This window comes from Pogona vitticeps, chromosome 5 (genome assembly GCF_051106095.1).
Source record: "Pogona vitticeps strain Pit_001003342236 chromosome 5, PviZW2.1, whole genome shotgun sequence".
Lineage (NCBI taxonomy): Eukaryota > Metazoa > Chordata > Lepidosauria > Squamata > Agamidae > Pogona > Pogona vitticeps.
In genome coordinates, this window is record NC_135787.1 from 9,544,375 (window position 1) to 9,667,171 (window position 122,797).

Sequence of the window (122,797 nt, forward strand, 5' to 3'; positions counted from 1 at the left end):
TACATATTTGCTTCCAAACACTTGTGTGATTCAGCTTAAGAAACAAGGCCGTCCCTCTCCTATATCCTGGTTTCAAAATTCAGTGGCGCAGTGGCCAAGCTGGTGGTGAGTCTGCAAAACTGAGTGGGTGATATCAATGTACTCTGGTATATGCATCTCATCTACAGCCCATAGCATTAGAGGTCATGCACTGAATCGGATGCACTAACGAAGTATCCTTATATAATGCACGATGCAATGCATAATGAATGCATATAAACTTGTTTTTATCTTTCCTTCCTCCTCCCTTTTTTGCCCTATATTTGGTTTAAATCAGGAGGCAGTAACATCCTGCCAAATTCCAGATGTTGCTGGACCGCCGTGCCCATTCCCCCTCACTAGCTATACTGGCTAGCACTCATGGGAATTGTAGTCCAACAATATCAGGGAAGCCCTTGTGTTCTACCCATTGTTTAACACAATAAGCCTTTCCCAATCTGATGCCTTCCAGATGTTTTGGGCCCTCATCAGCTACAGCTAACATAGACAGTGATGGAGATGAAAGGCTGTTGTAATTCAACAGTTTGAACCCCATTCTTGATGAATGAATCCCTTTGGCACATATTAAACAAAGCTAGGAAAGTGATATTTTTAATTGGCCAAAATAGCTGGAGGATTAAGCAGCCCCTCCACTTAAATTTGGAGCCATGGGTGGGTGGGGGGAGTACACACCGGTATGTGTTGTGTCTGTGTAGAGTAGGGTTGCTTTTGCAAACCTATGGTCATACTGTATTTACCATTTCACAGATAAGAACACTGAGGCAGAGAGATTTCCCTGTTGCCACCAGTGAGACATCTGCTGGGCCACAGGCTGCAGACCAGCCTGCTCTTGAGTGTACACTGTGGAGTCATGGCAAAATCCAGATAGAGCACACTTAATTTCAGTACATCTGGGAGCATACATCAAGATGCATTAACCGTCTGTCAGTCTGAACATTCATTGTGGTTGGCCATAATCACAGGGGTAGTGAGAGCGCACAAAGAACGAAGTAGCCTGCCAGGCCAATGAGATTACTAGGGGTGCCAACAGGGACCGTGGGGGGCTAAAAGAGAGCCAGAGTGAATGGGAACAGGGCATAAGAGCAATGCACTCTTGTCTTCTGCATCATGCCATGCCGTTCCAGTAAGGACTGTGCAAGGCTTGGCCTGAAGGACTGTGTCCCCGTGTAAGAGGCATGTATAAGCAACCTCAGCTAGCAGCTGTTGTGTCTCCCCTGCAAGCAGGGCTGACCCGAGATTCTGCTGCCTGAAGCAAAGGCCAAGAAACCACTCAACAAAGGAGGGGATGACAACCTCCAGCACAAATGAAGGCGGGGGGGGGGGGTTCATGGGTGAAGGATAAATTGGGGGGGGGGCTCTGTCTTCTCAGCCGTTCACTGTAATAGCCCTCACTCTGCCTAAACACCACTCTTGACTGCATGTCCAAACGCCTTAAGGCTAACCGAATTAGGACTCCACCTGGTACGATTGTTGGGAACATAACAATTTTCTGGCGGACTGGCCAATCCAAAACTGGTGGCAGCGGAGCCTCCTTGTTCCGTAGCAGTATAGCTTTGAATACTGGAGGATTCGGGGGCTCCAGGGCTTTTATGAGCCTTGCATGCTTAGGGGCTTCCTGAGGTCCTCCGCAGGCTTCGGGGGTTGATCCGGGAAGGGATCTGTTTGCATGGAAAAGGGGGAGCGTGGAGGGGGGGGGGAGAAGCGTTTTGCCCCCATCCCGAGAAAAGGACCGTCTTTCCCGCGCCGATCCGGGAGGTCCCTGCGGTGCCCTCCCCGCCAGCCTCCCGCAAGCAGGCGCTAACGCACACACACACACCCAAAGCAGGCAAACCCAACCCGCTCGCCCCCCCCCCAACGCCGCCTCGCCAACCCTGAGCGGACGCGCAAGGGCCGCGTGGCTCTCCAAGGCGCTCCGGTTACGAGGGCCCTCCGCTCGCTCCGCACGGCCCCGGGGGCGTAAGCAGGGACGCGGGCTCGCCTGGGCTTTGCCCCCCCCGAACAGCTGGGCCGGCAACCCCCACCCCACCCCGAAGGGCGCGCTACCGCGGGGACCTCTCCCCCGGCCCCGCGAGAGACCCCTCTCCCCAAATCCGCCTCACAGCCTTTTCTGCAGCTGCTGCCAGCTCCTCTCCCCCCCACCCCCTTCTCTCTCTTTCCTCCTCCCCCCCCCGCCCGTGAATGGTCGCTTCCAGCCGGGTGGCCATGTTGCCGCTGATGAGCGCGAGCGCGGGCGAAACCAGAGGCTGCTCGGCCCTGTGAGGGGGGGGGGAGGACGGCCAGAAGGGGTGGCGACACCCAGGCGAGGAGGGGACGGCGGCGGCGGCGGCGGCGGGAGAAGCAGCAGCAGCGGCAGCAGCCACAGCAGTCGCGAGCGGCTCAGCCCCAGCCCAGCCTCAGCCCCAGCCCAGCCGGCCAGGCGCGTCCGACGACCGGAGGGGAAAGACGGAAGGGGACGGCGAGCCCGCGCGCGGCGAGACGCCGGAGCCCCTCGGCCCTCGCAGCCCGCCTCAGCAGAGGAGCATGGCCGTGGCGGTGGGGAGACCCTCGGTGAGTCTCTCTCAGGGGGCTTCCCGCGCTGCAGAGAGAGAGAGGGAGGGAGGGAGGGAGAGCACGGCCGTCGTCGGAACGGGCTGCGCCGCCCCGCGCTTGGAGGGAAAGGGGTTGCGTGGTTTGCTTGGGAGCCTTCCCGGCTCCCGGGTCTCGCTGGCGGCGGAGTGCCTGGCTCGGGATAACGGTGCGGGGGAAGCCGAGGCGTTCGAGGGGGTGGGAGGAGGAGGAGGAGGGAAGCCGCCTCAGCTTGGGGCGCCCCTCCGGGGTAGGTCGGGCCCGGCCGGCCGGCCAGCCGCGTTGCCCTCCCGGCCCTCCCGCTCGCCTAGGCGCGCGAAGCCGAGGCGTTTCTCTGGCGCTCCCCATCATCCTCCGTTCGTCGGCAAAGCGGCCGCCCCTGAAGCGGGCGCGGGCGGAGCGGAGAGGCCGGGGTTGGAGCTCCCGCCGAAAAGCCTCCCGTTCACACGTTACGCCGGGCCCCGTCCGCACCTTCCTTCCCGCCTTTGCGGCGAGCACAACAGCCGAGCCCCCAAACGGCCAGGGGTTTGAAAATAGGGACTACCCTCCAGCTCCTCTTTTCTGGTGAAAGAAAGAAAGAAAGAAAGAAAGAAAGAAAGAAAGAAAGAAAGAAAGAAAGAAAGAAAGAAAGAAAGAAAGAAAGAAAGAAAGAAAGAAAGAAAGAAAGAAAAAGGCGGGCGCGCGTCGGGAGAGCGAGGAGGGAGGTGTCTTCGGAAGGCCGAAAACTTTTCCTTTGGGGTTTTTGGGGCACATGCTCGTGCGGTGGGGAAAATGTGGATCAGCATCATCAGCATCCGCGTTGCCGGAGAGAAAGTCCCCCATCCTGCTTTGGTGGGTCCGTTAATCGACACGGTACAGCTCCTCCCCAACCCCGCTCCCTACACGTGTGCACGTCCCTGCCCGTTGGGATTAACACCACATGCTTCTGAAGAAGTGGATTCTTGCTGTTTTTTGTTGTTTAGTCGTGTCCGACTCTTCGTGACCCCATGGACCAGAGCACACCAGGCCCTCCTATCTTCCACTGCCTCCCGGAGTTGGGTCAAATTCATGTTGGTCGCTTCGATGACCCTGTCCGTCCATCTCATCCTCTGTCATCCCCTTCTCCTCTTGCCTTCACACTTTCCCAACATCAGGGGCTTTTCCAGGGTGTCTTCTCTAGGGCAAATGGAAGTGGATTCTAGCCTAGGACAGATGATGCTGTAATACAGTAATGAATCAGCTGGTGTAGAAGATGGCCCCAGGCTCTTGGGTGGGTGTGATGGGGTGCAGGATGGACCATGTGGGACAGTCCACTCAAACCCTCTGCTACCAGAGGCCCATTTTGCAAAACTGGGGCTGGAAGGAGGAGCCCTGGTTTTCTTCCTGCCTTTCCCTATCAGGTCTTGTTTCCTCCCCTTCTTTTTTTGCAAGAGGGACAGAAGCCACCAGAGCTTCAAAACAGAAAGTTTGACTCTTGCTACCTCGTGTCAGGTCGCATTCAAACTGAAGTGACCCTAATAGGGTTTCTAAGGTATGAGAGATATTTAAGGAATGCCAGTTTGATCATTGCCATCACCCCCCTCCCCAAATGAGTTTCCCTGCCTGAACCGGAGTTTGAACCAGTTCTCCTGAATCCTAGTCCGTCTTTCTGTCCACGATTCCAGGCTCCTCTTACCTCCATCCCTTTATGGTGTTCAGAGAAGCAACCCTTTCTGAGCCTCAGGATCCAGGCTCCCTTGGTAGAACAATACTCATTTATGATATGGCCTTGTTTTAGGTGAGCTACATTTTGGACGTTCAAATGATGCAGCATAAATGATCATGGGGGGGGGGGGAAGAGGTGTGAGTGGGTGTGGCTCCTTCTTGCAGTTTCTGACCCCTGTATGGGAATAATAATAAGAATCTCGCCTCTAGCTATATACTGGTGGACTGGTTTTTTCCCCTCCTTGGTATTTATAAAAGGAAGTAAAAATTACCGTATTTTTCGCACCATAAGACACACTTTTTCCCCACAAAACAGGGGGGGTGGAAAGTCTGTGCGTCTTATGGAGCAAAGAAAACAGATTTTATTTAGGTTTCTTCTCCTAAAAAATTGGTGCGTCTTATGGAAAGGTGCGTCTTATGGAGTAAAAAATACGGTAACTTGGGACTTCATGCATTAGAAATGGAAGGACAAAAACGGATGCTGAAAACAGACCAGGGAGAGAGAGGCTATGTGTATGTATGTGGTTTCCAGGATTTCACTTTACAAAGAAATTACCTTTTAACTAACATTCTCCAGGAACTTTGGGAGGGGAAAAAAGTGTCTTTAAGTGTAGTGTATTGGATGTATCCTGGGGGCCTCCTGCCATATTTCAAACAGGAGCAAACTGGTATGTATAGTAGGAAGTCTGTTTTTCAGGACTGCATTCTTGAGAGGTTTTTCAAACATCCTCTGTTCAAGCAGCAGTGATGGTAACTGAGTACCAGATGGAGACGCCTTAACCTAGAGCCCCTTATCTCATTCATGCAACCGTCCATCCGGGCAAATAGTTATTGTACTCCACCAGGAGATCACAGTCAAAACCGTGTGGAAAAGCAGTAGAGAGAGCCATTTGAGAGAAAGTCTATGGATGGGGGAAGGTTTGAGGAAGAGAAACCAGAACTCCTTGGGAATCTTTGCTCTCCCTCCTTCCCTTCCTCCCTCTCTTTCTTGGTGCTAGAGAATAAAGACAACACTACTGGTGACGCAGTTCATTTGTCTGATTCTTAATGGCTTCTCAGGAACATTTTCCCACACTCAGAAATCCAGCTGCTGTACTTCCATGGCACACTTCAGGTTTGCTTAAGATTAGGAAGCAAGAGAAGTTGAGAATTCCAAGATACATGGCCACAGGAGGTTGCTACAGCAAAACTATGGGGGGAAAAAAGTCTTGCAGTACTGTGAAGAAACTATTATGGCTTAAAGCCTGTTTCAACTGATGCACGGAGTAGACAAAAAAAGGTGGACGCTACCAATGTGAGCTAGTTTTGGGTGAGAAAGCGATAGCGCAGTTTGAGGATAAAAGGGCCTATGGATCCAAGGTATAGATATGGAGGATTGTAGGCAGCCCAGATAGGGGAGAGAATTGTCCTGGAGAAACACTGAAATGAAATTGGATCTTTGAAGGAGGGCTTCCCCACCCCCGCTTGTAGTCTTTTGAAACCTTTGAATAAATCAGTAACTTTCATGAAAGCCTAGCATTGATTCTGCAGACTTGCTGAGCAGTTTTGGATGATTTTGGAAAGAGAGAGATAGTGATTATTTTTATGCCTGTAACAGAGATGTCGCTGAAAGTAAATGCTGACCGTATGAAGGCACTCTTATACATCATCGCGAGGTGGAAGGTTGGAGGGGAGGGAAGGAAGGAAGAATGGGGCTTGATTGACTTTTCCTGTTCAGTTTTTTTTTAAACTGCATGCCAGTAAACAGATGTTGCACATGAGAAAATGACTTATATGTGGTTACTTTCAGAATGTGTCTGTGCTCAAGATGTGACTTGGCTTCTTGGTCTGGTTTCTCTTAACTGGTTTCTAATTCTAATGGGCTAATGCGTTGTATTGTTGTCTTTTGCAGTGGAAGCCCCCCACGTCACCCCCAAGTTATGTTGATGAAATAGAGGAAAGTTGCATTTATCACTTTAAATGCGCAAAAGCAAAACTCTTGGCTGTTACCCAGTGTGACTGTGAGACCTAGGATTTAGACCCTGTTGCTTTCTGAAACTGAACAGGGAAAGGATCCAGTGGAAGGAACCACCAGCCACCCTTGAGCCCTATAGATTCACAGATCAATCTGAAGTTGTAGAAAACCCACAACTGAGAGAATATCTGTAATAATCTATTCTCCTTTTGGACATTGACATAAGCCTTAAGGCAATCAGTCTGAGAAGTTGTTATGACTTAGAAAAGTACGTTTTGGTTTTTTCTCTCCCTTGTGCCAGTGGCAAATTGTTTGTATTCATTTGTGGGCAAAAAAAAAAAGAGAGACTAATAATACCTGAAAACTTTTTTGGGGAATCTGATGAACTTTGACAAGGAGGGTTTCTTAAACATGCGGTTCCGATATTGTGTCAAGCCTTGTTTAAGGAAGCTCAGGTGTGTCATTTCATGAGCTTATGAACAAACATGGTTTGTTAAGGACAACACTAGAATTTTTTTTTTTTTTTTTGCCAACTGTTGTTTGGCGTCATGCTGGACTGTATGAACGAGAGTTGGAGTTGTGTCTCTTAACATGCTAATCAGAAAGTAATCCTTGGAAATTAGGTCTTTGGAACAGCCATATATGGAGTTCACCAACTAATTATCCTACCTCTTTCCATTTTGGTATGATGATGGTTGTCCAGTGGCCTTGTTGACTGTATATGCATCGGCTCCTCTTATCTGATTCTTTCTTGCAATATCTTTACTGGAACCAGGCTATTGTGCTGCTGCTCTGACGAACAGGTTAATGAGGTTAATAGTTAATAAGGTACTAGTCAATTGGGCAGATTACTTTTTCTGTTTGCTTTGATTTGGGCTTTATTACGGGTTGTAAAGAAAGAGTATGAACCGAATGCATGAGGATTCAAACAACAATTAGTTCAGCTTGGTTAACTGAACTACGATAACATTCTTGAGTCATCACATCTGCAAGCTGCCATGGTCTGGTAAGATGACAGGATGATGATTAAAAAGCATGCATATAAAATAAGTGGAATAAATGTTATTAAGCCAAGTCATCCATTTTCTGGATAATAACATTTGTTCCAGTTACTTGTACAAGTAACATTATCTCAAATATAACATTCTCCTCACTTGTAACCAGAACAGTTACTGTTGTTGCCAGCTGCAAGAAGTATTCTATCAGTCTCAGACTTCATTTATTTTTATTTTAAGCTTTGGTCCTCAGTCTTCTCAAACTAAAAACCAAAAATGCATTTCAGACTCAGCGTTCTGTGGAAGACGCAGCTAATATGTTGGTCCTGGGGGGCAACCAGAACATAGGACAAGAGGATCCACATATTCCCGTTCTTTCCATTCTCCTAATTTTTCTCACCCTCCCCTCCTCCCTTTTTAGACAAGCAACAAAGTTAAAGTGGTCGTGGTGACATCTCAGTTGAGGAAATATATTGGCCTTAAGACAGTCTAATTGGGATTTATACACCACCAGTTGAAGGCCCACATTTTGAAACATTTTGATAAAAAGAAAAGGGGGAGAGTAGAATATTGTTGCACTTTTTAATTTCAGTGTGAGCTTTTGTGGATTTAAATACTTCCTCAGACATATCTGCAAGAGCACATCAAGACACAGAGAATAGCAAAGAGACAGTGGTCCATTAACACAGGAGCGTTAATTATTTCAGTTAGGTGATCTTGGGTAGCTGCAGGCCATGTGGACTTGCCTGTCAAAGAAGTTCTAAGAGATGCTTCTAGGTCAAAGTCTTATCAAGGGAGATAATTGTTTTATACCCACAATATATTACAAAAAGTTGGGTTATTAATATATGTAGTACGCTAAGAAGGCTTGATCTCTTTTGAGGCCATAAGAGATGCAGTAGAGGTTAAGTAGCCACTGCAGCCTCCTATAAAGAGTTTTCCTTGGAAATTCCTTGTTCCTGCAATAGCTGCTTCAAGATCAATAATAGAATGTCCTGGGAGGGTGAAGTGTTCTGAAACTGGTTCCTTCGAGTTGTTATTCCTGTGTCTTTTAACCTTTGTAGAAAGCAGAGGGGCATTGCTGGTAGAAGATGACATAAATCACATCAAAGAACAAGTAAATTGACATACAATGTTGTGGCTGACATTGTTGGGACTGTTGATGGTAGGTATGGGATAGGTTTCGGACACAGCTCTCATCTAGGTTTGGTAGAAGGATTTCTTCCTATCTCCTTCTCCATAAAGTGCTGCCTTTGGTACATCTGTAGTTATTTAAGGTTGGAGGGAGCTGTTTGTAGGCATGGCTCTCCAAAGCTTAGGAAAGGATGATGATGGCCTGGTCTCCGGTGGTCTGAATTGACAATTGTAGGTGATTACTAATGGAGTTACACAATTCCATCCGTTGGGTCTGTCTTGTAGCTCACTGGTTCTTAACCTTGGGTTACTCAGGAGTTTTGGACTGCAACTCCCAGAAGCCTTCACCACCAGCTGTCCTGACTGGGGTTTCTGGGAGTTGCAGTTCAAAAGCATCAGAGTAACAAAGGTTAAGAACCACTGTTGTAGCTGATTATTCCTAGGCACCAATATGGCTCTCAATTTACTTTTTCACCATGTTGGGTAAATATTTTACATTTTAAAAAATGCTTGCTCTAACTCCATGAGTTTCGTGTCTCTGGCATGTGGTTCTTAGCTGATCTGGCTATAACTAAAAATTTGGCTGCACACAAGTGGAATTGGTGTTCCGGTTTATTTTCCTTTGCTAAAACAGAATGACACAACTGCTACTTTGAAAAATTATGAACATTGTAACTGGATAATGTTAAAAATTAGTAAAGTTTTTTTTTTATTTTCCTGCTATGAATGCAAAGTGATGAGATAATTATTAAATTTCAGAGTTCTCTCTGTCCTGTTCCTAACTGGAATATAAATAGGTACCAGCATGTCATGTGGTTTATTCTCCCATAATCTGAGGGTTAGTCTTTTGAGATGTAATGTTGTGTTTTTTCTTTTGAGAGCTTGTGATTTCTATAATGTTACAAATGAGTTTATAGATCTTGTGATTCTATTAATGATCTTCAGAAATAAGTGCAGTAGATCTGGAGGACTTACAGGGCAGAAGGAAAGTAAGGCGTTCACTGCGTTCGTTGTATTTCACAATGAAAGATGTGCATTTAAAAATAATTTTAAAGGAACTTTTGATAAACTTTTAAAAAAAATCATATGATACTTGCTCACTTATGCTTGTCAGGAGGACTGAATCTAAACTGTTGATTTCGTCTGCTGCGATGGTTCCCTGTTTCCTTGTTTAAAAGTGCTTGTGTTCTATGCAAACACTAATCGTGTAAAAATAGGCTATGCAAATCAGCTACTTGAGTGTGCACCAATTGTTAGCACCCAAAAAAACATAAAAAGAGCTCCTTTGCATGAGACTGAAGGTCCATTGGTAGTTCCTGGGTCCTGTATGGTTCTGCCAACAGCCCACAAACAGGATGTGAAAGTAATAGCCCCTCATTTTCTCCAGCACCTGCCAGTCAGAGTTACACATCCCATTGAGCGATTATATCATGGCTAGCTTCCTCTCTCCATCTACTCTTCATGAACTTCTCTAAGATGACTTTAAAAAAAAAAAAAAAAGCATTTAGTCTGGAGGCTGACGCTGTTTCCTGCAGCAGTGAATTTCATAGACTTAAGATTTGCATATGACCAGTCAGTTCTCATTAGATGACTCTGAGGCCCAGTATTATAAGATGAGAGAGAAAATCCTCATTCTTGAGCATCCTCTTATAATTTTGTCAAGTTTTGTCAACTTTGGTACTTAGGCTGCTACATCGTGGTGGCTCTCCTTGTCTCTGCCTGTGTTCTCATAAATGTAGTGAAGGTTTTGCATATTTTTCCAGGGCAGACTTAGGACTGTTGTTTTTGAAACTTTTTTTTCCAGTGCTAGGCTGTTTTGTTTTGCTTTAAGACGACGTAGAGAGTGAAATCCTGTTCTGTACTTACAGTGGATAAGGCTAAAAAAATGACTGATTTTAAATCCACCCACCCCCGCCCCACAAAGGTCCTGAGGCTCATGTAAGTTTCCTTTAGTCATGTGGAAGACATCAGGGTTTACAGGATGAGGGGTGGAGGAGTCCTTTAATTTCTAAAATTTGCTGCCACTGGTAAAAAAAATAATATTGGCAGAGGTGATTTTGATAAATTAAAGACTCCCCTTTCCTCATTGAAAGCCCCCCCCATGGCTGGGAGCTTCATAGGGAAATTGGATTTTTTTTAAAAAAAGTGGATGCTGCTGAGTATATTGTCAGCGTTACGTGGTGTAAGTGATGGAAATACTTCCCATACTTCACATGAGATTTTTATAATATATGTTTTTATAAACACACTATGATGATAGGAATTATATTTCAATCTATTTCATGATAAAACCCAAAACAGATCTTGGTTTGGCTTTTTTTTCATGTACAACAACTTGTGACCTTCCTCATTGAGCTATCACTCGTAGTGACTGGAAGATCTGTTTTCTGATAATTAGCAAATTCAGGTTCATTTTTCTCTCTCTCTCTCTGTGTGTGTGTGTGTGTGTGTGTGTTTGTGCTTGTACCTTAGTGACATGAGGGAGCTGGATGAAGCGTGCATCACTTTTCCCTTGCTTGCACTGAATTTGATGGTCTGGTTGCCATTTACTCAATTTAGAGAGCTTCTGGTAGCTCTGCTCGTGCCTCCATACAGAGCACGTTACCTCTCGAGACGGAAGGATGCCAAATCAATTGGTAGCTCTGCTGTCGATTTCTGTGCCTGGAATACTTTGGTGGAGGAGATGATGATGATGATGATGGAAATAAATTCAGTAAGAATGTCACTTATTCCATTTCTGCATTAATATTTTATTTTTTTTAAAAAAAATTCCAAGAATCTTCCCTCACCTCATTAAATCTTCAGGCTGACAGAGATGATCCTGGAAGTGTGGCTTTGAATCTGGGTTTATCAAGCTGTCTAGATAGCTCAGTAAGTTGGGTATCTGGCTTTAAAGTTTGGTTTCCCACTGTGCCTCCTGAGTGGAGCCAGCCTGGGTGGCCTTGGGCAATCTGCACAGGCCCAGAAGAAGGGAAGAGTGAATCCCTTCTGAGTACTTTATACCAAGAAAACCCTGGTAAGGATTGCCATAAATTGGAATTTGGCAACACACAATTTTTATGTTTGTCTGGGGGTATATCTTCCATTAACACCACCCATAGTTTTTTGTTAAGAGCACAGAAGAAGAAGTGTAAGTCTTAAGTATAGCAGTCTAGCAGTGATGATTGTATTAATTTCACACCTGTGGTCATCTTAGCGGTGTCTTCATTTTAATTTTTCCTTATGATTCTGAGGTCTGGCTTATGTAGGTATGGGATCACCTCATACTTCATAGCCGGTAGCTGAATATATTACTATAATACTTTATAGTTGAAGTGCCTTGAAAGCTCAGTCTTCTGTGGATCATCTTCACATACTGATTGTTACTGGAAGAACTGGATTGTGTGAACCTCAGACCTAAAGTTGCATCGAGAGAGCAAACTTCCAACGTTCTTGAGTTCAGTGTTTGAGAGGCAGAAACAGAGTACAGTACTGTCAAGTAGCTACTCCAAAAGTGAAGCTATGGCTCTTAATTGTTCCTCCTTAAAATAATTCTTTTCCAAGTTTTAAAATCCTTGCTCCCCCCCAAAAAAAGCCCTGCTTGAATAGGATGCCCGCTGTGTCATCAACTGTTTTCTGCTCATCTCCAAACCAGTGGATTTACCATAAGAAATAATTGAGACCGTTGGAAGGCTGTTGCTCTTTTTTATGAGATTGTCATGTCCATTCCATTGTAGAATAAATGTCTAATTTTTAATTTTCATCCTTTTGTTTTCTTTATTGTATCTTCATGACAGCTTTTTAAGTAGGGTTGCAAGTTGGTTAAATGCATTATAAATAGCTGTTCGGATACATAATTTTAAGAGGTGAGTTATATATGTTTTTGTGAATTGTGTTTTGTTTTTGTATTTGCACATTGGTGAAAACGAAGTTGAGAGATAATACGGTCTTTTGCCTAAATAAAACTGTTAGACCAAACGGGAGTAGATACAATGAATTAGTTGAAACTTTGTAAACCAATAACTAAGTAAGTTCTTCCAAGTTAAATGGGTCTGCACCAACTGGGACGACTAATTCGTTTTCAGCTTTATTTTAAAAAAAGAGAAGATGGTTAGCCAGGCAACAGACATCTTAATAAAAAGTTGTTGCTTTAATTGATTAGTTGAACTGATTAATTAATAGATGAACTGGTAAATGGACGAAGCATTACAGCCTGAGTTTTATGTACTGTATGGAGTCTTCAATACATTGGTGGGGGTTGTTGTCAAGCCACCTCTGTTTGGGTAGATAGAAACTATTGAAGCATGGCTTGGCAGTGTTATATGTGTTGTTGTTGCTAGCAGCCTTTGTGACTATGCAGTTGGCATTTAATAACATATAGTTAACTACTCTATAAAAAAGACCCATGTATCTGGTTTCCAGCAACGCTGGGATTTTGCAGAGTTCTTTCAGTTGTTAAAGCCAGAGAAACTATGTGAGTGTCAAGGAGCGTGGGAAGTTTTCTGAGCATCTTCCTTAGCATAAGCTGGGGGAGATGCTAAATCCAGAGCTTGAATTAGACCCTTTAAATGCTGACAGTTACTCAGCAGCATTTCTCTTTGTGAACAAACACATTTTTATTTTAATAAGAATTCTCTCTCTCTCTCTCTCTCTCTCTCTCTCTCTCTCTCACACACACACACACACACACACACACACACACACACACACACTCACTCACTCACTCACTCACTCACTCATTCACTCACTCACTCACTCACTCACTCACTCACTCACTCACTCACTCACTCACTCACTCACTCACTCACACTTACCCCTTTCCTAACAGAGAGTTCTCTTAACAGCAAAGCCCCCTGGCTCACTGCCTATACGTGGAGGAATCTGACGAGGAATCTGACGTTGTGTGTTTCGTGTGTGTTTCAGTCTTTTTCATTGGAATTTGTTCCTTCTTCTCTCTGCAAATTCAGGATGGCTACAAAGGATCCTTTTCTGAAAGGGCCAGAAATCACATAGCATGTACGGGGTTGCTGGGAACATGGAAGCCCACACCTTCTCTTGTGAATCTGTAGATAATTTGGCCTTGTTTAGACTTTTGTAAACATCTCCAAAACAAGGCACCAGTTGTATTGTAGAAGTTCTGTGAAAGGGCAGGAAAAAAAAAAGAGAACTCCCCATGTATTTGCTGTTGGTATTATTCTCTGTCCAAGAAGTACATGAGCTGCATACTTTGTGTTTCTAGGATTCTGAACTGGAGAAGGTTGGCACTGGATTTTATATCTTAACATGGTTCTGAGCTGAGGAGCAACAGGACTTTGTTTTAACAGAGGAAATGAATGAAATGGGAGGGCCATACCAGCGGTCACTAGGTGTGATTATCACTCATACTTCACCCTACTCTGCGTCCCGGGCAAGTGTAGACACCTTGGAAGAAGAAAAATTCTGCCCTTTACAAGATAACTCCTTAAGTGGTTGCAACGGCAGACTTTGCTTTAATCTCTTGCAAAAAACTGGACAAACAAAACAAGTAGGAAATGGAATAAGTTACTATTTAACTCCCTCAAATTTTCTGTGTGAGCATCAAATCTGGAGGAGAGAATCAGTGCTCTTTTTTTCTTGTCACCTTCAGCTTTGCCTTTCTATGAATGAGAAGTTAGAAAAAGCATTTTTGTGTAGAGCATTGAAAGTGAGGCATCTCACCATAGATGCTCAGGGTCTTGCCCCTAGGATATTTGGCTCCTTGCTTGTGCTCAGCCACCTAGTCAAACAAATCCAATGAGGTGCAGATACCAAGCTTGATGTCATAGATAAAAGTGATGGACTAGGTCTTAGGAGTCTTGGGTTTGAATCCCCTGTTCAGCCATGGAAAATCACAGGGCGTTTGGAACTGGTAAAGCTACTCTTTAAATATCTCACATTGAAAGCCCTTTTAGGGTTGCTGTAAGTTGCTCCAGCTTGACAACATGCAATATATCTGTTTTATATTTTGTCTTGCAAGCTGCCTAGAGTGGTCGTAGTGACGAGATAGGTGGGGTATAAATGGAATAAATAAGTAAATACATACACACAGACACACATACACACACACACACACACACAGACAGACAGACAGACAGACAGACAGACAGACAGACAGACAGACAGACAGTGGTGCCCCGCATAGCGAGGTTAATCCGTTCCGGATTAACCCTCGCCATGCGGAATCGTCGCTAAACGGGTAGGGAAAACGTCCAATACCTTGCTTACTTACCCGTTCAGCGAGGATTCCAATTGCCGGCAGCCATTTTCGCGCCCTCGCTAAGCGAGGGCACGGCGTGAAAACGGCTGCCGGCAGCCATTTCCGGGCTTCCGGCGGCCAGCTGTTCGGCGGCTCCAAAATGGCCGCCGCAATACCCAATCTTCGCAATGCGGGTTTTCCCCATTGCGAAGATCGGGTATGTTTCCGTATAGCGATCCCGAAAAAGGGATCGCTATACAGAAACATCGCTATACAGTGCACTCGTTAAGCGAGGCACCACTGTACGTACGTACGTACGTACATACATACATACATACATACGTACATACATACATACATACATACATACATACATACATACATACATACATACATACATACATACATACATACATACAATGACAGCAACAACAGTCAAACAAAAGAATGCAGATGGGAACGGTGAGAGGTACAGTCTAGCACATCTGAAGGATACCAGATAGGAGAAAATTCACTTTATGTTATCCATTAGCTGATGGATGGCTCAGTGGTTTAGGTCACTGACTACGGAACCAGAAGTTGGGAGTTTGATTCCTCCACTGTGCCTCTTTGTCAGGGGCTGGACTTGATGATCCATAGGGTCCCTTCCAGCTCTGAAGTTCTATGATGATGATGATCGTATAATGGGAGAGGGTGAAAAGTTTCATTCTGTCCAGCGTGCCTGGAAGATAGAAAGAATTGCTCAATAATACTAGAATTTGAAGTTAGGGGAATTGGCTGACAGTAGAATCAGGTGGAATCAGTGGTTCCCAACATTGAGTAACCCAGGTGGACTGCAATTCTCAGAAGCCTTCACCACCAGCTGTGCTGGCCAGGGTTTCTGGGAACTGTAATCAAAGAACACCTAGGTTACCTAGGGTTGAGAACCACTGGATTGGATCAAAGAAACATAGCACATAATTAGTTTGTGAAATTCACCACTGTGAAATTCACAGACAAAAGAAAGATTTGGAACAAAAGTTAGGAACTTCCATTGACCCAACTGGAATCTGGGAAGGATCTTGTGGAAGCCACATTCCACTTGTGGATGCATGGATGAGACCAAAGCAGAGTTGGTGGAGGGTTATGCAAATCTTCCCCATTTAGGCATTTTCCTACTTGCATGTGACGTTCATTTCTAAGCATGTCTGCTCAGAAGTAAGCTCAAATGCAACACATTCCTGGGATGCAAAGCAGAAATTAATTCATGAGATGTGAAGAATATTCACTTAAGTCTTCGTTCTTGATGAATTAGGCTTGTTGCAGCAGGGCCAGACACAGTGACAAGAGGTTTTCAAGCTCTGTGTGATTGTCCCCAGCGTAAGAGTGAGACAGGGGCTCCTTTTTGTTGAAGGAGACAGGGTTTCTGGTGTGTGCACAAAAAGCCTTTGTATAAAACCTTTGCATTTGAAAAGCAAAGCATGTACATACAGAAAGCATAGAGGAACTTGGCTGGTAATTTCAAAACCATGAAACAAGCTGTCCGAGACAACTGATTATTAAATTTGTTTCCATGAAACAGAATAGCAGCTATCACCATTTTGCATTATTTGAGCAAAAACTGTTTTCACAAATGTGAAAACTCAATGGCCAGGATCTTGTTGGTGCTGGTGTTTACCTAAATTTTGTGTAATTTGCTGGAGCTAATTGTGTCTAATTGAGAAGGTGCTGCTTGCTCTGTTGGGCATGTAGCCAGGCGTGTGATTGAGACATGGCCCAACACCTTATTGTTGTTGCTGTAGGTGTTAGTCTTTCTGTAAATCTTGGGGTTGTCCCAAGCCTATTGATACTTGTCCTTTTTAAAAAATAGATAGCGCTGTTCTTAAGTACTTAAGGACCCCCAATGGGAGGATGAGTTCACTGTTACAATACTTGATGATGCCAGGATCACCCACTACAACTGCTCATATGAGTGAACCACAACTGTGTTCCCTCTTCTAGTTGGCAGCTGCTTTCTCTACACATATTTGTTGCCTGCCACTTGAGCTTTACACATTTCTGCTAGAACTGGTGAGAAGCAAAATGTGCCAGCAAGCTTAATTGGGAAGAATTCCAAATGAATGACCTTTCAACTTGTAGACTAATTTGCTAACATCTTTCAGTTCAAATTAGGTTGGTTGCTCCTGCGTTTTGTTGCTCTTGACGAATTTGCCCTTTTTTTAAAACAAACAAACAAAAATATTGGGTAGGTTTTGAAATGTATAGTTCCCCTGGGTCATCACCTCTTGAATCTACATGTGACACATCCCCTTGCCCCATTCAGGGACCAGCAGGCATGCCTCCCTACCCCAACACACACCAGGATTTCTATTAAATCCATCTCTTGCTTTTACCATTCTGTAGGGACTGTAACTTTCAGACTTTAGGGCTATACTTTGTAATGTATAGCCCCAAAGTCTATTGCTTCACATTTCAGGATCACAGTGTAGAAGACTTGGATGTCCACAGAGATATGGCCGGCAAGGTCTAGGAACAAAGAATTTTTCCTAAAAGATACAGGACTGACTATGGCATCAAAAGGCTCATGAATTATGAAACGGATGCTCTACTTGTGTAGAGTAGACCCAGAAGGCCCAATTTTGATGCAACCAAAAGCCTAAAATGAGGGGAATGGGCTGGGGAGAATCCTGATGCTGCTTGGACCTGAGGCCACATGATCATTTAGAGTGATGGTTCCCCAGTCTTGGATCCCCAGACAGACTTGGACTAACGCTCCTGGAAGTCTTCACTACTAGCTGTGCTCACCAGGGTTCCTGGGAGTTGTAGTCCAAGAATGTCTAGGGACCCAAGGTTGAGAACTACTGGTTCAGAGCAACAAACATTTTAATGCTAAGCCAGCGAACCTTGATACCAACTGGGAATGGATAGAGATGGATGCTCAGATTTGAAACCCATGTGGCAAACAACCCAGAATCTCTCTTCCTCCAGTATTGCTCACCCTGAAATTTGCCTCACCACCTGGAGATCTGAAGTTGCATGGCAGTTTTCTGAGACTTACTCTGGCACCCTGAAGATATGGCAACCCTGTTACTTAACTGGGAGAGAGCCCTCTTTGTCACTGCTCCCAGAAACTCCGGAACTCCCTCCCACTGGAAACCAGGCTGGCCCCATCTTTGCTGTCCTTCCACAAGCAGACAAATATTTTTCTCTTCAGGAAATCTTTGCCATCATGACTGGCTGCCTGAGAGGGTTTAAAAAAAAAACAGATTACAGTATTGTGCTCCATTGCTTTTAAATTTGATTAGGCATCCTTCAGTCTTGAGAGACTATGGTAACGTGCTCTGTATGGAGGACTCTGAACAGTGTCCAGTGTGGCTGAGAAGGCCAATTCGAGAGTGACTGTCCCTTCCACGCTGAAAATGCAACCAAAATACAATCTGTCCCCTGTCCAGCTCCCTGATTTGGCTGCTTTCGGGACTGCCTCTTTGCCCTGGCCTGCTGGACAAGGGTCTCTTCAAATTGGGAGAGGCCGTGATGCACCGCCTGCCTCCAGGCTGAACGCTCAGATGTCAAGGTTTCCCAACTGTTGAGGTCCATTCCTAAGGCCTTCAGATCCCGCTTGCTGATGTCCTTGTATCGCAGCTGTAGTCTCCCTCTGGGGCGATTTCCCTGCACCCCACTGTAATAGGATACTTGTTTGATTCTTTTTAAAAATATTTTTAGACATACTTATTTTAGCTTTTAAATATAGTCTTTTTAATGATGTGAGCCACCTTGGGCCCTTTTTAAGGAGAACAATGGGGTAAACATACTGTATTTTAAATAAATAATAAATAAACAGTATTTCTGTTGACAGGGACGGATGATCAGACCAAGTTGTTTTTCTCATTAACTGCAAATGTAAAATGTTGTATATGTTATGTTAACATATATATAGGCTGTATATGTTATATTAAATTCCTTTACCTGTTAACATTTCACTATTGTGACAGTCCATTGGCAATATTGGAGGATGATTTTAAAAGACATAAACAGCCCTCTTTCTTTGCATACAGGCACAGTTTCTCTTTTCTCCCTGATTCCTTCCAGTCTTCACAGATTCAGGTCCGTATCTGAGTCTCTCAAGTTAATTCCAGTCACACCATTGCAAGCAACATTTCCCCATTTTCATTATGCAGCTGAACTATTCTCCACTCATCTGCAAATACACAGCCTCCAACCAGACATTCTTCACCCCCACCAATCACTCTTCATAATACCCTTGGTGGCGCTTTCTAGATTACGTTGCTGAATAGAGAGACAGCCTTACATAATATCACATGCACTGATGATAAGTTCCATCCATTTTCCTAGCCAGTACCATCCGTGCAATATTAGGAGGAGGAAGCAGTGAGATTCATTCAGCAGGCGACTGCTGTCAACTGGCTGCCTGATTTCTGTGTTGTAAACTCCCCATGTCCTGGGGCCAGTGCAGAGCAAGTAAACCTATTTAGATTTAGTCAGCAATTAAATTGTGGGAATTATTCATCACAGAAATTTATTATGGTTAGCAGCACAGAATAAATTAGGAAATATTCAAAGGAGAATTCTGTCAGTAGCTGTTAGTATAGCTATGGATGAAATGTCTTTGTTTAAAGAAAAGTAACGCATCAGATTCTGGGAGCTAATTCAGAGCTGACTATTGCCATGGTGTATCCTCCCGGGGCACTGCCATATCTGAGAGTCCCAAATGCCAATTCTTTTGCTTTTGCAAATGTATTAGAATACATTTTCTTGTTGTTTTTGCGGCCGGGGAAGGCACATCCTCCTGTGCACATTTTGCTGCATGATTTAATGGAAGTAGGTCTGTACAGTAGTGTTAATGACCTTATTTCCTGCACAGTCTTAAACTGTGGCTCCCAGATAGCATGCTTTGTTTATCCGAGGTGAAATAGAAAAGGTCGGAGTGAAAAAAACAACGTCTCAAAGGGATTCCCAAACTGAAAGTTATCCAAGAGGATCCTTTTTCTGACACACATGTGTTTTTCTTTTGGATCTTTTTAGTTTTTCAAGATATATTTAATGTTGGTTTCAGGTAGTGGCATGCCAGCACAGTGGGTTGGAGCACCAGCTGTGTTTCAATACACATTGTGGCTCCTTAGAGAGGTTCCAGCCAAGATAATTTGGAACAGGATGGGTTTATATGCTGTGTCCCCTTTGCAACCTTGGGCAAGCTGCACAGTCTTATACCTAGAAAATCCTGGGAATTGCTACGTTGGAATTGATTTGACAGCACAAAATTAGGTATGATTAATAATATGTCAGGAAAAACCATGTGTGTGGAATAAATCAAATACAATCTTGGAGGAGGTCAAAACTGTTTTCTCGAGAGCTAAATAATTACTGTTAAGAACAATAGGAATAAGGTGGCTTGCTGACAAGAACTTTTGTTAATGCTGATCCTGGGGAAAAACCTTGCCTAAGATACCTCACAGTTTTTAAGCATTTAGATGCAACAGCACATGTTTTGCTGTTCCTGGTGAAGTTGTAATCTCCTTGTGTGTGTGTGTGTGTGTGTGTGTGTGTGTGTGTGTGTGTGTGTGTGTGTGTGTGTGTGTGTGTGTGAGAGAGAGAGAGAGAGAGAGAGAGAGAGAGAGAGAGAGAGAGAGAGAGAGAGAGATGCTTTGGTATTCCAATCAAAATATTATCTGATGGTGAAAATATAGATCCTCAGTAATACCTGTTGTCCACCACCTTCCCTCCCTTATGATACATTTCCCACCAACCAAAACTGGAAAAGTCTTGTATTTAGTGCATATGAGACGAAGAACTACTTGTCACAAAAGCCTAGCCTATTTTGTTTCTTTGCAAGCCAGAGTTCTATGTATGCCTTTGAGCGCTAATAATTCTCATGCATCTCTCTGCCTTGGAAACAATTGAGAAGACAAGGAAAATCTGCCCTCTCTGCTATTAGACAATATTGGAAGAAAGCAAGACGAGAGCAGCAGTTCATTCAGAGAAGCTGCAAGAGGCCTCCTTTATCTGTGTTTCAGAGGAAGTGCGTGGGGTCAAGAACCCATTTTAAGTATTTTCTATTTCATATCACAATGGTCTTTCTCTTACTGGCTCAAAGTTGGGATATTGCTGCCTTGCAAATTCCCAGCACTCTCTTGCTTTATGGTAAGCATGGAACATTAACAATCATGCATTATTCCTAGCCCTACTGCAATGGGTCTCAGACATCTTCGTTTTCCTGTGTATCTCATGCTGGGACTCCTGGCAGATGAGCAACTAAACATTTTTGCTCTGTAGTGTGTAGCTTCCGTTGCCGTTCTTTGCTTCGGTACCAGTATCATTGCGAAAACCAGCACCGTACATAGGTTGTAAGGCAGGTGGCTTGGAAGCGTCCCTTTTAAAGTACTGTAATGCATTTTTAGAGAGGAAACAGAAAACGGCACCACCTATGTACTGTGAAAAATCACATGATTGCAGGCTAAGGTCTGCCAAATAGCCCAGCTTCAGGCCATAATGGCCAGGATTGTCCTGCCCATTGTTAGAAAACATATATGCAGAGGAGAATTTATTGCCTTTGTAGTTACCAGCGGAAGCGTTTTGTGTGTGTGTACTTTTGCAAGAGGCAATGTATTTTTGGAAGGGGAATGGAGATCTATAAAAGGAAGGAATAGTTTATCTCCATTGGTCATGGTGAGGGAGGGAACAGTATGTGTATATGTAGATTTTCTTTAGTTTTAAACAAGAAAAGAAAACATATCTGCAGGGGCCAGTACTGTGCATATTTTGAACTAGAATATTTTCAGCTGCCCTGAAATTTTTCTGGGAGCCCCCTGAATGGAAACTGGAGACCACAGCTCAAAAAGCTTTGCTTTGCTACCCTGTGACAATTGAACAAATCTGAAGCAAAGGCGAGATTATTTATTCTTGAAGAAAGAGCAGACCACATCCTGTGCTGTTCTGCAGTGGCCAGTTGTTTCAACAGAAACCCTGCTCCGGTTTTACCGCAGTGAATCTACGCACCTCAAGAAAAGTTTCTGAGCATTTTTCAAAGCATATGAGACCATAAGAGCAGCGGACTACTGTATTCATGCCATTCAACGGTTTTACTCAGTGCAAGGGTTGTGCAGTTGCTCAAACTTTAGAATCGGGTCAGAGAGTCTTTAGTTCAAATTCCAGACTTCACTATGTGATATTGGGACAAATTCACACTAACCAAGGTGGATGAAAATCAATGATTTATTTTTTTAAAATTTTTTTAATTCATTTAAAGAAATCATGGTGTACATTTTAAAAAATCAATTTTAAAAGGTAAATAATCAAAAAATAATCTGTTTTTGTTTAAACTGTGATTTAAATCGATTTGATTTTTTAAAGCATCATTGATTTTTATCCACCTTGGTTAGTGTGAATGTGTTAAATCAAAACTACCCTGACACTAACCTTACCTCCTAAGGCTTAACAAAGAGAAGACTGAGGAGAGACAAGATAGCAGTCTTCCAATATCTGAAGGGTTGCCACAGGGAAGAGGGCATTGATTTATTCTCCATTGCGCCTGAGGGTAGGACAAGAACTAATGGGTGAAAACCCGTTAGAGGGAGATCCAACCTGGAAATAAGCAGGAATTTCCTGATGGCGAGAACCATCAAGAAGTGGAACAGCTTGCCTCCTGATGTTGTGGGTAGTGCCCCATCATCGCTGAAGGTTTTCAAGAAAAGATTGGACAGCCATCTGTCCGGGATGGTATGAGTTCTCCTGCCTTGGGCAGGGGGTTAGACTAGAAAACCTCCAAGGTCCCTTCCAACCCTACGATGAATCTATGATTCTATGATTGCTTTGAGGATACAGTTAAAAAAAACCCCACACCCATGTGTATTATGCCCTGGGATCCTTTGATTCTTATGTAGGGTATATATGCACATAGTTTATATGTAAGTTCAGCATGGCCAAGTTTAGGGTGTGCCATTTTCATGTGTGAAGTTACCTGCTGTATGTTTTTAATGGACACCTCCAGCACCAGATAGCAGAACTAGAACTTAGCAAGAAATGCAGTCAGCTTCCTTTCCTGCTGCAGATGTTAATGAATATATCAATGCTAGAATTGTCATGTTCTCACCAAGGACTGCTGTTTCAAGTGTGGGCAGTGTTCCTATCTTTTCCTAGACCATATCATCTGCATTTCTTCATTATTTGACTCCACTGTTCATAATCTTACATATCACTCCTTATGTCTGTTTTTCTCAACTGAATTGAAGACAGCAGTTCTTAGATCTAATGAGAAAGACTAATTTGTGGAAGCAGGAAATGTTCAGTCGTTAAGAAGGTTACAAGATTCCTTGTTATGTTTATTGAAACAGTATATCAGGCAAAATAATACAATTAACATATGTATTTGATGCTTCTGATGAGTTTCTCTGCTCATGTTTTTAAAGCTTATTGATGTGACATTTCTGGAGCCTTCTCCTCATGGATTCGTTTCTGTCCGTTACAAATACACATGAGAAAATAGTCTTGAGATGTGTTATATCAATGTTTGCTGATAAAACTAAGAACCTTACATGAGCAATGACCTTCTTCCCCCACAGCAAATAATTAGCAGTTTGGCAAAGTGACATTATTAAAACATTTCTCTGCTTATATATTCTTTCACCAGTGTTTCCAAAATATTATAGCCAGTACAGAGTTAGGAGAATTGCAGATATTTTTCATGTTAGAGAAGGTCTTATTTTGCCACAATGTGCCTTCTGTGTTAGGAAACAAACTTTACCTTGCTGTATTTAGTCAGCCTCATTCCTTTTGAATATATGGTCCTTCCCTATAGTAGTTGATGCAAAGCAAGGGTTTTTAGCAAAAATCTTGACAACTGTGAATGTAGAATTACCGATCATTTTGGAGCAAAGCAGCTGCTCTATAAAAATTGGCACCTCTCTCTCTTTTGGTAATATGATGTACTTTTTTCACATTATTCTACCCCTTTTAAGAACCTAGGCTGAGCCACATAGATTCTGTCAGGTGACATATAAGGCTATATAGTACTCAGGTGTTCACTTGGTTACATAAAGGGGTAAATGTGCAGAGCTGTAGGGCTGTGTGCGTTCAAATCCCAGGGTTTAGAGAAATCTGAGGTCCGTTTGGACTTCTTTAAAAGCAAAAGCAGTTCCTACTGACACCCACTGAGGCCAAAGGAAAAATATTTTTCTGATTCAAGGGGATTTTCCAGTAGCAGTTTGTGGCTTGACATGGTCAGCTGTCCTTCAGAGGAGAAAAGAAAATTAAAAATCCCCTTTTGCAAAGTTCAAATTTTTGCTTCAGATGTTGGCCTTTGTATGCAGGGCCCTCTGTTCTTTTCATTTTGTGTCATTCCAGAGCAAGCCCCCCCCCCCCACAGAGAGAGAGAGAGAGAGAGAGAGAGAGAGAGAGAGAGAGAGAGAGAGAGAGTTCCTAAACTGGGTAGCACTTGAAAGAACTCAGAGCTGTTTTCAGCTATTGTTTTAAATGTTGTTCTTATAGCTTATGTTTTATGTCTAGACTCACAAAGAGAGTATGGCTTAATAAGAAGCTGGTGGCATATACCAAGATCCACGTCTATAGAGCCTGTGTCCTGAGCACACTCCTGTATTGCAGTGAGTCCAGGACCCTTTGTGCATGGCAGGAGAGGAAGCTGAACATGTGCCATATGTGTTGTCTCCTATGCATTTTTTGGTATCACCTGGCAGGACAAAGTTCCAAATAGAGTAGTCCTAGAAAGAGCTGAAATTTTTAGCATTACATTACTGAAACTGCGACATCTTCGCTGGCTTGGGCATGTCGTGAGAATGGCTGACGGTCGGATTCCAAAAGATCTCCTGTATGGAGAATTAGTGCAGGGAAATCGCCCCAGAGGGAGACCACAGCTGCGATACAAGGACGTCTGCAAGCGAGATCTGAAGGCCTTAGGAATAGACCTCAACAGATGGGAAACCCTGACATCTGAGCGTTCAGCCTGGAGGCAGGCACTGCATCGCGGGCTCTCCCAATTTGAAGCGACCCTTGCCCAGCAGGCCGAGGCAAAGAGGAAGTCACTAAAGCAGCAAAACCAGGGAGCTGGACAGGGGACAGATTGTATTTGTCTTCAGTGTGGAAGGGAGTGTCACTCTCAAATTGGCTTTCTCAGCCACACTAGATGCTGTTCCAAGCCCTCCATGCAGAGCACGTTACCATAGTCTCCAGATTGAAGGATGCCTAATCGAAAGCTTACGTTTAGCCCAGTCCCCCTCCCCCCCCCGGCTCCACTCCCTTCCATCTGTTTCCATTGAGAAAGTGAGTTTCAGGTCATTTGGCTGGGGGTGAGATTGGAAGTGTCTTGGAAGGTGAAAGCAAAAAGCCTTTCAGCATCTACGAGCTGCTGCTTTCTAGCAGATAGCACTTTTCTTTTGATCCTTGGTTCACTAACTTCCATCAATATTGCTAATAGTCCCGGAAGCACAAGGGTTATGAGATGGTCATGTGCACTTTTAGAAACAGAACTCCCTAAAGTGCTAATAGTCTTCCAGATGTTCTACTGTGGGCTTTGTTCACCTTTTCCTTGCATGTTCTGTGATTGGTCATTAGGTGGTAAACAGTGCCTTCATTTGCAAACAGAAGTGCTTATCACTCAATGTAAAACTTGACTAACAGCTTCTAATTATGCCCTGATAAACAGGATTCCCCCAGCAACAGTTAATAATAGCCGCCCCGAGTAGACATTGTCTAGAGGGACGGGGTAAAAATCAAATAAATAAATAAAGAAAGAAAGAAAGAAAGAAAGACATTTGAGTCTTTTCAAACTTGCAACAATTCAGTTTTGTCTCCATATTCTTTATTTAGACAGGTATTTAGCCCCGAATGTGTGCGCGCACATGCATGTGTGTGCATGCGCGCACATGCATGTGTGTGTGCGCGCGCACATGCATGTGTGTGTGCGCGCGCACACACATGCACACCAGCTTTCACGTAAATGTGTAGGAAGCAATTCTCTGGGCGCATTCCTTCTTTCAGTGTTTGAAAATTATGTGCCAAGATAGCCCAGGTTCTGTGTTCTGTAAAAATGATGCATGCATTGCATTATATAGTGTCTATTGGTTCTGCTCATCTTGGGGAAGAACTCTGAATGGTAACTTTTCACACACACACACACACACACACACACACACACACACACACACACACACACACACACACACACACACACACACACACACACACACACACACACACACACACACACACACACACACACACACATATTAAGGAAGAAAGAAGCAGAGATTGAAGGAAAGACTGGGCAAGATTGTCCAGTGATTGGTTGATTGTCCAGTGATTGGTTGATTGTCCAGTGATTCGTTGATATATAATTTAAAAAGCAAGCAAGCAAGCAAGCTGAATTTCTTAGGATATTCTGCAGTGGATTTGTGACGTGGATGGAGCTGTACATTAGATGGATTATGCAGCTAATGGTGATATTGCAGCCCTTTTGATGTTTTAGCTCAATGGGGCTTCCTGTTTCCTGTTCTGGAAGTCAGTTTTGAATATCTACCTACATGAATAAAAACCTTTTTCAGTGAACACAGTGTGAGTTGAATCCCATTCCATAGAATGAAGACTACTATGATTCCTGGGCTCCCTTCCCCACTCAAAATTGGAAGAATGCCAGTGGAGGTTTCAGTCTTTGGCTGTAAGCCTCCTTTTTTTTTCAAGAACAGCAATTCAATACAGAGGCTGTTCTAAATCTAAAAGCAAGCTTGAGCCGAAGGATGAAATCAAACCCGCTACCCTTTCAAATAGCCACATACCTTCCAGGACTCATGCTGATGGAACATAGAGATTTCCGATGAACGAGTGAAGTTGTTTATTGTCCTATGTCTTAGCCAGTGCGAGGGGATCATATAGTATCCCATCTTCCAGAATCCAGATCTGTTGTTTGAATTATTTATCTTCCCCTCTTGGATCCTCCTGCTCACCTTGGTAGAATAGCCTAATGTTTATTTAGAGAACATTTCGGCTCCAAGACTCAGTGGGAACTTTGCCATGCGCATGCACACACATACACAAACACACACACAGCTGGAAAACACTATAATCTTTTTGTTGTACTATACTGTAACTACTGGCTTAAGAATTAAGCTAGCACGAGTCATATTGAGCCAATTTGAATTAATTCTTTTTTCATTTAGCCTTACTGTTTGTCTGCAACGTCCGCTAAAGCTAGGGGGAATAATGGGTTTTAAAGTACTGAAAGCCAGATTTAGAAAAAATATATAGGCTAGTGTAAGAGAAGAGGAAAACTTCCCAAGTTTTAAGAAGTTGTTGAGTGAATAAACCAAAATGTTTTCAAGGAAGATGTCAAAAAAGAATTATGCAATTCAAATGAAAGACTGGAATCTTGGGAAATGTTCTAATTATGTGTTGATAACTCCCAGAATCTCCTACTGTGGTCCCACTGGCTGAGATAGTCTGATCGTTCTTGTCCAAGACATTGGTTTAGACCATATGCTTTTGCCAGTGCTGCACTATTGAATCCGGTCCATTACTGCTAAATTTCAGTGGTGCAGAACCAAAAAGAGGGGACTCCCAAATGTTCTTTTTTTGAGATGAAACATTTAGAGAGCATGAATCTTCTCGGAGGAAAGAACCAGGCTTCTGAAAGTCTTCTGGGAGTCTTAATTCTGCTTTAAAACAAAGTGCAGACTACCCGACAGTGTGGAAAATAGTCCTTTTGTTACCAAAGAAAATAGTGCTTTTGTAGCTACTCTCCTTTTAGGGCATGCTCCATTTCCCGTAACAAAATTCTGAGGATACAGGTCAAAAAAGGTTTTTGTGTGTTTATATAATAAGACCTCTAAAGCTTGCAGCTAAACCTTGTGTTTGTACTTGTTACCTGACTCTGCCTGATTGCTTTAAACAGTAACTTTTGAAAGAATGAATTCAAGAATGGGGTTTTTTGCCTTAGGAAATGAAGACACTTGCTGTAACAATAACAGTGAAATATATTTTTTAAAAGAAATTAAGGTACTTCGATGGCCAGGCAGTGTAAGAATACAGCATTTTTGAGAGTACACGACTGATGTCCCACTTCAAGTATCATCCTTTAGGAGTATCCTGTTATTTGCTAGAAGCAGGGCCTTTTCAGCTGTGGTTCCAACTTATGATGTCAAACTTTGGAAATTTTGTTTTTTTTTCCCCCTTTCACTTTTGCTGATTCTGCAGTACTGGAATTATCCTATGGATCATCCACTCCAGCCTCTATCAAGGAGGCACAGTGGGGAATTGAACTCCCAACCTTCAGCTCTGCAGCCAGATGCCTTAAACCACTAAGCTATCCAACAGTTAACTATTCAGTTATAGGCGGCATTAGCATGTCATTGTTTCCTTCTTTAAAGGAATCAAGACAGGAGCTTTCTAAAACTTGGAAGAAGCAAACTGGCTAAAAAACAGAACAGTTTGTTATGGAACTCACTGTAAAGGTTCAGTACAATATACACATGTCTATATCGATCTTGTATTTGTTGTTGTTTAGTTGTGACTCCATGGACCAGAGCACGCCAGGCCCTCCTGTCTTCCACTGTCTCCCGGACTTGGGTCAAATCCATGTTGGTAGCTTCAGTGACACTGTCCAACCATCTCGTCCTCTGTCATCCCCCTTCTCCTCTTGCCTTCACTCTTTCCCACCATCAGGGGCTTTTCCAAGGAGTCTTCTCTTCTCATGAGATGGCCAAAGGACTGGAGCCTCAGCTTCAGAATGGCTGCTCCACACCTCACTGACACCCCTTGGCTATGTACATGGTGCAGATGGCTACACTTTCATCTTCTTAGATGAACATTTCAGTCTGCTGTCTCCCCATGAGGACAGCAGGCCTTCCCTCCCTCTGATATTTCTGTTTAGCTGCAACGACAAAGTTGAGAGGGATTTCCCCAGCAAGCTGAGATGCGAACTAGAGGAGGCACTTATAATTTTGACAGATCATCTCTTTTAGAATACAACTTCCCTAAAATGTCCTAAGGGTGGAATTATTTACAGAGTTGCATTCGAATAATTTAAAAATATTATTTGTTTATTACAGCTATATCCTGCCTTTCCCCCACTGTTCTCTAGGCAGCGTAAATGCTTTTCCTTCCCACTTTTATTCTCACAACAACCCAGTGAGATAGGTCAGGCTGAGAGTGTATGACAGGCCCAAGATCATCCAGTGAGTTTTACACTCCAATGGGGGATTTGAACCCCGTTCCCCCCAAGTCCTAGTCCAGCATTCTTAATGACAAGGCTTCATCTAATAAAGCTTCATGTAATATGACAGAATTAGAGTGTGAGTTATGTTGATTGGATTTTTGTACCCTTTGACCTTAATGAACTAGAATTATTATTCTATTCTAAACTTGTGCTCTTGTTTTGTCAAGGATGATAATGCTGTATAACTGCCACCAGTGCAAGCAGTGAGTCTGGAAGTTTGTTTTGAAGGATGTTATGATCGGACAGATTATAAGCATCCTAATGAGTCATTATAATTACCTGTTTTTAAATTGGGGGAAAAAATCTTTCTTGCTTTTTATATATTGTGTATTGTAAAGGCTTTTGGTCAGAAACAATAAAGTATTTGATAGGAAATAGAATAATTCTGTTTTACTATACAGTATTGACTTGCGAATAGATTGCATAAAATCCATCCACAGTGTCTGTAGGGAACACGCCTGGCCCTCCTTACAGTTTTAAGTATAGAGAGGAATCCACAGTGCTGTGAATAAATCTCTTCTCTATATTTTTCCAGGCGGGGAAAGGATTCCAGTTCCACAGCCCACTGGGTGACTGGATTCCCTGACAGCACTTTGGCAGACGGTTTCTGCCTACATTTCCTTTTTCTTCTCTAACTCATGTTTCAAGCCTGTTTTGCCGATGCTGCTATCTATGAGACCTTCTCAATAGTGCCCTTATAATACAAAATGGACAGGATAGATGACACTTAGTTTCTTTGAGAGAAGAGATTGAAAAACAACAACACTGTAAACACAGGGTATTTCAGGGGTTTAGGGATTTGGCTTCAGAGCCAAAGGTTGGGAATTTGATTTCCGCTTGGCCTCCGGGAGAAGAGTTAGCCTGTGTAGCCTTGGGCCAGCTGCGCAGTCTCAGAATGCCTAGCGGCGATAAACCAAAACAGTTGTCACTTGGGGCTTTTGTTGATTTTTTGGCTCCACACCATGTCACATGAACAGCCTAGCTGTCAGGCAAAAACAATATTGACATTTTCTGACTTTTTCACACTAGTTTTTAAAAGGCTTCTCATGTTTTTTTTTTTTTGTCTCTTGAGGACATTTAGAAGGTAGCTGCCATCTGTGTTCCAGTGTGCACAGCAAGTGTAGGCATAATTTTTTTAGAACTACAGGATGCTGAATTGTGTGTATCTCTCTTTTCCTTTTGCATAATACTGTTCAGCACACTCCTGTTCGGTTTAGTATAGTTACTGTAGAGTTACGCCGTGTTGAAAATGGAACCTTTATGCAAAGCAAGACTTCCAGAACACACAAGGTGTGTGATTGGAAGGATAAGAAACTACTGTGTAATTGCGGTGCATCACAAGTTTTGAGGGCTAAGAGATCAAATTCTGGACTTAAATCCAAGTTCAGATTCCACTTCCACCATATATTTACTTCCTCTAGGTAAATGGACACAGCAACGTTCATATATCTCTTGTCTTTATCTTTCAATGTGTTTGGTTTCTCTGTGTCCGAATGCATCAGAATTTGGATACATGAATGTCTTGTTAGAGCCAGGTAGAATTTTTTTAAACTTTCTGAAAGTATATGTCATCAGAGCGTCTTTCCCTAATGTCATCTGCCTGCCCCACCAGATCTTCCCAGACTGTGTCCCTCCATGTTGCCACCCCAACGGAGCCCCACAAGGCATCTACAAGAGGCAGGGCTTTCTTTGCAGTGGCACCAACCTTGTGAAACCAGGCTCCCATAGGACCTACACCTGGCTCCTTCCTTATTGACATTAAGGCGGGTTATTCAAAACATGATTTTTCAGGGAGGCCTTCCACACCAGCCCTGGTTGACTGAACACCTCTTGTCCAGCCACTACAGGAAAACTGCCTCTGGTGCTATCTATTGTATTTGTTGTTAAGTTTAAATTGTTTTCATCTGTTACAGTTTTATGTTTGTTTGGTTTCTGTTCTTTTTTTTGTAAATCATCCAGATTAGTTGTTGTTGTTGTTGTTGTTGTTGTTGTTGTTGTTGTTGTTGTTGTTGTTTAGTCGTTTAGTCGTGTCTGACTCTTCGTGACCCTATATTCATGTTGGTTGCTTCGATGACACTGTCCAACCATCTCATCCTCTGTCCTCCCCTTCTCCTCTTGCCTTCACACTTTCCCAACATCAGGGTCTTTTCCAAGGAGTCTTCTGTTCTCATGAGATGGCCAAAGTATTGGAGCCTCAGCTTCAGGATCTGCCCTTCCAGTTAGCACTCAGGGTTGATTTCCTTCAGAACGGATAGGTTTGTTCTCCTTGCAGTCCAGGGGACTCTCAAGAGTCTCCTCCAGCACAATTCAAAAGCATTATTTCTTCCGCGGTCAGCCTTCTTTATGGTTCAGCTCTCACTTCCATACATCACTACTGGAAAAACCATATCTTTGTCGGCAAGTTGATGTCTCTGCTTTTTAATACAGATTATTGCTCCAGCACTAATAGGGCAGTAAATCAGTCAGTCAGTCAGTCAGTCAGTCAGACTGACTAACTAACTAACTAACTAACTAATTTGGTGTGAAAATCCTTCGTAAAAGCCTGAAAAATGTAAATTGTTAATCTTATTTAATATTTTTGTAAAGGGCTAAACATCTTAGAAGGTGACAAAATCCCCTTGCTTAATTTTAGAGCAGTGAAAGGGTGAGCCATGTGGGGGTAAGGATAAGAAGTAGTAACAGATAGATGGGAACAGGGAAGGGAAGCTTGTTAAACCTCTGAAGCAAATCAGTATTCTCTTGCTTCCTGCTTTAATGTCACACAGACATTCAGTTGCATAATAAAACATGATCATTGACTGCTGAAAAGCAGGTGGAGCTTATATCTGCAGAAAATTGGGCACAACTTTTTGACCTGGCTTTTGCTGATCTCATTGGGTGGGGCTGTCTCTAATGAAGCCCAGCCCATTTGACACAAGTGCTGAAATGTGATTGCATCACTCTGGGCTTGTAGCAGGGCAACGTGAGAGAGTTAGGTGTGCCATCGTTTTTAGCTGTGTAACCACAAAAGCAAAATCTGTTTCTTTGCATAAAAGGGAATTTTGCCCAGTACAGATTTTTCTCAGTTTTACATGGTTCCCAGAATTCCTTGCGCTGCTCAAATGTTTAAAGAAGACGTAAGAACTCTTTTGTCTCGTCACCAAAACAGTAGCTTTCAGGAGATCTCTCCTTTTTGAGATGTGGGGAAGCACCTTGCCTTGAGAAATTTATGTGGCTCTTGGAAGGGGAAAAAAAAAAGTATTATTAATGGGCCAGCCTCTACATTGAAACAGATAAATCAGGAGCTCATCTCCTCTTGTACATTCCACAATATCATACTTTCCTTTTTAGTATTTGCATACTTACTGTTTTAGCTTTAATATCACCTTTTAATTTTGTAAGCTGCCTCTTTATTCTCAACTGTTCTTAGCTTTAAATATTGTCTTCTAATGATGCAAACCTCTGTTGCATACTCATTGTTTTCAGCTTTGAATATTGTCTTTCAAGGACGTAAGCAGCCCTTTTAAGGAGAAGAAAGATGGGGTAAAAATGTTTTAAATAAATAAGTCAAGATTTGCCCTGGTGCTTTGCAGGGTGCAAAACAATGAAGATGGTTTTCTGGGATGAACTATGTTGTAGATGAGATGGCCAGCGAAGTTTTCTGGGAACTGTAGAACATTTATTTGCTGCAGTTTATAAGCAGTATGTGTACTTCTGCTTATGAGCACGCCCTGGGAAACAGGAATGTTGCTTTTCAGATATCGTCTCTATGCATTATTCAGGCAGCATTGCCCTGGCTAGTACTTCTTTTCCTCTTGAATGGGGATAGTTTCTGTAAACAGACATAGGGGAGCATTAAGATTACAGAACCTCTGCTCCACCAGCAGTCAAAAGTTTATTATACAGTTTCATTTCTCCCACGTGTATGGACCAGGACAAAGTATTAATTTTGACACAGCAGCGTATGTGTTAATTACAATTCCTTTGTGATAATTAACACTCAAATGTGTCTCATGGGTTCCTGGAAACCCACTTTTGGAAACTTGTTTATGATCTAAAATAAAATATCAGCATAAGAGCTTAAGAACAGTATAATCAAATACATTCATCTTCCACTGTGGGCACAGACTGTAGAGCGGCTGTGGGAACATTCCTCTCCATATGCGTAAGAAAAGAATGTTTGCATTTTGAGTTTGCCTTTTTTTTTTCAATGTTAGTGATGCTGGTGAAATTCCAGGAAGCTTACACATCTATAGTAATCTGATAATGTAGTGACAAGGAAGAAGAGAGAAGAGGCCAAGTCATCTTAAATGGCCTTGTGTGTTGATTTCCTCCTAAATGACTTAATCATTTGTAATGACTTTTGCTCACACATGAATCCATAGCTAGGAACACACTCTGATGGGCAGCTAATGCATTTTCTTCCTCCTCTTTGCGAAATGAAAGTGGCTGAAATTTAGTATTAAATTGCAATTAGAGAGTACACAGGCATTGATCAGCAAACGGCCATTGATTCAGTGGGCCTATTCTAGTTGTGACTTACTAATAGATTTCAACCTATACTTTGCCTTTAAAAGCTTGAAACACACAATGTGGTGCTCAATTAATGTTTTTAGGTAAAGCTGCCATATATTCTTGGACATTTTGTTTTTGAGTTTAAGATTGAACTCTGGCTATTGTAGTGCAAAAACATATACTTGCACACCATTATTAATTATCCTACATTTGTGTGCATCACCTGGCTCATACAACATTGGCTAACCAGGGGAGTCTACCTTTTTTAAAGGTTTTATGAATATCCCATAGAACATGAATGAAATGTTGGTTTACTAACATTTTAAAATAACTTCACCACCACTGAAAGCATTGCTATGAGAATGACAGCAAAGACAGCTTTTAGAGCTTTGAATGTGTCAATTCAGTGTGTTGGCTATGAGATAATCAATGCACCAAAACACACATACTTGAAAGTACTGAAATTACAAGAATTTACTCCCAAATACTGTGCATACCACATAATTCAGCAATTACATAACTGGCCAGAATCTAAATGGTGTTTGCAAAACTTCCTGCAACTAATTTTGTCTCATTAATGAGAAGTTGAAGCACATCTTGGTTGTGTGCCTGCTCACGCAGTTAATTGCACAGCTAAGATGCACCCTAGCCCTTCATCAGTTGGCTGCAATTAGCCACAGCCTGTTATGCAAACCTTCATCTAAATATCAGTTGGATTCCAGCAACTGGATAAGATAGGAAAAGCTTGATGTATGGAATGGTCTTCATTCTAAATAATAATATAGTTAAGACCTTAACACATGTTAAGGTCCTAACTATATAGTCCACACACATTTCTACTAACCCTCCTGACTCCACCTGCCTAGTGGCATAGTGGCTGAAGCTTACGCCATGCAAAAAATCTATTAGCGTTAAAGGGCTACAAGATTCTTTTATTGTTCTCACTGCAACAAAGAAACCTTTTTAGGATGAGATTGCTGCAGCTTCCTTTCATGTGCAGCAGAACCTAAGCAAAAGTACAGTGGGGTCTTGACTTGAGAACTTAATCCGTATTGGAAGGCGGTTCTCAAGTCAAAAAGTTTGTAAGTCAAGTCTCCATTGACCTACAGTGCATTGTAAACCAATTAATCCCATAACAGGCCATTTTTGTCCCATTTTGGTTTTTTTCTGGTCTGTAAGTCAAATCTCAGTCTGCAAGTCAAACCTAAATTTTGCGGCCAGAGAAGTCTGTAACTCAAAAAGTCTGTAAGTCAAGCCGTCTGTAAGTCAAGGGTCCACTGGTATGATGGAACCTTACAGACAAAGGACAGAATGCTGAGGGAATGCCATGGGTCTTCCTGCTTGTGGCAGGGGGCTTCACAAAAGCCCCCTTAACAAGAAAAGATCCACACCTGAAACGGATTGTTATCCTTGGAGGAAAAACAAGCAAAAACGCGGCTTAATGGATTTATTTCAGCGTGAGCTTCTGTGGATTACAGCCTGCTTCCTCAGCGCTCTTCCAGTTTACAAAAGCAGCTCTCCTGGTTCATCAGCAAGCTCTTCCTATTTAACCTGGGCTCAAACAGTTGTTTATTTTTAAAATCTTGCAACAATCAGATTTGGTTTGGATTCAGAATCGGATTTTAATCCTGTTTGAAGTAGACTTAAATCTCATCCGTTTCCAAGAGTCTGCTCTAAATATGGCTAATCGCGGTAAAATCCCAAATTAAAAAAATGCATCAGGATTAGGGCGTTCGGATTCGGCACTCCCCGCTTTTGCTAGTTCCCACATGGTGTAAGGGGCCCCCCGGGACACAGACTCAAACTCAGGAGACCAGGGGTGGAATCCCCACTTGGCCATGGAAACTGACCCAGGGAAGGCAGTGGTAACACCACTTCTTAATAGGCTAACGACGACGACGGCGACGACGGCGACGACGACGAAGAAGAAGAAGAAGAAGAAGAAGAAGAAGAAGAAGAAGAAGAAGAAGAAACAACGTTGTGGCACCTTAAAGACTGAAAGCCACTTTCCCAGATTTGTCCGTGAACTTTTGGGATAAAATATAGCAGTGAGTCTTTTAAGGTGCTCCAGTATTTTTGTCCTCTTTTTGTTTTGGCCTGATACGCTAGCACAGACTAACATGGTTACTTCTTCTAAAACTACTTAAATATCCCCAAAAAGCTTAAAAGTGCTCTTTGGTATACCATATGCCTGATGCTACTTGATGGTACATAAGAACAACCGCCCCCCCCTTTTTTTTTGGCCAATCGAGATGCTCTTTTGCTTCCAGAATCATCTTTTGCCAGCTGATCTCAGAGACCTCAGACAGAGCCATTGGCTGGCAGAACTACTGAACGGGCTGCAATCTGCCAGCGGAATAGGCAAAAAAGAGGCAGAGTCACATTAATCCACATACAAAATTTCTTCCAGCTTAGGGACACCGCTGCCATTGAAGGTTAGAATGGGGAAGAGCAATCCTAAATAATTTTCAGTGCCTTTAGGTTGAAAAGGACTTTGATTTAGTATGTCAGCTGGGCAAGTGTTGCCTCAGTTTCCCCCTGGCCATCTTCACCAGTTAGGAGTGCACTTTAATGTAGTTCAAAAAAAAAAACCCCAACACAAAATATTCATGCTCCTGATCATTAAGGATTGGTTGGTAGAGGAAGCAGTCTGAATAATGAGGTTTTAAATGGACGATAATGTATTCAAGAAGAGGTTAGTGCTGCTGTTCCTCCCAGCTATTCTCCTGCTTGTTTTTCCTCACCCGTTAGTGCAAATTATTACTAGTAGTACAGCCATGAAATTGCCTCACTGCTATTAAGGCTGGGGAGAAATGGAGAAAAACAGCTATAAAGAGCACAAGTACCAACAGGGCACTCTCTGGATGTAATGGATTACAGTTCCCATCATCTCTCTCCAGCATGGCCAGTGGGCAGGGCAGAGATGTAAAATTACTGACATTTTCTATTTTTTTTTTCCAGATAAAAAAAGTTTCCCACCTAGAAAATATGGAACCTAGGTGGCAGCTAAAGGGCAAATACCAGTTTTTCCTGTTTAGATGATGATCACTTTAATTAGTTAGTCACTGCCAAGAAACAGAGGGGGATCAGCTTTGCCCAGTGCTACTACAGCCATGTGTTACAGCTGCACAAGGCACTCACAGTGTTAGCTCATACCTGTGCAAGTGATTGGATGCCTTGGCACAGGTAAAACGTTGTGGTAGTTGCATCCAAGTTGACTGTTTTTCTTGAACTTGGCCTTTCAACTATGCTTTTAATTAACCAGCTGATCAAAAGAAATCGCCTGTTGGATTTCCCCCATAATGTGTTGGAGATAGAATGGAGTTTAATTATTACTAGTGTAATTATTACTGGTGGTTCGTGCCCATCTCTAATTATTGGAGATCAAATGACTGTTAAGGCACAAGAGAAATCCAAATATCTCTTCCCTCCACCTTATTTCTTACCAATCGGCTCTTTCTTGTAGTATGCCGGTTCCTCCTATCTCATCATAGCCTTCTCTCCACCAACACCCCCGCTTGACTGCTGCATGGCAACTATTATCTACAAGTGCAATGCTCCATCCCACAAAGGCTATGACTAATTGCTATAGCAATAGCTGTGATTTTAGTTTGGTCCAAGGATGAGCCTTGTTTAATTGCATTAGTGCACTGTACCAATATGTTACTGTTCACCAGTGGGGCCTTAGACGCACAGTCCTTGCATTTCAAATTCTGCAGCACAAATGTGGGATTTTATATCTGTCCTAGAACAATTCAGCATCAGGTCTTCTACTTTTTTTTTTTTTTAAAGAGAGAGTATGTTTCTCTATTTCAAATATAAGCTAAAATGCTCATAAATATTTGGACACACTCGAGGCTTAATAAACAAGACTTTCAGATGACAGCAGGCTAGAAGGGAAATAAGTCATAAAATCCTTCTGAGTCTGATATACAGCCTAGCTTGAAAATAACAGGAAGCTATAGTTGACTGCCATCAGAGAGATAAATGGTTTGTGGGAGTGTTTGCAAGTATATAGAAACTAAAGCAAACAAATCCAAACAAAGCTCACATTAAAATATAATAGTCTTTAAGGTATCACTACGTTTTTGTCTTTATTATTTCTTTCATTATTTTTTTAAATTTTTGTTTTTCACCTGTAATGCTTGCACAGACTAACAAGGCTACCTCTTCTGCAACAAACAAGTCCAAAGGCGGGCAATACTTTAATTAAAATCTGGTGAAATCCCCTCTTCCTAAAGTGCAAATTTTTGAGCTTTACAGAATTCTTCATCAGACTATTTGGTATTTTTTTTTTAAAAAACTGCCTGAGTGCGAAAGAAGTAGGGAAGTCCAAAAAGGTGGGCAGTTGTTGCTCTGGCAACAAGTGTTGCAGCTAAATGCAGTACCAAGATGGGGATTTCAGAGTGACAGAATCCTGTGTAAGTGTGGAGGCATCAGATTGGATTTAGCAGTGCATAGTGGGATGGAGAAGTGGCGATGGGTCTCCTTTTGTGAAAATCTAAGTCTGCTGGTTGTGATTAAAAGTTCATTGTACACATTGCTCCATACTGAGTTATGGTGTGATGTATTGGACCAGCGGTTCCCAACTACAAGTCCCAGAAATCTGGGGCCAGCACAGCTCATGGTGAAGGGTTCTGAGAGTTTTAGTTCAGGAACATCTGGGGGCCCAAGGTTGAGAACCACCATGTTGGACTAATAAGATGCGACTCTAATATGTCTTCTCTTTATCTGATAAACATCTTCCTTCAGTTTCTGCTCACGCTTTTTGAAAATGTATTGTTTCTATTGTCTTACTGATATTTAATAAAATCCATTTGAAGAAAAGTATGCACTTTCTCATAATACTAAGCCATGGTTTGGAGCGACGTCTTGGTTGATCCAAGATGATTTGCAACCTCTGAATCATATTTGGAATAAAATAGCCGGTGGGACCAGTTGAAATCTAGTTTCACAGTTGTTCTGTCATCATGATCTCTGACTGAGGAATTTGAAGGCTAGAGGCATATCTCCGTGGTTTCCAGCATCCCGGTTCCTTTTGCAGTTCCAAGAGTGATGGTGAATGGATCCTGCTAGTTAAGAGAAGGAAGTTTAGCAGGTTCTTTGTTGACTTGAGTGTTGGAAGGTTGGTTGCGGAACCTGGCTTGTAAAATGGAAATCTGCTGCTTAGCTGTATTGTTGAGGGGAATAAGAATTGTCTTGTGTGTTTAACAGGGCTTGCTCTGGGATTTTAATTCACATACAGTCGTGCCCCGCTGGATGATTACCCCGTTTAACAAATCCGCTTAACGTTGACGTTTTTGCGATTGCAAAACAATGGTTTAATTTTTTTTTAATGTATTTTTTTGCTGTGTGATGATCGGTTCCCTGCTTCGGGAACCAATTTTCACTTTACGACAATCAGCAAACAGCTGATCGTCGGGTTTCAAAATGGCTGCTGGCTGAAGAAAATCCCCCCCCCCGCTGTTTTTAGGACTGATTTTTTGCTACAAGCACCAGAAAATGGCCACCCTATGGAGGATCTTCGCTGGACGAGCAGGTATTCAGCCCATTGGGACGCATTGAATGGTTTTCAATGCGTTTCAATGGGTTTTTTATTTCGTTTGACGACTTTTTCACTCTACAGCGATTTCGCTGGAACGAATTAACGTCGTCAAGTGAGGCACCACTGTATATGGAATATATTTATGTAATATCTTTTATATTTTATATAAGACTTTTAAAATTGGATATATGGATTGATGGAGGCTCGTGGCACAGTGGTTAAATTGCATTCAAGACTCTGCTCACAGATTGAATTCGATCTTGACGGGCTCAGGTAGCTGGCTTAAGGTTGACTCAGCTTTCCATCCTTCTGAGATTGGTAAAATTGAGGACCCAGCTGGGTGGAAGGGCAATGTTTAGTCTGGATAACTGTAAACAGCCTAAAGAGTGCTTTAAGTACTATGGGGCTATATGTAAGCAGCCCTCTTTGCTTTGCTTTGATGGTCATCAAATTCTTGTATTATAATTATAAACCACTTTGAGAGTCTTTAGACAATAAAGTCAGCTAGGTTTACATAAACTAGCCCTGGTATTCTCTCAGTTGGGTTTTTTTTTTTTTTTCAGGCGAGGAAATCTTTAACGTTAAAAGAAAAACAGCTTCAAGCCCGCAGTTTTGGCATCTGAAAAAAATTAAAGCCAAATGTTTTAAGGGCAAAAGGTACTGTTACTTCTGTGTCTGTCAGCTCCGCTTTGTTGCTAGAGCTGACAAACACAGAAGTAACTGTACCTTTTGCCCTTAAAACCCTTGCCTTTAATTATCTTATTCTGAAGCTGGAGAAAGGAATAGGAAATCAGTGGGCATCCGAGCCAAGAGGAAAACAGCCAGCTGCCACTCAAGAGAGAGAGAGAGCATTCCAGGCTTCCTCTGATTTCCCTGTTGGCTCCTTAGGTGTCACGTTGCTTTCTCCCCCAATGGAGGGTGGGGGCTAGTAATTTGCCATTTCCACCAGAAATGTAGGGAATGACTGATTTACACCCCACCTCATTGGCTTAAATGTAGCTGTTCAGACTGGCAGGTCAGGACTAAGACTGGGCATGTGAAGGAGGGAAAGCATCTGTTTCTGATTGGACTGTGCTTTTGGAAATTCTTCATACTCGTTTGTCACATTGTGAGCTTTCTTCCGCTCCTTCTTTCCCCTTTACTAGCTTTACAAGACTTGCAGGAATGCATGCACACATGTTTCTTGTCTTCTCCCTTCCCACCCTTTCCTCACCAGGAAAAGAAAAAAAAGAGAAGCTTTCTCCAGCTTTCTGCTGGTTAGTAATTTGTGACATGAGAGCTGGTATATGCATTAGTCACTTCTTCTCCAAATAGAAATGCTAGTGGTTTGGAGAGAAACCTTAAGGAAGGGAAAAAATGGCCTTTTATGTCAGTTCTTGGCAGAAGCGGTGCTATTGCTGCTTGGAGTTTGAACTGACCTTTTAGCCAAACAGTTTTGCCTTCTAGATCAGTGTTTGTTCTTGCTATAGTGAGCCAAGCGTGGTTGTCACATTGAGTTGGGCCTCTCTTGAAATGAAGGTACAAAAAAAAAAAATACAAGCACTAAAGTAAAGCAAAAGCGATTACTTTCTCTTTTAGTAGTGATCATGAGGAGAAGCTTAACTTCCAGGACTTGGGAAGGAAAGTTCCTGCTTCCTAGAATCCCATACTCACTTTTCCAATCTCTGTTAAAACATATGACTTACCCTCATTTCTTCCTTGGAAAGTTTGGTCTTGGAGGAGGCATCGCCTGCACTCAAGTATCACGTTCCTGCTCTCTGTGTAGATATGTTTGCTTATGTCACCAGCCCCCTCTAAATGCAAGCAGTGCATTGTGTAGAATTTATGTATGCACCTTTGTTTCCACTTTACTACCTTTTTAGAATTGATGTGCAAACTCAGAATGTGCAAAACTATTCTATTTTCCTGGATACTCTGCCTATTGACATAATGGAATAATATATTAAGGGTGATGGCCCAGGGGGAAGATGAAACCAACATAGAGGATATATCAGGGATTTCCTACCAACTCTCCTCAGACTGAAGAAGCTGTTCGGATGAGTAACGAAACGTTTCAACCTAACAAGAAAGAAGTCCAGTTCCTATGACTCAACTTCCAGACAAATAAGGTTTTGTGCATTACATGATTAGTACAAGTCAAAATTATATCTCATGCTGAAGATTATAGGCAGCACGGCAGATGAGAATCCTTCTTGCACAATTGGAGCAAGAGCTAACTTTACTCTGCTATTTCTCATTTGAAACTAATATAAATAAATGTTCTCAGCCATTGTCAAATGCATGCACGCTCTTCCCAAAGTAAACACATTTCCCCCTGAATTCAGACCAAGAGTAGCAAGAGGGGTTCTATCAATTACAGATGGAGGCTTTGCTTTGTTATAGGATCCCTAGTTCATTTCCCACCAGCTGCAGTGGGCTCACCACATTGCCATCAGCAAGGAAATTATTGTAACAGGTTTTCTTTAAGCTGCATGTCTTAGGGAACGGAATAAGCTTATAACTTTTAAGATTTGCTTGGCAGCAGGAAGCTGGGGAAGAAAAACGGGTTCCATAGAGGGGAGGAACAAACTTAACATTTAACCAAAAGATCTCATTCTGTTAGGTTTTTCTTATTGTTGCTCAGTGCCCACCTTGGTAAACAGTGTCTATGTGGCAACTTTTTAAATTAGTACAAGCTGAAAAGGCAGCTCAGAAGAGCAGTGTGGCTTGACTAGTATATAAACTTAGCATAAAAATCTTCAGGACTTTAGAAGGATGGAGCATGCATTACAGCCTTGAAAGTAGCTTTAAACAGACAACATGCTGTCTGTCCTTTGTGACTGGGCTTTTGCTCCTCATGGCTCAACGATTCTCTTTTATTTTTATTTTTGGCAATTTTTGGTTGGTCTTGCTCTGTGACGACAGTCTGCCCCCATTGCTACCTGTCTTGTTGAACATTTACTTTGCATCCGAGAGATGGAATTATTACTGTAATTTTATGGCTTATTTATCGAATGCATGTGTTCCCTGCCATTTAGCCAAAAGGGCTCCTGGAACAGCTTACAAAACAGGTGATATATCCCAGCGCCTGCCCTCAGGCTTAAGAGTTTAAAATTTAAGACATGACATAAGGGGGAGGGGGGAGAAGGAAGGGAAAAAAGTGGCTGCTGGCAGGTTCTGTATGGGTGTATATGTGTGTATGAGGCCTTGCTAGATGAAAGTGAGCAGAGGAAAGCCTTTCTTTTGAAACAAACTTTCCCTTAGTGATTGGCCATCTGAGAGGGGATTTTGTTTTTTTTAATGGAGGTGTGTGCCATGTTGCTTTGAATGTATTTTGGGTTTGATTTTGTTTACCTTTTTGAGGGTGGCATTTGTTCAGTTCTTTCTAAATATTTGTATGCAAACTGTTTTTAGGTTTTTAATATTGTCTGTCTTATAATAATGTAAGCTGCCCTGGGTCCCTTTTTCAAGGAGAAAAACGATAGATAGATAGATAGATCGATAGATCGATCCTATCCTGTTTTAAGCAAGGAAAGTGATTTTTTAAAAAGGAAAACAATTGTCTGCTGGAGTAATTTGATTTAAAATAAAGTATTCTGTTTTCTAGTCTGACTTTGACGAATCCGCAGTGGGAAGGGATTTCATGGGATAGGGAGGGGCAATTGAGGACAATACTTCTCTGCATGGCCATGCAGTCCTGGCTTGCTGTACACATGATAAACTGGCTTGCAAACAGCCGCTTCCCTACATATCCATGCTAAGTTATAATTTCCTTCAGGCGAGGGGTCTTTCTGTTCAAACAGTTGACTGTAGCACAAATGATCTGTACAAATACGGCTGGGTTTTTTTGTTTTTGTTTTTTAAAGTTGAAGGCTTGTGATTTGCATAGATTTATTTTCAAAGCTGGACTTTAGAAGTTGTCCTTGGTCCATCTTGAAGATGTCACTGGAAGTCCAGCTGTAATGTTAAGTGTCAAACAATACAGTGTAATTTCAGTGACAGTTATTAATGAGATTAGAGTTGGCATCTGTTGTTTAAGATAAATGCATCTCATCCATGTTGAAAATGTGAGTCGAACTATTTTTTCCCCCCCAATACTGGGAATGTTTTTCTAATTTACTTCTCTCTCAAACCTTGAATCCCCAGCTGGAGGAATTATCTGTCCTTTTCTTCTCCTTCGGGGGCCTGCTGAAGGACAGCCGATAACTTAGGGCACAGTTGTGCCGTTTCAATTTATTAGCTCCGGTTAGCACAGCTTGGTTTGGTTTATAAATAGCACCCCAAACTAGAGACAGTAATTCCAGAAGTGGCTGCCAGTCACATGGTAAGCTTCCCTTGTGTGCAATTTGGATGGCTTATGAGGGAAACATGTATTCCCTGGCCCTCTCGGTTTTTATCCTTTCATACTTACATTCAGGAAGAGAACATTTGAAATTCCACTCCTTATGACTGTGCTGTCCCCCCATACTTATTGAGGAGGCTTCCCTAAATTGCAGGCAGTAAATAGCAGCTAATTGAGAATAGATTTGTCAAAGGAACCATAATTTCTCCTCTTGCATCATTCGGCTTCCCTCTGATGGTTAAAGCCTAAGATGATGTGATATAACATTAAATTTGTTTGTTTGGTTATCTCTCTCTCTCTCTCTCTCTCTCTCTCTCTCTCTCTCTCACTCACACACACACTTATTTTAAACCCTTTCCACTAGTAGTGATCAAGGTGGTTTACAGAATATACTATATAATAAGTCATTTAGTTGCATTTTCCCTGGGTTTGCTGTTACGTGTCCATGGATTCAAATGTTACCTTCTCCTCATGCCGAAGGAAAATGCCAGCATGACCTTTTTAACTCAATGGAAGCATGGCTGAAGGGGCTCAACTGCTGGATTTTGGCTCTAGTTCTTTGAAAAGAACTAGGAAATCTTGGAAAGGGTTGCATAAGTCAGAACTGACTTGATGACATGCCATTATTACAATATCCTGAAGAGATCCTAGTCACAGTGGATGATATTGGCATAGATACACTACCTGGGGTGCAATAGCTCCCCTTTATATATATAAGCCAGAAGGATACGGGCCAACTCTTAAAGGGGAAGAAGGATGGATTATTAAAAGCAGAAACACAAGTTTATGAGGTTGCCAAACAGCGCTGTCAGGGAACCCTCTCCCCTAACTAGGTGCCAGTGCGAACAAGCTCTACGATGAAAACTAGCTCTCGAAAAGCTTTCAAACATTTTTGCTTTCAAATTGCAGAACGATGAGCTTCGGAACCTGTCTCTATCGGGCCATGTTGGTTTTGACAGTCTCCCAGATCAGCTGGTCAACAAGTCAACTTCACAGGGTTTCTGCTTCAACATCCTTTGCGTTGGTAAGTGATGTTAATGAGCTGTGGAACAAAGTGATTTCTTGCACACTTTCTGGAAGCAACCTGCAGGATTAGTGATGTAAAATCTCTCTCCTCTGGTGCCACCATATGTAAGGGAGGCAGCATCAGTGAGAATATTTTAATATAAAATGTTCAATCTTTTATATGTTTTTTTAAAAGTTTTAGATCCAGCACAGTTCTTTCTATATATTTCCAATTTACCTTTCTATAACTGGTCTACATCTGTGGGATTCTAAGTCAGTGTTTCCCAGAGTTTTGATATTTCCGTAACAAATTTTTATCTTATTTTCTGGAATAACATTTTTGAGCCATATATTTTTTTAAAGTCTGTGTTTGGTTGTATATTGTCCTAAGCAAGCTTGTGCAAATCCAGAAAATTAATATTGTCATTCACTTATTTCACCCTACTTTTACTTTTTAGCAGGGTGGGATTAGATTTAAATCAGATTAGTTTAAATCACAAGTTAACTTTAAAAAATCAGATTTTTTAATGATTTCAATAAATTGATTTTTAATTTAAATCGTGATTGAAACCAATTTGACGTAATTTAAATCAAATCCATTTAAATCATGATTTAAATTACATCCACCGTGCTAAGAAGTAAAAGTAAAAAAGACTGACTTTTATCCACCCTGCTTTTTTGAATGAAAAAAGTCAATTTCTGCACTAAGAAAAGACAGATACTGTACTGTGACCTCTATGAATTATGCAAAACTCTACTATTTTTTTCTTGCTCTGCAATTGTTGCTGTTTTCCATGGCTTAGTACACATATGTCTATATATTGTAGCAACAAAGTGCCATTGAGTTTATTGAAAATTTCTCCTGGGATATAGCACAGAATTCCCCTCCATTGTGTGAGAGAGTACGAAACTGAAGCGTCCTCTAGCCCTTTGAGAGCTTAGTCGGCCAGCACTCTGGCTTCTAAAATTTCCCCATGCCCCTACCTACCCTGGAGTGCGGTTTAGAAACTTGCTTATTCTGAAAGGAAGGAAAAGAGAAAGGTAAGCAAGCTGATTGCTACACTTGGTTTCATATCTTATACCTTTCCTGTTGTTTCTTGGGAAATACACGGTGTCTGTATGGCCTTGAGTTGAGATCCTGGAGGAAACTGGCTTGAAAATTGCAAGTCTAATTTGTTTGTCTGGAATCTGGCAGCAGAATTTATCTGTGGAATGCAGAAGGGCTTCTGCCTCTTCTCTGACCTCCCTTGTGGATTAATATGTTCATATCCATCCATTTGAAGAAGAAAAAAAGGATGCAAGAAAATTGTAGCAAGCTTTGAGGCAAAGTGGTTTGAGCTTCTAAAAAACGAGCACTAGTGTGTCTTTCCCAAGAACTTTTCCTCTTTTTTCCCCCCTTGCCCTGCAAATCATTTGTCTGTGTTCAAAAATGAAATAGTTGATGTTTGCACTCCGCTTGGCAGAGCTGAGCTATTCCCACTGCTGCCTGTTTACATGAAATTTGGCTTGTTGTTTCAACAAAAGTTTAGTAGGCAGTTTTATTTGTTACTTTTAAAAAGAGTAAATGTTTATTGGGGTTTTATTGCACTTTTGAAAACAGACAACCCACGGAGTGTTGGCTCCTAGCTCATTGACTTCTACAGCTGTTTTACAAGGCTTGGATTTCCTTTTGTGCATGTCTCTGAATAGATGCTGGCGAAGTATAACACAAGGGTGCACAGTGGCGTGCCAGGGCACATGACTTTCCCACTTTTAGTACAATCATTTAAGACACACCAGGGTGGAAATATGTAAGGTTAAACCTAGTACACTAGCAGAGGTAAAAAGCTGTAAACTGGTATGTATGAGTTCTTAGTGTAAGACCAGTGTTTAATCTCTAAGCAATGCACCTTACCATTTCCGCGTGTCTGTTACAAGTGGAGAAAGCATTTATGGATTTGAAAAAAAAAGAGAAACTGGGCTTTTAAAGCTGTGCTGTCTATTTGTTGCTTTTGCCAGAGGGAAAATTGGCAGCCGAAAAGTCGGCTTGAGATGGGAAAGGTGTGGGAGGAAAGTGGTTGAGTATGTTTCAAACAGGAAGCAAGACTTTCTGGACCTGAGATGAGGATGGAAATATGTAGCATTAAACCTAGTAGGAGTCTCATCTATAGTAGATTCATTGAAATTAAAGGAGTGATAACTATTTACAGTACATAACCTCTCCCTAATGGCTGGGATGAGCCAACAAGTTGCATGGGCGTACAGTGGGGTCTTGACTTGAGAACTTAATCCGTATTGGAAGGCGGTTCTCAAGTCAAAAAGTTCTCAAGTCAAATCTGCATTTCCCATAGGAATGCATTGAAAACCATTTAATCCGTATCTGCTCTTTTCCGTCCATAGAAACTAATGGGAAGCTGCTATTCCGCCTTCGACCACTAGAGGGGGGATATTTTGTTTCTTTTTTTCTTAGGTCAAGAAAAGTTCAGGGAAGGCAGGGAAAATACAGTCCAGGCAGTGCAGTACCAGGCAGTCCGAAGACTGTCTCCCAATCCACTCTCTAAACGCTGGGAGGAGTGAGGAAGCAGACAGGCACCCTTTTCACTGGCCAACAGTTAACTGAAAGTTCACATTTTGCACTTTCCCTGCCTCCCACGTGGGTTTTTTTTCAGTTCTTAACTCAAATCTAAGTATGTAAGTCAAGTCAATATTTTCCTATGAGAGCGGTTCTTAAGTCAAAATGTTCTTAACTCAAGCCGTTCTTAAGTCAAGACCCCACTGTATCTGATTTGACTATTATATAGGCAGACTTGCTATGATATCAGTCTACAAGCTATAACCAAAAGAACCAAGGAACAAATTCTTCACCCCAGGGATGCTTCAGTTCTCAAGTTGTGACCATATAGAGAGAAAAAGAGTGGATGTGTGGGAAAATATGTTTCGGTCGTGCAGATGTGAGGTATGAGAGCAATGAATTTGAATTTGACTTGTTTATTTTACTCTTGTGGTTATTTTTATCATCTTGATTTACTGTTTGTTATTCTTATTAGTCTGTTAAATGACCTGAATAGTGTGTCGCACTAATGGGGCAGTATAAAAATGAATGAATTAATGAATTAATTAATGTAAATCACAAGCCCACTGTCACGTTCCCCCTGTCCCTTGATTGTTTCACCAATCCCAGGGCACAAGCTACGTGTCATTCAGCTGCCACCAATTGATTACATCAACATTGTTTACTATTAATGATAAGAGATCCAGGCAATGTGTCATTTTTAAAAGAACCAAATAGAAGTTGTTTATTATTTCGTGTGATGAAGGTACAATCAATGTTGTTAACTCTTAACATTCTACAGTGGTGCCTCGCTAGACAGTTATCCCGCATGACAGTTTTTTCGCTAGACATTGACTTTTTGCAATCGCTATAGCGATTCGCAAAACAGTGATTCCTATGGGGGAATTTCGCTGGACAATGTTTGGTCCCTGCTTCACAAACCAATTTTCACTAGACGACGATTTTGACAGCTTCCTCCGCACTTGCAAAATGGGTGTTTTCAGGACCTAAGCTTTGCAAGACAGCTATTTAAACAGCTGATCGGCGGTTCGCAAAGCGGCTTTCCTGTGGCCGATCTTTGCTAGACAACGACGATTCTTCCCGATTGGAACGCATTAAACAGGTTTCAATGCGTTTCCATGGGGAAATGCTTTTCACTAGACAATGATTTCGCTAAACAGCGATTTCAGTGGAACGGATTATCATCGTCTAGTGAGACACCACTGTACGTCCACTCTCAACTGCCCTCTCTCTCTCTCTCCCCAAACTCCAAAACCACCAATCCTCCACTCTAAAACTCTCCAACTCCCCCTCTCTAAAAACCCCTCCTCCAGAGAATCTTATATCTCATGACTCTGTCTCTCCAGCACTCTCATTGGTCCATGCAGATAGCATATTAATATTCATGATCCGGGTGGATGCCACACCCACTTTGCAAATCCATAGTATCAGGGAGAGAATAATTCAGTGGTGTAGTTTCGTCTGCACAGAGTCCTGAGTTTCATCTAGTGCTTAATTTTGAGAAATGGTGGTGTGGGGGGAGAAATTAATTCAAGGACTCAGGACTGTCTGGAAATAACTCTCACCATCTGGAAGCTTTTGCCACTAAGCTCGGATGGCCTACACAAGTAACTGAGTGAGGTGGTAGGATTGTCTGTTCCACTCCAGACTGCAGTTTTCGGGGAGCACATTACTTAATGCAACTCTATGTCAAAAGAAAACAAAAACCAAAGCAAAGGAAAATAATTTTTTTCCTGGCAATTACAAAATACTAACAATTCAGGAAGAGTAGTTCTATTCAAACCGATTTCCTGATGTGCTAGTTTATTACTTGCTAGAGATATTTTGTTCAGAGAAACATTGTTTTGAAAAGATTATTTTCTTCCAAATGTGGTATGAATTGATTCCATCCATTCTACTGTTTACAGCAGTGGCCCCCAACTTTGGGCCTCCAGGTGTTCTTGGACTTCAACTCCCAGAAATCCTGGCTAGCAGATGTGGTGGTGAAGGCTTCTGGGACTTGAAGTCCAAGAACATCTGGAAGCCCAAGGTTGGGGACCACTGATTTACAACATCTCATTCTGTTGTAGAACTTACCTCAGAAAAGAAGATACTGTATTTTTCCGTGTATAAAATGACACTTTTCCCAAAATAATTAAAGGTAAAATTGAGGATCATTTTATACTCAGAAGTAAGGGGGGGAGGGATCAAGTACTTTGATCCCTGCTTTCCCCCTCCATGTTTTCAAAGAAAATGGAGGGGAAAAGCAATTTCTACTTTCCCCTACATTTGTGTTGCAAAAAGCAGCTTTCCTCCTCCAAGTTCCATTTTCTTTTCTCCATTTTCTTTGCATAACGTGGAGGGGGAAAGCTGGTTGTTGCAATGAAAATGGAGGGGGAAAGCAGGAATTGCTTTCTCCCTCCACTTTCTTGCAAAGAAATAAATTTTGGGTTTAAAAAAGTGAGGGGGTCTTATACATGGGGGCGTCTTATACACGGAAAACTACGGTCATGTCTTCTGCCTTACAGTTTTCAGGCTAAGGCCCTGCTATGGAAACATACACAAGGACTCATCCCTAGGGAGTTGTTGTGGCTTCCGCCCAGGTCATGAATATTCATATGCTATCTGCATAGGCCAATGGGAGTGCTGGAGGGGCGGAATCAGAGATATAAGAGACTCAGCAGCAGGAGGGGGAGTTAGAGAGTTTAGATAGGAAGTTTGAGTTGAGGAGATAAGAGAGTTTGGAGAGTTTGGGCAGGAGAGTGGATAAAGGAGGATGTTTGTTTAAGAGTTAACATAGTTTGTCCTGTCAACATATGTAACAATAAATAATTTCTATTTGGTTCTTTTAAAATGACATACAGCCTGGACCTCGATTATTAATAGGTAATGTTGAGGTAATCAATTGGTGGCAGCTGAGGGGCACGTAGCATGAGGTCTTAGTTTGGTGAAACCAGCAGGGGCCACCTTGGGAATCGTGGCAGTTGTGTTCATTAATTCTTGTTTTTATCCTTCCTGTCTCTAATAAAGGGTACTGGCAGCAGGAGTGGTTGGAAAACCTTTCGCTGTGATCCTGGCAAGCGGCTTCCATGTAGAAAGAAAAGTGTGATCAGGTGTAACTTGTGGAGCAAGAAATTGGAAGGGAAGATATCCCATCCCTCTCCAGTCACAGACTCCTTTTGGTTGTGATCTAGATCAGTAGTCCTCAACATTGGGACCCCAGATGTTCTTGGACTTCAACTCACAGAAATCCTGGCCAGTAGAGGTGGTGCTGAAGCTTCTGGGAGTTGTAGTCCAAGAACATCTGGAGGCCAAAGTTGGGGAACCACTGATCTAGATGGGTCAGTGACTGTGTAAAAGGCTGTGCCTTATTTTATTCTGCCATCCAAAGCACTTATTTCCTACACAAGACAGACTTTCGGTTTTAGAATCCCTTGGTTCAATGACGTTTCCCTTCTTGCTTAATTAAAATTCACCAACAGCATGTTTATTCTCTCAGCACACGTGATACAAATGGAAGTTTACCTTAAGCGCATGTTATCCTTTGCTGGCATGTGGGTTTTTGGTGCTGATCCAGAACAAACTTACAGCAATTTCAGACCTCTAACAAGAAGTAACTTGTGGCTTTAATTTAATCTGTGGTATGGTGAAAAATGGCATAGCAGGGGCATGTGAGTACATCCAGGTTCGCAGTGTACTGCTGCCTCTGATCGGATTCTCTATTTGTGAAGCAAAACAGAGTCTTTCAGACTTGTGCATCAGAGACAGAAATGAGATGAATGAATATTCCACAAACAGTGGTTCCCCTTTGGAGCAAAAACTCATGTGTCTACAACTGTATAATTTCATTCCCACTTATCCAGTGTAAGCCTAACCTACCTTATATCTGTAACTTTAGAAAAAATACAGTGACTCGTGCTCAATGAATACCCACAATGCAGGAAAGTAGACACTGTGGACCTTATGTTTCTCAGACTTTTTAACCTGAATGCTTCTTTCAGGGGAGACTGGCATTGGCAAGTCAACGCTCATGGATACGCTGTTCAACACGAAATTTGAAAGCGACCCAGCCACTCATAATGAGCCTGGTGTGCGGTTGAAAGCCAGAAGTTACGAACTTCAGGAGAGTAACGTCCGTCTAAAGCTCACAATTGTTGACACAGTGGGATTTGGAGACCAGATCAATAAAGATGACAGGTAACATTAAACTTGCCATGTAGAAGTTATACTTTGAAGGTCTGATTAGTGTATGGATTAGAGCCAAGTCTAATAGGCTGGAGAGACTTGGAGAGGAAACTTATACGTTTGATCTGTTTCTAATCTGCAAGATGAAAGGTGCCATTTTTTTAAATAAGTGTTTTCCGCATGCATTACTAGATCTCTCTGTCTCCTTTTATTAGTTTTCTGCTGTAAAACTAATAAAACTTTTATTAGTTTTCTGCTGTTATAACCACTTAAAATTTCTAATCTTTTTCTCTGAAGTTCTTTAATTCTTTGCCTCTATTTTCTCCTTTGCATCTTTTTGTTGTTTAGTCGTTAAGTCGTGTCCCTAGCCCTAAGTCATGATCCCATGGACCAGAACACACCAGGCCCTCCTGTTTCCACTGCCTCCCAGAGTTGGGTCAAATTCACGTCGGTTGCTTCGATGACACTGTCCAACCATCTCATCCTCTGTCGTCCCCTTCTCCTCCTGCCTTCACACTTTCCCAGCATCAGGGTCTTTTACAGGGAGTCTTCTCTTCTTATGAGATAGCCAAAGTATTGGAGCCTCTACTTCAGGATCTGTCCTTCCAGTGAGCACTCAGGGTTGATTTCCTTCAAAATGGATAGGTTCTCCTTGCAGTCCAGGGGACTCTCAAGAGTCTCCTCCATCACCACAATTCAAATGCATCAATTCTTCGGCGGTCAGCCTTCTTTATGGTCCAAGCTCTCACTTCCGTACATTACTACTGGAAAAACCATAGGTTTGACTATTGATTGATTGATTGATTTGATCTGATTTGATTTGATTTGATTTGATTTATACCCCACCTATCTGGACCACCGGACCACTCTAGGTGGCTTCCAACACAGAATAAAACAATAAAACGTAAGAATGTGCATCAACATTCAATAACAATTACAATAAAATAAAGAAAAAATAAAATAGGGGAAAAATAGAGAAAGAGTTCAAGAATTGGCTGGAGGGAAGGCCTGGATGTATAACCATGTTTTTAATTGGGTTTTAAAGATGCCCGCACAAATCTCCGGAGGGAGGTTGTTCCAGAGAGGAGGAGCCACTGCCGAGAAGGCCCGGTTTCTATGCGGACCTTTAAATTTTTGGTTCCATGGCTCTGTGCTATTTCTTGCTTCTGTTGATCTTCATTCATCTATTTTGGTTTTGTAATTTTTGCTGTGCTCCTCATCTCATCTTGCTGCTTGTTCCTTCACATTATGGCACATATGCATGAATTCTTCACACACAGGATCATGCATGTATTGCATATATCTTGTTGACAGAGGAGTGATTTTTCACTCATGTTGAATTGACTCATGGGCTGCAGTCGTGTTGCTTGGTATAGTAAGTTGCATTAGAGCAGGCCCATTGAGTGAGTGGGGATTTGGTGAGACAGGTCTTCTATATGTTTCATTCATTCAAATAGTATACTTTCATTGTGACTTATTATGCGAAAATGATTTGCAACTAGAGTAGGCCCATTTGAATCAGTGGAACCTATGACTCACAAAATCCCCACTGATTCAGTGAGCCTACCTGAGCATGACTTACTACACTAAGCAAAAGGATTTCAGCCATAATTTTCCTTTACTTGTAGAAATGTGCCAACGTCTTTAATTCTTGTTTATAAGTGAGCTTTATTCTGTTTCCCTGTTTAGAGTGAATAAGTTAGTTTATAAGCCTGCTTCGTCTATTGCAGCATTTTTTTTAAAAATAAATAAATCATGTCACATCTTGAAAAGAGAAAATTTATTACATCACGAACTTTTATGGACACAACCCACTGTTTTAGCTGGAGTGAAATGTAGGGTCCAATCTGTGTACAGTACTTATGGTTAATAGTAATAATTAGGTTGCACCGATTCAATTCTTACTTGCACCGCTCTTCCCAGGATTCTCAAAGTACTTAGCAGTGGTTTACTGCTCCTATTTCTGATGCTCAGCTTGTGCAAGGTTCCACAGGTAGCAGATCATATTAACTACCTACACTCTGGGCGATCTTGTCTGGCCTGTCTTCCAAAAAGCACAGTGGACTTTCAGATTTCTGGAGCCTGGCACCATAGATGAGCATCTCAACCCACTGATCTATGCCAACAACTTTACTTCTCCACATGATTATGGACAGTGTATGATTAATAATAATCATGTGACATTGAGTCAATTCTGACTTAAGGCGACCCTTTTCAAGGGTCTCTAGGTAGAGGATGCTCAGAAGTGGTCTACTCTTCCCTTCTTCTAGGGGCACCCTGGGACTGTTCAGCTTGCCCAAGGCCATACAGGCTGGCTTTACTCACAGGAAGCACAGGGGAGAATTGAACTCCCAACCTCTGGCTCCACAGCCAGATACCTAAATCGTTGCACTGTCCAGCCACCCTTAGTGTATGATTAGGTGTAAGAAACAAATTGTTCAGAGGGAATGAGAGCAGTTTTAAATGCAGAATTGTTACCAGAGACAATTATGTTAAAGAAGCTTCCTGAATCCTGACACAAGATGGTGTAATAAGAATTTGTTACGTGATGCTGTAGAGCAGTTCTTACCCCCCCCCCCTTTTTTTTTTTTTTGGACTTATATACCGCCCCATAGCGCTACAAGCACTCTCCGGGCGGTTTACAATTTTAATTATATAGGCTACACATTGCCCCCCCCCCAGCAAGCTGGGTACTCATTTTACCGACCTCGGAAGGGTGGAAGGCTGAGTCAACCTTGAGCCGGCTACCTGGGATTTGAACCCCAGGTCGTGAGCACAGTTTTAGTTGCAGTACAGCGTTTTAACCACTGCGCCACGAGGCTCTTTCCTCTTTGATGTTACCCTGTGTTAAATAAAGATTTTTTTTTGAGGACTGCCTGCTTCTGAAATCTCACACAACACCAGTGTCACGCCTTTTACTGTCTAAAAAGGGGTGGGGGAAGCCTGTGTCTGTGCAACTGACTTGTGCAAATCATAACATTTGGATAATTTTGTTAGCATTGTTACAGAACTTAGAAGAGCTAATTTTTGGACCACAATTCTGAGGATATTCAGAAGTTGTAATACAAAATAATGTTAATAATAATAATAATAATTTCCCAAGTTCTAGAGATACATGAAGGAAACAGGTTGACTAAGCATCATTTTATGAATTTGTGATCCATATGTGTGTGCTTATACATGTCTTTGTTTCAGAATTTTTTTCTGAAATGGCACTCTTTCAAAAGGAGATCTAAAAGGTCCCTCCGTTTTGCTGCGGTTCACAGTCAAAGGCTCATCTCTCCCACTTTCTCTGCTGAAGCGGTTAATGAAGACATCAGGCTTTTAAAATAATGGAAAGAGGTGTGCGCGCTGAAGTAGTTCTTGAAGCCTCAGTGCATTTCCAAGCTGGGGGGGAACCCTTAAGCAAAAAAGCCCGCCCCCCCCCAAGAGGCAGATGTTCCAGGTCGGAATGGAACTGCCACTTGTCATTTTGGGAGGCTTTGGATCTGATTTAATTCAGCTGGAGCTGGGAGTATTGTCTCCATCATCTCTTGAGCCTTCCTTTGTTAACGACCTTACAGAGGGGCTCACGCTAACCCGCTGTGGCAGTCGGGGAGCTGCGTGCTTTTGTCACAGTTCGAGGTTTGTCCTAAGCGACATAATTTGGGATAGCAACTGCAGTGAGTCTCCTCCCCTGGAGAGCTCACTGGCTTATTTTCATGATCCCATGGCTTGTTATCCCCCCTGGGGATTATCTCCTCTCTGCTCCGAGCAGGACAGCCCCCCCCCCCAAGCTGTCAAGGCTGATCCTATGCTGCACTGTTGACTGGGGCCTTTGTGGAACACCCAAGAATGTGCGTATGATGAACTCCCATTTTCTGATATTTTTTATTTTTTGCAATGGGTAGAGGGAATGGACACTCTGGAGAGAACCACTCCTAAAAACTGCCTTTATTTTTGGTGACAGTATTATCGTTATAAGTTCTAGACTGGGTTGAGGACCAAGAAGAATGATGGGATACAACATTTCCATCTCTCATGGTTTAGGAAGCTTGAGACTTGAATTGACAAATAAATGGTTTGCCACAGAAATGGTGAACACCTCAAGACTATTGTTATAGGACCCAGGATTTTCTTTGGCACCACAGGGGGGAAATATCTGCAAAAAGAGAGGGAGAGAGAGACAGAATTACTGCTCCAGAAAGCCACCGAATACACAGATTCTTTTTTTTTTAAAGAAGGGAAATTTGTTTGTTTATTAATTAAATTTTTATACCACTCCATTTAGTGCTGTAGCACTACTTTGGGTGGTTTCTCTTGCAAAACCGTACGTGGGCTTCTGGCCAATTTTAAACTCGAGTTTTTATTTTCGTTTCATCCTTTTACGGGGTCAGTGCAGTTCTTGGGTTAGGGAAGTGACATCTGTTCACACCTGGCAAAATATGCAGCAGCCCACGAGACTTGATTTGTGGTTTGGTGTGAGATTCGATTTGTAAGCAGTTCTGTATCCTTCTACAGTTGTGTCCTGCAAACTGGAGTACAGTCCAGAGGCAAAATAAAAGCAGTCAGTCTAAACCGTGGTTTGGGTGTAAATGGGGAGGAGTTCACTATTTTTAGTGGTGGCTACACTGCTATCTGGGAAATTCTGTGTTTGATATTTTGTATTTCAAAAGCACAAATAAGGGGCTAGCAAGTGCTGCTGTCTGTAAAAAAGGAATTAATGGCTCCATGCTAGAACACAAAGATTCTGCCGTTGATCAATTCTGCTCCTCAGATTTTAAAACAAAAGGTTAATTCATCAATGTATATAAAAGCCCTGGTGTTTCAGGTCATAGGATCTAAGGCTGACCAGGTACACCAAGTTTAATAATAATGTGCTATCATGTTATGGTGACCCTTGCTGTAGAGTTCTAGGTGTAGAGAACACTCAGAAACGGATTATTATCCCTTCCTTTGGGTGGTGCTCAGGGACTCTGCAGCTTGCCGATGGCCAGACAGGCTGCATACATAATATTTAATCTTGAATGAAAAAGGAAGCATTTTCAGTAGGATAGTTGGATGAGCCACCTCCGTAGCTAATGAGCCTGCCCAGAAAAGTTCTTTAAAGCTATGTTTCTAAGTAGAGAGACCGAAATATCGTGCTTTAACAGACCAGGACAACCTGGGCTTTCAAATCCAGTTGAACTGGCAGAACTACTTCCAGACACGCATTCTCAGAAAAATCTAGATTTTTAAGTTTATTTTAAATGGGGTTGGGAGTAGCCACGCCAGAAGCCTTCAGTTTGCTGACTGGGCTCTAACTAGCAAGAAAGCTATTTTAATGACTTCATCTGAATTTTCCTAAATAGGAAATAAGACTGTAGCAAAGAATTCTTGGAATGTGTGGCTCGTGGGGGGAAATTCCCAGGATGCCTGCTTCTAAACCCACTGAATTTAAAACATGTTGGCTTCCATTAAGATAAGGAAGATCCCACTAATTCAGAGAGTCAGTTATAAGGGGAAGGAGGCCATCATTTAATAGTTCCAGGCTCAATTTTTTTTGGCATCTCAAGGTTGTGGCTGTTTATATTTTTAGTTTTCCAGGAGGCAGATTGTTCTCTGTTCCTTGCCTACTGCCAGTCATCCTAACAACAAACTTGGGAGGTTGTTTAGATAGAAAGGCAGTCACTGGCCCAAGGGGCATACCATATGTTGATTGGTGGTTTGACCTAGATCAACCCACTCCTTGTCTGACACTATAACCATTACACCACACTGATGGTCTGTGTGAAGAGGACTTTGGGCATCAAAACTGGGAAAGGCAATATCTAGACAATCCAGGAGGGCTGCATGTGATGGGCATTATTGAGCCCAATGAACTGATGATCTAAGACAACCATATATGTCTAGCTAATACTGAGAGGGGTCCTGTTGCATTCATTACTGAAGAGAGTCATAGACTGCCGTAGAAACAAAACAGTCACACACCTGCAGGCAGAGAGAAACAAGGAAGTATTTCAATAAACACACCCGTTTCTGCCAATTATCTGCAGCCCATCCATCTTCTGTAGGACGGTGACTTCGTTTGGGCGGGATGAAGTCTATGCAGGTCTTTGAATAAATTCATGTCCCTGTTGTCCGCAGTTAACGGGGAAGGTAATAGGAAAAGGGTTAACCATTTAGCTAGCGGTTAAATCAACTTCAGATACGTCAGAGCAGGCAAATCTCGACAGTCAAGTTAAACCTGCTGGTTTATTTAGGTAATGAAAATGAATTCTTTCTGGGGTGGAAGGGGATAGAAAAATCCCATCCATTATTTTATTGCTGCCCACCATCCTTCCTTGAGTTTTAGAGATACGAAAAAAAAACTACGTAAATTTTTTTTTGAAAAAAACAGCTTCCCACGTAGCTCAACAAAACCTTTCTTATGCTTTTCCTCTCCTACTCCCTTACAGTTTTAGCTGTCATCTCTTCACACTTCTTCTAGTTTTCTCATTCCTAATTGGACCCCAGCAGTTTTTTCACAGAGTACATGTTTAGTTTCCTAAGCCAGATCAAGGAGATGTTGTGCTGTCTGGTTTAGAACAGGAGAGAACCAAAGCAAAGTCTTGAAGCAAAGGAAACCACTGCTTCCTTGAAAGCAGTCTTTCTTATCTGCTGGTTTAAAAACTTTTAAACTTGCACTCTAAGACTAATAAAACAAGGAAGGCTGCAAGGTCTGCATACATTTAAAGTCTGGCACTCTGCACATGTACCAACACTTTTATTTTTTTTAATTTAAAATATCTTCACCCAGCCTTTTTCCTTAAAAGGACCCAAAGTGTCCCCAGAAAATGTGTTCTTAGGATGCGATGGCTTAACAGTGCAAACAGATGCAGATTTATTCAGAAATAAATCTTACAGTCTTTTTCCTTCTAGGTCTAAGTTTATATATTTATTAATGACACGTACAGTCTGTCTTTTTTTTTTCTCCAAAAGGTTTATTTATTTCTGTGCAAGCGTATTTACTTTTCATTAAAATACATAGTCCTGGAGATATTTTGTTTGGAGAGAAGGAGGCTGTGATTAGAAGACACTCAAAGTTCAGTCTTGCACTCAGATATCTGGGAGTAAACCCTACTGAGAGTTCTGAATAGATGGGCAAAATAATGTTTTAAATGTAGAAATTCAGTTTGTTATGTAAGCCATTGCATTAGGTTGCACTGCGACTCCCACCTCATTAAGTGCTCATAATTAAGGATACAATGCTATATCCACGTACTGGGCTGTATGCCTCATTAAACTCGTTGGAAATTTACATCTGGGTAGATATAAAGCGTTCTGCTCTTATTTACTGTAATCTACACTTCATCTATAATGATGTAGTTTAAGAAGTAATGGAACATCTTCTCTGTCTATTTAATTACCTAGATATGAGCTGACAATCAGTGAAAGCATTTTTGTGGGATCAGTATCCACAGTCTGAAAATATTAAAAGAAAAATCCTCAAAATATATTTTTTGAATTATGAAGATCCCAGAATTGGCCACTAGTGGGAGCTAGAGAGCATGCTGTGTACAACATTCTCTATAATCTGGAAATTGAGTAATGGCAACTGGACTTCTTTCTGATTAGGTTGAAATGTTTCACTACTCATCCAAGTAGCTTCTTCAGTCTGAGGAGAGTTGGTAGGAGATCCCTGATATATCCTCCACCCTGGTTTCACTTCCACTTCCCCCTGGTCCAAATAGGCTTGTTAGAAGGATAATGGACTCTCTCTCTCTCTCTCTCTCTCTCTCTCTGTGTGTGTGTGTGTGTGTGTGTGTGTGTGTGTGAAAATACTACTTCTGCAGTCCTTCTCTATCTAGTCAGACCAGAGGGAAGTGAAACCAATGTGGAGGATATATCGGGGATCTCCTACCAACTCTCCTCAGACTTAAGAATTTGCTTGGATGAGTCATGAAACATTTCAACCTAATCAGAAATAAGTCAAGTTGCCACCAGTGAACTTCCAGATAACCTCACCTGGATGACCGAGAATCTTCACACATTCCCTATAATAATAGAGTTCGCTATAATCTGCATTTTTCAGCATCCACAGGGGGACCTGGAATCAATCTCTCCTGCGGATACAGGGGTCCTACTGTATTCTGTTTTTAAACAGGAGAAGCAAACACTTATGGGGGAAAAAGATCAGCCCCACCCCAGTTTGTAGGATCAGGTTTGCAAACTCAGGAGGACCGATGATCGGAAGAGATTTATGGTTGTAGGTAGGTGGCAGCAGCTATTGTATGAGACTGAAAGGTCCAGGGTGATTTTAAAAGGGGAACCCACAAGCACCTGAGACATAACTCTTGGAGATCACACCTCCCTAACATGGGTTGCACCCGTGAACAAAGCCCTCAGCCCAAACAGCCGTGAGCCAGTGGCAAATTCTGAGATACTTGTCTCACTCATGGAAGGATTTCCCATGTATGAAAAGGTCAGGCACAGGGCTGGAGAACGTGGTTTTCTCCTCTTCTTCCCCCTCCTCCTTTATCACCATCACCACCATCATCATCACCACCATCATCATCACCACCACCATCATCATCATCATCATCATCATCATCATCATCATTATTATTATTATTATTATTATTATTATTATTATTATTAAAACACCAGGCACAGTCAATCAAAATTATAAAAACATTGACTGGTATTATATAGCAGATACAGGTTTTAACCAAAAACCTAAGTATCTGTTAAATATTGGCCCAATATGTATGCTTTTCCTAATATTGCCGTTTTTTGTAGCTCTCATGGTGGTGTGATTTCTGAGAACTGCAACTGTTTATAATACTGTGTGAAATTTCTTGATGTTGTTCCCAAAGCCCCAATGACTATGGGGACCACTGAAGTGTGTTTCTTCCAAAGGTGAGATGTTTCCATTGCCAGGTCTCTGTACTTTATTAGTTTTTTCAATTCTTTATATTCAACTCTGGCATCCTGTGGAAAAAGAAGAAGAAATAATCATCATCATCATCATCATCATCATCATCATCATCATCATCATCATCATCATCATCATCATCATCAAAAAGTTGTTGTTGTCATTGTTGTAGTAGTAGACAAACTGTTTAGGAAAGTCAGCCTTCAATTTTTGCTTCTCAGACTTCGCCACCGTCAACTGAAGGATCAGGTGGGGTGGAGTTGAAAGCCAATGGAGATTGTTACAGGAAGCCGGATCGCAGTGGAATATCAGGAAAAACTTCCTGACTGTTAGAGCAGCGCCACAGTGGAATCAATTCGAGGTGATGAGCTGCCCATCACTGGTAGCATTCAAGAGAACATTATATAGCATCAACCAGATACACTTTAATTGGATTCCTGCCTTGACCAGGGGGTTGGACTTGATGGCCTTATAGGCTCCTTCCAACTCTGTGATTTTATGGCTCAAGGATTGGACAACCTCGGTGGTACTTGGAGAATGTCAGGGTGGATCAGTGCCCTTTCTCAGGATTTTTTTCCCCATTACAGTAAAGTAATGTAAGAGGGTTAAGTTTATCATCCAACTTAAACCTAAGATAATAGCTTAATTTCCAACTTATTTCTAACACTTAATGCATAATTTAAATTTAAATAAATTGTAAGCTAAGTTATTGCTCCTATCACTCAGCCAACTAACACAGTTGGCTATAAATAAATAGTGTCTAGCACTTACTGTTGATCTCTGCAATCTTACATGCGAAATTGTTTTGTAAGTGTGGAAAGAACTCACAATGCAGTTTTGTGTGGAGAAGTGCTTCTTCCCTAAGCAAGCTTCTAGACTTCTTGAAAAGCATGGGTGTTACCTGCTGGTAGAAACCAGAGGGGGGGCAAACAAGATTTGCAGTCATTTATGATAGGACTTTAATGCTTCAGAGAACTTTTCACTCCCTCCGGTGCTAATGGAAACCAGAGTAAATTATGCAAAAAGTAACATGGAGAATCTATTGCACAAATCATCATAAATCATGCAGATATATGTCATTCATACAGAATCTGGATTGTACGGTGATTACAAAAAAACAACAACACAAAAACCCAGCAACAACTGTGGAGCACCCTGGTCCTCATTATAATATCCTGAATATTCAGACCTTTTGTGTGTATTCCCCCCCTCTCTTCTAGTTTTCTTAATGTCCTCTTTCCACCCGCACCCCCCTGTTCTTCTGCTCATCCCCAGCCTTTCTCACCCGCCACTGTCTGTTCCTCCATTCCTTTTTTCCCCTTTTTCCTGCGTTCTCTATCCTCCCATTTTGGACTTTCCCTCAGCTTCTGCATTCCACAGCTTTGCACAAACCCACAAAGATAGGGTGTTAGCATTACAATGCGCTGCATCATCTCCACATTTCAGGCTAAAGGTTTTCTGCACGAAGAAAGGAATCCGAGAGAGAATCCAGCTGCCTGCCTCTCTCTTGTTTATGTGGCAGGAACAGACACAATTGCCTGTCCAAGCTACCTCAGGCCTAAGACCCATTGGGAACCCACCCATTACCTCTTCCCCCTTTCCCCACTGACTGCATGCACAGCTACAGTTTATAATCAGAGGCTGTGTATTTTGGATGTCTTTACTGATGCAGGCTCTCTCCCATGTGCTACAATAACTATTAGAGGTTCATAAATTTTATCGCTGTGATTGTTAACAGCAGAGGATTGTTGCAATGCTAACCCAATCTGACTAGGCCCACAGCGTCAAAATTGGGTTGCGTTGAAAACTTTTGGCATGCTAAGCTTGCTGTGGGTGTAGGAATTTCAGGGGTGGGATTCTGGCTCTTTAGGAAGAAAGGCCAGCCTCATAGGCTAAAAGAGTTCGCCACTGTGACTTTACCATAATTCAGATTATTCTGTTGTGAGACAGTGGCAAAAGAAATGGAAATGTGTGTAATCTTTTGATTAAAATAAACATCTTTTTTAAAAAAAAACATTTAATTTTCTAAAGATTTGCCTTGTTTGCTAAAAGATAGCCATGCAAGTTTGCAGAAGGAATCAGTTCAGTATCATCTTAAAGATTGATACATTTATTGTTATAAACAGAGCTTTAAATTAATTTATTATGGTTTCTGTGTATTATCGTTCCTACACAAGAAAAATATGTGAACTTCATCAATGCCACAAACGCCCAGTCCTTTGACTCAGTTAGCAGCAGTTGTCTGTAGTTAACAAGTTTAACTACATATATAGCACCGTCCACAAAAGCTCATACTTAAGTTTTTGTTAATCTTTAAAGTGCCATAGAACTGTGTATTGGCTGTGTTTTCCATTAATGTAATCACAAGTAGAAGGTTATGCACCCAAACCCCAAGATAATAAATAGACAGACAATAATAATAACTATACTGGCCAGATCTGCTTTGAATTTCAGCCCAGAGTGAGAGAAAGCACGGCAGAGTTTCTGGTGAGACGGGGCTGGTTGGTGGAATGTCTTTTCATGTCCAGAATAGTCCAGGTCTTCTTTCATGGCAAAATGATTAGGACCTCTGTGTTAGATCCTGAACAAATATCCAGCTTTGAATATTGTGGAGGCGAAGGTATGAAATTAGATATTTATAGAGTCTTCAGAATTGTTGGCCACTTTGTTATAATTTGTACTCAAAATGTTTTCTGTATACGTATGTCATTTGTTTTCAATTAAAGTATCAAGCCTTCTTCCCAAAATGCAGTTCTTGTCTTAAAATGGATAACCTTAGAAACTTCTTTTGTGACACCAGTAGCAATGTTAATTTATTGCTGGATGTTTACTTTTTAAGATTGAAATCCTTGATAGGGTGTCTTCCTTTTTCCTATAAAATGCTCTCTGTAACAAGCAGGACACTAAGAAGCTTTTAGGGACTTTTAAATTTATCTTTTAATATGTAAATAGGATGTCCTGATAACCAGGCCCTCAATCACATCAGCTCCCTGCTAATTATTAACTGTTTTGACAGGAAGGGCTCATCTATAGTTGAAAATCTACCTGTGACTAATATTTCTCCAAGCGAACTAAATGTGGGACCTGGCTGATACATAAGCTTGTCGTCTTGCTTTGAGCTAACATGTAAGAAAAGGCTGTTCAGAGGTGGCTGTGGGATATAGGCTCACCCAAGCAAGACCTACAAGCTTGTGTTAGGGTCCACAACTCTTGTCTGTCTCTGAGCAAGGACGAACTACAGACTTTGTGTGTAGGAGGGATCACATTTCTCCCACACGGCACTATCAGCCATATGTAGAATGCCAGGAGCCATAATGATGTGTGACATGTGTTACAAAAACTTGAGCAAATAAATCCAGTATCATGACCTGTATTTGCTGTGATTTCACAAGATAGCAGGCAGGTGGTGGGTGGGTTGTCAGAAAAAAAAAAACTTGAGACAGACCCAAACCATCTGCCTCTAATACTGCTACCCGTATCTTTCTTTTAGTGTATAAGTTGCGATGTAGGCTTGCAGAACTTTTCACAGGTATCTTCGAGGGGTAGATGAATGTTACCGGAGTGGTCTTGTGATTATACGATTGTACTGTGAGGGAATAAAAAGTGTTCACGTCAGACAAAATGCAAGCTCTCCTCACAACTCACTGTGTAGACTATGTCTCTGAAACTGCCTCTCAAGCTAAGACAATGGCTCGTCATCTCAAAGAAAGTATTGTAAATAATAGCAGTTGTTAATGAATCTGAATTCTGGTGGTTCTTCTGTTTTCAGCTACAAGCCCATCGTGGAATACATAGATGCCCAGTTTGAGGCCTACCTGCAGGAAGAATTGAAGATCAAGCGCTCCCTGTATAATTACCACGACACCAGGATTCATGCGTGCTTATATTTCATTGCACCAACTGGGCATTCGCTGAAATCTCTTGATTTGGTCACCATGAAGAAACTCGATAGTAAGGTACACTGATACTCACCGATGCTGCCTGGCCAGCTGCACAGTTGTATAAGGATTTCTGTTGTGCAGGAGGGGATGGTAGAAGAGGCACTTGATTTGCTGGGACTTACCAGGGCAACTGTGCCTGAGAGCTGGAAGTTCTACAGAAAAGTCAGGACCAGCCCATTACAGTGAGGTCACCTAAGGTTATCTCTGGTAGAGCGGTGATAAAATAGCTGTTCCTCTCCTCACCAAAAATGGTGAGAGAGATCTTCTCCCTTGCTTATACAGAGGAGGGAAACCCATCTTTTAAAATGCGGGTTGTGGTTTTGTAGGATGGTGACATGTCCTTTTTTTTTTTTTTTGAAAAGCTGCCCATCTGAAGCTTGATTTAAAGATAAAGAACTTAAAGTAGGGAATTTAGGAACCACGAAGTTCCCCATCCACCGTTAGCTCCTGGGCAGCTGTCCTATAAACACACAGGCCACTTGTTCAGTGTCTTCCCCACTCGGACGAGATGCACTGTAAATCAGTTTAAATGAATTTCACTTGAGCACCGATTTGGGTTTCCATGATTTGGTTTGGATCAGTTTGGATACAGACTGTTTTCAGAATAAATTCCAAATCTGAAGCATGACCCTATTATTAATTTCACTTTCAGTATGGCAGTTCTAGATGCTCAGATGAATCAATTTGCTGATCCTCCTAGCTTGACTGAAAAATAACAGTTTTAATATTGGCACGGATGTGTGACTTTCAAAGCTTTGGGTGGAATTACTGGTAGGTTCTTGCCGTATTTGGCCTCCATCACAGAAAGAGCTGATGAAGTGGCAGACTTTGTCCTTGCAAGTCAGAGGCTGCAAGTATGGAAATCACATGCCTGACTGCTCCTTCATATATAAAGCTCCTTACAAATAGAAAACGATGTGTCAAGAAGAGGCATTAGCTCCATAGCCTTCTTTTTGAACAGTTATTTTTTTTTTTATACACAGCAAGTTCTTGTTGTGTTCCTGGTTTCAACACAGAAAGTCATTCAGCTGTGTGATTCTTCTTGCAATTTGTAGTAGCTTGGTACACACACACACACCCATGCACTGAAGAGTGGGAGAAAATTGTTGTTGTTTTTAATATCCTGCTCCCGGATTCAGAAAGTTCACTCATCTGCTTGTAAACAGAAGTCAAAAAGCAAATATTTCTTCCCACAACTCGCAATTAATTTATTCAGTAGCATGAAATGAGATGGTCATGACTGGCTTAAAACAAAACAAAATTCATGGAGGGTGGATTTTTCCATGGGTTTTAGCCGTGGTACCTAAATGGACTTCTACGTCTAAGTTGGCTTGGGCATGTTGTGAGAAAGGCTGACGGTTGGATTCCAAAAGATCTCCTGTATAGAGAATTAGTGCAGGGAAAGCACTCCAGAGGGAGACCACAGCTGCGATACAAGGAGATCTGCAAGTGGGATCTGAAAGCATTAGGAATGGATCTCAACAGATGGGAAACCCTGACATCTGAGCGTTCAGCCTGGAGGCAGGCAGTGCATCATGGCCTCTCCCAATTTGAAGAGACCCTTCTCCAGCAGACCCAGGCAAAGAGGCAGTCCCGAAACCAGCAAAATCAGGGAGCTGGACAGGGGACAGATTGTCTTCAGTGTGGAAGGGATGGTCACTCTCGAATTGGCCTTCTCAGCCACACTAGATGCTGTTCCAAGACCTCTATTCAGAGCGTGTTACCATAGTCTCTCGAGACTGAAGGATGCCTACTACCTAAATGGAACAGCTTTCCTAAGCACTGGGTGTGGGCAGATGGGAACATGCTTGCTATTACATCACATTTGTGCAATGTTTGTGCGTTTCCACAACCATCAGACCATACTTCGTGCTGGCAGGGGCAGGAGATACCTTTTGGTCTATAAATCCCAGAATCCCCAGTCAGCACAGCTAGTGGCTAGTTCCTTTTGGAAGCAAAATGATGAATTGGAATGTTCTTAAAAGCAGCTCTTATGTTTAGCTTGCTCTTTAATGGCACACTGATTATTTTCAGACGTCATTTTTTTCTGATGACATGCGGGTTGCTGGATAGAAATGTTAATTACTGTATAGGAAACAGTTCTTCACACATCAAATGGGAGAGGTAGTTTCATTACATGCAGTAAGTCTTCTAGCTACTTGGTTTGGCCAAAATGCCTTATATTGCTTCCCAAAAATATTTTACCAGAGCTACAGGGAAAAACTACCATAGGATCTAAGATTCTTCTGTTGAAAGCTCAAATACTATTGAGGGACACCTTAGATGCCCAGGATAGAGAGTTAGTGGTGTATTTCTGCTAAAATACTGTCTTTGTAACATTCAGGTTCTAATTTTGAAATTATTCATTAATAAGAAAGTCCCGTTCTTTCATGATTGTTGAGGTGGGTTTGAAGCAGGTCTTTCTCAACCAGAAGTGCTTCTTAATGAGAGCAATTAAAAAGAATCTTTGGATTCTCCCCCACCCACCCTGCTCCCTTCCCACACAGGCACCAGAGATTTGCTGGAAATGTCTGTAATTTTGGCACAAATATTTGCTTTTCCTCCAAACAAAGATTAGCAACATCCTCAGGAAGTGCCCGTTTATATAATATAAGAGGATTTTAAAGCACTGTCTGTAGTTTAAAAACCTCTTCATTTCTAGGTCAAATATTAACTTTCCTAGCTACCTTTAAAAATGTTCTCTGCTTCCACTGGAAGGGGATTGCTCTTGGCAATCCATAGTGTGCCACCATTGCTGTTGGTGAGGCAGTAAGGCATTATAGCAGCTGTAATGTAAGAAACATCTGGAAATATCCAATTACCCTTCCCTGCTTTATCACAATCCCATGGGCTGATTTGGAAGACAGACTCACAGAATTCTGTGGCATGTTCTAAAAAGTTATGCATATAAACTGTAAACTTAACCACCATAATTTCTCAGCATACCTGTGTCTGTTATTCATTTGTTTTAACGTGATATTAATCTAAAAGGTCAAGGGTATGTAGTAGCTTTTTCCAGGCACAATAAAAGACACACATGCATAGGACAGAATCCATGCAAACCTCATGTTTGTGCACCTTCATCTTTGCTACCAGTACAACCATTAGAAATTAGAAGCTTTTCCTTCTATTGTTAACTAACTACAGTTTAGCGTTATGCCCAGACAAACTGTGATTAGTCTTAACTCTGGTTTGTTATAATAAGATAGTTCCAAACACATGTTTATGGAGCTTGATGCCTTCAGTAAACTCTAGTTAAGAAATGGAAACATTTTAGATGGGCAGGGAATCAGACTAGATGACCTATGGATCCCTTCGAATTTCTGCCAATCTACGATTTTGTAATGTCAAGGTTCACACTTAATGGGAAACTGTAGTTAACAAAATCAAAGTGGATGCTTCTGATCTTTTCCCCGCTTGCAGGCGTGATGAGGAGTGGCGAGAGTGTTAGCCTAAGGCTTATGGTTATTATTAATTCCATTTATCTCTCACGTGTGTGTTTAGTCGTTTAGTCGTGTCCGACTCTTCGTGACCCCATGGACCAGAGCACGCCAGGCCCTCCTGTCTTCTACTGCCTCCCGGAGTTGTGTCAGGTTCATGTTGGTTGCTTCGCAAACACTGTCCAGCCATCTCATCCTCGGTCGTCCCCTTCTCCTCTTGCCATCACACCTTCCTAACATCAAGGTTTTTTCCAAGGACTCTTTTCTTCTCATGAGATGGCCAAAGTACTGGAGCCTCAGCTTCAGGATCTGTCCTTCAAGTGAGCATTCAGGGTTGATTTCCTTTAGAACTGATAGGTTTGTTCTCCTTGCAGTCCAGGGGATTCTCAAGAGCCTCCTCCAGCACCACAATTCAAAGGCATCAATTCTTCGGCGGTCTGCTTTCTTTATGGTCCAGCTCTCACTTCCATACATCATGACAGGAAAAACCATAGCTTTGACTATTCGGACTTTTGTTGGCAAGGTGATGTCTCTGCTTTTCAAGATGCTGTCAAGATTTGTCATCGCTTTCCTCCCAAGAAGAAGGCGCCTTTTAATTTCAGGGCTGCTGTCTCCATCTGCAGTGATCATGGAGCCCAGGAAGATAAAGTTTGACACTGCCTCCATATCTTCCCCTTCTATTTCCCAGGAGGTGATGGGACCAGTGGCCATGATCTTAGTTTTTTTGATGTTGAGTTTAAGACCGTTTTTTGCACTCTCCTCTTTCACTCTCATTACAAGGTTCTTTAATTCCTCCTCACTTTCTGCCATCAGAGTGGTATCATCTGCATATCGGAGGTTGTTGATATTTCTTCCGGCAATCTTAATTCCGGCTTGGGTTTCTTCCAGTCCAGCCTTCCGCATGATGTATTCTGCATATAAGTTAAATAAGCTGGGGGACAATATACAGCCTTGCCGTACTCCTTTCCCAATTTTGAACCACTCAGTTGTTCCATGACCAGTTCTAACTGTTGCTTCCTGTCCCACATATAGGTTTCTCAGGAGATGGATAAGGTGGTCAGGCACTCCCATTTCTTTAAGAACTTGCCATAGTTTGCTGTGGTCCACACAGTCAAAGGCTTTCGCATAGTCAATGAAGCAGAAGTAGATATTTTTCTGGAACTCTCTGGCTTTCTCCATAATCCAGCGCAAGTTAGCAATTTGGTCTCGAGTTCCTCTGCCTCTTCGGAATCCAGCTTGTACTTCTGGGAGTTCTCGGTCCACATACTGCTGAAGCCTACCTTGTAGGATTTTGAGCATAACCTTGCTAGCGTGTGAAATGAGTACAATTGTACGGTAGTTGGAGCATTCTTTGGCACTGCCTTTCTTTGGGATTGGGATGTAGACTGATCTTTTCCAATCCTCTGGCCACTGTTGAGTTTTCCAAACTTGCTGGCATATTGAATGTAGCACCTTAACAGCATCATCTTTCAAGATTTTAAATAGTTCAACTGGAATGCCATCACCTCCACTGGCCTTGTTGTTAGCCAGGCTTTCTAAGGCCCACTTGACTTCGCTCTCCAGGATGTCTGGCTCAAGGTCAGCAGCTACATTGTCTGGGTTGTCCGGGATATCCAAATCTTTCTGATATAATTCCTCTGTGTATTCTTGCCACCTCTTCTTGACGTCTTCTGCTTCTGTTAGGTCCCTCCCATTTTTGTCTTTTATCATGTTCATCTTTGCGCAAAATGTTCCTCTAATATGTCCAATTTTCCTGAACAGATCTCTGGTCTTTCCTTTTCTGTTATCTTCCTCTATTTCTTTGCATTGTTCATTTAAGAAGGCCCTCTTGTCTCTCCTTGCTATTCTTTGGAAGTCTGCATTCAAGTTTCTGTAACTTTCCCTATCTCCCTTGCATTTTGCTTCCCTTCTCCTCTCTGCTATTTCTAAGGCCTCGTTGGACAGCCACTTTGCTTTCTTGCATTTCCTTTTCTTTGGGATGGTTTTCGTTGCTGCCTCCTGGACAATGTTACGAGCCTCTATCCAAAGTTCTTCAGGCACTCTGTCCACCAAATCTAGTTCCTTAAATCTGTTCTTTACTTCCACTGTGTATTCATAAGGGATTTGGTTTAGATTATACCTGAGTGGCCCAGTGGTTTTTCCTAATCTCTTCAGTCTAAGCTTGAATTTTGCTATGAGAAGCTGATGATCAGAACCGCAGTCAGCTCCAGGTCTTGTTTTTGCTGACTGTATAGAGCTTCTCCATCTTTGGCTGCAGAGAATATAATCAATCTGATTTCGATATTGCCCATCTGGTGATTTCCATGTATAGAGTCGCCTCTTGTGTTGTTGGAAAAGAGTGTTTGTGATGACCAGCTTATTCTCTTGACAAAACTCTATTAGCCTTTGTCCTGCTTCGTTCTGAACTCCAAGGCCAAACTTCCCTGTTGTTCCTTTTATCTCTTGGCTCCCTACTTTAGCATTCCAGTCCCCTAGAATGAGAAGAACATCTTTCTTTGGTGTCAGTTCTAGAAGGTGTTGTAAATCTTCATAGAATTGTTCAATTTCAGTCTCCTCAGCAATGCTGGTTGGTGCATAAACTTGGATTATTGTGATGTTGAATGGTCTGCCTTGGATTCGTATTGACATCATTCTATCATTTTTGAGATTGTATCCCATTACAGCTTTTCCCACTCTTTTGTTGACTATGAGGGCTACTCCATTCCTTCTACGGGATTCTTGCCCACAATAGTAGATATGATAATCATCTGAGCTGAATTCGCCCATTCCTGTCCATTTTAGTTCACTGATGCCCAGGATGTCGATGTTTATTCTTGCCATCTCCTGTTTCACCACCTCCAGCTTCCCAAGGTTCATAGATCTTACATTCCAGGTTCCTATGCAGTATTTTTCTTTGCAGCATTGGATTTTCCTTTCACTTCCAGGCACGTCCACAGCTGAGCGTCCTTTCGGCTTTGGCCCAACCACTTCATTAGTTCTGGAGCTACTTGTACTTGTCCTCCACTCTTCCTCAGTAGCATGTTGGACGCCTTCCGACCTGAGGGGCCCATCTTCCAGCGTCATATCTTTTAGCCTTTTGTTTCTGATCATGGGGCGTTCTTGGCAAAGATACTGGAGTGGCTTGCCATTTCCTACTCCAGGTGGATTGCGTTTAGTCGGAACTCTCCACTATGTCCTGTCCGTCTTGGGTGTCCCTGCACGGCATAGCCCATAGCTTCTCTGAGTTACTCAAGCCCCTTCGCCACGACAAGGCAGCAATCCATGAAGGAGTTATCTCTCACATTCCCACCAATTTTGTTTGCTTTACTCATGTACCCCCTTTCTCCCAGAATTGAGCTAGTGAGCTCCGGGTGGCCTACATGGCTATACCCCTGGCTCTCTCCTCACAACTGTTCTGTGAAGTAAGTCATATGGAGAGACTTACTGGTCTATCGCCATCCAAAGATTTTTGTGGCTAGATTTCCCAAGTTCCAGTCGAACAATGCACCAGACTGGCTTGCACAGCTTTGATAATATTTCGTTTTCGTTACATTCTTAGTATTTACATGTTTAGTATTGTTATTATAGGCCACCGAATTCCCAGTGGATTTCAGGCAGGTTTCCAGGTGCGATAGAACAATATTTTTTCTGCTTTCTCCCTCACATGAACAGCATCCGTACATGTCCACAGTTAGCACCCAAAAGGCTCAGCGGTCCAATGTCACCTTTGCAAATTCTTTTCAAGTATTTCACTGACCGTTATCTCCTGTTTTGTGTGTGAAATGGTTGCCTTACCCTGTGGTGTGGTATTTCCTGCTCACAGCTCTGTAAAGCTAAAAGGAAGCAATAACTTGTCTGTATGTGACTTCTATTTCAGGCTGTCTCCTGTACTCTGAAATGCAAATGAATAGATTTTTCCCTCTTTTGGCACTGCTCATATATATATATAAAAAGAAAAGGAAAAATAAAAAAGGGAGAAGCAGGAAATGAAAAGATGACTTTGGAAAGGCTTGCATTTCCCATTTGAGTGACAATTTCCTCATGAACAGACTGGATTATTCACATGACAAAAAATAAAGCCTGGGTAGATTAATGGGAGAGGCAATTTAATGAACAATGGCCAAAATCCTGTTGCTTATGACGGTAAATCACACTAGAGTAGGCCCATTGATTCAGTGGGGATTTGGTGAGTCAAATCCTCCATATGCTCTGTAGACTCAGATAGGGCTGCTCTGCAGGCAACTCAACAAATCTCCATTGATTTAGTGAATGTGCTCTGATGCAATTTAGTAGACAAAGCAAGAGGACTTTACTCAATATCTGTGTGGAGGAAAAGAGAAAACAGGGTAGGTTTACATGCAATAATCAATGTTGGAGGTAGACTTACCATGAAGATAAGGTGAGGCAGCTTACATTCATAGATTGTTTTATGTGCAATATAGGATAGCAGCACAGAGGGCTGTGAGTCATACAGGCAGATTGCCTATATTGTCCCGCTGAAAGCAAAGGACTGAAGTTTTTCCTTGACGAAGACCAGAGCACAAGATCAAAGCATGACAGCTTTCTGTGCCAAATCATATGCTGGGCGTCTCTCCATTATAACTCAGCTGGAGAAGGACTTGCTCTCAAATTCAATGGATAGTAGTGGGGAAAAATTTCAGCACCCAGCCAGGACCAAGTTCGTTATCTCTACTCCTTCTGCGTGCAGAGAGGACTTGCAGATGCAAAGGGTCTGTTACACCAATACTTTGAAAGGAAACAGAGTTGTCTGTTGAGTAGTGTGTGCATGCATAACAGTGATTCCCAAGCTTTCACAATCCGGTGGTTTTGGACTTCAGTTTCCAGAGGTACCGCCAGCGTAGCCAATGAGGAGGGATTCAGGGAGTTAGTCCAACACATCCGGAGGGCCAAAGTCAGAACCACTGATTTTGCGATGAAGGAGAGGAAGGCCACTTTGCCTCTCTGCACCTTGAATGACCAGCATTTTGTCAAGGCAGCCTATCATAAATACCGTAGGCTTGTTTGTGTGCAGTTTGTCTCCACCAGGCAAGCTTTTCCAAGCTGTCACGCACCTATTGGGCCTTTGTAAGGCTGTATAGGAAATAATCTCATCTTTTTGGTAAGGTGCTTACTCAAGATGGCTCATACATCTTGTATCTTTGATTTATTATTATTTTTTACCAGACTGTTACAAGATCTTGAGGTGAAGTTAGACTAAGAATGTTAATACTGGTTTTCTGCCAAGGTGGATCCTTGTTTGATAGTATAACACATAATGGCTGAGAAGCCGAGCAGAAAATCAAGAGGTTCCATAGCTACTTTCTCTTCCTCATCATCCTTTTGATACCCTGCCACGACCTTACTAGTTCATCTTATATAAACCATAATCTCTTGAATGGCAACTTGATCGCAGTAGTAATGACCTATCTTGCAAAAGCAAAAAAAGCAAAGTTGTTGCTTATATACCACCCCAGTACTGTCTGGGCAGCTTATCATTTAATTATGCAGTCTACAAATTACACCTCACCCCCACAACGAGATTGCTACTCAGTTTATTGACCCTAGAAGGATGGATGGTTGAGTCAACATTGAACTGGCTACCTGAGAACCTTCAGGATTAAATTCAGGTCGTGAGGAGAGTCATGACTGCAATACTGCAGTTTAACCACTTTGCCATGAGGCTCTTCTTGCAGAGTTGCTGTAAGGATATACAGTGGTGCCTCGACGTTAATCCGTTCAAGGAAAAATGTTGCTAAGTGATTTCATAGCTAAATGGAATAAAAAAGCCCATAGAAACGCATTAAAACGTGTTTAATGCGTTCCTATAGGCTTAGAAACTGACCTTATGCGAAGATCCTCCATAGGGGCGGCCATTTTCGGTGCCTCTAAAGCGAGGCAAAACAGCGGGCGGCTGTTATGTTTTTCCGGCTGCCATTTTGGAACCGCTGATCAGCTGGCCGAAAATGGGGGCTTTGCGATGATCGCTTCTCCACGATCATCGCAAAGCTATTTTTCCCCATAGGGACCATCGCTAAGCGATCACTCTGGCAATGGCCAAAACGCCATCGCTAAGCAATTTCATCGCTCAACGGAGCGATCGCTAAGCGAGGCACCACTGTATAGCACTTTGAACACTCTAGAAATAGTGCACTGTATTCATTTTTCAATGTTGAATGTTAACCCTTTCATTACTTCTACCAAACTAGGAGCATGAAATGTTGACTCTTTTGATGTTACATGGAGGGAAGGAGGGAAGACTCTTTTCAGTTTATATCTCTCACATGCCATTGCAGATGGCTCTCCTTGCTTTCTCTCCATCATATGACACTGGTGCAATATTGTAACTTATTCTCTGTTTCCGTTGTAGGTGAACATTATCCCTATTATAGCCAAAGCTGACACCATTGCGAAAAATGAGCTGCATAAATTCAAGAGCAAAATCATGAGTGAACTGGTTAGCAACGGAGTCCAGATCTATCAGTTCCCGACCGATGAAGAGACAGTGGCTGAGATTAATGCTACAATGAGTGTAAGTCTTTACTTGTCTCATGTCTTTTCCGGCAGAAAAATTGCCTTGTGTCCCTCCTTGCCTTTCTAAGTTGAACACACCTTGAATGCAGTCTAGTACAATGACAGCAGCCCCCAATCTGAAGCTGTCCATAAGAATGGTGTGCCTTTCCCCACCTTGTTATCTTATTTCTCTGTATTCGGAAGAGTTAGATGTTCCTGAATGGGTCAACAAACAGAACAGAAATATACCCAGTCGGTCACTCCTTATGGGTTTATCTAATGCAACTTGTCTTTGTGTGAAGCCAGTGAGGCTGAAAATTCTGCTTCAGAGACCTTGGTGTCTCTCCAAGCAAAACAGCAATAAGAGATCATAGAGTTGTGTGCCCTCGTATAAACTTAACATTTGTTGTGGTTTCTTTGAACCTTGACAAACAAAAGGATACTTCATCAAATGCATGCAGTCGGTAATTGAAGGTTTTGCCTTTGTATGTGTAACTGCTTGTGGGCACTCACACATAGTGAACTTTTTTGGGGGTAGGGTGTGTTTTACAAGATGAGAATCTCTCTAAAGTGGCTTGTGTAGTTGTGTACAAAAGATTAGATGCTTTTTACTTCCACGGCATATCCAGGTTAGTGACAGCTGCCCTGACTCTATACTTCTAGTGAGCCTAAACAGGTGACCATTTTAACCACACTTATTGCTGTCTGCTTGTGTGTGACTGGAAAAACACATCCTCTGTACCATTTGCTGTGAGCATGGGGGATTTTTGACCATCTGTGTAGGCTTGTTCATGGCCGTGTGTTGGAACTGGCATTTTATGACTCTACTGCTCTTCAGCTGTGCTGATTGCAAAAGATGTCAATCAGATCAAAGCCAGAGAAGATGACGGAACCTGAATTAAATGGCCTTAAAGAGGTGACTGGGATCATTCCCGGTCATTCACGCCTGATTGCTCTAATGGTGTCAAGCAAGACCTGATCTCGTTGATTTTCTCAAAAGAGGCACAGACAGAGGGGTGGAGGAGGCCATTATCAATTGCTTTGTCCACCGAAAAGTCCTACATGCAGCTGTCCTGTGGCTTTACATCAAGAACTGCTCTCCACCCATCTGCCCAACCTTGGCCCAGCTCCCAGAACTTAGCATGGCCTCTGGTTTTACCCCAAAATGTGAGCCAACCTTTCAGAATTGCACACAGCATAATTAAAACACCACCTGGATGACTCTTGGGAGACAAAAATGCAGACCTTGTTTCCTCTTGGTTTTGGCTGTTTGGTCTGAACACATAATATCCTGGATGGGGAAGGATCTCTAGAGCATCTTTTATGGCTAAGCGGCGGATGGATGAGCTTCTTTTTTTAGGCTGAAGTTCAGTTGCTGTTTCCTGGTAAATTCCAAAAGCTCCAGAGTGGTTTTGGGGTTTTGGTTAGAAGCTTAGGAAATGCAGGAAGAAACTGAGTGCTCTGTTCATGCCAGGCCTCTGTGCTTGTATGTCTGTGTCTGTTGTGTGTCAGTGCTTTGTATGGATGGAAGCTCAGCAAGGGATGGATTGCATGCAGAAATGCTTAGCAAGAGATTTGGGCTAAATTTAGCCTTCTGAACGATGCCACTTACCCAAGTCACTGTAAACTCCCAACTTCAAAATCAGAGAAAGGATCTGCAGCAATAAGATGTGCCCAAAGGCTAGGAGACACAGAAAGAGGGGCAATCTGTGGGTTGCCTTTTGCCCTGTTGAAATGGCCTTCCAGCAAAATTTACTGCTGGAGCATGTAGTCCTCAATGTTTGTATCAGGAATGAACCTGGGACTTTGTTCACACCCTAGCTTGGAAGAATTACCTTTTTCATAGATTCATAGAATAGTGAAGTTGTAAGGGGCCTTTAAGGCCACCAAGACCAACCCCCTACTCAGTGCAGGAATACAAATCCAATAATATCTGCCAGGTGGTTGTCTAAGTTTCTCTTGAATGTCTCCAGTGTTGGAACACCCACCACCTCCTGAGGTAACTGGTTCCACTAATACATTACTTCTCTTAACAGTTAGGACATTTTTCCTGATATTCAACCTAAATCTGGCTTCCTATAACTTGAGCCCATTGTTGCATGTCCTGCACTCTGTGAGGATCGAGAACAGATCCCGCCCCTCCTCTGCATGACAGCCTTTTGAGTATTTGAAAAGTGTTATCACATCACCCGGCTGTCTTCTTTTCTCACGGCTAAACATGCCAAATTCTTTCAGTCTTTTTGTAGACATAGAATAATTGAGTTGGAAGGGGTCTTTAATTATCTAGCTATTAGAATGTCCATCCAAAGTGGGATTTGAGGAGTTAATTTTTTTTTTTTAAAGTGGATTTTCCAAGCTATGGTTGAGACATCACATCATCCCAAACAGTGGCCACTCCGGTTAGTAAGATAGACAGTGATTGGCGCTTCTAAACACATGACACGCAAACAGTGATTGGACATTCGGTGTCTTTTTTCGTTTTGCAGCACTTGTGTGCCTGTAGTGTAATGACGTTCTGAAGCAGAGATGATTTTAATGGTGGCTTGTCAAGTCCAATATTGTGTCGGATGTCCATTCAGTAGGTTTTCTTACTGAGAAGAGTAAGAATACAGGTGTTTTCCCCTACATGTTGCTGTGTTTTTGCCAGCACACACATATGTGCACATGGTTTTCCCATCATCCGTAATTACTGCCGCTGTGCTTGTTCAAATAAATACTCTTGACATTTTTGGAAGGAAGGCTGATGAATGTTCCCTCGAGAGATTCCATTGGCTGGCTGGCTGGCTTCAGGGCCTTGCAACACAAAGTGGCTGCCTGCCTCTTTTTATTATGTTCGCTTTTTCTTCCTCTTGTTAAGAAAGCCTAGAAAATGGATAGGTTGGCTGGAAGAACCTTCCTTGCATTCAGACCTGCCCCACCCCCCGGAAATGTCAGAACCTACTCTTGCTGTGGATGAACAGTATTTTAAGTTGCACACATTGTGTAGATATGAAACACAGAAAAAGCAAACAGTTCTGAGTTCTCTGACTCATGATGTTCTCCTGTGACCACTCCTTTCTCAGGGCAAGTTTTGATTCCCATCCGTCTTTTAATTACTGTGGTGCCTCGACTTATGAACTTAATTGGTTCTGGAATTCCGGTCGTAGCTTGAAATGGTTGTAAGTCGAAGCACCATTTCCCATAGGAATGCGTTGAAAATCACCAGAAAACAAACAAACTGCAAGACCCATCAGAAATGTGATTCATCCATTCGGGCCAAGGGGGAAGCAAACAAACCCTGCAAGACCCATCGGAAATAGGGGGGGAACCCCCAGAAAGCAAACAGACCCTGCAAGACCCATCGGAAATGGGAGAAAAAAACCCAGAAAGCAAACAGACCCTGCAATACCCATCGGAAATGGGGGGAAACCCCCCAGAAAGCAAACAGACCCTGCAATACCCATCGGAAATGGGGGCAACCCCCAGAAAGCAAACAGACCCTGCAAGACCCATCGGAAATGGGGGGAAAACCCCCAGAAAGCAAAGAGACCCTGCAATACCCATCGGAAATGGGGAAAATACCCCAAAAAACAAATCAACCCTGCAAGACCCATCACAGCATAGAAACATAATCCCACCACCCAGCCCAATACTACACTGCAAAACCCACCAGAACAGTTTTTAAAAAGTAGAAAGCAGCACCTTACCTTACCAGGTAGTCCGAAGCCTCCTCTAATTGCACACTCTCTAACTGTTGGGGCGAAAGAGCTACAAAGAAGCAGCCTCATCACCACCTACAGTTAGCAATTTGAATTCCTCACCTTTTTTCCCTGCCCTTTTTTTGATCGAAACTTGAAGCTCCGGTCGCAAATAGAAGCAAAAAAGTTGTGGCCGGAGCTGGTCATAACTCGAAATGGTCGTAAGCAGGGACATTTGTAAGTCGAGGCACCACTGTGCTGGGAATGTTCTTGCAGCCATTATGTGTTCCCAAGGGGTTATGAGAACACACACATCTAATTCAGATGTTCTTTTTTTTTTTAAATGATGAGGAATAGAAGATATGGATGATGATCTCCCTTTGTGCATCTCCACAGAAAATGTCATGTCTGGAATTGAATTAAAAACATTACTCCAGTATACAGTGGTGCCTCGCTTGACGAGGATAATCCGTTCCAGCAAAATCGCTGTAGAACGAAATCGTCGTCAAGCGAAAGTAAAAATCCCATTGAAATGCATTGAAAACCAGTTCAATGCGTTCAAATGAGCGAAATACCTCAGCGTCCAGCAAAGATCCTCCATAGGGCGGCCATTTTCCAGTGCCTGTATAGCGAGGAATCCATCCTAAAACACAGCGGGGAGCCATTTTACACAGCGGGTGGCCATTTTGAAAGCCCGACAATCAGCTGTTTTGATTGTCGTTTTGTGAAAAATCGGTTCCCGAAGCAGGGAACTGATCATCGTGAAGCAATTTTCCCCTATTAAAACAAAAACTTCATTGTTAAGCGATTTCCTTGTCTAACGAGGTAATCGTCAAGCGCGGCACCACTGTAATTCTGTTGGCATAAATTTCAGTTACAAATTATCACTGGTGATGATGTTGCTTCACACGTTCCTATGGCTTTAAAACTCACCGTTAAGTGATCTTCCTCCATAGTGCCGCCATTTTCGCACCCTCGGTAAGCGAGGGCAGGGCGCGAAAATGTGGCGCGGACCTTCCGATGGCCATTTTGGAATCACCAATCAGCTGTTCTCCCCTGCTTCGTTATGCGATATTCGCTAAGCGAATCGCTTAGCGAATATCGCAAAGCGAAAAAACGCCATAGGGGCCATCGCTGAGCGAATGCTCCAGTGATGGCCAGAGCCCCTCGTTAAGCGATTTAATTGCTCAACTGGGCACTCGTTAAGTGAGGCACCACTGTATTTGCTTTACGCGGATCAGGTGATGAGGGAGGTTTGGGGTAGAGCTATATATGCTGTGAATTTTAGAGACTATAAGAACCAGAATTTGTTTGGGGATGACTATAATGATTTCCTACCATACATGCCATGTGTAAACAAACAAAGAAGCAAAAAATCTCTAGGTTATTCATGAGCAGGCTGAAGGTACGCACTAATCCCTGAGAAAAACAGAAGAGGTGAAATGCAGAATTTTAATCAGGATTCAGCTACCTGGGAATCTCATCTTGTGTTTTCAGAAATAGGCGAAGAGATGTCCAAAAAGGTGCACACAGTAGTGGTAGAATTATCACAGGTAAAAGAAGGGGCTGAGTGAAGATCTCTATAATTAGGGATCATTCTCCATGTACTTTCTTACCCCTTTTCTGTTGGAGGCATGAGGGTTTTCATCACGAGCTGCCTCCAAATATTATTGCATAATGCAAATATGGAGATTCATAATGAATTCCTGGGGAAGTAGATTTTTTTTTGATCCAGCACTTACTGTCATTGATTTCCCCCCTTCAAAGACTTTAGCTGAGTTCTAGAGATATTTGAATAGCTTTAAATCAGCATGAGCCAGCGCAGTTGTCACAAAAGAATATTTCCTTCCCTGCCTCCCCACCTCTGTTCAAGGGAAGCATGTCTGGCAAAACAACAGAGACTGCCTATGACCTTCTGTTTCCTTTCGCCCCGCAGGTCCATCTCCCATTTGCTGTTGTTGGCAGCACTGAAGAAGTTAAAATCGGCAATAAGATGGCTAAGGCCAGGCAGTATCCATGGGGCATCGTGCAAGGTATGTAGACAGAGCATGGTGTGGGGACAAAACTGCTTGTTCAGCGTTTTTCACCCCCCCACCACTGCACTGTCCCGTTGGATGTTACAACTCATCTTTCTTTAAGCCAGCAGGAAGCAAAGAAGCGAAGACCACTTGGACGGATGGCTGGCATCCGAACCACAGTGTCAGATGCACCAGAGAGTTGGCATGCACCCTGTGGCTTGTTTATTATTTCCCCTTCATGGACAAGTGCCTTGCAAATTGCTTTCAGAACTCCATCCAGTTTTCATAAACGGCTGCCCATGTCCTCTTTCAGTAACACGTGTCTTGCCCCCTCTGGAGTGCCACCCATAGCCAGTGGCTTGAGCTTTTGGATGCTGACCTATAGCAGTCCTGTGAATCCATATATGTGCTCCTGTGGACGCATGGAGGTGCATATTTATTACCTTGGCACAGAAAGAATAGCTCTGTGTGTGCAGAGAGCAATGGACCTTAGAAACGAACTCAGGAGGGAATAAGAAAGCGTGGAACTTAAGTCTCTTGCTATATCTGCTGAGTACTGAAGATGATTTTGTAGCTTGGTTTATTTTATTTCATTTATTTTATTAGCTTTATATAAAAAGGTAAAGGTTCCCCTTGACATTTAGTCCAGCGTGTTGGACTCTAGAGCGTAGTGCTCATCCCCGTTTCCAAGCCATAGAGCCAGCATTTTGTCCGTAGACAGTTTCCATGGTCACGTGGCCAGTGCGACTAGACACAGAACGCCGTTACCTTCCCACCGTGGTGGTTCCTATTTATCTACTCGCATTCTTATATGCTTTCGAACTGCTAGGTTAGCAGGAACTAGGACAAGCGACGGGAGTTCACTCCGTTGCGTGGATTCAATCTTACAACTACCGGTCTTCTTGCAGCACAGAGGCTTCTGCGGTTTAACCCGCAGCGCCACCACGTCCCTAGCTTTATATACTGCCCCATTAATGCAGTACGTTCATCTGGGTGGTTCACAACAAGCAGAATAATAGATAAATAACAAAAACATGTGAAACTACAAAAAAACATAACATATAGTTGATTCCTGGTTAGCATTTCTGGCATGCAAGATTTATGGCCATCCTTCTAGAATCATGGGGATACACCAGTAATGGAAGGGTTACCCTGCTGTTTAAAAATGGTGTTGTTTCATGTAGTCAGCATCAAGAGTCTGATGAGGAGCCACTGCTGGAGCATGGGGGCAATAATGTCTTTGTCTCCTTTTTCTGTAAGGCTGGGATGTTCAACACATGGGTGAAGATAAAAAAAAAAAGCTATTTCTGTAACCCGCCCCCACTGTAGCTACTACTGACAACCAAACCGTGCTACTGAAAATTAGAGATGGCAGATGTACCAAAATGTCCCACCTCTTTTGGTCTTCTTATGTACCTCTGGAAGGGAAGGAGAAGAAAACCGCCAGGAACTGTGGTGTGAGAGAATGCTCTGCAGAGCAGCTACAGCTGCTGCTGAATTTCGTTGCCTAGTGTGATGTTGGGGCCTCTGTAGTGGTTCCTGAATTTCAGTTTTCTTAAGCAAGTCATTCACTCTCTGCCTCATGTTTTCCAATATGTAATCCACACATACTGGTCTGCCTTGCTAGGACGGTTATATTTATTTTATTTATTTATAGGCTGCCTTATATCACAGGATCTCAGTCTGGGTTACAAAGCTGTATAAAACAGTTTTAAAACATAAGGTATTTAATACAATTTAAAATCAAGTATAGAGGGATGTGGTGGTGCTGCAGGTTAAACCGCAGAAGACTCTGTGCTGTAAGGTCTGTAGATCTTCAGCTGTAAGATCGAATCCACGTGACGGAGCGAGCACCCGTTGCTTGTCCCAGCTCCTGCCAACCTACCAGTTCGGAAGCATGCAAAATGCGAGTAGATAAATAGGTACCACTTCAGTGGGAAGATAACAGCGTTCCTTGTCTAAGTCGCACTGGCCACGTGACCACGGAAACTGTCTACGGATAAAATGCTGGCTCTACGGTTTAGAAACAAGGATAAGCACTGCCCCCTAGAGTCGAACACAACTAGACAAAAAAAAATTGTCAAGGGGAACCTTTACCTAAAATCAAGCAACACAATATTGAAACTTTCAACCATAAAAAAAAATAAAAACACTTAAAACCTGTACAGGCCACAATTCTCAACCCTAAATAAAGCCTCTAATAAATAAGTGTGTCTCGAGTCAGCACCAAAATGATCCCAATGTTGGTGTCAATGGAACCTCCAATCACGCACCCATTCCCGTTGGGGTGCCATAGCAGAAAATGCCCTCACTTACGTCTCGACACGACAAACTGTTTTCAGTGGTGGAGCACATTTGTAATGAATGTAACGAAACAGTGAGTGTGAAGTGTTTAAGAAAATCCTTTGGAGTGATGGGGGAAATCAGGAAAACCTAAAGCAGTTTTCGAAGTAGTATAGTTTTAGAGAAAGAAAGGGCTTTCATGAGAAGGAAAGGAAAGTAGGGGTTTCTAGCAGGGGGGGTAATGTCCCATCGAATGCTTGACTGAAATTTGTGAGGAAGCCTCCACTTCTGTTATGCCTCCTCGTCCCCATCTGTTTTGCAGTTGAAAACGAAAACCATTGCGACTTTGTCAAGTTGCGTGAAATGCTGATAAGAGTAAACATGGAAGACCTGCGGGAGCAGACTCACAGCCGACATTACGAGCTTTATCGCCGCTGCAAACTTGAAGAAATGGGATTCAAAGACACGGACCCTGACAGCAAACCATTCAGGTGAGCTGCAAAACCCCTGTATATAAAGAGCAGAGCGTTGATACAAGCCGTGCCTCAGATGTTACAAGGATTTCAGTGTAGATGTGATGTAATGGCTAAGAGATTGAATGAAGAATCAAGAACTCCCTAGACTTTTAATGTTGGCTCTTCCACAAATACACAAGAGAGTGTTATGCAAGCTGTTTCACTCTGCAGACAATCAATCATACAGATGTACCTTTCAGGCTGTGATAATTGCATAAAGAGGCGGAACAAAAAAGCATTTCAAAGCTAGAAAGAACTATGTGAATGTTAATCCTTCTTCTTATTCCACAAATTGCCCCGTGTGTTATTAAAGAAACAGAGTGAGATGCTAATTCAAGGATTCCCCTTTTGAGGCCAAAGAATGGTACTAGTTAATATTCATGTGTGTCCAGGGCTGGGTGAATTTTGTGCTCTCTCTGATTGTGCCAAGGAACAAACAGAATGTTAGGGGTGGGATTTTGCATTTCAAGGAACTCGAATTGGTTTTCTTTTCAAAAATCCCCGTCCCTCCCCGTCCCTATTGCCTCTTTCGTTTATTCTGTGGGATAGTCGCTTATTTTCTGGCTCTTTAGCAGATAGTCATAGACGTCCTTGGTTTTCTCTTCATGACAAATGAGCAGAAGGAACGGCACAGGGACTCTGAAGCCGGTTAATAGTAAAAATGCCAGAAAGAGCCCTTCCAAATAGTCTGCTTCTTAGGCTTGAGACATGGCATTGTGTGGTGTGTTTTCTTTGGCATTTAAGTAAAATAATAATAGCCGCACCATTTTATCATTGTTAATGAATAGAACTAGTATCTACAGGAGCGTTAGCTTCCCTCCCTAGGCCACTAGAAATAATTCTTGGAGCCTTGTTGCTTTTGAAGCCTCACTGAACCACTACCCTTTATCTACTCAGCTGTAAGAGAAAGACCGCTGAGCTATGCAAGATGATGAACTTTGCACCACAGGTTGAATTCTGTGCTTGCTTGCTTGCTTGCTTGGCAGTTCCAGAGATGCAGGGAGTGCCTCTTCATTATCAAATGTACTCTATTACCTTTTGTTTGTGTCTATATGATAGTGTTGCAAAGAATTCCACAGTGTAGTTTATTTATTTACTAGATGTTTATTTGCTAGATGTAAAATGGACTAGGTTTATCTTCCTATTCATCACCAGAGCCCTCCACTTTAAAACACACACAGAGAGAGAGAGAGAGAGAGAGAGAGAGAGAGAGAGAGAGAGAGAGAGATTGGATTATACAAGGGTAGAGGTGAAGTGATTATGTAAAACATTGGGGGTCCCATCTACTTGGCTTCTGGGTGTGCTTCGTCCCAGCAATGCGCTTTGTCAGTGTTGCGCATTTGTGAGCGACAGATGCTGTTGGGTTGTCATTTGCCACCTACTTTCTCCTGTTTTTCTGCCTGCATCCATGTGGCCAAGCAGGTTCTCGTCACATTCTGCCAAGAACTAGCTGCCTGGCTGGTCTGGTCTGGAGCCAGGCCCTAGTTCTCACTGATCGGCTGCTGAATCAGCCTGTATCTAATCAGTTTCTTGCGAGCCCAATGTTTTTCGATACCTCTCCAGCAACTTCAATGCTGTTTTTTTTTTTTAAATTTGGGCAGAGGGATGTCCACCCTGTTTCCTGGGGTTCATTTATAGATCAATTAGAGACAGACATGCCATTATAAATGAATGTAAAATGATGTACCAATTTTTAATTTCTGGAAATGCAGCTTTCTTCCCATCTTGACTTCTGCAGAGTTCCTTTGATAGTAAATGCACACTGAATTCAGCAATATGGGGGAACAGTCCCTTGAAGGAATGGATTTCTGAGAAAACTGGGTTACTTGACTGAAAAAGTGTTGGTTTTCCTGGGATGTTTTCCCAGTGCCAGCAGTACCCAAGTACAGAAGCTTTATATTTTCATTCTCTCACATTAGCACATGTTGGCATAGTAGGTCCTCTCTGGAGGCAATGCTAGCTGCTTGTTTCTACATTTCACAAGAATAAATGTATTATACCAAATAGAACTGGCTAGACTCTAAGAGACCACCAGTCTCTTCACTATATTTTCACAACAGTGCACCATGGAAATAGGAAAAAGAGGTTCCCACATCATGGGAAAGTTACACTATCGCACTGTAACTCCAGGAATACATCAGTCCAGGGAACTCTGGGAAGTGCAGTAGAACAAAGGAATGATTCTAAGCTATGCATATTCCCAGCTAATTGCTGGTACACATAGGCCCTTAAACCTATCTGTACTGTAGTCCAAATGTAGCATTAACTTACTAAGTCTGCCATTGTTATCTTTGACCCAGGTATCTGAAGCCTGGTTTGCTTGTTACAACTGCTGTGTAGATATTATTTGACATGGTTCTGTGACTTATCTTGAAGAGTAATTCTGCTTTTCCCAAAATGATTCAAATGACCAATTTTTTTAAAAAAAAGACAGTTGCAGAATTCTGGAGGAAAATTGGCCAGTTCCACTGATGAACACAAATGGCTGCTCTTCTTTCTTTCTTTCTTTCTTTCTTTCTTTCTTTCTTTCTTCCTTCCTTCCTTCCTTCCTTCCTTCCTTCCTTCCTTCCTTCCTTCCTTCCTTCCTTCCTTCCTTCCTTCCTTCCTTCCTTCCTTCCTTCCTTCCTTCCTTCCTTCCTTCCTTCCTTCTCTCTCTCTCTTTCTCTCTTTTTTATTCTTTCTTTCTTTCTTTCTTTCTTTCTTTCTTTCTTTCTTTCTTCTTACTTACTTACTTACTTACTTACTTACTTACTTACTTACTTACTTACTTACTTACTTACTTACTTACTTACTTACTTACTTACTTACTTACTTATTTTAGTGGTAGCACGTAGTCACTGTAAGCAGGTTTTCAACATGGCTTCCACTAATAAGAAGAAAGCGATTATTAGAGTATAGAGCTTAATTTTTTCCCCACATAAATGTCCAAGCCCAGAGAGGAAGTGGAGGGATATAGATGGGGATACTCCCCTGTTTCTAGTCCAGTTGTGCAATTCAGCAAAGAGATCTGCCTTTCTTCACCCATCCTCAGCCCACAAATAAACTTGGAGCTAATCTTTTTAACCCAGCCGGGTGTCTTCAGCAGCTTATGTCAGTTTTTGACAGGGTACGCTAAACAAACTGTAAACACTGAAACCAAAGGGGATAAGAGACTGTCATTTCCTTTGCAAAAGATATGGCAAATAAGGAGCAACAGAAACTAGATGCTCCCTCCTCAGAATCAGGAAGAGCTTAAGCAAGCTCATTAACAAGTCTGGCGTAAAATTGTGAGGACTTAGCAGGGGCTTGTGACAGCTTGAGGGCAGCTTAGAAGCGAAAACAGCAAGAATCCTAGAGTGCTTCAGGGCTCAGGGTCAAAGCAGAGAAGATACACTTGCTATACTTTCAGAACAGGTAACCTCTCAAGTGATTAGAAAAAAATATGTTTCATCATGATTTTCCTTAAATACATTATCTCCTTTTTGATTGGCTATTGGAAGGTAGATAGGGGCTTAACTGTCAATTCATCTCAGAGGGCAGGACACCTAATAATGGGCTCAAGCTACAGAAACCCAGAATATCAGTAAAAACATAACTGTTAGAACAGTAAAATAGTGGAACCAATTACCTCAGGAGGTGATGATAACTCCAACACTGGAGGCATTCAAGAGAAAGTTGGACCGCCACCTATCAGAACTGCTTTGATTTGGATTCCTGCCTTGAGCAGGGGGTTGGATTCGATGGCCTTATAAGTTCCTTCCAACTCACTTGTTCTTTGTCCAGTTCTTCATGACCCCATGGGCCAGAGCACACCAGGCCTTACTGTCTTCCACTGCCTCCCGGAATTGGGTCAAATTCATGTTGGTCACTTTGATGACACTGTCCATCCGTCTCATCCTCTGTCGTCCCCTTCTCCTCTTGCCTTCACATTTCCCCAACATCAGGATCTTTTCCAGGGAGTCTTCTCTTCTCAGGAGATGGCCAAAGTATTGGAGCCTCAGCTCCAGGATCTGTCTTGTGCATAAGCTCTTGTTGTTTAGTCGTGTCCGACTCTTTGTGACCCCATAGACCAGAGCACGCCAGGCCCTCCTATCTTCCACTGCCTCCTGGAGTTGGGTCAAATTCATGTTGGCAGCTTCAGTGACACTGTCCATTCTCCTCTTGCCTTCACACTTTTCCAACATCAGGATCTTTTCCAAGGAGCCTTCTCTTCTCATGAAATAGCCAAAGTATTGGAGCCTCCCACTCTATCATCATTAGAAAACCTTCCAATCTTGGCTGTTCTCCTTCCACCTTCTCCCTAGCCTGGCCTTCTTCTAGAGACATCTCTCGCATTCCTAGGGTTAAATTAAATAACATGGTGTCGCCTCCTTCTGCCCGAGATGATTGAGGGGATGGCTCACTTCCAGGAAGGACCACTTTAATCAGTTCCTCTTCACACCGCCCAAGTCATGCAAGATTACAGACAGTTGGGTTTGAAGAGCATGGCTGGCCTAAAATCAGCCAGTGAGTATTGCAATCAAGTAGACGACTGAATTTGGACATTTCAGGCCATGTCTGTCACTCAGTGACATATCGTAGTATCCTTTATGTCTGGGGCTGTTAGATTTCCAAGATGAGGATCAATAGGTGTTTACCAAAACAGAAGAGAGAGTATGTAGTGAAGTGTCTGTTGGGGTTTGCATATCAAAGGAGTTTTCACATAGAATTAACATCTCTATTGCATGTGTGTGTAACACAATAATTTCCATTGAATTCTGTGTAGTTGAGATCATGATCATTTTCCTGTTCGTGTGGTCATTCACTCCAGGGTACAAAGAGACAGGATTATCATTCAGAGGCCTTGCTATGAAGGGCTGCTTTACTTATTTCCAGTTGCTCATGTAAAAGAGACTGAAGTCAGTGTAATGGCTTAGCCAGAGGTCTTCAGAGCCACTTGGATAAGGAGTTGGAACAGTTAGTGTTTTGACATAGAACGAAGTGAAGATTGCACCATCATGGCATCAACAAATCTTCAGATAGTATTGTGAATCATATAGAAGAGTAAAACAAGCATCCAGATTTGCTTCCAACCAACCAGAGTTCTCTGAGTCACTTTGCTTGTACCAAGGGTACGTTTTATCTGTGGTCAATCTGAACGGTGTGTCAGAATCATGATCCATTGTTTGAACTATACTTTTTCAGACAACTCGTAGTGAAAACGAGATGGGCATGAACCACCAGTTTATTGCCCTGCAGCACCCAGAGAAGGCAGGGCAGGGAAGCCAGGCTGCTTGCTTCTACATTGGGTGCCCAATGGAGGAGATGAAGCTTTGAAGAGCCAAACAGGCAATAAGTGAACTGGCATAAACAGCTGAACTGGTGATTCGCGCCCATCTCTAGTGAAAATTGATCCCACTTCATCCTGGTTTGGATAAAAAGACAAGACTGTATTTAGTTGAAAACTGAATGCTTCCAGTCTCTTGCAGCCATTCCAGAGGAAGAAATGTCTGGAATTGTCTCTGAGCGCAGCCTGAATTGGTTTAAACTTGAGCTGTTAAGTGTTAATTTTATTTTGTGGTTCTTGACTTGTTGCTGATATTTCTCGCTCTCGTTATTAACTTTGGGTTTGGCTTTCCTTCCCCAACATCTTAACACCATTGCCGTCACCACCATCTTTTTGGGGGGGATGATTCGATATAACAAGTCTGCAAGAAACCTACGAAGCCAAGAGAAATGAATTCCTGGGTGAGCTCCAGAAAAAGGAAGAAGAGATGAGGCAGATGTTTGTCATGCGGGTGAAAGAGAAAGAAGCCGAGTTGAAAGAAGCAGAAAAAGAGGTAATTGGATCTGGGGAGGTGGGGAATGGATTGCAGCTGTAGGGGGTTGGCTTGGGAACATTAGTGGTTCCATGGAGTTCCTCCCTACACTGATTTTTAGCTTGATTTTGATGCCCACCCTGATCCCTTTTGGGGAGACACTGCCTGGTCCAGACCTGAGGTCCTTCATAACCAGACCTGAACCAAGAGCTCATCATCATCATCATAGGCATCATAGGCATCCTTCAGTCTTGAAAGACTATGGTAACATGCTCTGAATCAAGGAGTGTCCTCTCCAGAGCATGAAGCCTGGGTAAAGTAATATGGAGGATAGGCTGTTACCCAAGCAGCAGATCCCCCCTCTCCACGTTGCTGAAATGGTCCAATGGAAAGGCAAGAGCCAATACAACTGGTTCCAGCGACGTCGCAGGAGTTGACAGAATGACAGGAACTGCCTCTGGGACTCCAGCTCCGGAGAGCTAGAGACTGGGATTTAAACTTCAGGAGACAGAAGCTATTGTTCCACTCCTCCAACAGAGCCTGGCTCCTGGTATTTAACATGGCCGAGCTACTTGCCAATCAGAATAGTTGATGTTTCACATCCCAGTTCCCTTTTTGCACCAAAAGAGGGCAAGTGGGGCGCCAAGCACAAGTGGCCATGTGCCGATTGGACAGGGATTGTGGGAATTGTAGTCCCTGTTAAGTAACCTTTCCAAGTTCTGGTGTTTCTGTCACTCGTGATTTTTTTTTTCTCCTCCCTTCTCCCCCCCCCCTTTTCTGAACTTCCCCCTCCTACCCTTCCGCGTGGGCAGCTTCATGAGAAGTTTGACCACCTAAAGCGGACTCATCAAGAAGAGAAGAAGAAGGTAGAGGACAAGAAGAAAGACCTGGAGGAGGAGCTGAGCAATTTCCAGAAGAAAAAAGCAGCAGCGCAGCTTTTACAGTCACAGAGTCAACAGGCTGGCTCTCAACAAACCAAGAAAGAGAAAGACAAGAAAAAGTAAGACGTTGCCCCCCCACACTCAGCTCTGTGGGTTTCTGTTCCGGTGTGCTGTCTTCTGTTGCATGTCTGTATTTGCTTCTTCCCATTATCAGACTGGAAACTGGGCTTCCCTCAACTCCCGCCTTTTAAATCCAGAGTGAATTTTAAATATATATACGTTTATATATATATATATTTAAATATATAAATACGTTTTTTCTAAGAGACAAGAGGGATAGGTGGGGTGGGAATACGACTTTGATTTTATTTTTTTAACCACATAGGGTACCTAAATACTATTTTGCAAAGCTGGACTAGTTTGACCGAAGAAGCGAGAGAACACTTGGAAGGTGGAAAACCGAACGCACCATCCGAGAGTTGGCTAGACTGACTTTGTAATAGCCAACAATTCCACATTCTTTCCCCATGATGCCCCTATAGTCCTTGCTGATTCCCTGAACCCCAAACCATGATGGGTGATATCGATGTGACATTACCTTAGGGTTACCACGGGTTAAGGGACCAATACTGGGAATCGGGATTGTGCTTTAAGGTTCCCATAGCCGAGACAAGAGTACACCCAAAATTGTATTACTTGTGGGGGGGGGGGTATGTGTGTATGAAAGTTGCCTCTGAAAGAGAGGAGCCTCACAAGATCCTGTGACCCAATCACAGCTTTGAAAAGTTCACTTTCTCGATTATATCTCCCAGAATCCCCTAGTGGAAAACAACTCTGATTGCTGGCTGACTGAAGAATTGTGAGGAGGGTAGTCCAAAAAGTAACTTTCCAAAGGTCCGACTCAAGTCTCTTAAATATACTCAACATTCCTGCTGATATTATATTCACACCAGCCAGAAGCATCTTTAGCATAGACTCCCTTAGTGCCAAACATATTTGACAAGTAGGAGTTACAATCTGCGTTACCTCTAGTTATGTGAACGTCTCTATGTAGTGCCAGTTTTATATCTTAGATAGATAACAAGAGTTTTGTTGAATGTGCAGATACAGCCTTGAAATACCTGTGTGTGTGGTGGGGGAACAAGTTTCTGCCATCCGTGCTATGAGATAGAATCCCACATTTGTACTGAAACCTTTGCCACCCCGATAAAGGAGGTGGAGAAAGGGATTGAAAAAGGCTTTCTTCCATTGTCAGTGATGAGATGTGCTGTGTATGTGGGGTCTCACACAATGCACAGGGTTTTGAGAAGGTCCAACTATTTATTAGTGACTTTTTAGAAAGCATTCAGAACACTGTTGAAATTCAAGCCATAGGGGAGAAGACCATAACCAGCATTGACCCCATCCACAGGATCATTATCCACTGATTTCATGTATCCATTGCCAGAAAAGACTAAAGGGAAAAAAAAACCCAAGAATACTAAAGAAAAAAATACTAAAGAAAAAACCTGGAAATATATATTTCCAGGGTATATTTACCAGAAGTGGTTACTAGAGGGAGCCATAGACCATGCAATTTATGGTAGGACCCACATATTTCCTGGGGATTTGTTCCAAACCCCTCTGTAGATACTAAAAACTGTGGATAATAACGAATATATAGCTATATATATGCTATATATAGCATGGTATAAGGGGGGAAAACAAAGAAAAATATTTTTTACATCCATCACCAGAACTTGGCACTAAACAGTGCCAGAAATAATGCTATGTAGTCTTCACTAACATTTATTCATAGCACGGTCTCTGGCTTCTGGTAATACGTGAAAATAGGGTTTTTTCTGGATTTTTTTCTTTTAATATTTTAATATTTTCAGACTGTTGATAATTGAAACCACAGATATTGATCTTGTATATCTGGGGGTCCTTCTGTATAGTGTTTGATATTTCCACATTTTTCAGCATTTATGGGAGTGGCCTTGGAACGGATCCCCATGGACACTGCAGGACTACTGTACTTTTAAAAGCTATGTCCTCTTTGGAGAAGTGTAACAATCACATGCACCCTTCCAAACTCAATAATTTCGTTTGCCGTATAAAATCTTGTGACAAAAAAAAAGAAGTGTTTGTAAATTCATTAGGGAGAGAAAATAGATATATTTTGCACGATTGTGCATCATAGAATGAGACGAGCAGCCGAATAACAAGAAAGCAATAGGTGCAGTTCTATTGCAACCTTGACTATATTTTTTCAAGATACAATCACCTTCCTTAAAAGCTTAATACATCCCGGTGCCCCACATCCGTTGTCTGACGTGATTGTTCTGTCCTAATACTGGTGGCAGCCAACGCCTCTGTCAGTTCCATTATGATTCTGCTTATGTGCATGTAGCACTACAAACATACTGCCTGAAGGGGAACTGGCCTCTATGATTGGGATACAGCAGCCACAAGGATTGACAGATATACAGAGAATGCTAGATTGCCACCTGACTAGGGTGTGTGCATGTAAGGCATTGCCAAAGGAATCAAAGGTTTCAGAAACAGCGAGGTGCAAAAGATAAATATGCTTATGTACTCTAGGACATGCACTCCATTGTTATTTTATTGTTTTAAATTGTACATCACTTTGAGCAAGTTCTGGAGGACAGAAAAGTGATTCATAAGTACTTCTAATAAGGAAATATATACAAGCACTCTCCGGGCGGTTTACAATTTTTAATTATACAGGCTACACATTGCCCCCCCAGCAAGCTGGGTACTCATTTTACCGACCTCGGAAGGATGGAAGGCTGAGTCAACCTTGAGCCGGCTACCTGGGATTTGAACCCCAGGTCGTGAGCACAGTTTTAGCTGCAGTACAGCGTTTTAACCACTGCGCCACGAGGCTATATATATATATATATAGTACTTCTAATAAGTAAGTACTTCTAATAAGGAGATATATATATCTTCTAATAAGGAGATATATATATAAGGAGATATATATATATATCTCCTTATTAGAAGTACTTATGAATCACTTTTCTGTGGCTTTAGCCACTAAAAATACTTGCTATGGGCCAAGCCTTGCTTTATTTAGCTGTAGTAATAGTCAAATGAGAAGCAGCTGATCAGATTCTTGGTGTTGCAGAACTTGCAGTCATTACTGTCTTACATGCTGATGCTGCTTGTTAATCTTGGCCACCATGTCTCTCTGCAAGTGACTGGCATTTTGGTTCAGAGATCAGTTATCTACAAAAAAAAGTGGTCCGGAGTTGATCCAGTTCTTCTTTCTTGCACTTGTGGTGATGGAAGTTGGTCCACTGAAAGTTGTCTTCATATTCCTTCCTTCCTTCCTTCCTTCCTTCCTTCCTTCCTTCCTTCCTTCCTTCCTTCCTTCCTTCCTTCCTTCCTTCCTTCCTTCCTTCCTTCCTTCCTTCCTTCTAAAACATCTAAAACTAATGGATTGAAATGAGGCACATAGTATTCCATTCACATTGTACTTCATCAGATGCATAGCAGCAATTTATATCAAATAGGGCAAAAAGACTGTAAACCAGGGAAGGGAGACTCTTTTTTTGAACCAGGGACCACTTTGAAAATTGGAAAAAGATATTGGGGCTGTATTTTTGCAGTAAGTGCAGCTAAGAGATGGGATCAAAGCAAAGTGGCTTTGGGTCAAATGTAAACCTTACTAGTTTATTCCAGTGCAACTATTTTCAAGTTTCCCAAACCTCCACAGTCTGCAAACTAGCGCTCCAGTTGCTTGCAAGACCGCCCAGGGCTGCATGCCAGAGTTCATTTCAATGCATAGCCTTCTTGGGTTTTAAATAAACTCTTCCCTGTGATCACAGATCTGAGGGGAGGGCAGGAGAAGCTTTGAAAGCTAGTTGGTGATGGCTAGACGGTGGGGTTGGGATTAGGTTCCCAGGTTGATGGTTCCCCTCTCCTGCTGTCAGCAGCATAGCCAGGCACCATGAAGTGGAACAGTAGGTCATCCATGTTTCTATGAAACAGGTACACCTGACAAGAGGACAGCACCTTATGCATCTGTGGAAAGGAACTTGAGTTCATGAAAACTCATGTTGCAATAAGTGTTTGTCTTTAAAGTTTAAAGAGCAGAGTAAGGTCAATTTTGATAATTTGTCTTGTAGGGGGAGGGACCGTACGTATATCAAATTTATTTTTGTAAAATGAAGGATTCTTTGAAAGAGTAACTATTTTTTATGAAGCTGTTTTACATGGAAGAATCACTATTTTTCTTATAAAATTTTGCCCAATGGAACTGTGCCTTGTCTTAAGTATGAGGGGTGATTGTTGGACCTTGTTAATAGGGTCTGTCTCTGGACAGGTCTACAAATACAGTGGTGCCCCGCTTAACGATTGCCCCGTTCCACGACAAACCAGCTTAACGATTATTTTTTGCGATCACTTTTGCAATCGCAACACGATGTTCAGATAGCCTCCCCAAAAGAAAACCACAACACTTTATGATGATCAGTTCCCTGCTTTGGCAACTGATTTTTCGCTTTACGATGATCGAAACAGCTGATCGTTGGGGTTCCAAAATGGCCGCCCGCTGTTCAGAATGGCTCCCCGCTGTGTTAGGGATGGATTCTTCACTCTACAGGGAGCAGAAAGTGGCCACCTTATGGAGGATCTTCGCTTTACGATGAGGTATTTCGCCCATTATAATGCATTAATCGGTTTCTAATGCATTCTAATGGGCTTTTTACTTTCGCTTGACAACGATTTCGCTCTACAGCAATTTCGCTGGAACAGATTAATGTCGTCAAGCGAGGCACCACTGTATAAGCTTCAATACAGAAGGCTGTTTCAGCCTGAAAAACATTGACCCAGCATTGCACATTTGCTGGTAACTTGTCTCGTTTTTGTTCCTTTCCAGCCTTGTTCACAAAACCCCTTTTGTGGTGGAATGGGTGAGGAGCACAGATGCTAGACAGCTGGAAATTTTGCCCTGCCAGTCCTATTGAAATGAGTAGTAGCCACTCAAGAACACAATGGTACTATCTCTTAAGGGATCACTTCCTGATGGACTTTGACCCACATACTGAGACCCATATAAGGAGAGGAGTTGCGGCTCAGCTCCAACTTGTAGACTATTCCCTGTGACTTGGAATTCTCTATACTCAATGATGGGGAAAGTTACATTTTTTTCAACTACAGCTTTCAGAATACCCCAGCCCAAGTAAATATACATGGCTAGGTATGGTTTTCCAGTAGTGAATAATAAGTAAGAATATATGCTCAGAGACATTTCCCTTCTATTTTATCACATCTTCCAGAGCAGAGCCCCTAGCATTTAAAGTTTTTTTGGGAATGATCCCTAGCTCAGATGAGGCTATGGTTGCTTACACATTGCTTTCTGTACAGTAAGACCCCTTATCTGCTGATTCATTTATCCACTTCCTGAAAATACTAAATAAAAAACCCCAGAAACACATATTTATGTGTATTTCCTGTGTATATTTACCAGAAATGTCCACTAGAGGAAGTGAAAGAGCATGCAATGTACAGCATTCTATACATCTGTGTTTTTCAATATCCACGGGGGGCTTGGAACCGATCCGTCACAGATATTGTGGTCCTACCGTATAAGCACAGTCTCAAGTGACCTCCTACTTTTAATTTCTCCCAATAAACTTCATCCTCCTCTGAGTATAGGAAGAAATATGCAAGAATTTTTGTCTCAGCATGCATGAGTCGTGTGCTGGTGAATTTTTGAAAACAGGCAATAAGAAGATAGAAAAATTCTGACTTGCTTTTCAGACTTGGCTGTCTCCTACTTCTTGTGCCTTATGGAAAGTTTCTTTGTGGGCGTTTCTTTATTTAGGATTGCCACGAGGAAACCAAACCACATTTTATTCAAGGCACTGCTGAAAGAAACAAAACCTTTCCAGGAGGAGAAAATCAGGGTGAGCAGGGAGCAGAGGTGTAAAAAGGGGTGCGAACCAACATTCCCTCTTATTTTCCTCCAGCACTGAATGGAAGCCTTGCCCCATGAGTGCAAAGTTCCAATCACGACCAGAGCCATCTGAGTGGGGACTCTTAACTGTGGTTGTGCAGCACCAATACAGCACTGCGCAGCTGCACAGCTTAGAGGGAATGTTGGTGCGAAGTGTAGAAATGTTGAGACTCTTGTGATTTATTTTTGCAACATGTGGAAGAGACTCACGATACCTATAAGAGTATGTCTCACGTTGCTCATCTCTTTCATATTTCTAGAGTTCCCCTGTGTGGCTGTACTCTGTTGTTGCAGCTGTTGATATTAATTTACAGATTCCTTGAAATGCAGCTCAATTCACATACATAGTTGTGCTATCATCAGATGGCCATGAGGCTGTTTTGCAGCATATACATGCACTGAGAAGCAGTGACAAGGCAGGTCTTCCTTCAGTATAGAAACCCTACATAACACACCAATAAACATATGCTTGTGAGAGGTAAGAACAGAACACAAGGGGCAATATCGGAATCTTGACAGTCAATGGCTGTTCCTCTACGTATTATTTCCACAGGCATTTACTAGAAGAGGCGAGTAAAGACCAGAGCCAGCATTCTGCAAGCAGAAGTTAGTGATCTCTTGAATGGAGAGGGGGAAAGTTACATTTTTGCTCTGCAGTACCGAATTCCCCCAGCCAGCATGTACTGTGGCCATGACGGTTTGAGGATTCTGACATATGTAGTTTAAAACAATAACACTTCCAAGACCTGCATGCCCTGGCTCCTAGAGATTTACACCAAGCCTAGATTATTTGGAAGCTTCATCATTCCTGCTAGTCACAAAAATTAGTGTCCCCCACAGGGCTCTCCTCTCTTGCTTGTGGCTTCCAGGGCAGGCGCAAGACCCTGACAAACATCTCCGATCTGTGCATGATGGGAATGTTCCCACAGATGGGTTGCATAGTGTTCCCTGCAGACGGGTTTTCTGTACAGGTGAGAATTGCCACACCCCTTATGGGCTAATGGATGCTCAGGCATGTATTCTTTAATTATTTCACTTATTTCATTATTGAAATCTAGGCTTTGATGTCTGCTTCCCAAATGTTTTGTTTCTTGTTTTCAGTCATTCTGTAATGAAATGCAGTATCCACGGAAGCAGTATCCACCGACTCACTTATCTGTGGTCTGCAACTATTAAAAACATTAAAAGAAAAATCCCCAAAATATATATTTCTAATGAGGAAGTTACCAGGAATGGCCACTAGTGGGAGGCATCGATAGACAGACAGACAGACAGACAGACAGACAGACAGACAGACAGACAGACAGATAGATAGATAGATAGATAGATAGATAGATAGATAGATAGATAGATAGATAGATAGATAGATAGATAGATAGATAGATAGATAGATAGATAGATAGATAGATAGATAGATAGATAGATAGATAGATAGATACCATGGTCTCATATATGCTATTATAATAAGGTAAAGCTAAAGGTTCCCCTTGACAAATTGTCTAGTCGTGTCCGAATCTAGGGGGCGGTGCTCATCCCCGTTTCCAAGCTGTAGAGCCAGTGTTTTGTCTGAAGACAATCTTCCGTGGTCACATGGCCAGTGCAACTAGACACGGAACGCTGTTTCCTTCCCACCGTGGTGGTAATTATTTATCTACTTGCATTTTTACATGCTTTCGTACGGCTAGGTTGGCAGGAGCTGGGACAAGCGACAGGAGCTCACTCCAACGCGTGGATTCGAACTGCTGGTCTTCCGACCTTGCAGCCCAGAGGCTTCTGCGGTTTAACCCGCAGTGCCACCACATCCCTAATTATAATAGCGGTTGCTATAATCAGGATTTTTCAGCATCCGGGGGGGGGGGGGCTGGGAACCAATTCCCCTTCCATGGATCCTGTTGTATTCTGGTTTGCATACGTCAGGGTTTGGATTTCTATAGTAACAACTGTGAGCCTGTCAATGGACTAACTTTTACAGTGCCCCGAGCATAGTTTTCTTCTTAAACCCGGCATAGTGGAATACAAACCCATTTGGGTGTTGGGCACCAGAAGGCCTTATGGAGTATGGAGTTCTGAAGTAGAATGCTTGTTGTTCTCTGGTATTTGCATAGTGCTTCCCAGGACACAAGCTGAGGAATATTGAGAGGAATAGAACTTCTCAATAAAATATTTCTGGTAACTGAAGTGGAAAAGGCTTCCTGCGTATAAGACTGCTTGTCACTGTCAAAAAAGGTAGGAGAGAGTGGGCTAAATGGATCATTGGTGTGATTCATTTTGCTTAATACAATGATATATTGTCTCATGCGCCCTGTTGGGAGTGCTTGATCGCTGCACTGTAACAAGGAGATGAGCCATTGCTCGAGAGGAGAACATACAGTATGTTTTAAATGCAGAAAGTCCTATGTTTCATCCCTGGCCTCTTGAGATTAAAGGTACAGGAGGGCAGAATTCAGCTTGGAAACCATAGGAAGCCAATGCTTGTCAATATCAAAAAGACTTGAGTTTCACAGACTAGCATTTTGACTTGGAGTTATTGATCGTAGAGGAATTTAGTTGTCCTGAAGCGGAAGAAGGTGCTACAAGAAATGGATCTCTTGGATCTGATTCAGTGATGCTCTTACAGTTTTATTTATACTTTTCAGGAGCTTAGAATATACAGGGCAGGAAAGTAAAGGAACTAGTTCTCAGTTTTTGTTCTAAGAATAATAAAAATGCAAGTTTATGTTAATAGTTCAGAGTATAGTATATGATTCTACATTTATTTCTTGTAGATTTCTAATAGTCAGAACAAAATACAAGCTGTTGGAACTAATAATTTTAAGAATGACATGTTGTTATTTTGGGGGGTCACAACAGGGAAGTCCACAAGAGAGGCCTTCCCTGTTGCTGCTCCCAGACTTTGGAACTCCCTCCCACTGGAGGCTAGGCTGTCTTTATGCAATCAGATGAATACTGTACTTTTCTTTTCGGGCAAGCTTTTCCTTAATGACTGGCTGCCTGAGTGGTTTTTTTTTTAAAATGAGTTGTTGTACCTTACTGCTTTGAATGTGCTTAGGTGTTGCTTATGGTTTGGGGTGTGGTATTTGACCCTTTTCATGTTTGTAGTAGACATGGGCATTTCGTATTCATTTGCCTAGCAAAGCCATTTCCCGGGCTCTGTGTGGTGGTGGGCTCTGTCGTCCTTGTTGTGCCAATCTCGGAAGCAGCCCCTTCTCCACCTCCCAGCACAACCGACCTCTGTGGTGCGAAGGCAAGACAAGGAATCTTTCTACTTAGCCCATGAGTGATTGGGGAGGGGCCAGGTGGGCTGGTTCTAGGATTAGTGTGATAATGCACTCAAGTGCTACGTTGAGGTTGGTAAGTGGCCCGGACGAATCTGGAAACGTATATGACGTTTCCGTGTCTAATTTGTATACTCACTTTTGTTAGCTTTAATATTGTATTTTATTGATGTAAGCTTGGTTCTTTTTAAGGAGAAAGGTAGGATAAAACTATTTCAAATAAATAAATAATCATAATCAGTCATAACATTCTGAAGTATTCAGGATATGGACGTGGAATATGAATACTGCAGTGATTTCTCCTTCATGAGGGATAGAAGTCTTGGTTTGTAGATTTTTGAGGCTGAAGTGGATACAAATTTTCAAACAAATCTGACTTCCCACTCCTACACACACACACACACACACACACACACACACACACACACACACACACACACACACACACACACACACACACACACACACACACACACACACACACACACACACACACACACACACACACACACACACACACACACACACACCATGCTTAACATTTTTAATTAGATTCATTTCTTTCAAATACTTTTCTTGGAGCTTTCTTCATAAATTTTCCTCCACCCGTTATTGGCTTCTGTCGAGCTGTGACTTAAGTGGAACAAAGCAGGAGATTTTCACGTCAACTTTAGTGTCCAGGTTGGCAGCTGTGGCCCTTCAAATGGCTTGGGCTTACACCTCCCAGTGGCTAAAGCCATTAGAGCCAACTGTGAGGAATTATGGGAATTCCTGCTGAGAAACATCTGGAGGGCCACAGTTTGCCACCTCTGTATTAGAGGCTCCACCAGTAGAATTTTGGCTTACTGCTTAGGTATGCACTTCCTATCAGTTACTATATATTGCGCAACAAGATTTCCACGACCACAAGGGAGAATTCTTGTCCTCCACTTGTAGATCTTGCTTCACAGTTTACAGTCTTCCCAGATGTCAAAGGGTATCTCCGTAGTGTGTAAGATTCTTCTCAACATGTTATGAGGGCTCCATTTCTTTAAGGCAAGGTGGACAACTTGTGGACCTCAGCCTAATTTCAATAGTCCTTGCTCTATGTGTCTGTTCAGACCTCTGTCCTTGCTATGACAACCTGCTGGGTGAGGACAAAAAAAGGAAAGAGAGAATAGAAAGCAGCAGAAGGATACAAGGGATGACCCTCACCTTTTTACCTCTCAGAGATAAGGCAGTTGACAGACAAAAGGTCCCCACCCTAAGTTTGAGAATTTAACTTGATCTGTTATTTCAGTACCATAGGAACCCCCTCCCCCAGTCCACAGGTTCAGTAACCATGGATTCACTTATCCACGACCTGAAAATATTAAATAAAAAAACCCAGAAATTTCCACTGTGTATTTACCAGAATTGCCCACTGGAGGGAGCCAGAGACCATGTTAAGTATAACATTCACTGTTTCCACGTTTGCCAGCCTCCGTAGAGGAGGGCTTAGAACCAATCCCTCATGAATACCACCATTCTACTGCAGTTTTTAAAATGTGGAAACCTGGGAGAGGAGATTGGGGAATCTTTAGATATAGAAAACTAGCCTATCAAGGAGAGGTGCTCTATCAGGTAGCCTTGTTCATTATACACCAGTTTATGCAGGAAGAGTCTCCTCTATAGAATATTCAAAAGTCTTGCTGCTATGGTCCAGAAAAAGGTACCTTCTTTGACTACTGCATGCGAAATGGGCTGCTGCAGCATGTCAGATATTATTTCAAACATGTTCACTTAGCTCTGAAAACAGCTTCATTATGTCATTATTTCCTGTCCTTTCCAAGGGACTCAATGGCTTAAGTTGGTGCAGTTGTTGCTTAAACAGTGCATTCCTTACTTCAAATTTAGGTTTTTGGTGCAAACACACAGGATATTTCCTAAACAGCAGTGACATCTTTATATGTCAGCCTGTTAAAGGCCCCTATGAACTTCTACGGTTGGCAGTGGCATCCATGTTTACGTCCTTAAGGGAAAAACAATATGGTTGTTTCTTTGTATAGACAGATGAGTTTCCTTTATATCGCAAGTGAGCAGTGTGCGGTTCACCAGACATTGACAGACTACATCTCCATTAACTATAGCTAGTATAACTGCTGATGAAGTGTGATAGGAATTGTAGCCTAACAACCTCCAGAGAGCCCATCCTTGCTTTCTTCATATGAAGGATGCACAACATATCCATGTATTCATCAAAAGTGGGGGAAGTTTGTGGGTTTGCTTAGAAAAACATTCCACGTTCAGCTTTGGCACTTCCAAAGGCTCAACCCTAGCAAAGCTGGGGGACGCCTCCCTCTAAGAGAAAGGAAGAATCAATTATCTCGAGAGTGGGTGAGTGCTCCAACACTGGAGACATTCAAGAGAAATGGAGACAGCCAGTTGACAGATCTTCTTTGATCTGTATTCCTGCCTGGAGCAAGGGAATGGTCTTGATGGCCTTATAAGCCCCTTCCAACTTCATTATTCTATGATACGAGTCAAAACAAGAGATTGGAAAAATACCGTATTTTTCCATGTATAAGACGCGTGCCCCACTTTTCTAACCCAAAATTAAGAAATCTAAGTGGGGCTTAGCAAGTGTAGGGGGAAAGGGATCAAAGCGCTGCAGGATCACTTTGATCCCTGCTTTCCCCTCCACTTATTTTTGTTCTCTCCTCAGCTTACTTCTATGTATAAGACGGCCCTCAATTTTTAGTCTAAAGATTTTAGACAAAAGTATAGTCTTATATATGGAAAAATATGGTACTTCTCTGGACTGCAGCCCCTGAGGTACCCCAGCCAGCATAGCTACTGGGGAATTCTGGGAGTCGTAGTCCAGAAAACAGCTTTATCAAGGCTCTGGTCAGGCCATTATTAGCTGATAACGGGCAACTCTGCAGCCCAACTTGGAGATGGCTGGGAAGTGAAACGGGGGCCTTTTTATCTGCAAAGCATGTGTTCCATCACTTATTGTCTGTTCTCCAAGCTCTTTGGGCATGGACACAGAAGAACCAAACATTTATCATCTGACAAGAGGAAGCTTCTTATGTTAATCTCTGGATGGGAATATCATTAATCCAGTCAAAGTCTTATTTTCAGGTCATCCCTTGCTAACAGACAAATCCCTACATTTAAACATCCTATGAACATTGGGGTTGTTCTTTTGTATCTTTGCTGCTGAGTTTTTGTGCTTTAGCACAGTATAAATTAGCATGGATTTTAAGTGTTAAGGATCCCCCCCAAGACAATATTAATTCTTTTGCACGAGCATTTGCCATGAAGCAAGTAACTGTTACTGGTTTACTTGCTTTCCCCCCATTGTTTCTTTGATTTTTTTTCTTATTTTTGCATTGCTATTATTTCTAACATTTCTGTTCTCATTTTTGTTTTTTAATTTGCAGTTCAAGCTTCACATAAAGCCTGTCAAGTCAAAGGATGTTCCTGCATTCACCTGCTTTTGCAGTAATGTGTTTCAGCCATCTTATTTTTTTCTCTCTCTCTCTTTTCAACATAAATCCTTAGTATAAACTTATTAATAAAGGGGTGGGTGGGTGAATCAGGGGCCATCTGGCATCAGTCTTGATTGGGATGTTTCTTTCTCCATCCCCAGGAGAACAGAAATTATAAAATTCTTTGGAATGGGAGCAAGAACAATTGCAACAATTTTAACTTGAAACTTATCCAGATATTATGCATGGGTTTGTAGTTAGGTCATGATCCAGAGAAAGGAGCTTGACAAGTTACCTTTTTTTGGATTATGATTTGCAGAATCCCCTGGCTGGTGGATTCTAAGGGTGAGGCATATGCCGAAAAAGTAAAGTTTCCAAGTTCTTTTAGAGAGCCCTGGGAGATGCATGAAACTAGGATTACTCACACAGTGTTCCACGCACCCCCCTTTGCCCTGTCACAGCCTGCAAAGTGGATACACCATCCAGACGCATTAAAGCCCCAGTCGTTTTAATGGGTCTCTTGGGTTGCTATGCGGGGGTGCTGACAAGTATTGAGCCTTTCCCAGAAAATAATGAGCTAGGAAGCTGTAACTGCCACACTATTCTACATATTCCCCCAGGAAGTCAACACACTTGTGACATCTGTCCTGCAGCTTCTTAAGTCCCAGCAATAAAATTCTTCCAACTGCTGGTGTAACCACTCATTTGCAGCATTAGTTACCTCCATAACACTCCCAAATTGTTGTCCCTTTAGGTGTTGTTTTTTTTTTTTTTTAGTTTGGGGAACAGATAATCCTCAGAAGGAGCCAGGTCAGGAGAATAGGGTGGATGTGGCATCACTTGAAAGCCTCAGGACGGCAGTTTTGCCATTGTTTAGCCTGCAGTGTGTGATGAGGCGTCGTAATGCAACAGGATGACACCTTTGGAGAGCTTTCCTGAACATTTTTCCATCATGTTTTGCCTCATCTTCATCAATAAAGCACAATAATATTTTGCATTGATGGTTGAAACCTGTTGGAGGTAGTCCACCAGCAGAACTTCCTTCTTATCCCAAAAAACTGTTGCCATTTGCTTCTGCATCGACCTTTGCACTCGGAACTTCTTTGGCCTGAGGAAACCACTGTGCCTCCATTCCTTAGACTGTTCCTTTGTCTCGGGATCATAACAATAGATCCATATCTCACCACCAGTTACCAGTTTGCCCAGGAAATCTGACTCATTTCTTGCAAAATGTTCCAAAACAGCCACCGATGACTCCATACGTTTCCTCTTTTGTTCGGTTGTCAAAAGTTTGGGGATCCACTTTGCTGCCAGCTTTCTCATTTCCAAGTCGTTGTGGATAATGGCACCAACTCCCTCACGTGATATTCTTAGATCTATAGCAATACTTCTAGCTGATATTCGGACATCCTCCATGATTATGTCATGGATGACTTTCACATTTGCAGGCACAGAGACAGAACCAGACCTTCCACTGGGTTTCTCACTTTTCACACCGAAATGGCCAGTTTTGAGATTGACAACACAATGTTTAACTGTTGCATAGGAAGGGCCACTGTCACCCATAGTTTGTGACATTTCATCATGGATCTGTCTTTGCACCTTTCCCTTGGAGAAACAGGAACTTCATTATGGTCCTATGCTGTTCCACATTGAACTTTTCTGGAGGTGCTGCCATGTTCAATTTGGAGCTGAAAACGAAAGATAAGTTAAAATCATAGGTAGTTGATTTTTGCACCATTGAATATAGACAAATTGGTAATGTATAGCTTCCTAGCTCATTTTTTTCTGGGAAAGGCTCAATACTTATCAGCACCCCCTCGTATTCTGTGCACCCTCATGTGGACATAAGTACTCATGGAACTCACTGGGACTTGCACCTGAGTAGACCTGCCTAGGATTGCATTGTAAATGACATAGCTACAGTTGCCACCCCCATTAAAAGTAACCAGATTTTTAAAAAGTGACTGGATCATGTCTTCACTTTTCCTTCAGATATATTTTAGTACAGGTGACATGCTTTTTGGATTTTTCAAAAATCGTAAAGTCGCATTGCACGTAATACTGTATGATTCTTGGTATTAGATTGTTATGGGTGCAGGTGCTTGTGTTATAATTACAAATAGCCACAACTGGGGAATACAACTCTTGTACAGGGCACTCCGCTTACATTTCACCAACTTGCTATGTTGGACTTTTGTATAAAAAAACCCCTGATGATTATTTTGTAGCGCTAGCGGTAATGAAGGCCGCTCCAATCCAGAAAGCACTGTATAATTAATGGACTGAATTATTTGAAAATCCGCAAATATAACATGAAGACCCAATTTTGGGGGGGGGGGGGACAAACTATAGAGGTGTCTCCCCTGCTTGTCATGAAATAGGCCTCCAGCATTCTGGGACAGATTCGAGCTCCTCAAATTTGGCCCATGAAAACGATAATGAACTCTGTTTTCACTCCCAAAGGGTAAGAACAGTTGAATCCAGGGAGGGCACCCACTTAACCAAGTCAGCTGCTAAGAAGCTGGGTACAGAACCTTTGCAAGGGATCGGGCTGATGGGAGCTGGTGTTCAGCGCCAAAAAGGCTACATCTTCCCCACAATGGGTATAAAAACCATTTGTATATTCCTAGAACCCAACCCCCCCCCCCGGGACTCTCCGTGCATGCCACTCACTGACCTGGTATGGTTTTGCATAAGCTTGATAGCTTTCTCAAGTGCTTCTGCTTTGCTCTGTTCCTTTCAACTGTCCATCAAGCAGGCTTGAGTTCTTTTTTTTTTAAACCCAACATTGCTTGAAAGAGGCTATAACTAACAAAAACTCAGTACCTGTCTAAAGCTGGAGGTTCAAATGTTGATGGATGGGCATGTTCCATTCCATGTGTCCTGGCATACAGTAGACACAGAAGGACAGGGGGAAAAAACCCTAAAACATCTCAAGAATGTTAAAGAATATTCGGTTAAATTACTGAAGGAATTAGTGCCTCCTATATGCTGAAATTGAGAGATACAGGCCATTGCCCCAGGGCACTTCCTTTTGAATTACAATGACTGTTATTGTTGTCTTAATAACAGATCTGTGTTACAACCAGATCTTAATCTTAGTAAATTCCTGCAGAAGCAGCAACCTGGTGTGAAGATTCAACTTGTCAGTTGCCTGTAGGTCAGCCTTCTCTTACTTCTTGACTTCCAGGTGTTTATTACTACACAGGTCCGATGTAATGCAATGATGGATCATAGGTGTTGAAGTCCAAAGATACTTGGAAAGGTGCCAGGTTGGGAAAGGCTGCTATAAATGCACTGTAACATTTGAAAGGGACATCACAATTGGGAGCAGCCACATTTTCAGTTCTCCTGCATGAACTCTGCTATTTTTAAATCACAGTAGGACCCCCTTATCCACAGGATCAGTATCCACTGCTTGACTCATCCGCTGTAAGAAAATACTTTAAATATTAAAAGAAAAAAACACCTATAGTGTTCACTATTAAAATAAGAGTTTGCTATTATCTGCTTTTTTTCAGCATTGGGGGCCTTGGAACTGATCCCCTGAAAATATGGGGGTCCCATTGTTTCAATTTGGTTTGGGGATAACCATAGTGAGGAGCAATCATCATCTGCCTATAACATTAAAAACCAATCTAGAGATTCCAACCTTGCTTGTTTGCTTATGGCTAAATGCCAGTCATGGAGCTCCATGTATCAGTGATCATTGGGTCACTAAGGGTGTTATCACATGGAGAAATAGTTCAACATGTGGATAATTATTTCCTAGCGATCACAGGAAGAACAGACAAATGTGCTCCAGCCCAACTCTGATTTATACCTCCAGCTGTAGGGCTTCTATTTTGTAGGGCCAGGATGAAGGATCACTTTCAGGGAGCTTGCTCCTGTTAAAGCGATACTTTCTGGTGTGATCAGGCGTGCACCTTTGGAGCTATCTGATCAAACCCTGAAGTTCTGATTAGGCCCAGAGTTGCAAACTGCTGCTGCTCAATTCACATATTATACCTAGGAACTGGGGTAGGTTGACCTAGCGGATCGTTGCTAGGTTAAGATCACAGGTGCCTGCAACCTAAGGCCCATACAGTTCTAAGTGTGCCCTTAAAATTTCTCTCTACGTGTGCACCTATACATGTAAAATATGTGGCTGATGAATGGGATATATATCCAGTGGTGCCTCGCTTAACGAGCGCACCGTATAACGATGAAATCGCATAGCGATCCTTTTTTTGGATCGCTAATGCGATCGCTCAACGTCATTTAGATAGGGCGAAAATCGCTTTACGAAGATCGGTAAGCGTTTCGCTTACCGATCTTCGCAAAACGAAGCCCGACGATCAGCTGTTCGGCGGACAAAATGGCCGCCGGAAGCTCCATAATGGCCACGCGTAGCGTTTTCACGCCCTCCCCTCGCTTAACAAGGGCGCGAAAATGGCTGCTGGCTATAGGAAACCTCGCTGAACGGTGAGTAAAGGAGCCTTTTGGAACGCATTAAACGATGTTTAATGCGTTCCAATGGCTTTCCCTGTCCCGTTCAGCGATGTTTCGCTATAGCGAAGGTTAATCCGTTCCGGATTAACCTCGCTATGCGAGGCACCACTGTATATAGTTGAAGAGCCAGGATTAGGTATGGCAAAAATGAGTTTAATACTGGAAATGGCCTTCAAGACCTGAAAAACAAAAAGACCCAACAAAACAGTGAGTGTAGTGGAACATGTTGCTTTGGAAATGCTCAGAAGTATAGAAAAGTGAACTAGTTAGGGATCCTGATTTTCTCAGGAGAGAAGCTTTGTGGGTTGCGGTAACATCTGATTTTCCAGGTGAATAGTGAAAATGACCGTTAATGTACACCCTCTTTCCGATACCATTTAGGTAGGCGAAAGCCAAGCATATACAGTAGGATCAGAAGCAGGTAACTAGCAACTCCAGTGAGTTTCATTTCCATTGTTATCTTATTAACAGAGTATCTTCATGAGATGGTGAGTAGCCATCATGATTTCCTTCGTGGCCAGGGAATTGTGGAAGCTGTATTTAGCAAGTAGCTAAGGGTCTCCTACAGAATTCTTATCACCTCTGTTAAAACTATTATCTCCCAGAATTTTGAGGGAAATTGACTTAGTTTAAAAACCTACTTTGACCTGTAGGTTGTATGAGAAGACAACAGTCTCATGAAGTCTACTTTTATTTTCAGTGGCCAGAATCTTGTTAGGTACATTTCCTGTCATAACACTAGCAGCGTAACCTTCAGCAACGAATTGCTGTATGATGCCAGTCTAGGAACTCCTAGTTGCACACAAGCTGTGCAAGAGGGAAAGCCTCCTTTGACTTACTGACTTGCACCAATTGGCAGCTGAAAGTTGTGCTAACTGAAGCTACACTGTAAAAATGTGCAATAGGATTCCAGCCATTTTTTTAAAAGCTGAAGCAAATGTGCCAGAAAAGTCTCAACTGTTACAACCTCCTTTTCCTCCTTCATTCTTCTTTTTTTTTTTTTTAAGTACTGTGAAACTGACTAATTGTTTGTATTTTTCCGTGCTGGACAGAATCTTTTCCTTTCTGGTACATGCCAAGAGGTGGCGCCCCTTGTTTGCTCTCTGAGTCCAGGATCGCTTCCCCTGCTGCTGATGTGCTGCCAACTTTCCCTCTGCTCCTGGCTTAGGTAGTCTCCTGTTTCTTAACTCTTCAGAGCACTCTTCAAAATTAACACTGGTCACCTGGTTTACTGCCCACCTTTCACATTGCGGCTTTGCTTGCCCGTGCCAAACCACTAAGGTGGATTTTCTTTTTCTTTTCTTCTTTTTCCCTCTTGCTCTTCATTTAACCCAAAGGCTAAGCTTTTGTTTGAGCAAAACCAGCCACTACCTAAACATGGTTGTTAGGGAGACAAGAAGATGGCTGAAACGTCCACAAATGGAGCAAAAGCAGTAAAATATAGAATTGGCTGTGTGCTGTGCTATGTGAGCATTGGGAGGTGACAGAAGGGACCACTATAAAGCAGACTCAAATTTAAAAAAAAATTGTGATCCACCCAGCAGATCCCTTAACGGTCTTGGGCTTGAACAAAAGGAGCCAGTTTCCTTAACCATGCACTGCAGCGGCTTATTGTGCAAATGTATGTTCAAGTTTTCCGAAGCTTGAATGCTTTGTATAGTGTTGCCTCCACCAGCCATGTCTGTGTGTGTCCTATTTTTAATTGTTGTTCCAACTGAACTCGTTAAACGTGTTTCTTCTGCTTTCCTCCAAGAGAATTCTTCCGAGAGATTCCGAGCTATGCCCTGTCCCCTAGATGGGAAGTACCACTGGCTGGGGATGGTGGAAGTTGTAGTCTAAAATCTCAGGAAAACAGCAGGTTGGAGAAGGCCACTCAAGATCTTACAACACATCTTGAGTTTGTTAAATGTGCTCCACCTTCTGTATTAATTTTTTCTTCCTGGCCTATTAATCTAGAGTGGTATCATTTGTTCTTTGGAAATCTCTTTCTCCCTTATTGCCATGCTCCCAGTTCCCAAAAACAACAATCCGTGAATTAAGTTAATTTGGTGGCTGACCCATCCATGCATTGTCAATTCTTTAAAAAAAAAAAAACACATCTCACCAAAATGTGAATGCTTGGATCCTCTTAGCTGGATGAGAGCCATTAACGCGCAGCCAAAGAGCCCAGGTCTCTTCCTGCTTTAGCCACTCCCTCTAGACCATGTTTGGTTTGCTTAATACTGCACTTGCTTTTCCTTTTTGTATCTATGCCTTTCTTCACAGTAACCCCTGGCTCTGCACGGAGTAATGTCTCCCCCCCTCAAAGCTTTTGGGATGTACTTTCCCCTTTGCATGTAAGTATAGCTGCAAGAGCTCTGCCCACCTTTGGAATGAACTGTGGGGTGGGGTGTTTCTGTTTTGGGAATGGGTGGCTTAGGATACATACAACTGCAGAGGTATTCTGACATCACGGCCCAAGAACTGCCCAGTAGCAGCTAATTTCAACATTGAGTTATCAGATGTGAACATCTAGGCTTGCTGTGGAGAGATTTTAAATTTCTTTTTAAAAACACATTTTAAAAAACTAAATATGAAGGCATGAGTCCCATTTTTAATATGCATGCTTATCTGTTATTTTCCTACTTTATATATGTTTTTTAATATTTGCCTTGAGACTTAAATATTGGAAAGGGTTTTTTTGGGGGGAGGGTTGGTAAAAACTGTTTTTTCAGTTATCTCCTGGCCCCAGACCTATCTCTGAAACGAATGAGTAGAGTCATTTTGTGTCAGCCCCGTTTTTTTAATTTGGCCAATTCTAGTATGTTTCAACAGAAAAGTCCAAAGAGTTAAGAAGGCTTCACTTCATTAGGCAGAAATGTTTGATATAGAAAGAGGAGGAAAATAAGTTTCAAACATTTACCCTTTGATCTAAACTCATGGAAATAAGACATCAAAGACCATCCCAAGTACTAGGATTTGTGAACACCCCATGTTTAGATCTTTTTACACTTCAATGAAGTGGATACACAAGTTCTTTCATTATTGTTGTTCAGTGAAAATTATCAAAGGTTGGAGGAAGGACAATGACTTGTCTCCGGAACCCAAAATCTGGTGTTTAAGGAGACTGTTTCATGGTTACTTCATACTAATGCCAGCCTTGGTTCCATACCTGGAAGATGTGACTGGTGTTTTGTGAGGAAAGAGGATTTAAGATGGCCTCTGAAGTGGTCTACTGGCTTTGGCTGAAGACCATGGGGAACAAGATCAGAGTAGACAAATAGTACTCCCAGCAATGTGAACCTTCAGAAAGCATCTTCTGAATGCTCAAAGGCAAGGGGGAAAAAAACCTTAAAATATGTCGCACCCACTGCAACTTTACCTTGCTTGCTTCTTTGGATATTTTCATATTTCCCATGCAGTGGCAGCATCCACTAGAAGAGTTTGTTGTTTCTAGTACCTTGTCCTTTCTTGGGGCCATAAATCTCTGACTAAGAGTGGAAATTTATATTTTCATCTCTCTCACACACACAAAAGAAGCCATTTAAAGCTGGCCTCCTGCTTCCTGCGTTAAGTACAAGCAGGCACTGAGTATGAGCTTCATTCGCTTGAAGCTCTGCCAGTGTGCCACTGTCTTCTAAATCCTCTTGAAAAAGATAATTACAAATGATCTCCGTCTCTGGATGCCAGATTGTAGAATGGACATTTCCAGCATGAATCAATCCAGGACGCTATCCAAGTTCACAGGCATTGATGCACAACATTTTAACTGTAGCCGAATTGGCTTGTGCGGATCCGTTTGTTGTATTTGCAAGATTTTTTTTTTTTTTAGGGTAGTGAATTTGTGTTCAGACCGCTTCTGCTATGTTTTTGAAATGTTGTGTCTGCTGTTGTCCTCAAGAACCAGAAGGAATTTTGTAAATCCAGTAAGAGAAGATAGGCCTTCTGTAGTTGTTGTTTTTCAAGTCAAGCCATGGGTAGGGAGACCAGAGCCCAGTATAGGTTAGGAAGGAATGAGAAGGTACCAGCACAACATTGATGCTGGGATTCTGCAAAATATATTGTGGTACATAATCATGTTGTCAATAATCGTTGAGGATTGGTTTATCAGCGCCTAGACTGAGCAGTTCTTCATAATCTTAGGACTGTAGAACTGGAAGGGACCCAATGGATCATCAAGGCCAGCCCATGTGAAAGAGGCAAGTGTGGGGGGGGGGAATCAAACTCCCAACCTCTGGTTCCACAGTCAGATCCCTAAACCACTGAGCTAGACATGTACATGTTTTGGGTCACATGCACTGCTTAAGACCAAGGTACATGAAGGTTATTTAGTTTGGCATTCTCAGAAGCAATGTGGTTCACAGGCCAATAAATACATTGTCAAGGATCGTTAATGTTTGGTGACCATTGTATACCATTGCTTCAGATGCATGTATGTGCCAAGGTTTTAATCTTAATATGCACTGGTGCTGTCTGAAACACTCTTAGCCACAGTTAAAGCCTCAGCGCCACCTTCTGACTGATTAGGATACTTGCTTGCTTAGACTATCAAACAGACACTGACATCATATTTGTTTTAAAGGGAGTCCTATTTAAGAGGCAGCTATGTGCATAAATAAACCCAAATTATTATGTGGAAGCCATTTAATGCCTGTTGCCTCATGCTTGTCATCTTCTGTTATGCTTGGAAGGAGGTCCCGCATGCCCCTAGAGAGCCTGTCTTCAAAGGGCGTTATTTGCTTTGATAGAGAAGGGCCCAGCACAGTAGAGATCTTCCTTCGGTTGACGTGAGTAGGGAAATCCACATGTAAGCCCTTGAGTTTCTTCAGTGGGTCCAAAACCATAAATCAAAGGCTTAAGTGGGTTGTAGATGAAATCGGGCGTTTGTTTTTGATGTGACAAACAAGCATATCTATTGTGAGCAGTTGCTATAGCTGTCCATCTGAGTTTCATCTTCATGGGTTGCCATTTGTTGAAATCAAACTGTTTTTATCTTTTGCCATGTCTTTGCATCAAAAGGAGAGGTAAAAAAAAATAGAGCTACATTTACGTTAGTGTCTGTATTTGTCTCACTGGAGTCTGGCAGTGTAGTCTTGAAACATATATGAAGGGTTCTGTTTTGTGTAACCCCCTTCCCATAATTAATTAAAAATAAAACTGTGAACATCCATAGGAATATGTTGTTTGTATACATTGGTTTTGTGGGGTTTTGTGGCTTTTCTTTAAAGGTTTTCTGGTTGCCTTAAAACTTATTAAGTGTAGCTTGTTTTAATAACTTCCTATTTTGAAAATATCGTTGTTTTTACTGGAATGACTTTGTAACCAATTTACAGTGTTAAAAATTGCATTATATATGTTATGTATCCGTCCACTAGACATTTGTTAACATTTTGCAATGTCGAAAAGAGTTTAGTTTTTCAAAGTACAACCGATAATGGGGAATCTTATAAGCATTTGATGGACATTTTTCCTCTTTTTTGCATATGTTCTTGAATGTTCATTTCCCAAAACTCTGAACACATGAAGTGGGAAGGAGAAAATACATTTTTATATATATATAAAAAAAACCTCAAACTTTTTTTTTCTCATGTGTGGTCTTCATTTTTGGAAAAAAAAATACATTTATTTATTTTGGTTTGTCACGAGCTGTTCCTGTGAGTGGGGAGGAATTAAGGGCAGAATCAGTTGAAGTGTGTGCTTTAGCCATTTTGTTTTTCCATTGCTTCTTTGAATATACCCCATACTTTTTATTTTATTTTTTAATTTGAGGTGGTGATCATCAGCTCCGTGACACCTTCAGAGCCATTTGAAATGTTCATGATGTCTTATCTGGTTCAGTTCACAGCATCCTGGCGAGATCCAGACATCTTTGTGCTTCCTAGCTGCATGTTTCTGACTCTTTATATTCTGGGCTGTATTTGGCACTTCTGCACTCAGGGCAGCCGCGGAAAAGTGGGTTGTCTGCAGGAATGTTCACATTCTGGGAACTCCAGATTTCATAGCAAAAGTATGGTTGATCACATAAGATGCATAGTGAAAATTGGCACCCCAGATTAGCACCTAACTATGACCAGAGCAGGGAGGGGATGCTGGTGTTGACAATAACTGTTTGTCCCTCTCTTTACGTGAAACCAAATAAAATATTGGCGAGAAGATGCAGCTGGCTTGATAGCCCAGGACAAGGGACTTGATGCTGGGAGTTTGAGTCCCATCTTTGCCTTGTAGAAAAGCCAGCTTGATATAACCTTTGTCAAGCTGTGTAGTCTCTCAGCCCCCCCCCCCGAAGAAGGGAATGACAAACTACTTCTGGTTTATCACTTCTATATACATTGGTACCTTGCTAAACAATGACCCCGCTAAACGACAAAACCACATGGCGATGACTTTTTGTGATGGCTATAGCGATTCGCAAAACAGTCATTCCAATGGGCGATTTTCACTTAATGACGATTTGGTCCGTGCTTCGTGAACCGTTTGTTCGTAAGACGACGATTTTTCCGGCTCTGCAAAATGGCTGCCCTGTCTTTTCCAGACTCATACTTTGCAGGGCAGCTATTTTTACAGCTGATCGGTGCTCGCAAAATGGCTTCCCTATGGCGATCTTCGCTGGACGACAAGGTATTTTCCCCATTGGAACGCATTAAACCGGGTTTCAGTGCATTCCAATGGGAAAAGGGTTTTTGCATGACGGTGATTTCGCTAAACAGTGATTTTCCCGGGACGGATTATCATCGTCATGCAGGGCACCACTGTATATAGAAAATGCTGGGAAGGGCTGTAATCAGTTGCAATAGACATGACAGCATGGAATTAATTATTACCTGTATGCAGCAATAGAATAAAATATCAGCGGAGGGAGGAGTGGACTTTGTTTCTTTTGGATTTCCAATGGGTACAGAGGATGCCAGTCAGCCCTGATTATACCAACCCTGCTTCCTTTTTAAGTTCTCCTTCACAATTTACTTCTAAAGAGATTGTTGCTGTTTCTTTTCTTTTCCTTTTTCTTTTTTGCTTCCCCCTCTTTGGATTCTGAACCTATCTTCTTTCTTTCTCTCTCTCTCTTTTTTTCCTGTAGCTTCTTCTTTATGTAGCTGTCAGTCACCTTGCCAAGTTCCACTTCCCTCTCTCCTAATGGATGTTAGAAGAACCGGCAGTTATGCCACATAACACACCCCATTGGGACATGAATTACCTCATTCTTCCACCACCTCCGCCTTTCTGTCTTTTGAAAAAAAAAACGTGACTCACTTGCGGTGCGTGTGCATGTGTGTGCGAGAGTGGGTGTGTTTTCTGAGTTGTCGGTCCACTCACGGCTGGCAAAGAATCTTGACTTCACACCACTGCATGGATTCACAGATTCACGGTGTGGCAGACCGAACGTGGATGCCACCCAAAAGATTGCACTGGGAATTTTCTTCTTCCTTTCCTTTTGATACCACAGGCACGTGCCGGTTGGCAGGAGGACAAGGACCTCACGGACTGAAAAACTGTGAATGAGTGAGAGTGAATTAGATGTATATGCAAAACCCACAGATGTTTGTTCAAATGTGAAATCCCTACACAGACCTAAGTGAGCACTGAATCTTAGATGCTGTAACCTGGTATCTCTGAAAGCCATATGAACTCCAAAAGGGTTCCCACTATTTGTCTTCATAATATTCGAGGATGATGCCGGGGGCAGGCAGGGGGGGGCAGCTCTGTCCAGACAGATCCGAAGGTAAAACTGGAGCTACCTGCCACCTAACTGTAATTTGTTTTTAATGAAGTGTCAGGTTTCATTCTCCCACTCAATACTCTGGGTGCTGGACCTTTGGAGAATCTTCTTAGCTTCCCTCGTGCCATTCTACACACAATGTAGCAGCAAACAGGTTTACCATTGTATAATATCTGTATATATTTGAAAAGGAGCTACAAAACCCATCCTGGCCCCTGCATGATATTCACACATATCATGAGTTCAATGGTTGCAAACTATTTCTTTAAGAATACATGTTTTAATAGCATGAGTGAAAGTGGCCAGAAACGAACTTCTTAGAGCAATGGGTTCTGTGTCAGGTTCAAGCACACAGATCCCTTTGTTTTCAAAGTGGTCAAAATCTTTTTAACTGTGGGAAAGCCATTAGATTTATTCCTGGTACTAGACATAGCCTGGGAAAATTACATGTTTGGACTACAGTTCCCAGAATTCTCCACCCAGTGGCCATGGGGACTAAGAGGTTCGGGGAGTTGTAGTCTAAGGAAATCACTTATTTAAAACTCTGGATCTAAAGGACTCGTGAACTACAGCTTTCAAGCTGCAATGGTTTTCTTCATAGGGCCTTGAATGTTCTTTTAGACCACATCATCTGCTCTTTTAAGTCTTATTTATCCAATAAAATACTTTTAGGGCAAAGTTCTTTCAAGGCAGTTTACCTAAAAAAGCGCAGTATTTTAATGATCGGGAACTACAAGTTCAGTAAAACCCTAAGTGCTGTTGTGACACCAAGCATGCTGGTGGCTTCTTCAGAGCCACATGTTTCGGGCCTTGCAAATAGGCAGATTTTGATGATACATGTCAACTTTCAGGTTGAAAAAAAAATGCAAAGCCCTAGGGAATGGTTGAACAAGGTTTCCACTATATAAGTGGCAGTGCTTCCCTTTGATTTATAATTACATGCCATCAAGTTAATTCCAAATTATGGCAAACCTGCCCAGGCTTTTCAAGGTGCAGAAGACTCAGAATTGGTATATCAATTCTCATCTTCTGGGTACATTCTGTGGAGCTTGCCCAGAACTGTATAGATGACCTCTTCTCTTGCAAGACACAGGGGGGAACCAAACTCCGAACCCAGCCAGGTTTTCTAGCTCAGTGAGCTGTACAGCCAAGGTAAGTTAAAGGGCATAACTTTCACATAACTTTCAGTTATTCCTGGCTGTTGGCCATTGTGGCAGGGGTTGAGGGTGTGTTGAAATCCATAATATTTTTCCTGCCTTCAAAATTTTTATTCCTATGCAAATTCATGCAGACTATTTATTAATAGACATCTCTGAGGAATCGAAAGCCCTGTGAGTAAAATCAGTGGAACGCAATGTGCCTTGATTAAGTCTTTTAACTGCCCTCTGATATAAGTTTCTACTCAGAAGTAAGCACCATTGAATTCACTGGGCTTTACTGCTGGGTAAGTAGCTCTAGTATTGGCCGCTCAAATTTCTTTAATTGCAAGGTGGTGCATTTCGGGTTAAGGTTCATTGTCGTTGTACTGGGGACACAACCTCAGTGTGTTGCTCGTAGAAACAAATGACTTTAAACCATGCTTGTTTCATTTGATGAAAGAAAGAAAAAAAATTAATGCAGCTCCTGGGTTTCAGTAATTGTTTTGGGCAATGGGGGAGCATATTGTTTATTTGATTTTATTTAAAATATTTATATGCCACCTTTCTCCTAATGGATCCGAGGAGGCTTGTAGTATTTAAGAAAAAATAAAGTTAAAAGCTAAATAATAAATTGTTACAATATTTAGCTTTTCATGTTTTTTCCCCCTTAAATACTATAAGCCTCCTTGGATCCATTAGGAGAAAGGCGGCATATTAATATTTTAAATAAATAAAAAGCATTAAACGGATAAAAAACGGATACAAATAAGAGCCATATTAAAATCAGAAGGAAAACATCAAAATGAAATAATCCCTTTTAGGAAAAACCCCTTGGTCAACCAGTCACTTAAAGGAAAGGTTGCCTGAAGGGGAAGGTCTTTGCCTGCTTGTGGAAGGACAGCAAGGATGGGGCCAGGCTGGCTTCCAGTGGGTGGGAGTTCCAGAGTCTGGGGGCAGCAACAGAGAAGGCCCTCTGCTGTGTCCCCACCAAGTGCACCTGTGGAGGTGTATGGGACGAAGAGAAAGGCCTCTCCTGATGACTTTAATCCTTGAGCAGCCTCACCAAGGGAGGTGCAGTCTTTCAGACAGCCTGGATGAGTTGGCCACCTTTGATTGTGTCATGTTTCGAAATTTTCACATATTACACAGTGGAAGAACCTGTTTGCCACTTGAGTGTGCGCTCAGCAACAAGAGGCTAGAATTGTCACTTGTCGCCTCAAGTCCCAACTGGCATTTGTATGTGGCACATATGTATAGAAGACACAAATTTATCCCCACTGATTGTCCTGAACGCTAACATCTTAGGCATCCCACTTCTGGAAAAAAAACATACCTTGTGAACCAGTCCTTATTAGCATTATCTTAAGGGTAAGCTGGTTTTCATTTGGAGATATTTACATTTTCTGCTCTCATTAGATGAGTTTGCTCCCCCTCTTTTTTTTTAAGCTGTCAGTCCCTTTGATCCTTTCCATGATTTATTTTTGCTCAGTGGTTTACTGTAGCCTCTGTATGGAACATATGCAAAACGATTTCACCACAAATGGACAGAATACAGTGGCCAAATTTTTTTTCTGCCAAGGTAAGCATGGAATGATGGCTTCTTAATGTTGTTTAGTGGGTCTGTTTCAATGTGGACTTGCTTTCTTCAGTGGATTTATGTCTGGAATCATGTAAAAATATTTCCCTAGAGTGAGGTTCACCTTATTTTAGTTTAAGATAATATATGAAATACACTGCCATGTTTCTAGAACTCTAGTACCTCTCAAATGGCCAATTCACACATTGTATGTGTACACTCAAAAATGTAAACACCATGCCTTATGCAGGGATCGTGGTAGGCTTCTTGCTCAGAATAATCTGACTTGCAAACTCAGATTTGCCTCAGTGTAATGTGTGAAATGGCCCTCCTGCTTTTCTCTCTCTGAAACACAAACCAACACAACTGCTGTGCTCTTAGCAGAAGGGCAAATACTGAATGGGAGTTACGGTTTATTTTTTCTGAGCTTCTCTCAAGGTATATGGTAACTTTTGTGCTCACACCACCTCCCAAAGTTTCCTAACTGATCTATATTACCTTTGTACAAATTGTGTACAAATAAATCACAAACTGACCTTGCAGCCTTGGGACTACATGAATGGTATCTGGTTTCCTTTTTTCCTCCTTGTTGGTCATTGCTAATCAAAATGTTTACAGGTTCACAGAGGTGGCTTGGGAAGCCCCAGAATCCATGCACATGGGGGCCAAAACCACTCGGTCATATAAAGGTCACTGATTTGCGGATTGTGTTTTTATTTCATGGCTGAAGAAAAGGGATCTTATTCAACAGGGAAATTCAGTGCAGGATGCAGAAGCCATGGTGAACTAAGGCAAGGTTGCATGCTACGTCAAGAGACACAACTGTTGAATCTTGCCACAAAGCACACTTTCATGTGGAAGTGTTGACCTAATTCTTCCAAACAACTCGTGGTGGAGATCACACCATCAAGTGACAACATGCACATGAGGAGGGAGCAGCAAAGGCTAAGCAACAGAGACAGACAATCCTGTGTTTACTTGGGATACAGTGGGTGGGAATCTCATCCCAGCTGGAGGCCTGCAGGCAAACTGGTCCAGTGGCTACCGCTCTCTTATCCTCTCTGTTACAACTACATAGATGTCTCTTCCATCGAAAATGCTGGCTTCGAAATTAGCTGGTACTGATGAACACTCAGAAGGACCAATACACCCCCCAAAAAATGCTGATGAACACTCAGAAGGACCAATACACCCCCCAAAAAATGCTGGCTTCTGTTGTGTAGAACAGTGGCTTCAGCTGCTACGTAGTCAGGTAAGTCGATCAGGCCAGAGCTAGAGATGGGGGAATTCATGTACGTATACTAATGCCCCCACACAGGAGGGCATAACGATCTGCCACTGCTGCGGGCACCACGGAGCCTTCCAATGGCTCCTGAGAGCACGTTCAGCTTGCCACTTTTTGACCACTGCCAGGAGTGGCGAGCCGAACACTTTCCTCATTTACACCTGCTTGCTCTTAACTTGGAAGCAACTTATATATTGGTGAAAAGGTTTTGTAGCTTTTTGTGCCATCTCTGTCCACCATTTCCTTCTGTAACTGGTCTGTGTGATCAACCAAGAGAAGAGGCCACCATCATGAGATGCTGCTCTCCTTTGCATCTGTGCCTGGTGCCTTGTTCAGAGAAGCAGATGAGCAACAGCAGGGCTATGAGGCTCCAACGGTGAGATCCTTAGTGGAGTGTGGGCTTAGGCAGGAGCTCAGCCATGCCAGTGGCAGCCATAGATTGTCCAGACGGTCCGCCATACATACATCACTAATAGGTCATAACTGAAGACTGTATCAAAGGATAGTGAAAGTCCTCTTGTATGGATACATAAAATGGTGTAACTTTTGGGGGAGAACTGCCCCAAGTTAAGAAATCGCCATAGACATTGGAAGCTGGACATATAGCTCAGCATGCAACTGATAATGTATACAGTGATTTCTATATTGAGCAGTTCCCCTACAAAAGTTAACATTTGTGCTATGCTAATATTAAATACATGAATTGATTTGGGCTGTGTTGGTAGGAATCAGCTTTTTTGCTCAGTAAAAAAAATGTGTAGGTTTTAACTGTGTGGATATTGTGCTGCTTCTAACAACCATACTGCAGAAACAACTGGATCAACATGTCTTTTCCAGTGTTAAGTCTGAACACAGGTAAGGTACACCTTAACGCAGGTTGCAAAGCATGACTGAAACTGCCCACAGGATAAACAGGACTTTTTTAAAAGTTGCTAAAACACCCCCTACTGTCTTCGGACAGATCACATATAGATGTTGCTTACATCATAAGGCTCACCATGTCTGTCCACTGCAAATCAAAGAGGTGATGTGGAAAGAAGGGAACACAGCAAGTTGCCGGCAATGAATGTGGACTGGATGATTCTACTGGAGATGCAAACACAGATGGATGCCCCTTTCCGTGGCTTCTCACCAGTTTTCAAGAAACATTCAGTTTTTTTTCCATAGCTTTAACACAGCATATCTTAATGGCAAGTCTGGATTTGTTAACACTGGTTAGCTGCATTGAGATGCTCAGTTTTTAAATGTCCGTTTGCAAAGACTTGTGACTCCTCTCCCACAATGCACTTTTAAAAAAAATTAGGTATCCCAAGAGGTTTTTTTTGGGGGGGGGGCTCTGTGTTGATTAACTCTAAAGGCAAGGTTTTATAAAGTACTTCCTATTTCTGGTTAGTCATAAGAAATAACAATTATGTGACATCATGCGAATTCCAACTCATGGTGATCCTTTTTGAGAGTTTCTAGGACTCAAGAACTCAAAACTGGTTTATCAGTTCCCTCTTCTATGGATAACCTGGGACTGTGCAGCTTGCCCAACGTCACACAGGTGTGGGTCTCTTTTCCTGGGAGGTACAAGATGGCATTGAACTCCAAAGGTGTAGCTCCACAGACCAATATCCAACTCAGTGAGCTATATAGCCAGTCATTGGAAGAGCTGCTATAATTTGACATTTCGACATATCTACTTCCTACAAGTGAACTCTAATGAGGAAATGAGAAATACCCAAAGAATATAGTCCTAAGGATTTGTTTAGTACAATGGGTTGCCTTATGTGGCAGTTTTCCATTGCCACTTGTTGATCAGTCGGACCGATTTCAGATAGTAGGACATCTCTTAACAGATGCATTAGAAGAACCTGGCACATATTATGATAGAAACGAACTTGAATCCAATTTTAAGACTCAGACGTGTGTTTTATCTGAGAAATAATCTCAGACATTTTAGGCTATCCAGAAAGACATCCAACCAGATCATTATTGGTTTCCTGAATATCTAGGTGTTACTTTGAATTGTACACTGTCAATGCTCTCCAAAAACTATTGGGAACCAGTTGGGGTACACAGCCACAAACACTTAAGAACTGCCACCTTGGCCCCATGCCACCAGCAGGCAAATGTGCCAGCTTGGTATGGTATGGCTTAGCCCACAACAGGTAGATGTAACACTCAAAAGTTGTAGAATCATTGCTGGAAATTTCTGGAAGCCAACCCCATCAATAAAATCATAGCAAGCATTACACCCAGTGACATATGAAAAGAGGTAGGTAACAGTGAGAGTCAAAGCATCTACATTAAGGGAACGTCCGCTCTTTAGCTAACATCCCATCCTTCCGAGATTAAAGCTTTTCCAGAATTTCTGTGAGTCTTGGAAGAAACAGCAGAGAAGGTCAAGGTTATAACATGGAAAAGTGTCTCCACTATTCTGTTTTTTTTGGGGGGGGGCAAGATATTAGAAGGTTTGATAGCTTCTAAATTCCAAGAGTTCCTGAATGAGTTTGATTATCTGCCTCCACTTCAGTCTGGCCTCTGGTCTGGTTTATAAGGCAGAGGTTGCCTGGGAATTCGACAGGAGAGTCCATCCATGGGGGTTCTGCTGGACCTTTCAGTGGCTTTTTAAACCAATGATTATATCCTGGGCTGGCTCTCTTTGAGATGGGATTTGGAGGCACTGTTTTATGCCATGGCCCTTGGTGGATGGGGGAACCCTAAAGGTGTTCTTGGGGGGACTCCCTTCTGTTCAACTCCATGACAAGCGGCCTCTGGTGTCCCTTAAGGTTTTGTCTCCCACGCTATGTAACATAGACTCAGTGAGAGAGGTGGTCTGGAGTCTGGGGGTCAATTGCAGAGGACACCCAATGCTATCTATCGAATTGCAAGGAAGGGGTTTTGGTTCCAAATCAGTGTCTGGTGTCAGTAATGGACTGAGTGAAGTTGAGTAAACAGAAGCCTAATCCAGACAAGACCGAGAGGCTTCTGGTCAGTCGAGCGACAGATCGGGGAGTATCTTTCAACCAGTCGCTGGAGGACGGTACATTCTGTCTCAAAACACAGATTCACAGTTTCACTGTGCTCCTGGATTTGTCCCCGAGCTGGGATGTTCAGGTCTCAGAGGCGGCCAGGGGTGTGTTTGCACAGTTCAAGCCAATGTGCCTGCTGAGCCCATTCTTGGGGAGGTGTGACCTGACCATAGTGACACACATAATGGCGTTGGAGGGGGCTTTTCTCTCTGTGCTCCTATCCTCACAGGTACACTCACTGATGAGGCAAGAGCAGGCCTCTGCTACTGCTTCCAAGCTACGGAACTGCCTCTGACAGAAATTAAGATCACCCCTTTCTTTGCTGTCCTTTCATGGGTAGACAATGATTTTTCTCTTCAGGCGGGTTGCCTAAGATTTGGGCTGCTGCTTTGTTTTTGCCGCTCCTCTTCCACTTTTTCTACTGTCTTTAACGTTGTAAGCTATCTTGGGCCTTTCTGAGGAGAAAGGTGGGATCTAAATGTTATACATTAATTAACATAAGCATACATGGAAGACTGGGACACTTGGAAGTCAACAATACGCTACAGGCTGGAGTTGGAAGAAGCGACATCAACCTGAAAAAAAGGGGGGTTCCTTTCACACTAGACACAATTTGTGAATGCAGCAAAGAACAGGCAACGTCATGTCTGTCAGTGCGCCCCTCCATGTGGACCACGGAAGACTTGATATTAGCTGCCCCAGCAGCTCCTAAAGTTTGGCGAAAATTACTGGATCAATTTATTAATTGCATGGTGGTGCTTCCGACACAAATAAGGAAGAGAAGCCCACAAGAAAGTGAGCCAGAGATTCTACCACGAGGTCATGTTCCTGACATGCCAGTATGGTTGTTGGCTTGTTCTGCACTTATTACAGCCCTGGAGAATTTGATTTTTTAAAAAAGCAAAATTTCCTGCAACAGGGTGGAGGAGGGGTCCTGAATGGTGCAGATAGTCTTGCAAAGCAGGTTCAGTGTGTCTTTTCTAAGCTAATACGGTGCATGAACATGTGAACTTGTACGGGCAGCTAAACGTGGCATTCCAGCTTCATCATTCCACAAATTGCTACGTATTCTGCCCGTTCAGGTCCTTTGCATCTCTCCAGCCATGCCATTCCAACCAAGCCCAGCTGCCTCCCTTTTAATCTGCACCGTCTCTCTCCTTCACAGCCCGTATCAGCTATCATTTGCATGCTTCAGGCCCTCAAAAGTGGTGGTGGTTGGGAACTTTATGTGAGCCCCAGTTCCTCCTCCCGACTTAAGCCTGGATAGATCAGACCAACATCCCTTTAAGCCAGTAAGTGGACACAAAGATTGCATTTGGAAGCCCTTTTCAGATCATCCTGTAGAACAGATCTCACAGTTGATTTGTCTCTTATCTGTACAGATTCTTCTTAATACGAAGCAGTTCATTATTATTTTTCAATTATGTTCCTTGGGAACTTGCCTCATGATAAAACTACTGGTCATGTACAGCTTTGGTGAAGACTACAACAGTCTAAAAATAGAACAAGCAGGCTGGGTCTGCTTCCAAATATTTTTAGCTTTCAAGTCCCACCTCCAAAGCTACCAAAGGCGTGTGGAATCTGCAAGGACATTCATTTGTCCACTCTTGCATGCGGAAGGTTAAAGGCTGTTTCCCCCCCCCTCTCCGTTTGCCTTTTTTTGTTCTCCATCTGAAACATTTTCTAGAGTAAGGGTGAACTGGGACCACAAGGGGGAGCCAGAGGCTGCCATCATGACATTAGTGTAATTATTTTCAAGTGTTCCTCCCCTTCTAGGACAAGAAAACCTAGAAAACTTGTCTCTGAACAGGTATAGAATAGTTGTTGTCATTAACTCCTACCACGTCCTGTACTTACTTCCCAGGTAATTGTGTATAGGATTACAATCATCCACCTGATCCTCTATGAGTAGAAATAGAATTCTGAATAATTTCCAAGTTAAAAATATTCTATGGAATGGGAAGAAGAAAGCAACCTGTTGAAAAAAAGAACACGTACATTTGTGTGGTTTCAAAAGCTCCACTCCCCCAGTGAGCTTCCATGGCCAAATGGAGATTTGAACCCTGTTCTTTAGAGTCCTCGTCTGTCATTCTATCCACCGCACCTTACTTTGGGGAGGTCTAAAACGGAAGACATGGCACTTA

General features: G+C 42.3%; 1 protein-coding gene across 5 annotated transcripts; it reads left to right on the top strand.

Moving 5' to 3' along the window:
- The first annotated feature begins 2,420 nt into the window (after nt 1–2,420).
- Nucleotides 2,421–115,200, top strand: SEPTIN11 (septin 11). Of its 5 annotated transcripts, none has more exons than XM_073002060.2 (10): nt 2,421–2,586; nt 44,048–44,162; nt 50,675–50,870; nt 63,503–63,689; nt 73,461–73,622; nt 79,217–79,313; nt 81,904–82,072; nt 87,762–87,894; nt 88,686–88,873; nt 89,140–89,253. In XM_073002060.2, the coding sequence occupies exons 1-10, from the start codon at nt 2,560–2,562 to the stop codon at nt 89,171–89,173; spliced, it is 1,308 nt and encodes a 435-aa protein (XP_072858161.1). In that variant the 5' UTR covers nt 2,421–2,559; the 3' UTR covers nt 89,174–89,253. The 5 variants fall into 5 exon arrangements, with proteins under 5 accessions (XP_072858161.1, XP_078250610.1, XP_072858156.2 ...); XM_078394484.1 differs by lacking the exon at nt 89,140–89,253 and adding an exon at nt 101,402–103,412 and having other exon boundaries at nt 2,428–2,586; XM_073002055.2 differs by lacking the exon at nt 2,421–2,586 and adding an exon at nt 3,160–3,435 and having other exon boundaries at nt 89,140–89,260.
- The last annotated feature ends 7,597 nt before the right edge of the window (nt 115,201–122,797 follow it).

What these genes read in the sequence shown, in the direction of transcription:
- SEPTIN11 (XM_073002055.2), top strand. Translation starts at nt 3,376, where the DNA reads ATGTGGATCAGCATCATCAGCATCCGCGTTGCCGGAGAGAAAGTCCCC. An exon ending in CAGATCAATAAAGATGACAG is followed by an intron (nt 50,871 to 63,502) that starts GTAACATTAAAC and finishes TTCTGTTTTCAG; the next exon opens with CTACAAGCCCATCGTGGAAT. An exon ending in TGAAGAAACTCGATAGTAAG is followed by an intron (nt 63,690 to 73,460) that starts GTACACTGATAC and finishes TTTCCGTTGTAG; the next exon opens with GTGAACATTATCCCTATTAT.